The 109976-nt window shown below is 47.8% G+C and overlaps 1 protein-coding gene across 3 annotated transcripts; it reads right to left on the minus strand.

Moving 5' to 3' along the window:
• Positions 1–21642: 21642 nt before the first annotated feature.
• Positions 21643–103004, minus strand: LOC102463174 (cilia- and flagella-associated protein 337-like). 3 transcript variants are annotated; one of them, XM_075903989.1, is made up of 20 exons: positions 102352–103004; positions 96966–97233; positions 95103–95246; positions 94113–94235; positions 92605–92776; positions 91289–91335; positions 90092–90229; positions 87634–87822; positions 82873–83064; positions 80379–80639; positions 72419–72583; positions 71162–71311; positions 70735–70919; positions 67592–67731; positions 59594–59739; positions 53771–53988; positions 41610–41794; positions 28805–28938; positions 25277–25429; positions 21643–22572 (listed from the first exon to the last, which is right to left on the minus strand). In XM_075903989.1, the coding sequence occupies exons 1-20, from the start codon at positions 102471–102473 to the stop codon at positions 22291–22293; spliced, it is 3414 nt and encodes a 1137-aa protein (XP_075760104.1). In that variant the 5' UTR covers positions 102474–103004; the 3' UTR covers positions 21643–22290. The 3 variants fall into 3 exon arrangements, with proteins under 3 accessions (XP_075760104.1, XP_075760105.1, XP_075760106.1); XM_075903990.1 differs by lacking the exon at positions 90092–90229 and having other exon boundaries at positions 102352–103003; XM_075903991.1 differs by lacking the exons at positions 90092–90229; positions 91289–91335; positions 92605–92776 and having other exon boundaries at positions 102352–103002.
• Between the last annotated feature and the right edge of the window lie 6972 nt (positions 103005–109976).

Here is a 109976-nt window from a genome sequence, read left to right on the forward strand (position 1 = left end):
TGCTATTTTATATGAGCTGGCTCTGCATGACCACCGCCGGGGTTATTCGAGCTGGCTCTGCGTGACGACCTCAAGCAACGAAAACCTTTTGCCTGGAACAATGTTATTTCCCTGGCTGTTTTAACCCTGGCCGCCCAGGTGATTTATGCTGCTCCACGTTGAACGTTCACAGGCCTGGTTTTGATGCAGCAAAGCCTGGGAATGGTAAAGGTGGCAAAATGTACTGTGCTCGGAGCAGTGCCTTTTAACTGGCAGATTCATAAATATGCCCAGCCTTAGATCACCTGTCGCTGGCATTATTTCTTTGCTGCTCTTTTGATTGGCAGGAGGACGATATCTTGTCCCTGGCTGTTTGAAACAACAACGATCTGGGGAAAGCCGGAGGAGGGCGTGTGCTCTGGAAGAGACGAACTACTCATTCTTCTGCTTTTAACAGGTGATGCGTTGCTGGGAGATATTTACGCTCTCCCGAGAGAGACATAATTTTGCGTGATATGAGCATCCTGAAATGACAGGCTGCTCCAGATCCTACCGATGCAGCCATTGCTAATACCTATTAGCCCAATAAGCACAGCATGGATGAAAGAGGCCAGCTCCTAGCCCCATCCCTACTCCTTCTGCAGAGCCAAGCTGCCTCCCTGCCCCTCCTCTGCACCTTGGGGAGGTAGGGAAGCGCGGCATCCCTCCCAAGCACAGGGAGGCGGGTGGTACGCGGCCCCAGCCTCCCTGCTCTGGAGCAGGGGACGGCAGGTGCTGGGGGCAGCAACACTCTGCCCCCAGAACGCTTACAGTAGGCATTCTGGGGGGCAGAGTGGGGGCGGGGCCAGGCTGGTGGTTTGGGAAGTCAATGCTTTCCCCCACCCCGTATACCCGCCGCCCATGAAACACAGTCATCACTAGGGCTTCTTCTGTTTCTTACTAAACTGGGCATTCCCTGTGATTCCTCAGATGTCTGTGACTTGTTGCCATGGAAAGTACGGCCCTGAGTTACAAACCCAAGGTTGTGTTTTACTGACATGGCTGAACTGTGGGTTTTAGCTGCCCTATGCATCCCCAAGTGCCATCCCTCCCTGGCTGGACGTGACTCCTAGAGCCAGGCACTTTTTTCAGCTGAATTTTTTTTTTTCAGTGAAAAATACAGATTTGGTGACACAACATTTGGGAATTGGAGCCATTTTGCCAAATTGTTTCAGTGGGAAAAAAAAGACCCTCTGAACATATGGAAACATTTTGTTCTGCCATTTTCCAAACAAAACACACACTCTGTGATTCAAAATTACTTTTTATTTAGCAACTTCCTTTATCTTTAAAAAAAAGGTAAAATATGTAAAAAACAAACAAACAAAAAAAAAACCCCTCAGACTCCAAATGAATCATTTTGCTTTGGGTCAAACAAAATGTTTTATTCAGCCTGTCATGATTTTTGTTTGGCTTTTCAATTGGACAAAAATTTCTCTTTTTTTTAGTTCAACCTGAAACAATTTTTTCCCCCCAGAATTTCCAGCAAACAGAAAAAAAATCTTATTTGCACCACTCCAATCACCACTGTATGGTTGTTTGGTCATCTAAGGCTTTGTCCACATAAAAAAGTTGTACCATTTTAACTCTATAGCCCACTTTGTGCCTCAGTTTTTCCATCAGTAAAATGGGAATGATGACACTCACCTGCTTTGTAAAATGCTTTGCGATCTACTGCTGAAAAGCACTATATAAAAACTAGGAATTATTAATTAGCTAATTATTATTATACTGGTATCACTTTACTTATACTCATATAGTTGCTGTAGTATAGGAAAGATACAAAAAACTAGACTGATAGAAGGCATCTGTATACCAGTGTAACTGCATCCACCCTTGAGGTTGTGCCCTTATGTTTACAGGGGTACAAAAGTGACATCGTTTACCAAGATGGTAGTTGTGTAAGGAAAGGGTGGTCTTAGGAGCAAATTTATATGACACAAAACCCACCCAAACTGGTAGTACATGTTGAACCTCTCTAATCTGGCATTTTCTGGTCTGGTAACATCCGTGGTCCTGCTTGATGTTAGTTAGCCGGATGTCCACTTATCATGGATGTGGCCAAGTTTCCTGCAGTCCCATGAAGTTTGTTTACAGCCACCAGTCCTGGCTCTCCGTGTTCTGTGCTGTTATCTAGCTCTAATTTACCCCTGAATGTCTTCCAAGAGCCCAGTAAGCAGCGGCAGTGCTGGTAATGCTGCTACACAACGTTGACCTCCCCTGGTTTGGCAAATTCTCTGGGTCAGGTCCCCAGGGTGCCGGACTAGAGAGATTCAACCTGTAATTCGCAATCCTGCCACAGGCAGCAAGGACTGATGGTCCTGTGTAACTCCCCTTGTAGCCTTTTAGCTGGAGCTAGTCTGTGCTGTGGAAACATGGGCAGAAAGTGGTGGATCCGTGCCCTTCTGGCTGCTACAGCCAGATGTGGGCAGAGCACTGGCAGCGGCTGTGCTTTGTGTTGACAATAGCGGAAGGAGAGGTCGGGCTAAGCCCCTGTTCCGATGGTTTGGGAGCAGTGAGGCAGGAAATTGCCTCGAGCGGCTGTGACCATGTGACCCGCCCTAATATGGGCAAGTGGGTTCAAAGCGTCCAAGCCTTCCCGTTGGAGCTGTGTAATCTAACGATGCCCACAGGCTGGACTGTAACAAGGGGATTTTTGTTTTGGATTTGGACCTGACTCACCATTAATATTTCCACAGGGAAATGCTCCGAATGCCTCGTCTGGGCATCTGGTTGTGTTAAAAAGTGACTCTGTTTTGTAGTGGGTTGGTGTTCTGACTGGCTGAGGGTGGGCTCTAAACACAGTTCCCCCTTCCTCTAGTTTTGCCAGCTGGCTCCTGAGGGTTGGTAGCCCCGGCTTGAAGGAGAGATCTTAGACTCTGCCAGGAGACCAGCGCTTGTGTTCCCACACTCCAGAATCTAGGAGTTGCTCATTTAACTTCTGCACGCTGCAGACTCTCTCAGACCAGAGAAGGCATGTGGCGTGGGAACAGCCAGCGGGTACCCAAGTGACAGAGGGAGATTGTGCACAATTTTTGCAATGAACCCTGATTAAATTCATCTGGCTTTCTGTTATGTGTCACAAATGCAAAACTCGCACCCTGGCTTCAAGCAGCGTTGCTAAGGGCCACTGACCTTCTGAACAAACTCGGGACGGTTTTTAGTTTGGCAAAGAAATGACACAACCTTTGCCGTTGTCCCATGGTGTTGCCATGTCCCCCCCCTGCACATAATGAAAAGTCAAAGAAGGGCAGAGGCCTAGCTTAACTCTATCTGAATGCAAATTTGTGGACACAAATTGTGTAGGTTCAAATTACCCTGGAAAAGAGAGGCCGAGTGTTGCCCCTAATTGTCACTTTGAGTAAATACTTTCTCCTCCTCTTGAATCTGCGGACTGATTTTCAAAATGCATTAAACCAGGGGTGAGGAACCTCCCCTCCCCCGCCAGCTCCGGTGTGTGAGGAAAATGTGGGGCTTGTCTTTCTCCTCCATCAGGGGCCACCTCAGTGAGGAGCGTGTTTTGTTTTTGTTTTTTTGCTTGTCACTTGCGTGTGGCCCCGACTGACTTTTCTGTGGGTGAGTGGCCCCCAACCCCAAAAAGGTTCCCACCCCTGCATTCAAGCAGAGAGGCCTTTGTATCTAGCCAAGTGTTTTACAAATTGATATATCTACAGCTCAGTTGTAACACCATTGGCTGCCCACCAACTTTGCTGAAAGAAGCAGTAAAATCTTTCTAAAGAAACTAACCTTCAAAGGGAAAACAAAATGTACCAGAACATCAAAACAGCTATTTATATAGAAATAACAACGCCTGCCTCTTTCTAAACACTCATTGGCCTCTGGTCCCCATGGCAAACCTAGTTACCTGGGCGCTCTTTAATCAGCAAGTGAATTCTGATGTCTATTTCATCTCGTCAAGAGCCCTCAAAAACTAACGCTGTTGCATAGATATTGATCCCCACTAGCTCTGTCAATCACATCGTGCCACAGTAAATTATTATTGCGTTAGAACAGCGATGCTCAAACTTTCAGGCCTGCGGCCCACCCTGCCCAACTCAGACCTTTCTGCAGACCATCAGCCAAACACCCACGATGAAAGTTCTTCTTCACACAGCGTGTAGTCAACCTGTGGAACTCCTTGCCAGAGGAGGCTGTGAAGGCTAGGACTAGAACAGAGTTTAAAGAGAAGCTAGATAATTTCATGGAGGTTAGGTCCATAAAAGGCTATTAGCCAGGGGATAAAATGGTGTCCTTGGCCTCTGTCTGTCAGAGGCTGGAGAGGGATGGCAGGAGACAAATCGCTTGATCATTGTCTTCGGTCCACCCTCTCTGGGGCACCTGTTGCTGGCCACTGTCGGTAGACAGGATACTGGGCTAGATGGACCTTTGGTCTGACCCAGTACGGCCGTTCTTATGTTCTTATGACGTAATGGGTGCGGGAATGCGCTGAAGTTGGGGGGAGTCTGGGTGGGAGGTTGGGTGCAGTAGTGGGATGTGAGTGGGGTTCTTGGTCTCAGTGGGAAAAGGGTGCATGAGGGGGATGGAAGTGCAGGGTCTGAGCATGAGCAAGATGGGGGGTACATACCTGGCTCCATGCCTCCCACTGCACCCAGGCATCCCTCCCCCCCCCCCCCCCGCTGCTCCCATTGGCCGTGGTTCCACCAATGAGAGCAGCAGGGAAAGTCCCTGGGCGAGCAATTTCCGGCGCTGCTAAGGGGGAGTGGCAACATATGGAGCCACTTCCTTCCCCTGCAAGCTGGATCTGGCCTGCGAGTCTCGTCCCCCCCCGTCCACTTGCAGCGGGAAGCCAGCGCTGGCACTCCAACCAAGCCCGCGGCCTACCAGCAAGATGGTCGTGGACCACTAGTGGTCCGCCGACCATAGTTTGAGAAGCACTGCTCCAGAACCTCGCGAATCGAAATGGAGGGATGTGCCGTTCTGCTCTAAGAGCGGGTGCGGCAGCAAAGAAGGTGTCACTTTTTAAAGCAAGATTCCCCGGTACTTTGAACAGGCGTGCTAGGAATGATTAGTATTTGGACAACAGGGCTGTGTCTAGACTGGCAAGTTTTTTCGCAGTTGCTTTTGCGGAAAAACTTGCCAGCTATCTACACTGGCCGCTTGAATTTCTGCAAGAACACTGACTTCCTACTGTCTGAAATCAGTGCTTTTTGTGGAAATACTATGCTGCTCCCGTTCGCGCAAAAGTCCTTTTGCACAAAAGGGCCAGTGTAGACAGCTCAGATTTGTTTTGCACAAAAAAGCCCCGATCGTGAAAATGGCAATCGGGGCTTTTTTGCGCAAAAGTGCATCTCGATTGGCACGGACGCTTTTCTGCAAAAAGTGCTTTTGCGGAAAAGCGTCCTGCCAATCTAGACGCTCTTTTCCGCAAATGCTTTTAACGAAAAACTTTTCCATTAAAAGCATTTGCGGAAAATCATGCCAGTCTAGACGTAGCCCAGGAGCGTACGAGAGCCTGAGTCCCAGGCCAGAACTCTAGGCTATGATGTGTCGTGCAACAGAACCCAAAGAGATGGCTCCCAACAGCTGGGCCAACAGTCTTGCTGGGTCCCTGGGTAAGACGAGGGAGGAGGAGGACTGCTCCTTAGCCCTGTAAGGGGTGGGGCCTTAGGTGGAAGGGGCGGGGCTGGGGCTAGACAGCTCTCAGTGCTGACCGGAGCAGCGCTCTCGCAGTGATGTAAGGGGCTGAGGGATTCGGTTGCCACTCCTGCTGCAGTAGCGGTGGTGGCGGCTGGGAGGTCCGGGCCCTTTTGTATCACCGGCCCCTGGACAGTTGCCCCCTTTCCCTTCTGCCTGTCGGAAAACTGCAGCTGTCAGAATGAATCCATCACCTGCACAGTTCCTAGGAGACAGCAGTCCACCCCACCCCCAAGGTATTAACCCAATTGGCACCCAGGTTTCCTGTCTCAGAAGAGAGACTGGGGATTTATTGGGCCAGGGAGCCTAAGCCATCTTCTCATGCCAGAGAAATGGGGGACAGGGGCAAGGGGGGGGGAGTTATGGGTGGGGATGGGAAACCCCTCATAAAGGCAGTATGTGGAAGAAGCCGCAGAACTAACGTTGGTCAGCTCTTTCAGCAAGGTCCATCCGTAGATCTCACAGAGCTTAAAAAAATGATCATTCTAACACATGGGGAAACTGAGGCATGGAGCAGGGAGGTGACTTGCCCAAAGTCACTTAGCACATCAGTGACAGAGCTAGACATAGGACCTAGTTCTCTGGACTCCAATTCAACATCAGTCCTGCTCTGTCTCCTAGGCAACATTGTCCCTCTTTCTTGCCTTTGTTGCACCTGCTTCTCTGAAGAAACAGAGGAATTCAGTCACTGGTTCTGTCAATCTAGCACTTTTCACTAGCATACATAAATAAATAAATACGCCCCCCCCCAACAATTAAAGAAAAAAATCCCCTGCAGGTTATATTATAGGTCAGTTAACTGTTTACTAATCATTTATGTCAGAGTTGAATACGTGGGGAAAGGAAAACAGATATTTCTGGTTTTGTTATTGGCGCGTGCATGAAATTTAATCAAAACACATGCTAAGAAAGCAAGAGATGATAAATATAATCAGTGAAATTACATTGTGACAAACTTCCCTTTACTGCATGGCTTTTTCTGGAAAAAGGTTGCTTTGTAAAGAGGGAATAAGGCCTTGTCTCCACTTACTGGAGGTCTGATGCTCTGGTGATCGATCTTCCGGGGTTTGATTTAGCAGGTCTAGTAGAGACCCACGAAATTGAATGCTGAGGGCACCCTTGTCAACCATTAGAAGTAAGGGGAATCAATATGAGTGTTTCTCCTATTGACCTCCCGCTGAGGGGCCACCCCAGAAAGCTGAGGCAAAGTATGCCAACTGCAGCTACACAATTCATGCAGTTGGAAATGCATATCTTACATCGATTTTCTCTGCCAATATAGATGTGGCGTAAGTTAGGAAAAAAGCCTAGCACATGATTATAGGTAGCAATAGCATACAGCTTTTATTTTTGTGGGCTCATTTCAACTTTATACTGTTAACAACTACTCACCTTTCATTCCTTGCCTGTAGGTAGTTCTGACAAACTCCTCACTATAACAGCTTTATGGCCGCTCAGGATCCTCATTTATCCTCCTCATCCTCTTCAGAGGTGGGTTAAGGTCCCTTTGCAGTGCTCTGATGAGCCAGGAGATTCTGCCATAGCGTGTTTTTCTCCAGCAGGCACAGCGCTATAAAGGAAATGTATCGACCACGAACAGTAATAGTGGTTGGCTCATAAGCACTGGGAACAGAGACACACCCATGCTGTAAAGTTTGCCTCGGGAGCCAAACATCTTCAAAGTTCATGGTTCTTCAGAGCCAGCATTTTGGCCCAGACTTATTGACAAAGTCTCATAGATTGATGAAAACAAGCAGTTCTGGTCTTTAAAATTCAGAAGGAAGCTGTATAGAGTACATGAGGGAAATCCACATTCAATACATGAGTCAGTCACAGGATGATTTGTCCAAGATCCAGGAAGATGCTGATGTCCAGGCATATTTTTGGGATGTTCTACTTGCTCAATACCGTGTAGTCGATACATCCCATTACATTCACCCATTTAAATGCAATGTGAGTTCACATGTTTGATAGCACACCATCCCCACCAAACCCCGTCAGCGATGACTGAGTTCCTTCAGATTTATAAAATAGGCCTAAGATCCTCCATGAATGTAGTTCTTTCTTTCTTGAACCCTGTTAAAGTCCTAATCTTCACAACATCCTCTGGCAAGGAGTTCCACATTATTAAGATAAATCACCCCGAAGGGAATTGAAGATCAAGACTTATGAAGGAAGATGGAGATCAACCATTTATTGCTGGGTTTGGTGGACATCCATTCTGATCTCCATCTGCCATGTACTCATTGTTTACAAAGGGAAAGATGGAGATCTATTTGTTTGACTTGTATGGGTTGGGGTGGATTGGAATAGACATTGATCTCTTAAGCAACACTTTAGTTTGCTGGAGACTGGCTCAGCTTGCATTTCATCTACAAAGAGCTGACTTAGGCCAGGTCTGCACTACAGTGGCCAATGCCAGATGCCCCAGAGGGAGTGAACAGATCAGGGAATCTTCAAGCAATCCCTCTCCCATCACCTATTCCCAGCCTCTGACAGGCTAGGGACACCATTCCTACCCATCCTGGCTAATGGCCATTGATGGACCTAACCTCCATAAATGTATTCAGTTTGTTTTTGAACCCTGTTAAAGTCTGAGTCTTCACAACATCCTCTGGCAAGGAGTTCCACAGGTTGATTGCTCTGTGTGAAGAAAAACTTCCTATTGTTTGTTTTAAACCTGCTCTCTATTAATTTCATTTGGTGACCCCTGGTTCTTATGTTATGGGAACTAGTAAATAACTTTTCCTTATTCACTTTTCCCACACCACTTTACTAGATCTGATAAATCCAACGCCAGTAGCTCGAATGCTGCAGTGTCAATCGTCTCCATAGTCTAAACATGGCCTAGAAGACAGCAAGAAGCAGTCTTCAGCTACTAGAACATTCACAAAAGAGGAAGGAAAAATCTATTTATATTTGAAAGATAAAATAAGGGCAGCCATCTAGCTCTCAAAATGGCGTTCGTTTGAGTATATGATTTCGTTAATCAGCATTTAGTTTGTTAATTACTTTTATTGGTAGTTAACCACATAACGGTCTCAGTGGAACATCTGTTCCATGATTAGGGAAAAAAAAATTATTCCTCAACTCTTGCTGAGTGCAATTATTTTTGGATTCAAGTGGAAGGCTTTAGAATCGTTAATAAGATAAAATGCTAATTGTGTGTGGAGTGGGCTTAGTAGCTTTTAAATAGCAAGAGATGCCTTATTTAATTTAATTTAATTTAATTATTTATTATTTGATGTTACTATGAAACTCTGAGGCAAAAAGAAACTAGGAATGCTGGTGGGATGGGGACCACATGTAGCCTTGTAACTAAACACTAAACCTGATTCTGAAAGGTGGCTGGCAAGAGAAACTCTGGCTTGGAATAGGCAGTGTTGAGAACCTCCTAATAGGTTCATCCATCATTTCCTTAAAGAGAATGCGGAGGGCTTGTACGCGGATCTCAAAGCACTTTACTAGAAGGACAAACATTGCTGAACAGCGGGAGAAGATGAAAGGTGGGTGCAGGGCTGAGGCAGGAGATCAGGGCGCAGACTGACTTTCAGCAGCTCACGGTCGGCAGGGCTGCCGGGGGGCTAAGGCAAGATCCCTGCTTGTTCCTGCACCACAGACCATACTGTGCCCCAGATGCAGCCAGCAGCAGGTTCAGCAAGCAAGGTGTGCAAGCAACTCAGTGTGGTGTTCTTGCCCGCAGGCACGGCCCTGACCCCACAGCTCCCATTGGCCAGGAACCAGCCAATGGGAGTGGGAAGCTGATGCTTAGGGCAGGGACAGCACTTGGAGCCCCTGGAAGCTCCCCTAGCCCTCTAGGAACTAGACTCATTGCTGGCCATTTGCGGGGTGCAGCACCATCACCCTACAGCAAAGCGACCTAGTGCCTGGCTCTCTGGGACCCAGTAGTGGGTTGTGACCCATATTTTGAAAACCACTACCCTAGAGGGGACAATACAACCACGTCCAGAGGGTGCATGGAGATGGCCGTTCCTGCTGCTTACATGGATGGTTCTGAAAGCCAAGAGACATTAGGAAAATCTATTTCACTAGGAGGGTGATGAAGTACGGGAATGGGTTGCCTAGGGAGGTGGTGGAATCTCCATTCCTAGAGGTTTTTAAGTCTCAGCTTGACAAAGCCCTGGCTGGGATGATGTAATTAGGATTGGTCCTGCTTTGCGCAGGGGGCTGGACTTGATGACCTCATGAGGTCTCTTCCAGCCCTAGGATTCTGTAATTCTATGATTCTACCTCTTCCCAAACTAGAAACAGATATCCTTATGAGCAAAACATCAGCTTTTAGATGTAGAAAATCAACAGCGTACGGTGTGGAAGTACACTATGGCCACACCTCCACTTGCAGGAAGATCGACCCTGCGGTAGTTGAGCTTCTGGCATTTGATTTAGCGGGTCTAGCAAAGGCCTGCTAAATCAAACACTGAGGGCATTCCTATTGATGCTGGTACTCCTACTCCTCACAAGGAGTAAGGGAAGTCGATGGGAGCGTTTTTTGCATTGACCTCCCGCTGTGAGGATGGTGCCAAGTTCAGCTTAAGGTATGTCAACTCCAGAAGCATTTTTTACATAGCTGGAATTGAGTATCTTAAGCTGGCCTTCCACCATAGTGTGCGCCTGGCCAAACAGATTTATTAGGGCATAAGCTTTCTTGGTTAAAACCCACTTCATCAGATGAATTGGAGTGGAAATCACAGAGGCAAGGGTATATATCTATATTTTTTTCTCTCTCTGGCAAGTGGAACTGTGACTTGCTAACCTTGTGTGTCTCTGCATGTGATGGCATGAGAAAAAACCCAGGACATACTTTAAACATTTTAACTCATGTTCAACGGAGAATAAAAATCCCTGCATGCCTCAGAGGATGCCTTGTGCTGGGGTCTGCAGTAACATGCACTGAAAGAACAAAAATAATAGAGATGTAGCCGAGTTAGTCTAGTCTTGCTGAAACAAAAAACAGGACTATGCAGCACTTTAAAGACTAACAAGATGGTTTATTAGGTGATGAGCTTTCGTGTGCCAAAGACACACTTCCTCAGATCAAATTGTGGAAGAAAATAGGCATGACCATATATATCAAAGGGATACAATCAAACAAAGTGAACACATATAAAAAGGACAAATCAAATTTCAGAATAAAGGATTTATAAACCTCAATTACCCACCTGGAGAAATAAAAAAACAAATTGAAAGAGCCAGACGAATACCCAGAAACCATCTACTTCAAGAAAGACCCAAGAAAACCAACAATAGAACACCACTTGTCATCACCTATAGCCCCCAACTTAAACCCGTCCAACACATTATCAATAAACTACAACCTATATTTGAACAGGATACTACACTCTGAGAGGCTCTGGGAGACAGACCCATAGTCTCCTACAGACAACCACCTAACCTCAGGATGATTCTTACCAACAACCACAGGACATACCACACTAATACCAACCCTGGAACTTTTCCTTGCAACAAACCCCGTTGCCAGCTTTGTCCACATATTTACTCTGCTGACACCATTATTGGACCTAACCAATTCAGTTATAAGATTAAGAACACATATTCCTGCTCATTCAGAAATATAATTTATGTTATCATGTGCCGACAGTGTCCGTCTGCTATGTACATTGGACAAACGTCTCAGACACTTCGCCAAAGAATCAATGCCCACAAAACAGATATCAGACAGTATCACAAAGATAAAACAGTTTCTTGCCATTTCAACCAGAAAGGGCATTGTCTCAACAACTTGATTACCTGCATACTGCTTCAAAGGCATTTTAACACCAGGCTTGAAAGAGAAACCTCTGAACTGTCATTCATGCTTAAATTTGACTCTTTATGCTGGGGTCTTTACAAAGACGCTAATTATCTCCCCCATTACAAAGATAGCTTTCCCAATTATCACCTCTAATATCATTAGCTCACAGACATTTTCTTCCCCCCCCTCTGTTCTAAAATTTGATTTGTCCTTTTTATATGTGTTCGCTTTTTTTGATTGTATCCCTTTTGTATATATGGTCATGCCCAGAGCTCGACAATCTATTTAATGTATTCGCCTGTGGCGAGTAGATTTCAGCCCAATGCCCCATTTACCAGCAGCGCGTGCATGCGCAATGCAGCTCTTGCGCATGTGCAGTGCGGGGCTGGCGAGTGGCTTTCGCTGCAGCTCATCAAGCCCTGGTCATGGCTATTTTCTTCCACAATTTGATCTGAGGAAGTGGGTCTGGCCCACGAAAGCTCATCATCTAATAAACCATCTTGTTAGTCTTTAAAGCGCTACATAGTCCTGTTTTTTGTTTCTGAAAGAACAAAGTAAAGGAAGTTACTTGCTCTTACCATAAAACAAGGTGGAAAAGTAACCAGGGAAGTGATACAATAACTATACGGTGCTAACAGAATGGGAGCAGGCTGCCTTGCTCAGACCCACTGGAGTTTTTTGCATCTTTGCATTAGTCTGGAAGGTGCATGTACCACTGTACTATAAAGTAGGGCAATCATTTTTGCAGGAGGGCACTTCACAAATTTTGGAAGGTCATCAGGGGCCAACTCCAGGCCACTGAAAGGGGTGGGCCTTGGGACAAAAGGGGCAGAGTTGGGGGCTAGGGAAAGTGTATGAGAGAGACACTGTATGTGTGAGTGTATGTGACACAGAGACTGTGACAGATTACATGTGTGAGACTGTGTGTGGCACAGAGACTGGGAGAGTGAGTGTGGCAGAGTGTGTGTGTGTGTGTGTGTGTGTGTGTGTGTGTGTACAGTGACCGTACTTTACTTATTCCCACAATAAGAACTAGGGGTCACCAAATGAAATTAATAGGCAGCAGGTTTAAAACAAACAAAAGGAAGTTTTTCTTCATGCAGTGCACAGTCAACCTGTGGAACTCCTTGCCAGAGGATGTTGTGAAGACTAGGACTTGAACAGGGTCCAAAAAAGAGCTAGATAAATTTATGGAGGATAGGTCCTTCAATGGCTATTAGGATGGGTAGGAATGGTATCCCTAGCCTCTGTTTGTCTGGAAATGGATGACAGGAGAGGGATCATGTGAAGATTACCTATTGTGTTCCCTCCCTCTGGGGCATTTGGTATTGGCCACTGTCGGCAGACAGGATACTGGGCAAGATGGACTTTTGGTCTGACCCAGTCTGGCTGTTCTTATGCATGTAAGGCAGAGATCCAGTGCTTGCCAGACTGTGTGTATGTGCGTGGCACAGAGACTGGATGTGTGGCAGGCTGTGCATGTGGGTGTGTGACACAGTGCGTGTGTGTGTAAGAGAGAGAGCTGCTGGAGAAATCTTATGAACAATGCACTGCTTCTTTAAGAAACACTTGTCTCAGTCATACCTCAGAATGGAGCAGCTCCACAGAAATAGTGACTTGTACTTACTCCATGTCTCCACGATTACCAGAGGATCAACACTTTGGCAATTGATTCTCTGGGGTTCGATTTAGCGGGTCTAGTAAAGACCCACTAAATTGAATGCTGAGGGCACCCCTGTTGGCACCAGTACTCCTCGCTGTCATTTCTCCTTCAGATTCAGATGGACTAGTCCCCTATTGTTAATCACTGTCAGAGGTATTTTTCTGATTCCTCTCTGGACTAATTTAGTCACCATTTTTTGAGGTACACCTGGGAGATGTGACACAGGAGGCATTGTACAATGGATAACGAGGTCTCAGCCTCAGTGAAAAATTGTGTGTTTGTCTCCACAGGGAAATGGAAGACTGAAGAATCTATGGCAGTGTTCCCCAAACTGTAGGGCACACCCTGGTGGAACCTTCAGGGGCATGTGGTGGGACCTAGGTCAGCGCTCCCTCTAATATTTTCCTTCTATGTGCAGAATAAATTTTGTGACGTGCACAGAGGAAACACATGCTGCTGTCCGTGGGCTCTCTGCTAGCCAGTGGGGCAGTGTTTGAATCTCTCCTGGGTGGCTGCCCAAGAGCTCAGTTTACAGTGAACACTGGCCTGGACGATGAGCTAGAGAAGGAGCATTACATAACCCCACTCTGCCACCAGTTCCACTCCAGCCCTGCCCCCAGGCCTAGCTGTGGCTCCACTCTCATTCCTGGCTTCAACCCTCCTCTTGGTCATGGCTCCAGCCTGGGCCCCAAGCAGCTTCATTCCCAGCCATAGCTCTGCTCCAGGCTGTGGCTCCCATCCAGGGGCGGCCCGTGCGTATAGGTCGACTAGGCCGTCATCTAGGGCGCTGCGTTAAACGGGCGCCCAATGATGACATCACACCATTGAGGACAGTGGAGGCAGGGGCACCAATCGCGCATTCCGCCTGGGGCGCCAGCTGCCGGCAGCCCTCCTTGGGCCGCCCCTGCTCCCATCCGGCTCCCAGTCCTGGCTTCTAACCATGGCTCCTGGGGCCAGCATGGACACTGGGTTCCATTACGGGTTAGGCTAGGGGGTTGTGACTTAAAAACTTTGAGGACCACTGGTCTATAGTTTGTGGGCAGATAAAACAGGTCAGGGTAGACATGACAGACTGTAGATTCTCCAGTTGGAGCAGGTAATTCTCCTCTGGCAGAGGCCATAGCTAGGTTGATGGAAGAATTTTCCTTTGACCTAGCACTGTTTACCTAGAGACTTAAGTCAGCTTAATAATGGTGTGAATATTCCGCATCCTTGCCCAACGTACTCAAATTGACCTAATTTTCTCACATGGACCAGGCCTGAATCTCTTGCAGCTGCATGAAGATTCAGGTTGTGGCGTAGCCAAACAACAAACTTCCTCCATAACCCCAGGGAAAAGTAGTTTAAGCAAAGCACACACTGGAGTGGGCTGACCCATATAGCTAATGAACAGCTAAAGTCCAAAAGGTCCCTTCTAAAGTCAAGCACTCCTGACCAAACAAATATCCCACAGCAAGATTAAATGAGAGTGGCATTGACCTTTCACACACCGTCCGCCAACGAAGGAAAAGCAGCCTGATGTGGATTATTACCGTTGCCTGGAAAAGACAGAGTAGGTTTAGTTTTTCTCTTAAGTCAACAGTGTGTCAAATGGAACATAGTCCCCAGAGAACCCATCCGGCAGCATGCCTGTCAGTGGAGAAGAAGACGACACGAATGCCCTGCCAGGCACAGGAAACCGTGGCAAAGGTTTGTGTGTTTTCCTGGAGAGTTCTTGGGTCCTGTGGTTGCAGAAAGGTCAAAATCCAGAGCAGGATGAAACAAATCAAACCAAAGCGAAGTCTGTAGGCAGAAGGATGTGGCTTTTGTTATTCAGTGGCTTCTTTTCAAAGGATATGACTCATTCAAGGTCATTTTTCTGCAGAGAGCAGCTAAGTGACCAAACCTGCGTGGTGCCCCAAGGTCAGAGTTTGTATGCTGAGAGGAGCACGTGTCTAGCTCCTCTATACCCCACTTTAAAGCTGCGCCCTCAAAAATTGACAGCACTTGATCTTTCTACTGCACCTTCCAGTGAGGAGTTAATTGCCGCTGCCACGATCGATCTTCTGGAGTTCGATTTAGCGAGTCTAGTTAAGACTCCCTAAATCAAACTCAGACTGTGCTCATGCCGGTGTCCAGTCCTGCGGCTCTTGCCAGGTGTAAGGGAAGCCAATAGGAGCATTTGGTCCTGTCAGCCTCCTGCTGTGGGGACGCCATCAAGCTCGGCTTATGGCAAGCCAACGCCATCCACGTATTCTGTGTAACTGGAGTTGCACACCTGAAGCTGAGCTGCTGGCCTGATGAACAATTGCTGATTTTCTTGTTGTATTGCAATAGCCCCAAGAGGCACCTGTCAAGACTGAAGCACCGTTGTGCTTGGGGCTGTACAAACACATGCTAGAGCAGGGCTACTCAACTTTAGAAGCCTCAGGAGCCACAATGATACTCGCAGCGCATTCCGAGGGCTGCAACTTAAGTGCGGTTGCATAGACATGCAAATATATGTAAATAGCATCTTTCACACTTCTGGGCATGAATACAAAAATTAAGCCGTAAGCCACGCGCTGGACCCAAACGTGGCCAGCGTGAGCCAGTCAGCACCTCTCAGGCTCCGCCCACAAGGCTAAGCAGCCATCACTTCCCACAGTGTCCCGGTGCTCCTGGCACCGCCTCCCTGGGGGTAGAAACGCCGACATCCTGTACCCGTCTGTTCCAGCCAGCCTGTCCGCTTATGTCTTTCAATGCTCACCTTGCCTGGGAGACGCCTCGCCATTGTGGAGTGTGTTCCCAGTGGAGACCACATTCAAAGGCTCACACCCACGGGCTGCGTACTGAGCCCCATGTAAACCCAAAATGCACCATGGGCCGCAAACGAACAGGCTGCAGGCTGCACACGGGCCGTGTGTGGAGTCGCCCTGTGCTAGAGAAAGTCTTTTCCCCAAAGAGCTTGACCAGGCAAAGGAGCAGGACTATCCTCATAGCTCGGAGGTGAAATTGAGACACCGAAAAATTAAATAGCCCACCCTCAGCTGCAGAGAAAGTCTATGGCATACCTGGGGTTCCAGCTCAGACCTCCTTGTACACTTTAGTTTCAAGACCCTCTTTGTTCTCTTGCAAGGCACGGTTCCTTGGGCTGGCCTGGTGCACGATGAATGAAGAAGCATGAGCCAAAATGTTCTGCAAGAAATGTGTAAGTGTTTTGGGCTGTGTCTATATCTGGCAATTTGAAGAGTAAGGGCTGTGGTCAATCAGTCTGGTGCCAGGCATAAGTGACATGAGCTTTCACCCAAATCTCTGAACTCTTTTGGAGGTTTTGATTCCATCTCACACATTTCAGTGGGAACCGGATGGATAAATGCAATAGCACTCAGGAGGCGAATTCTATTGTACTGTAGACTTCCAATAATCCAGCACCTTTTGGAGCTAGGTGGTGCCGGATTATCAGATTTGCCGGAGAATCAGGAGGTCCCGTACAGCTGCGGGGCTTAACAGCTGGCCAAGACACAATCTCCCTCCCTCTCTCCTCCCCTTTCCTCTTCGCATCTCCTCCATGCTGTAACCTGATCCTCTTCCTCCTCCCCTACCCCAACCTTATGCTCCCTTTGGTTACAGCCAGCACTGAGCAGCTGGCTTTTTAATCAGTTGGTCAGGAGCGCTTGGCATTTTGATGCCGGAGTATCGGGAGTGCCGAACAGTTGGATGCAGGACTATCAGAGTTTTACTGTATTTCCAACACAGCCGAGTCCATGTAGGACAGCAACGTTTCCTTTTGAGGTTCCTGATGATGCACAGACAGCACCACTCTGGCTAAGCATGGAGTCTGTTCAGAGCTTGTAGACACAGAGCTGTACTGCTGGCATTTCACTTATGTCCCTATCAGCGATTTCCAAGAATTTTAAAGCATTTTCTACCCTTTTCTACCCTGCCGGCAGCCATCCCCTTAAGGCAGTTGCAATCTGTGTGTCTGAGCATTGCAAAAATAGACATTCAGGTAAAATACTTTGCTTTACTGAGATACAGCCCTAAAAGGCTTTTCTAGTGTAATGTAAGGAGAGAGGTAATACCACAATAAACACAGGTAGCTGCAGCAGAAATAGATCTTGTTGATATGCAGGGAGTGTCATTGACATCTTAGTAAATTATATCCCAGGCTAAGCTATTCATTAAAGTCCCCTGGGGGAATTTCAGTGTAGCTAGGTACATCATCATAGGAAATAGGTAGAAAATTACAGTAATTTGAGTTACTTTTAAAAGAGGCGCATGCCTTAACCCATGAATCTGAATCTCAGGCTCTCGGAGCGTAAGTCAATGAGCAAAGAAAGTTTCCATTTAAGAATACAAGCACACACAAGTCACCTGGGGCTCATATAATTGCATATTACACTATGCAAATGCTGAACACCCACTGTCCCCATGCTAGGTGAGATTTTGCTGGTGATCTTTCACGTCATCCCTTCACCCAGGGCTGGATTAAGACATACTGATGCCCTAAGATATGTCAAGTTTAATAGACCCCCATCGCATTACCAAAAAATGTACATTAACAGAAAGGACAATGAAAATAGCAATGATAAAGTTTTATATTTGCATATAAACTGGTACATAGGCGAGGATGCAACTTAAAACTAGTAATTTTTTGTAGATAGAGGCCCCTCTTAACTTGAGATTCTGAATTGTAGCTTACATAACTTGTGCATAAATCTAGCACTGCCTTCCCCCCAATAACACTCATGTTCACATTTCTACTTCCATGTCACACATACAGGTGGCTCCGAAATGGACTCGTTCACCCAGGCTGTGCAATGCTGCCATGCAGCAAACATTTCTTCCTGACCACAGTGGTCTCCTGCACGACCCCTGAAGCATGAGGCTTGAAAACTTTTGCAATTGGAGCCCCAGCAAGGGTCATAGTAAAGACTGATCTTATTCATAAAACTGTCTAATATTTGTATGAAAACTGGTCAGGGAACACGTTTAATTGTCATCTAGATAAGCCCCAGCTGTTTCTGCAAAGTCTGCAAATTGCCTGTTTCTAGCAACACACCATACTTTTCCTCTTTGCTTGCTGATTCAACAGTCCTTGTTTGGCTTACAGAATCCATAAGTCATATTCAAGGTGCCCTCTGAACACCGGGGGAAAAAGTGGCTGGTGGAAAATGAATGCCGATCATTTTCTTTTAAGGTTTATCTCAATAGGTAATTCCTGAGCACCTTCACCAACTGGCTCCCTTTTCATTTCTCTGAAGGCCTCATGCATCTATGCTAGGGGAGGGCCAAATATGGCCTGCAGGCTGCATCCTGCCCGCCAAGCTGCTGGATTTGGCTCGCTGCCCGCTCCCTGCCTGCTGCAGCCCCAGGTCACTCAAAGCAGCTGGTTGCTGGAGCCATGTGGAGGGTTGCCAGGTGTCCAGTTTTGAACTGGATAGTCCGGTATTTGAGGGTTCTAGCCAGGAAAAAACTTAAGTAAATAAAATGTCTGGTATTTTCGAATTAGGTAAGTTTTATTATTATTAGGAGTATCAGTACGTAGTTGCGAACTGCCTGGCTGGTAGACACACTCCCGCTGCGTGAGTCTACCAGCCAGGCAATACGCAACTACATGGGGCCGGGATGGGAGGGAATCCCTGGGGCTGGACTTGCTTGTGCTTCTCTGGGACCATGCGCGGGATGGGCAGCGCCCCGGGATCTGCGTGCACCTGGGTCAGTCCCACTCCCTGCTGGCTGATTTTCTCCCCCCGCTTCCTCCCCCCGCCAGCCCCGCTTCCCCCCAACCTCTTCCCGGCCAGCCTCACTGCACCTGATCCCCTCCCACCAGCCCCACTTCCCCCCCACATCCTCCCAGCCAGCCCCGCTCCCCTCCCAGCCAGTGTCCCCCCCATCTGAGATCAAGTGTGTGCGGTATTTTTTTTTTTGCCACCTGATGACCCTAGCCACGTGCCTTGCGGGGGAAGGGAAGGACAGGCTTTGTGTACTGCCCCCCATCCCCAGCACAATCTTTGCAGCTCCCATTGGCTGGAACCAAGGACTGTGCTGGGGGGGGGGGGCGGGGGCAGTGCGTGAAGTCTCTCCCCCAGCAAGGGGCACAAGGCACAGAGCATGGCCCCAGGAGCGAGATGCTCTGAGCGGCCTGTGGCTGCAGCAAGCAGGGAGCTGGCCTGAGGTGCCCACTGGGCTACTGGGTGGGAGCTGCCTCGGTAAGTGCTTCCCAGCGACAGCCTGCCTCTGGTACCCCACCCCCACCCCAATTCCCTGCCCCAGGTCACCACTCCCTGCTGCCCTATGTCACCACCCAAACCCTCTGCAACCCCGCTCCCCAAGGTCACAACTCCTTCCCAGACATTGCACTCCCCCTACACTCCTCCCCCAGGTCAGCGTCCTTTCCTGCATCCACACCCCCTCCCCGACCCTTCACCTCAATCCCCCGCCCCAGTCACAACCCCCTCCTTCACCCACGTGCCTCCTCAGGCCCCACATCCTCTCTTGCTCCCCATTTCCCTACTCCAGTCCCCGGCTCCCTTCTGCATCTAACCTCACTCCCAGACGCCGCACCCCCTCCATAGAATAGTGCACCTTGACCACTTACCAAAATCTTGGAGCGGCCTCCTCCCGCATCAAAAATTACCCCCCTCCCGCTCATCTACTCCCTTGCTCTTCTCTGTGGGACTGTATGGTTATCTACCTTTCAGGATTTGGCCATGCGTGGCTATAGTGTGGGAGTCTGTGTGAGGAAAAAAGTATCTTCAGTTTCTTGGTGGACATTTATTTTTATTCCCCGCACAATGGCTGGAGCGGACAGCTCTTTGTCTGCTTAGCCCCCTGCTCAATTCATAAGGTGTAGCACAGTGCAGTAAAATGCATAGGTGGCTCTCCATTGCTATGAGAGAGGTTGTTTGGGGTTACTTACAAACTGAGATTCACCTAGCAACCTCCTTTGCACATGAGGATCATATGACCCAAAGCTTCCCCCAAGCCTCAAGGTTTTTGCCTGACAAAAATACTTCAGAATTGCTAATTGCGGGGCTTTTGGTTTCATTTCTGTGCTTTTGCTGAAATCACTAACCTCACTACCCTCATGAACTTCCCAGTTCCACTTGACTTGGAGATATTTTTAGGGCTCCACAGTGAAATTGCCATCTTCTATGGACTTCAGAGACTGGTCCATAGAGCCTTCTTGTTTTATGAAACTCAAAATTACTTGCTGGGTAAATGAACTTTGCCATCTGCAACAAGTTCTTATAGGCTCATTTATAGGCTCTTGGTCTTCATATTTCTCCTCTCTGCAGGATTGAATTCTTCTTTTTTCTACATAACATCATCAACTTCAGAGACTTTGGGGGAGTGTTTAGACCATTTTAAAGAAGTCTGATTCACTGAAATAATTTTTCCAGTTCTGCCTCCAGCCTTATACATACTTAAACACCACTGCCTTGAATTGTAATGCCAAGATCTGTTCAAATACAAACATATCTGCAAAGAACTAACTCCGATAGCTCTCATATGTATTTCTATCTAATCCCTCCATTTCCGGTATTTCTAAGATGCCTGTCATGGTGATACCTTGGCACCACATTTTTGAGAAGAGTATTTGAGTTGTAGGTAATATAACACTTATATTCCTTTGAGCTACAGAACCAATGTGCTTTGATGGAGAATACATTTTGATTTGCATTTGCCATCCCACTTGGTAATGAAAAGACCAGGGCACCTGGTTGTAGTTTGAAAGAAAAATGGCAAATTGCATGCTGGGTAGCTGTTAGGCCGTACCCAGCATTAGAGGTAGACAGGCTTTTTCTAGTTAAATGAATTTTTGTTCACAATGGAAAATTTAGTTTCCACAAAGTCAACATTTTCTGTGGAAACATTTTAAGTTTGCCCAATGTTTTCAATGTTCCACCACGGACATTGAAATAATATTCCCACATCAACCTGCCCCCCCATCTATGGGGCTGCAATGCTCCATGGAAGTTGTAGATCAGGGGATTCATGCCGGTAGTCAACTAAGGGCTTATATCTCCCATTATGATTTCCCCTTTCAACATTTTCAAACTGGGGCTTTTCACAACTGATTAGTCCATGACAAATTTCAATATTTTTGAGGGTTTTTTTTTTGGTCTCAATTCATGCTGAAAACAAATCTCGAAATGCCAACGTTTCTTAGAGGATGGAAATTCTGATTTTTACTTGACTCTAGGTTGTGATGCTTTAATGGCTCAGAATCCTTCACTATGAATGCAATCATGAACACCTTTCAACCAAGCCATGGACAAAACATCCAGAGACACGTTCTTCTTTTTAATAGCACTTTGAGTCATGTTGCTTTGTTTATATTAGCCAGATTTGCTCTCAGCCTCTAGAAAGCTTATGGAGACACACTGTGCTGCTAGACTGCTGTGTCTAAGGTCACACCTCTGATTTACTGAGTGTCTGCAAACAGCTTTCAACTGCTGTCCAGCTTCCCCCACCTTTTTTTAATAGGAGAAAATAACTATCTTCAATGATTGCAGCTCTTGCTCAATTACAGTTATTTGTGACAGAGATGATAAGATAATTATAGTTGAAGACACTATGATTTTACTCGATAACTAAGGATCAACATTTTATAAACTACAGGCAGTTTTTGACTCATATGACAATATTTAGCCTTAATTGGAAAGACATAATTAACCAAGTAACTTCTAAGAGACATGTAACTACCAGATAATTACCTCTAATACAAATATCCCTTGAAAATAAAGTGATGCTGAATCTGTCTTTGCCTGGCTTTGATTTTCCCCATTACATTCAAGACCTCCTTTCAAGAACTAAAACACGTCTCAAAGGGTACTTGAAATGCAAACAATGATAGTGGTTTGGTTTTATCTCAGCAGTCTGAATTTTTCAGAATTGGGAGGGATACAAATGTGAGCTGTCAAAGGTTGAGAGATGGTTTCTCTTTTGCCCCTCACAAAATCCCATGTTAGTTGTTTTATGTTCATTATTAAATGTAGAAATTACACCATTTTCAGACCAAAGTACAAAAATATTCTTTCAGGTACTTTATGTGTGTATCAAAGAGGAATTTAGGCATCAAAGGGAATGCTTAAAATAATGTTTCAGGGTCTAATACTAAAAAGACAAAGCATATTGTTCTAGAAATGGAATCCAGGTATTCTCTTTCAGAAGGTGCCAGCTCTTAACATCTAGTACAGGCTAACAGAGACAGCTACTGTGGGAACTGGGAAGGAAATTGGAAACTTTTAGCCTTTTTACTGTGGGAGAGGCTAGCTCTAGTAGGTTTAACCAATGGAGGAAGCAAAGGAGTTTTCATGTGGACTGATGACTTCTTTCTCTCACTCAGACTGGCCTCTTCGGTCTTTTCACCATCCAGTTCTGGGAAGGTTAGTGGTAAAGACCGTAAGTCCGACTCGGTGGTACAGATTATACCCTGGCTCAACATCCGAGGGGTCATGGGTAAGTCCTGAGGTAAAGTTAATTTCTGCATCTCCTAAGACAGAAATAAAAATGCATAATGAACGCAAAGGCCAACCTTGAGAAATACATTCTGTCACATGCGTTTCTATAGCACTTGCCATTTTAGCACGGCCTGTATGTGTCAGGGTTTTGTCTGAGGCTCTGATGATGGGGTGGTTACAGCCAATTTCAGGGTCGAATCTCTCTGGATTTAGTTTGAGATCAGTGAAATTATTTCCATGGTTCCAGTAATCTATGTACAAGCACCGAGAGACATTGTAATGGGTGTTTTTTTAAAAGTCATTCAATGAAACACGCACACACCCCTGCCTCCCTTTCTGGTGACTCCACAGAAGAGAAACAACACAAGTTGATGCAACCACATTTCTCTAGTCAGGCCCACAGATGTGGGGAGTGGCGGGAGGGGCAACTGCCCTGAGACCTGGCGATTCAAAAGGGCCCAGGGCTTCTGGCTGCCGCTGCTGACATGGCAGCAATGTCGGCAATCGAAGCCCCAAGCCCTTTAAATTACCACTGCAGATCCAAGTGGTGGGAGGGCTGCCTGTGGGAGGCTAGTCCCCATCCCTGCCCCTGCCCTTTCTGGGCGCATGGAGCTGCCCCCACCCCCGCTGGCCCAGGGGCGCAGCAAGTGTGTAGGCCCCCTGCCTCTAGTGCATTTATGGGGGGTGGGAATAGGTGAGCTCAGGGATGGCCCGTGATTACAGACCGACTCAACTGTCGCCTAGGGCGACACCTTCAACAGGGCACCTGGGCGCCCGATGATGACGTCACTCCATTGCTGGCCATGCAGGCGGGGGCGCCGATCGCGCGTTCCGCCTGGGGCGCCAGCTGCCGCAGCCTGCCTTGAGCCGCCCCTGGGTGAGCTGGCTTCTCTCTTCAACCATCTCCACTTCTGGAAACCCTAAACCTCTATAGACCAAACACAGGGGCATTTGGGGTGAGAAGTAGAGTTCTCCCTGGCCATGGATAGTGAATCGAATCCAGGATCCAGAGAACCTAGCAGCTCCACTTCCTCCCATGTTGATGCTGTCAGGACAATGTGTGACCTTTCATTATGTAGAAATGAATTAGTCTAGATATTCTGGCTAAGGGGTATTTCATGTCTCAGTGCCGGGTGTTACGTCTGATTTGCACACGTACTGACAACTCTACGATACACGTGTTTTAAAAATGCATATTTCATATCTGGAATGACAAGGGTTTCTGTTGTAATACACAGCCATGAATTTGTGGATGGCTCCTGGCGGGAAACAAAGTTTTCTAATATTTGCTCTGTTGTAACTGACGATGCGACCTTGAGGAAATCACATAACCCAGGGGTTCTCAAACTTTGTGATACCGCAACCCCCCTCTAAGTTGCTCGCGACCCCCCCGGGAGGTTGGGACCCACAGTTTGAGAAACGCAGAGTCATAACTGGAATAAATTGCCCAGGGAGGTTGTGGAATCCCCATCTCTGGAGATATTTAAGAGTAGGTTAGATAAATGTCTAGCAGGGATGGTCGAGACAGTATTTGGTCCTGCCATGAGGGCAGGGGACTGGACTTGATGACCTCTAGAGGTCTCTTCCAGTCCTAATATTCTATGATTCTATGATAACCTTTGTGCTTCAACTTTCCTGCCCATAAAATTGGGAACTACACTATTTACCTCACAGAGTTATTTTGCAGATTAATTACTTGACATTTACACCACACTTAGCATGTACATACTGTTCATATTTGCAGAGTACTATCATGATTATTTCATACAAATTATTGCCCACCTCTGCTGCAGGATGACCAATGGGGGCAGCTGCACCAGCAAGAGGAGAGGCCAGGGCCAGGAACCATGGCTTGGCCCCAGACAGGCTGAAGGGCCGCAGGCTGTGGAAAGGCTGCTGGAGGCTGAGGATAGCCCCAGAGCCTCGACCCCCTGCAGAGAGCCTGCCGGTTGCAAGGGAATGCTGGAGGCTAGGGCCAGCTGCCGGAGCCTGCTCCTCCCCCCAATCAGGTGCAGAGAGGGGGGGCAGTTGGAGGCCAGCGCTGGCCTGTGGACCCTCACTCCCCTGGACCAGCTACAGGGCTGTGTGTGGGGGGGGTGCAGGCTCCCAGAGCCTTGCCATCCCCAGAACAGCTACAGGGCCGGAGGCGGCAGCTGCAGGCCAGGGCTGGTTCCCAAAGCCTCGGCCCCCCTCTCCTGTGAACAGCTGCATGGAGGGGGCCAGCTGGAGGCTGGGGCTTGTCAGTGGACCCTCAACCCCCCGCCCCACCAGACCAGTTGCAGGGCCCAAGCCACCACTCTGACTCCTGCACCCCCACACCTACTGTCCCCTGCATTGAGCTTCTCCTTAATGTCCCGAACATGCCAGGTAAATTTGCTAGTGAATACATACAAGAAAATAGGTTTTAAAAATTCTTTCCATTTGAATCTTCTGTGCTGTTATTAAAAAGGTAGGTAGCGTGACACAAACAACAAGGGGTGGGGGGGAGAACCCCGAGATTCATGGACTGGATCCAGGCAAGACAGAGGCCTCATTTGGCCTCTAGGCCTTAGAGTCCCCATTCCGGCGTTACAGGAAAAGCCACAAGGAAAATATAATGAAAAAAACAGCTTGTTCACCAGGAGTCTGGCTTGATTCCGAAAATGTTGTGGGAATGGCTAATGGCAGGTTGGACCTTGGCAACTAAAAGCCTCATTTGTATTTAACATAAAACTACCCAGCAGGAAGGACACTTACTGCGGTTGCTAGTGCATGAAAAGGTGAGCAGAGTGTCCCAAACCGGTTGAATTTGTTAGCGTTGATAGCCCCAAAGACACGCCGACGGGCTTTCCTTCCCGTGATCCTTTTCACCAGGTCGTCTTCTAGATGGTGTCTGAAAAGGCTCTGGCACTGAAAATGGAAGAGAAAATAACTGGTTTACAATGGAAGTGATGTCATCCCACTCATTTCAAGACATTCTCCCTCTTCAGAATGAGGAAGCGTTGGTTCCTGTTAGAAACAACTAAATCAACCACCAAATCCACCACGGAGCTGTCTGCTTCCTAAAGGCCAGAGGGCATCTTTGTCACTCATCAGTCAATTCCTGACCCATAGGAGTGCCAATTTCAGCTCACTGGCTAAGGAGTAATAAACTGTAAGGTTAGAAATATCCATGGTGATCGTGTATTCTGATCTCCTGTATCTTACACACCATCTGAGTAGCTCACTAAGGCACAGAACATCTCAAAGCTTTTGGTTCTGTTTATGGTTGTTTTCCTGGCTCAAATTTGCATCCGTCCCTTCTAGGGTTGCCAGGAATCCGGTTTTCACCCGGACAGTCCGGTAATCACATCTTCTGTCTGGTAACCCCCCCCCCCCGCCCCAAAAATACCGGACATGTAAAATGAGCACTGGTCTAGATGGTGTAGGGGAGTGGGGAGCATGGAAATTTAAAGGCGCAGTGACCTTTTTTATTTTTATTTTTTGCTCAACAAGTTTGGTTCCCCTCCCTTTTTTTTTCCTCAACCAATTTTTTTCCCTGCCATGTTTGGGATTTTTTGTGTTAAGGTATCTGGCAACCCTATTCCCTGCAGAAGTGGAGTCTGAGGAGGGACGCGAACACTGTGAGGGATGTGGCAAAGTGAACTGGTTTTGGAAGGGTGCTCCAAGGTTGAGGGGAAGTATTGAAGAAGGAAAAGTCACGCAGCAGTTGTCGCTGTTTTTTTTAGAGAAGTTACACAGTTCTTGCTTTCTTCCTGGTGGTGTGAGTTTTTGTGATGGTTACTATTCTAGACTGATTGTATAAACCAGTGGTCCCCAATCATTTGGAGCTGCCAGGCGCCAGGGGACAGGGCCGTTCGTCCGCTGGGCGCCACCGCGCGCCCGGGGGCGGGGCCATACATACGCCACACTCCCATTCGCCACGTGCCTGGGGCCAGCAACCCCATGCGCCACATGGCCACAGGTGGGGCCGCCCATTCGCCACAAGCCTGGGGCCGGCACCCCCCATAGCTGCGCGCCTGGGGGCGGGGTGACCAATTTGCCATGTGCCTGGGCCAAGGCAGCCAATTCGCCGCGTGCCTGGGGACGGCGCTCCCCATGCACCCGGGGCTGGCACTGCGCATGTGCCACACGCCCAGGCTGGGACCAGCCCCGAGCACTTGGCGGGCGCACACAAATGCCCCTGCGGATGCCATGGCGCCTGCGGGCACTGTGTTGGGGACCACTGGTATAAGCCATTGCACCTAATAGGGATCTATCTCTTTAAGAGACCCCTGTCGGGAAGCTAGGAGTGAGTTGTGTTACTGTTGCTGGTTAGATTTAGCACTCCACACCCAGAAGCTCCTGGAATTGGGTGTGGTAGTTTGGGGTTAGACTCCATGAGCAGGCCGGCCGGGCGGCCGGCCAGATACTTTACTAAGGGCCTTGTGCCCTGTATGAACTGGGAGAAGCTGAGCCAGGAGCAGAGAGCAGACTGCTGTTCCTCACTCTGCAGCACTTTGCAATAGGTAGTGATGATGCTAACCCTCTACCAGGGCACATGGGCAATGTTAATTATAGCAAGGGGAAACTAGGAGGAGAAAATAACTTCTTTGCATTAATTGTTTCCTTCAAATGCTGTTTTGATTTTAGCCAAACTGTTCTAGTTCACTTTCTCAGTCAGCGGAATTCTTCAGCTCTTGAAATGTAGCAATGAGGAAAGAGTCATTTCTGTTTTGTTCTCAGTTTTTGTATTTTCTTGTAACAGGGTTTTCTTTAAATCAGTTCACTTGTGAGTTAACTGACTGGTTAATCAGTGAGCTGGCTGCCTAGCAGTGATCCACAGCAGAGAAAGAGTCTGCCTGGACTCCACCTGAGGATTTCCTACAAGCAAGTGGAGAGATGGTTCAGACTCAGCATCTGGTGCTGATTTGATGATCTGAGACACAAACGGAGACGTTGGTGAACTAAATTGAAGCTTTTGGGATCTTTCAGTCTCTTATTGTGTTTGTGTGGACTGAAGTGTTCAAATTTTACTTTTCTTTTTACTTATGTTTAGTGTAACTGTGGACAATATCCGTGGGTTATAGAATAGCTGTGTTCTCTTGTTGGCATTAGATTATTATTTGTTTCTTCTTAAGATTTTATGAAGTGATTTCATTAAATTCATTTTTTTTAGTTACTTTTAGAGCTTGAATGTAAGGAGGCTGACACTGGGCCAACCTTGCTGAAATTCCCTACAGGCTGAACTCTGGGTTTCCAGGTACTTTCTATGGGAGTGGGGTTTTTGTAGACACTGGAGAAGGGCAGGGAAGTCTAGGCCAGTGTTTCTGAAAGTGCTCCCCGGAATCACTTTGAGAAACACATTAACTGGATGCCCCGGTTTGTTTATTTACCGGCGCTACGGCTACGGAGCCTTGCGGCTCCCAATGGCTCTGTTTTGTCCTTTGCAGCCAAGCAAGCCCTCCCTGACACTCATTGCTCAGGGCCCAGTGAAGTCTGTTGCCAGCTCTGGCTTCAAGCCTTCATTGAGGTTGTAGAATCTCCATCACAGGAGATATTTAAGAGCAGGTTAGATAGACATCTATCAGAGATGGTCTAGATGGTGCTTGGTCCTGCCATGAGGGCAGAGGTCTAGACTTAATCATCTCTCGAGGTCCTTTCCAATTCTAGTGTGCTGTGATTCATATAAAGCTTGGCCAATTTTCTGCAAAATACGCTCTAGTCAAATGTTGGTTATTGACCTGGGAGATACAGGACATCAGACTAAATGATCAACTGGTCTCTTCTGATGTTAAAAATCTGTGGATCACCAATTCTCTGTACCACATAAACACCCTGAAAAGTCACATTTTACAATGGCATTTACCATCTGAGATACTGAAGAATGCATAAGAGTGGAGTATTTGTTATCAGACCTTTGGATATTACCATTAACTACCTTTGCTTATTATATGTAGTTCAGTGCTGTGCCTTGCACAGGAATAAAATCCATTAGCAATTACTTGAAGAAATCATCAGTTATTAATTCTTATTTTTAAAAAATGCGCCATTTAACAACCCGTTTGCTCTTGCATTTGCAATAGATTAGATTGCTTTGCATAACCTGCAAACTGTTCCCCGTGCATGACTTTTTTTGGGCATCCCTATTGGGAGCATTCTCCCGTGCTTCATCATTTTGTGCGTCTTTTCATTAATTGGCGCTCGTGGCAGATTCTCTTATCTTAAGCTGCAGGGTTTTACCCTACTGTGGCATGGCAGGGGACTGTCAAGGTCAGAGACAGACAAAAGATCTTACAGACTCACCTCCTGTTTTCTTTGATTTGAGGTGCTGGTGAACGGTTGGGGAGTAGCCAGATGGCTTTGCTCTGCGTCCTCGGAAGAAACCTGGCGAGGGGATATGGATGGATGGGTATCATCTGCTCTTGGTAATTGGCACTCTGTAGAGAGGGAATATGGTCAGAAGGTGGCACTGTATGGTAGAACAGTGTTTCTCAACCAGTGGTACGAGTACCCTCAGGGGTACCTGAGAAAAGTCTGGGAGGGTACGTCAACACAACTGAAATTTGAAGAAAACTGAATTTTTGTTTAAAGTTTTACAGCGCTTTATTATTTTTGTATTTTTTACACCCAAAAATTTCATCACCCGCCCAGCTACGATTAAGTTGTTTAAACAAACATCTTGCAAGGGTAGAAAAAAAAAGTGTGTGCCTAAAAACTGTAGGTACTGGGGGTACTTATAATTTTTTCTTTTTTTGAAAAAAGGGTACTTTATACTACCCCTGCCTCTAGCACCTCTCAAGGTCCCTTACAGCTCTATGAGATGGTATATCTCCTTATTATCTTATCCCCTAAGGCCCTTTCCCCTCACTCCAGCTCCCTCATTTTCACTGGGCAGGAGCAGGAGGTTGGGAGGTAGTAGGGAGTGGGCGTGGGGGTGTGCAGACTCTGGGGTAGGGCTGGGAATGAGGGGTTTGTGGTGCAGGAGGGGGCTCTGGATTGGAGTACATTGGGGGCATGAGAGCTCCAGCGGGGGGTGCAGGTTCTGGAATGGGGCAGGAGATAAAGAATTTAGAGTGCAGGAAAGACTCCTGGCTGAGGCCAAGAGTTTGGGGGTGCAGCAGAGGCTCCACGCTGAGGTCAAGAGGTTCAAGGTGCGGGAAGAGGTTTGGGACTGCAGGGCATTGGGTGTGGAAAGGGGAGTACAGTCTGGGTGGCACGTTTGTAAGGTGGCTCCCGGGATGCAGCCAACAAATCCCGACAGCTCCAGGGCGTCTCCACACATTGGCCTATGTCCAGAGGCACCGCCCCTTCCAACTCTGATTGGTTGCGGTTCCTGGCCAGTGGGACCCGAGGAGCTGGTGCTAGAGGCAGGGGCAGTGCGCGGAGCCACGCTGGAGCCCAGTACACTGAGGAACCCCAGGGACTTGCTGGCTGCTTCCCAGGAGCTGTGCAGGGCCAGGGCAGGAAGGGAGCTCGCAGGCGGAATTTTTGGCAGCCCAGTTGGCACCACCTGGGTCCCATTTTGACCAGGCGTTCTGGTCGAAAACTGGATGCCTGGCCAGCTTAGCGCCATTGTCAACAGCTGCCCCGTCCCATCCCAGCACCCGTCATGTATCTGTACAGTTGTATGGTTTGTAAGCTTGGGTGGGCATTTACAAACGGGAAGGTTTGCTTCTGCGTGACGGGACCTCGCTGGAGCGCCGCACCCAGCCCCTTTACATGGTCAGAGGCTGAGGTGGGAGGGGCAGAGCCAGTGTTCAAACGGGAGCCGAAGTAATGCACGGGCAGCCGCAATGTTCCTGATTCAGTGAGCATCTGTGGTCTGCTCCGGCACGGTCCGGGGTCCTGGCGCTGGCAGGAGGCAGGAACAATTCCATTCAGTCTGTGGCAGAGGAAGGGTGTGAGCCCCCGTTGCCTGATCATTGCTTTCTTTCTATTTCGATAGCCGTTCCAATGGGGACGCCCGCTGCTTCCTGCCCCACACCGTGAAACGTGCTGTTTGCGGGGAACCGGACGCTGCCTTTCAACCCAGAGGCGGCTGCACTTCGGTGACATGTGGAGTGATCCCCATGCGATTTGTCCCTCAGCTTGTGAAGGGGAGCGGAATGGTCCAGTCCAAAAGACAGACGTCCACAAATTATGAAAATTCCAGTTTGAACTTTTGTTCCCCTTGGGGCAGAGGCACTAAAAACATCCTCCCTCCCCCATCTGTTTACAGACGAGTAGAGCATGCCAACTACAGCTGGGACAAATGTCAAAGCCAGATTGTTCCATAGACATGCATTGATTTCAGTTTCAGAGGTCCAGGGCTCTCTGGTTCCTTCTGACTAAAGACAGGGAAAGAGCAATTTAAGGTGGTGGGGGAGGGGGAACAACCCTGGCCTTTCCTATCCACAACCGTGTTTCACAAACGTGCACAAAAACACATTTTGAAACCTCAAAAGTTGTCATGAAATGGAAGCCGCCTCCGGCCTGCTTGTAAGAGCTGGTTAGAAACACAAATCAATGCTGCAGGGGTCAGTATGTGTTGCCCGGGCTGAGGAGAAGGGTCTAAAAGGCCAACACCCAGGGGCGGCCCATGAGCATAGGCAGACTCGGCGGTCGCCTAGGGTGCCGCCGGCCCGGGGTGCCCAATGATGACGTCATGGCCATTGACGGCCGTGCAGGCGGGGGCGCCGATTGCGCCTTCTGCCTAGGGTACCAGCTGCCGCAACCGGCTTTGGGCCGCTCCTGCCAACACCTCAGCCCACAAACCCTGACACCACCCCTGTGCTTAAAGGTTCACAAAGCCAGGACCCTCGCTCAGCCCACTACAGGCCTACAGCAGGGGTGGGGAACCTTTTTAGGGTTGGGGGGGACGCTGACCCACAGAAAAATCAGTCGGGGGCTCCACACAAGGGAGAAGCAAAAGCAAAAAAAACCCAGCACCCCTCACTGACATGGCCCCCAATTGAGAAGCAGAACAACACCCCCCCCAGATTCCGCTCGCACACCAGAGCCTGGGGGGGCCCAGGCAAGTAGAGTTTGTGTGTTCCAGCCCCATGGGCAGGCAGTGCATGTGTGTGTGGTGGGGAGGGGAGGGCTGGAGCACCAGTTCAGGCTCCCCAATGCTGGGGTAGGAGCCCTGAGCTTCGGGAGCCAGATCCAGGCAAGCTGGGGGGGGGGGGGGGGGCGCATCCTTAAGTTCTCCACCTTGGTCTAGTGAATTGGAATTTGGCTATAAACCTGAACTACTTAAAGTTCATGCGGGGCTTGAAAGGGCTGCCGGAGAAGAATCAAGCCAAAGATAATATGCAGGAAAATTATCAGAGGAGTAGCCATGTTCATCTGAATCTGCAAAAGCGACGAGGAGTCCTGTGGCACCTGATAGACTAACAGATTGATTGGAGCATGAGCTTTCGTGGGGCAAGACCCATTTCATGCATCTGATGAAGTGGGTCTTTGGCCACGAAAGCTTATGCAGGAAAAGTGCATGAAATGGTTAACGTTCCTTCACTTTTAACAATCACTGGCTTATTATGACACAGGGAAGGGCGTTTATTTTCCCCAAGCACCTGCTGTTTTGCCTCTTTGAGCTTATGACATCCTGTGGGCTGAAACATGCCAGAGAAGTGCAAGGCATGAATTAGATTGATTAAAGATGATGATACAAAGACACACATCTGCAGCCTCTGCCAAACCCCCTTCAAGAGGCCCCAGATGGGCAGAGACCAAGCGAGGTATCGAACAGTCACTAAAGTGCAAACATGGAGAGAGAGACCAGCAAACACCGACTCCATCCCTGTGGGATAGACATTCACCTGCCCCTTCCACAGAGGTGGGGTCCCTAGAAGAGGACTGGGACAGGGGTTCCTTCTCGTCTCCCCTGCCCTCACTGCCTCTCCACCCCTAGATACGCCACCATGCCTCAGGAGACCTCAGGGTCCAGTTCTCTGGTGTGGCTCCCCCCATCGTCCCCGCTGGACATAGTGTTGGAACTAGAGGTGTGGGGGATATGCAGCACCCCAGCGACTGAAGTGGTTTCCATTCCATACAGATGGGGTGGGCAATCATTTTTGCAGGGGGGCCACTTAATGAATTTTGATAGGTGGTCACAGGCTGGCTCCAGCCCAGAAGGGGCGGGGCCTGGGGTGAAAGGGGCGAGGTCTGGGGCAAAAGGGGCGGGGCTTGAGGACTAGCCTCCTCCCAGAGCTGTCTGGGGCTGGAAGCTTTGAATTAAAAACACGTCAAGGGGCTCGCAGCTCCCAGCCCTGCAGCCACCATGTGGCCTGGCAACCGCCCGGGGTTGCTGCAGCTATTTAAAGGCCCCTGCTGGGGTAGCGCCGCAACTGGGAGCCATTTAAACAGGATCCTGCTGCCTGAGTCACCGCTTGGAAATTTGGCGGTACGGGGAGCGGGATATAAATAGAAAGCGACCGGATGCAGTCTGTGAGCCGGATCCAAGTGTTATAAGGGCTGTATCCAGCCCCCGGGCCGCATCTTGCCCAGCCTGGCTACACAGGGTTTACAGTTTGGTTCAATGGCTCTTAGCATCCCTACTGTAAATATTGTTCCAGCACCTCTGCAGATGGTTCCAGGTTTGTTCTCTCCCTTCCAGGGGATGGGGATTGTTTCCTCCAGTTCTTCCTGGCCTGCAGCTTCACATCTTCGCTTTAAACCCTTTGGCGGGAGTAGGAACTCTCCTCTATGCAGCCTGCAGCCCCAGCGCGGCGTCGGCATGTGCGGAACATAGTTTGTAACAGGATTCGGGTTGGGCGCAAGCCCAGCCCTATGGCTCAGCTGCAGGTGTCTCCCAAATACAACGCCTGATCCAAAGCTCCCAAATGCCAATAGGAGTTTGCCCAGAGTCCTGGGGAGCAGCTCCAGGGCAGAGAGAGAGCCCACTGATGGGACGGGGAGGTTTGCGGGAGCAGGTTTTGTACCTGGGATGCTGTGCAGCATGGGTAGCTTTTGCTCATTTCCCTCCCTGGCCACTAAGGAAGCCGACAAAGAGGCAGACACAGTAAGATGACCACAGTGGGTGCCCGGAGAGGTCATAGATCATTTGTACAATGGAGCATGTAAAACACTGGCAGCTTCTGGTCTCCCAGACAAGGCTTGGAAGGTCGGATTTGGAAAGAGAGAATTACACAGCCCGCGTGTGTCTGAACAAAGGACTTTGCTATTTCCCCATTTCATTCCTCACCTCTGCGACCTGGGAGTTTCCAACAATATGCTCGGCCAGGAATAGGCAATTTTCAGCATTGCTGGGGCTCAGCGCTGTCTAGACTTCAAAACACGCCACCCTTCCTTGAACGCCTGCCACGGCCTCTCTTAACATTTCCTGTACATGGAAGCTGAGAGCCCTTCGCTTTGCCAAAGCCTCAATCATGCTAATGAGCCCCTAGTTCCTGTAACATCTGGCAACTGGTCCTACTTAAGCCAGTGAACTTACAGCAGGTGCTAGCAAGGTTCATTTCCAAAACCAACATCCATTTGAAAAATTAAACGGTCCTGTCCCATTATGGAATGATAGCATCTCCCTTCAGGGTAAGACAGACAGAGTAAAAGAAGCTTGAGCAGGATGTTCTTGGTGAAGTGTTTCTTAATAATTACATCGGGGTAAGCTTTCTAATGGCACGTTACTGGCAGGCCAAATTGCTGTCTACATCCTGTCAGAAAGGAGACAACTACTGTAGCTTGGAAACACATCCTCTTTTATATAAAACCAGACAGCTGAGGTCTTAACTGTCCTAAATAGCCTGCTCGCTCTTGCTTCTTTTCTTTCCTGCTTCTTTGCTGACTGTGGAAGGATGCTATAAATCTGGTTACTGCTCCCATCCCCTCTTTGTGCTATTTATTTGAAAACTGGACCAACCCCTACAACTCCATTTATCTGAAGAAGTGGGTTGTGCCCATGAAAGTTCATGATACCATCTACATTTTTTGTTAGTCTCTTCAGGTTAGTGCTTCAAGATTAACTTGAAGCACTCTGTTAGTGCTTCAAGACTGTTTTTTTAAAAAGTTTTTCCAGTTACAGACTAACACAGCTACCCCTCTGAAACTTTTGGTTACTCTTAAGTGAGTTTAGATTTCTCGTGCTGAGGAGTCTTTTAAATTTTGGGTAGAGTTTCTCCCATGAATAGTTAGTCTTTAATTATGTGATTTTACATAGCAAAGAAAGGGACGTGGTTGTCTCTGTGTCTCTGAGTACAATCTGAAGTCAGGTCGACACTACGTGAGAAAGGCAACCTAAGATACGCAACTCTAGCTCCATAAAGTGGATAGCTGGAGTTGATGTAACTTAGGTCAAATGTCTGTGGCATCCCGACTGTAGGAAGTTGATGGGAGAAACTCTCCCATTGACTTCCCTTACTTCTCATGACCCAGTGGAGTACTGGGGTCGATGCGGGCACCATCAGCTGTCAATTTAGCAGGTCCTTACTAGACCTGCTAAATCAAACCCCGGGAGATCAATACCTGGCACATCAATCTTGGGGTAAGTGAAGAGAAGCCCTAAGCGAAGAGAGCTTACGATGAAAGGGCATAGGGTTGCCTAACCTCCAGGACCAAAGTAACTCTGAAACACTGTTTCCACCCCCATCACGTGCTCCCCACATCCTTCATGATGTGGCTCAGCCTGCACCCTCCAGTTGCTAGTGGGAGACATTTTCTAATGGCTATGTGATGGCTCTCATCACCCCTGCAGAATGCTTCAGGTCCATGACACATTCATCTCTTGCTGGCCTGGGTAACATGCTGGCAAACAGGTTTACAGCATTTCTGTTCTCTCCTGGATGGACATGCTCCAGTGTCGGCTCATTTCACTCTCCAACTATCTTAGGTACTTATACAACCCACATAGGGCTTCATGGTTATTAATGGATTGTCCTCTCACTACATTCTGTTATACAAGGAAACCATAGCCTCAGTTGTAGAAATGGCAGCTTATGGTAGGTGGAGTGACTTTCCCCCGGGGGAACACAGGAAGTCTGTAGCTGAGCCAGGAATTGAACCTGTGTCTTCAAGGTAAGTGGTCAGCACTTTCTAGAAATCAGACCCCTTTAAGGTATATCAAATAGGGCAGCCCAAAATGGAGGCAACCAGAATCACCCGTCACTTTAACGTCAACACTCCCTGTTGGAAAATGCCGTCAGCAGAAACAATGTCTCGGGTATTTGATCACAATAGAGCTGATTCCAGCCCCTTGACTCTGATCCGGCAACTGGTAGCTCTAGGCCGGAAAAGTAAAGTAAATCAATGGAGATCTTCAGGAATCCCCATTAAAAGAATCCGACCATCTGATGTCGATTGGGCTTGTTTAGTTTAGGAAAGAGAAGACTGAGAGGGGACATGATAGCGGTTTTCAGGTATCTAAAGGTGTGGAAAGGAGGAGGGAGAAAAATTGTTCTCCTTGGCCTCTGAGGATAGGACAAGAAGCAATGGACTTAAATTGCAGCAAGGAAGCTTTAGGTTGGACATTAGGAAAAACTTCCCAATAGTTAGGGTGGTTAAACACTGGAATAAGTTGCCTAGAGGGGGTTGTGGAATCTCCATCACTGGAGATATTTAAGAGCAGGTTAGACAGACACCTGTCAAGGTTGATCTAGACCAGCCACGGCCAACCTGAGGCTTGCAAGCCACATGCGGCTCTCTCTTCTCCAGGGTGCGACTCGCGAAGCCCACCCCCATGGCTCGTAAGCTGCCTCCACGCCCCTCCCCTCCTCTGGTGTGGCCATTAAAGATGTAGAATTAAAGATGGCATTGGCCAGTGGGAGCCTGATGTGGCCAAAAAACCTCTAAATGCATTTTCTTAAAGGGGCAGAACTTTTTTTTTTTTTTTTTGCTTGACAACTTTGCCCTGGCTCTTTGCGCTGGATCCACTGATTTCTTGGCTCTTTGCTTGGTCCTGTCATGAGGGCAGGGGACTGGACTCGATGACCTCTCGAGGTCCCTTCTCTGACTCTATGATTTGATCATGTGTGATAGATAATGTGTCAGCTTGACCTCCCACCCACAAATATCAGGAGTGAAAATGAAATGTGTGTTCATCTAAGGTGCAGCGTTCAGTGACAGACATGGCAGGACACTTCACAGTAATTAAAACATTCAGCAAATGGGGATAGACCAGCCAACACGGAAGTGGCACTGAGTTCACCATACATAGAGTGCAGGAGGTGCACCTGCTAAGCTGAAAGGCAATAATCTTACTGCCTTCCACTCCACAGTGCCTTCCAGCTATGGATCTGAAACAGCAAGACTACAAATTCTGCCCCCCTTGAGCTACTGGCTGGTCACATGCTTCAGCAATTCCGGGCTCAATGGGTGCATGTGCTTGGATTTGTTTAGCCTGGACACAGATTTCCTGCATTTTCCCTTCCACATTTGGAGCAGCTCATTAATTCAGTTTCCCTGGAAGGCGGGTTTTACACATGGGGACACTGAGGCACAGAGTGTCAGTCATGCAGGAAATCTATAGCAGAACCCTGGCATCCTGGCTCATATTTCCTCCCTAATGCCTATTGAAGAGTTTGCTCTAATGCAGTGGTTCTTAAAGTGTAGTCCGGGGACCACTACTGGTCCGTAACCATCCTGCAGGTGGGCTACGGGGTCGGACCCCCCGCAGTGGGGAGGTGGCACGGGTGCTCCAGCCCCACACTTCCCTCCCCCTGTGAGACTGAAGTGCCAGTTCTGGCTTCCTGCTGCAGGTGGGGGACAAGGCGGGAGCCCTGAGCCTTATAGGCCAGATTTGGCTTGTGGGAGGAGTAAGCGGCTCTGTGCGCTGCTGCTACCCTCCCCCGGATTGGGGGAACAGCAGTGCAGGAAACTGTTCATTTCCCCAGTGCTCCCATTGGCCAGAATTCTGGCCAATGGGAGCAGTGGGGGGATGATGCCTGGGAGCGACCAGGGGCGTGGAGCCAGGTAAGTGTTCTCCATCCCCCTCCCGCTGAGACCCTGCACCCCTGTCCTGCTCCTGTAGCCTCCCTCCCATCTAGACTCCCCCTTCCTGCACCCATTTTGTTATCATGGGTGGTTGGCTGATGGCTTGTGGAAAGGCTTGCATTGAGCAGGGTGGGCCACCGGCCAAAAAGTTTGAGACCCACCGATCTAAAGCACGTTGGTGCCAATGGAAAGAGTCTCTGATTCCTCCTTGTTCAAGCGACTTGTGGATTTAGATCTGAAAACATGCTTCCAGATACAAAGTATTGCTGTGCACGGTGAGCTCTCCACAGCAACAAGATGGCGGAGGTCACTGCCTTCCCAGACAGCTGCAATAGATTTTACATTTGACGAAAAGAGTCTGATACGCGAGCTTCCAAACAACACGCTGAACACAGTGCTTCTGTGTGTTTGAACACAGGCTTTGTGGTCAGCTCACTGATCGCTGGATGCAAGCTGCTCTGAACTTGGAAGGAAAAATGCAGGAGATCTGTGTCCAGGCTAAACAAATCCAAACGCATGCACGAAGAGTAACGGTAGTTCGGAATAGGAAGCCTAGTCCGAACTACCTAGTCCGTGCCGTGTGTAGCCGCGCGGCACGGAGTCCGCACTAGCGGACATTTAAAAATGGCGGTGCCCGGCGAGATGCAAATGAAGCCCGGGAAATTCAAATCCCAGGCTTCATTTGCAACTCCGGTTGCCTACATTACCTCCCTAGTTAGAACTAGGGTGGTAGTGTAGACATACCCTGAGTTTGATTTAGTGAGTCTTAAGTAGCTTATTTTGAAATAGCTCATTTCGAGTTTTGGTGCTGTCTACACAGCACTTATTTCAAAATAGAGCACTCTTCCTCTGATTTCCCTTACTCCTCATACAATGAGGTTACAGGAGTCGGTGAAAGAAGTTCTCCAGTTTGACAGTATTTTGACATGATGTCAGAATAACTGCCAGCTCTGTAGTCGTGGACTGTTATTTTGAAATAACACTAGTGATTTTGAAATAATGTTGCGGTGTAGACATAGCCTCAGTGGCCTAACTGTCACTAGATGGGACAGAAAACCACACCCAAAAGGTGTGTGTGTGTATGGGAGGGGGGTCACTTGCCTCATGCTAAACGTGTCCTGAAGTCCATCTTTCGTCTTCACTCAAATACGTGCTTAAATTTAAGAGAAGACTTTATTCCATTGAATTCAGTGGGTTTTAAACCGCTGGCTGAGCTGGGCCCATCATGCATCTGGCCCATTATGTAACACTGTGGAGAGAGGTGGGATTTCTCTTCTGAGCCCTATGGCAAACTGATCATGCAGATAGCAATAATGGTAATCCAATTATCTGGCCTTTTGAAAGGGCAGCCACAGTATTTGACTCTGCTCCAGAAACATGATGTTTCACAGTGAATATATTTCTGCTCATTTGAGAAGATCTGAAAGTGTTTCCATTGTGGGTGTTTGTTCAGTTGAATGTGTACTAGGGGTCACTTGGTGTACCCCCCCCTCCATGCCTTGGTTAGGAGTTTTTCAGGCCGGGGTGTTGATTTTCTCCTTAGTATGTTTTTTTGTAGGTACCCAAAGACCTTGGGGGTGCTGACAGGGAACATTTTATTAGTACGGATCACAGTAATGAATGTGTCTCTGTTTACTGCATGGCCACTAATAATTTACACAAATTCCTGGAACCCATATTGTGCAAAATGAATGGAAACCATGCAGCTGTACATTCCTTATGTGAAAAGGGCAGTCTGGTTCTGGTCTGTTTCTTAGCAATAAGTCAAATCTGTGCAATCTATGGAACAGCTTGGCAGCTGCGTAGAACGATCTGACTGTTAGAACCATTTGTTACTAAGTTACTCGGGGTCCTGCCCTGAAGTCCTGACTCCAGAAAAATCCTCCCTTCCCATATTTCCAATATTTGACCATTGGCATCTCTAGCTGTTTTACTCTGTGAAGACTCTAAGATCAGAGCCTTAGGAGTGATCAGATGCACTTCTGACTTGGAACACTGCAATTTTCTTTTACTCAGCTACTGCAGAACAATCAGTTCATTTTAAAGAGGAGGCAAATAAGCAGCAGTCTGGGATATGGCTGAAGTAATGAATTCAACTCTTCCTGGCCTAACTAGGTATATTTTTCCCTGGAAACTAATTAAAATACTTGAATAGCTATCTTCCATCACCTTTTGTGAAGCTTGATGACAAACAGTGAGTCACTCTATAGTGTAATTACATCAGTGTTAACTTATTTTAAAAGACACACAAGGAGACAGATCCTCCAGTTGGCCATTTTTGGCTGCACAGACGGCACAGAACCAGGGCTGGCTCGAGCCATTCCTGTGCCCCGGGCAGCGGGCGCGCGACGCATGCGTGGCTCCGCCCCCGGTGCACAGTGCATGCGTGGCCCCGCCTCCTGCCGTGCTGCGCACCTTACAGCTGCAATTGGGTGTGCGGCGTCTGATTGCAGCTCTAAGGGGTGCTGTGCGGCCCCCGGCCCTGGGTGTGTGGTGCCTGATCGCAGCTCTAAGGGGCGCCACGCCCCTTATAGCTGCCATCAGGCACCCCCCATAGGTTGGTGCCCCGGGCAGCTGCCCAGCTAGCCCCCGCCTTAATCCGGCCCTGCACAGAACTGCCAGGGATCTGACCTAGAGGGGCAGCGGGGGATTCCCAAGGTAAACAGCAGCAGCTCCCGAGGTGCAGGGAGTGCTGGACTGGCTAAGAGTGTAGCGCCATAGAAGGTGTCTGCAGTTATCTGGCTAGGTTGTAACAACACATGCTGTGGCGGGAATAGCGGCATGGTGGAAGGAGGGCCAAGAGTGGGGTGCGCTGTGTTCTAGCTGATACTCACTTATGTGTAACTCAGAGGCTCTGACACTCAGGCTACGTCTACACTGCAGAGTTTTTGCACAAAAACTCGCAGAGCGTCCACGCTACAAGCGTGTTTTTGCGCAAGAAAAAGTACAGTAGATCGTCAGAAGACAGAGCTGTTTGTGCAAGAGTTATTCCTCTTCCTATGCGGAATAAGCCTTTTTGCACAAGAGCTCTTGCGCAGAAAGGTATGTGTGGACAGACAACAGGGGTTTCTTGCGCAAGTAACCCCTATGAGAAAAAGCACAGGCGCTCTGATGGCCATTTCAGAATGGCCATCAGAGCTTTCTTGCGCAAGACCATCCATGCAGTGTGGATGCTCTCTTGTGCAAAGGCACATCTCTTGTGCAAAAGCACATGGCTGTGTGAACGGGCTCTTGCGCAAGAACTTTTTGTGGATGATCTCTTCCGCAAAAACTTCTTGCGCAAGAAGCTTTTTGCAGAAGAGATCTTCCGCAAAAACGTCTTGCGCAAGAGAGCATCCACACTGCAAAAGCCCATCGAAAAAGTGATGCGCTTTTGCAAAAGAGAGCATCCAGACTGCATGGACACTCTCTCGAAAGGAAACTCCGATTGCTATTTACAGAATGGTCACCAGGGCACCTGAGCTTTTTTCGATTGCCTCTTTTTGCGCAAAAAACCTCTGTTCCCCATCCACACACACCTTTTTGCTCAAGAGCTCTTGCACAAAAAGGAACTCTTCCTCGTAGAAAGAGGAATACCTTCACTGCAAAAACCCCTCTGTTCTTTCATTTTACTTGCACAAAAATGTGCTTGAGGTGTGGACGCGCTGTGAGTTTTTGTGCAAATACTCTGCTGTGTAGACCTAGCCTCAGTGTTCCCCATATCTAGATTTTTTCCATCTAGGTGCAGAATGTATTTTGTTATGTGCACTGAGGCATGTGTGAATGTGCACCACCAGGAGAAACACAAACCTAGCTGTGGGCGGTTTTCTAATCAGTTGGGCAGCACTGGAATCTCTCCGGAGTAGCCACACAAGTGCTCCACTTATAGAGAACACTGCTAGGGAGAGTGAAGTCTGTTCTATAGCCTTAGTTAATAGGCAGTTGGCTTTTAGCTCATGTGGCAGTCTCATGGCATTAGCCCCCTAAGGACGCAGGTTGAACCCCACCTGCTGACAGTCGGCATCACATAGGGCTTCTAACGAACCAGCATGTGTAAGGGTGGCCCCTGGCTGCTCCCAGGAATGGGGAAATTGTATTATAGCCATTTTCCCCTCCTGATCTGTCAGAATATGGTGTGAAGTTGAGGGCTAACTCTTGACTATGCTTCTGTTTCTTAAGGTGAGCCCCTTTGCTGGCAAACACTTACCCTGCAATTGCTCTTTCTCCTCCATTGTACTTTGCCCATTCATCTCCTGGTTTACCTTTTCTTCTGCCTCTCCGTCCCCATTTCTGACAAGCTCCCCTGCGCTGAATAGCAGCCCATCAGGATATGCTGGCTGCCTGGTGGGCGTTTGTTTCTTTCTGTTTTCTTTCCTTTCACTCCAGGGGTCCCTGATTAAAAAAGAAAGAAAAAAAGTTAAATAAAAAGAGGCAACTGCTCACGTGGGTTCAATATCTGTTAAGAGAAAATATTCAACCCAAGTGCGAATGGATCAGAGCCTTACCTACAAAGAAAGTGGTGAGCGCTTTTACAGGTGATGTTGGGACCAGGGACCTACTGTTGAGAATCTTGGATTGGGAAGGGGGTTGGATTACAACACTTAACTGGATGGCCATTTCTATCTATGATTTCTATAATTCATGCCACAGTGACAGATAGTCCTAGTAACCCTGTTTTCATAGAAGGAATAGATTGACTTAAGTGGTGCTAGATATCATAAAGCAGGGGTCTCCGACCTTTTTAAGCTTGAGATCACTTTTTGAATTTAAGCGCAATCCAAGATCTGCCTCAAATATAAATACCCTGGCCCCGCCTCCTTCCCGCCCCTTCTCCGAGGCCCCGCCCCTGCTCACTCCATCCTCCCTCTCTTGCCCATCCTCACTCGCTTTCATCAGGCTGGGGCAGAGGGTTGGGGTGCAGGCTCTGGTCTTGGATTAATGGATCTGGATGTGAGAGGGGCTCTGAGCTTCTATTGGGGCAGGCAGTAGGGATGTAGGAGGGGATTCTAGGTGCAGGGTCCGGGATGGCATTTGGATGCAGGAGTGCTTGGGGTGCATGAAGGGCTTCTTGACTGGGGTAGGAGTTTGGGATGTGGGCTCCAGCGGGGCACTGCTGGTGGCTCCTGGTTGGGGGTGCAGTGGGGCGAAGGCAGGCTCACCCCTCCCCAGCCCTGGAACACTCCCTAAAGCAGCCAGCAAACTCCATCCTAAGTCCGGTTGGGCCCTCTCTCTGCTCTATGGCGAAAGGATACAGATTGGGAGGGGGCACATTGACATCAGCACCCCTTCTCTCCCTCCCCTGCCCTGCCCAGCAAGCAGGATGCTCCCCAGGGGGTGGGGCAGCTCCAAGGCAAAGGGCAGGAGATGAGCAGCAGTGTGGGGAGGGGCAGCTGAAGTTCAGGCACTTGATAGACTCTTGGCCAAACCAGCCAGGATCACCTGTTAGAAGCTCCAGGATCTACCAGTAGATCTACTGGTTGGTGGCCACTGTCATAAAGAACATACAAATCTATCTAATGTGTTAGTCCACATGGGGATAAGCTATCTGGCCATATTGGCAAATTATAACGGAGGGTGAAAGAATCACCCCAACGGTGTTGATATTCTTTTGCCATCTCAGCCCAGGTCATTTCCCAGCCTGAAAAGTTCACACCTTGCATCTTTGAAAACCCAGCACACGTTGACAGAAACATTCGTCTTCACTGGACTGAAACTTTACCAAAACCAACGGGTTGGCTCAGAGATACTATTGTGCCGAGATCCATGACATTCCACCTCCCCCAAATCTGGAACAGTTCCAGGAAATCAAAACCAAATGTGAAAACCTCAAATGCTGTGAATTCCCCTGCTATTTACCATGGCCAGAAGGAGCCGAGTGGCTGGAGTAGGAGCACTATAGAAGTAGAAATTCAACAATGTAAGCTACAGAAGAGGTTAAAACAGTGATGGGCAGCCTAGCTAGTGAGTGGGCTGCATGAGCGGTTCTCCTTCATCTCAGTGGGCTGCAAGTTTGTCTCCCGGGAGAGGGCAGTTTTGCTAACTGCGCTTACGTACCTTGAATTTGCAGGGTGCGCCAATGGAACTGTGGCAGCGCTTTGATTGGATGCACAGGGAGCACATGGCTCTCACAGTCATAGAATCATAGGACTGGAAGGGACCTCAAGAGGTCATCGAGTCCAGCCCCCCGCCCTCAAGGCAGGACCAAGCTCCGTCTACACCATCCCTGACAGATGTCTATCTAACCTGTTCTTAAATATCTCCAGAGAGGGAGATTCCACCACCTCCCTTGGCAATTTATTCCAATATTTGACCACCCTGACAGTTAGGAATTTTTTCCTAATGTCCAATCTAAACCTCCCCTGCTGCACTTTAAGCCCGTTACTCCTTGTCCTGTCCTCAGAAACTAAGAGGAACAAATTTTCTCCTTCCTCCTTGTGACACCCTTTTAGATATTTGAAAACCACTATCATGTCCCCCCTTAATCTTCTTTTTTCCAACAGTCAATGTTGTGTACAATCAACACGCATTTCGCTTCACGTGCCCTGCTTTACAGGGAGGAAAAAACTACACAGATGGAAACCAGCAGAATCTGACAACCCTACCCATGGACAATGGTAAACCAAATGTCTCATTTTGTGGGATTTGCCCACAAAAGCTCATGATACCATATATATTTCTGTTAGTCTCTTAGGATAAGTCTGCACAGCAACATTATTTTGAAATAACTTAGTACATGTCTGCACAGCCAGCAGTTATTTCGAAATAATGTCGAAACACTGTCAAGCTGGAGGACTTCTTACTCTGACTCCTGTAACCCTCCTTGTACGTGGAGTAAGGGAAGTGGGAGGAAGGGTGCTCTGTTTCGAAATAAGTGCTGTGTAGATGCTCCCAATTTCCAAATAAGCTACGCAATTGACGTAGCTCAATTTGCGCAGCTTATTTCGAGCTAAGCCTGGCGGTGTAGACGCACCCTAAGGTGTCACAGGATTACTCGTTGTTTTGAACGTCTACTAAGAAAGTCTTTGTGAGAAAATAAGCTTAAACCAGGCTGTTCCTTCTATTTAATATTCATGTCTGTCCAAAGCTATTCGCAGGGAGGATATATTGTGACTAAAATAGATGACGGTGATGGACGGCTACTCATTTCTCCTCTGAAAAGGAAATTCCTTGGGTCAGATGCACCACAGTGGCATACGGAGGCAGAGCTCTACTGAAGGCCATTGAGTGGAGCCAGTTGATGTCAGCCTGAGAGTCCGGAAGTCATGTCAGGCTCATACGCTTTATCCATTCCCACAGCCCTGGAAGAATTCAGATCCTCCGTCTAACAGTTGTGTGCGGCAGACGAACTGACAATGTGAGGTGGTAAGGGCCAGCTTTAGGAATTGCAGGGCTCAATTCGAACTGTTTTGACGGGGCCCCAGCAGCCGGGACTTTTTTGTTCACAAAAAAGAAAAGAAAAAAACCCCACACAAAGAAACAAGTCACAGCCCCTTTAAATCTCCAGTCCCGCCTTCCAGACAAATCTGGGGCTGACTCCTGCTCCGGCAGCACACAGAATCCACCACGCTCCTCCTCTGGGGCCAACGCCCCCTTCGGCAGCATGCCCGGGATGTCAGCACGCCCAGCACACTTCCGGGTTTAGGGCGCAGGGCCCTTTTAGGTGTGGGGCCCGATTCAGGGGAATCCGGCAAATCGGCCTAAAGCTGGCTCTGGAGCTGGGCGAGACAAGCTGGCATAATGCTCCTGAGCCCAGCCCATTAGCGTGCTCCCTGGTTAAAGCAGTGAAATGGGAAGGAAGTGTGTGGCTTTTCCTTGGTACTTTGTGGTTTGACCATCTGCAGGGAACTGGAGTAGGCGAGGCTCTCTCGCTTCCCCTCCCCCTCTTCCACACCAGACCAACAGACAAGGGACAGTGAGAATCTCTATGGCTATAATAAATGACACTTCTATCGAGCTTGCCACTCTAGGGGCTCCCAGCAGGGGCAAACCTGCCGTTGGAAAACTGCATTCAGCGGTGGCACGTCAGTAACAGAAAGGACCACCAGACTGCTGGATGGGAGGGGCTGGTTTAGGGTGGAAGAGCTCGGCTTGGCAAGATTATCATCTACACAGATAGGACCTCTCTGGTCCGGCAGGAGCACGGATGTTGCCGGACTAGAGAGGGAGCGAGGGATGTCCGGAAATCCGGCAGCTAATGGCAGGGGCTGAGGCTGCTGGCAGAGCTGGGACAGGTGGCAGGGCCGGGCAGCATGGCCAGCAGCTATGGATGGAGCTAGCAGCGGGACTGGGGCCAGGGAGAACAGCTGGCAGAAGGGGCTGGAAGCGCAGCCAGGAGCAAGCCAGGGGAGCACAGCCAGTGGCTGGGGCTGGGGCAATAGGGCCAGGAGAGCAGCCAGGACTGGGCTGGAGCTGGGGCTGGCGGCAGGGCCATGAGCATAGTTGTGGCCTAGGCCAGGGTCAGGGACTGCACCCAGCCGATGGGACCCAGGCCAGGGCTGGGAGGGCAGCTGGGAGGGGAGCCCAGCATCCAGGAAGCTGGTAGCTTCCCTGGGAGAACCTGGAGACTGGCAGCAGGGCCCACGATTGACCTCCCTCGGTTCTGTAGACTCTCTCTCCCGGAGTGCCTGTAGCATCAGAGATGTGCAAAGCATGGAGAGGAGTGAAGGGAAGAAAAGGAACACTGACGCTATCGGCAGCGAGATTTATTAACTAGTGAAAGAGCCTCGCTGAACACGGCAGAAGCCTCGTCACTTAGAACTTGATGCGGACAGGCAATTTTAATCTAGGAAACAGCTTCACTGGACCCGTTAGAGGAATCTTGGCTCTCGAATTTCTGTGATTATTCTGGAGATCTTCGTCAGGGGGTTACAATCAGGGAAAACGTTTGCTATTTTTCTAGGGTCACCCATACCTTCCTTCCGGTCTCCCTCAACTTTTGCTGTGGCCTGAAATATACTCGTGCATGACCACAGAGAAATGTTTTCTGAATATGCTTTAGAGGGTGGGGAGGGAAAAATACATCCATGTCATTGCTAAGATGCAAAAGGCTAAAAAATAGAAGCTTGTGGTTTCTGAAGCCACTTGGCATTTCTGAGTAGGAGCTGATGAGGCTCTGGGTTTTTGTTATTATTTAGACACCCTTACATTTTGCAAGGCTATTTCTCATCCGTGTGGGTATGTGTGGGTAGTAAAGCAGAGGGAATTTGGGAGAAAAAAACCCCAAAAGTTAAAAATGGCCTAGTTATCAAGTTTAGAAAAGTGCTTATTGCATGTGCAACCACTTGTTTTGTTTTGTTTTTAAAAAGAGCTAAAATTTGCTGTTGATTTTGAGGATGTGGTAGACATGCAATACCAAAACACAATGAAGTATATACAGGAAAAGCAGGATCCTCTGGAGCCAAGATCCTGAAGAACACAGAGTATATGGTATGTTTCATATTTCACAATGCATTTCCTGATGTATGCCAGCTTGTGTCTAGAACTGTGTGAATGTTGGGAGTTTGGGTTTGTACAAGAGTCGGCCAAACCTTCTGGTGAGCTCAGTTTGGATTGTTTCAAAGTGGCTTAGATAAAGGTTCATGCAAACACTGCTCTCCGCTGAACATATTCAACTCAAGTATCAGAGGGGTAGCTGTGTTAGTCTGAATCTGCAAAAGTGGCGAGGAGTCCTCTGGCACCTTATAGATTAACTGAAGTGTTGGAGCATAAGCTTTCGTGGGCAAAGACCCACTTCGTCACATGCATGACATGACATGACATGCATCTGACGAAGTGGGTCTTTGCCCACGAAAGCTTATGCTCCAACACTTCAGTTAGTCTATAAGGTGCCACAGGACTCCTCGCCACATATTCAACTCACAAACTCTCAGAGGGTATGTCTACACTACCCCGCTAGTTTGAACTAGCGGGGTAATGTATGCATACCGCACTTGCTAATGAAGCCCGGGATTTGAATTTCCCGGGCTTCATTAGCATAAAGCCGGCTCCGCCATTTTTAAAAGCCGGCTTGTTCGAACCCCGTGCCGCGCGGCTACACGCGGCACGGGCTAGATAGTTCGAACTACGTAGCCATTCCGATCTATCTGTACACCTCGTTCCACGAGGCGTACAGATAGTTCGGAATAACTACGTAGTTCGAACTATCTAGCCCGTGCCGCGTGTAGCCGCGCGGCACGGGGTTCAAACAAGCCGGCTTTTAAAAATGGCGGAGCTGGCTTTATGCTAATGAAGCCCGGGAAATTCAAATCCCGGGCTTCATTAGCAAATGCGGTATGCATACATTACCCCGCTAGTTCGAACTAGCGGGGTAGTGTAGACATACCCAGAGAGAACAGCGTTGATCCCGTATGCTGTGCTCTCTCGGTCATCACGTAAGTTTCAGTAGCTATTGAACCAGGTTCAATTCTTGTGGGTGTCTAGCAGGTCTACTCACCTGGGAGAGGTAGAAAAGGGGGCAACTTCCCCAGGGACCGGTGATGCTAAAAGACTTGGGCTCTGGTTGCCGCTACCAATGCTACCTCAGCAGCTGCAGGAGACCTTGGCTCTTTAAATTGCCGTCTGAGCGCTGCCATGGACTGTGAGGGCTTCCTCTGGGCGGCACTGAGAGCTGGCTGACCCAACCCTGCTCCTTCTGGCTGGGCTCTGCCTCCCCCAGGAACATAGAGCGGGGCCCTCTCCCACCTTGCCCAAGGGCCTGGCGAGTCTTTTGGCCTTGCTGGTGTCTAGTTATAATTCAAACCTGCAGGTTTGAAAAGAAGCCTTTCCACTAGCACCAAGGGATAAGAGGCTTTTGACGTCTCTGTCTGTGTCCCTGTTAGTGCCCAGCATTCTCCTAATTTGTCCTAAATTGCTGTGAATCTTATTCTTCCTGATTCAGGTATTGATTCAATGTCGGTCCAGCAAATCAAGAGTTATTTCACTTCTTTCTGTTTCTTTCTTCCTTCCAGCATTGGACAATTAAACGCGAAGGGTGTGTCTACACTACAGAGGAAGCTCAAAGCTGCTGCTGTCAGTCTTCCAGGGTTTGAATTAGTGGGTCTAGTTAAGACAGCTAATTTGAACTGAGAGGGGTGCTCCGGTGGATGCCGGTAACCCTGTTTCCACGAGGAGTAAGGGAAGTAGAAGGGAGAGTGTTCTCCCTTTGACTTCCTGCAGTGTGGACAGCGCCAAAAGCTGAGTTAAGATACTTCGACTTCATCTACGCAGTTAATATGGCTGAAGTTGCACATCTTAATTTGACTTTGACCCATAGTGTAGACTTACCCTAACTTCTTGAATGGCAACAGTCAATGAATGGATCAAGTTGTGAACTCAATTACCCTAATGTGTAAATCCAGAGTGACTCTGCTAATTTCAGTAGGCTCACTCTGGATGTATACGGGTGTCACTAAGAGCAGCATTTGGGCCATAGTTTTGATGGCATAGATAAACTTAAACCCTGTCACTCCCTCTGATTTTGTTAGAGAAATAACTGTGCTTCATTCTGTCACTAGCCATGCTGTGTAACAGCTTCCTCGGGCAGAGATTTCTATCATTGCTGGGGCTTGAACTGAGATGTTGGGAAAATCTTTCTTGATCAGACATGACACAGTTGTAAAAGATGCACATTCTGTACTTGCCAAATTCAAATACCTCTTGACTGTTGACTCACAGGTATTCTCCGATCTGAATCTCCAAAACCACACAAAAACATTACAATTTCCTTTTTCCTAGTCCTGAAGTACATGCTGATTTTTCTAATAAGTGCATCCCATTTGATATGCTCTTTATCCATTGCTCCTTTCAATGGAAGAAAAAGGACTTTTAAATTTCCCATTAACCATCTTTGTTAAGCCAATGCTTCTGTAAAACCTTAATATTGCTAGTTTTCCTCTTGGGTTAATTCATATTGGATTAGTCACCTGGAAAGCTCGTGGATGTTTATAAGGTTCTTACAATAGAAAATTAGGGTTGGAAGAGAACTCAGGAGGTCATCTCGTCCAACTCCCTGCTCAAAGCAGGACTGACCCAAACTAAACCATCTCAGCCAGGGCTTTGTCAAGCTGGAACTTAAAAACCTCTAGGAATGGAGATTCCACACTGCCTTAGGGAACCCATCTCAGTGCTTCACCACCCTCCTAGGGAAATAGTTTTTCCTAATATCCAACCTAGACCTCCCCACTGTAACTTGAGACCATTGCTCCTCATTCTGTCATCTGCCACCGGTGAGAACAGCCTCTCTCCATCCTCTTTGGAACCCCCCTTCACATTGTTAAAGGCCACTATCAAATCCCCCCTCACTCTTCTCTTCTGTAGACTAAAGAAGCCCAAATCCCTCAGCCCCTCCTCATAAGTCATGTGCTCCAGCCTCTGCTGGACTCTCTCTAATTTGTCCACATCCTGTCTGTAGTGGGAGGCCCCAAACAGGACACAATACAGTACTCCAGATGTGGCCTCCCCAGTGCTGAATAGAGGGGAATAATCACTTCCCTAGATCTGCTGGCATTGCTCCTAATGATGTAGTCTAATGTGCCATTGGCTACAAGGACACAGTGTTGACTCCTATCCAGCTTCTCATTTACTGTAAGCCCCAGGTCCTTTTCTGCACAATTGCTGACTACCCAGTTGGTCCCCTTCCTGTAGCTGTACATGGGATTCTCCTGTCTTAAGTGTAGGACTCTGCACTTGTCCTTGTTAAACCTCATCAGATTTCTTTTGGCTCAATCTTCCAGTTTGCCTTATCCTCTTATGTGGACCAGCTACTAGAAGGCAACAGAGACATGCAAGTAAGATGACTGTCTTCCAAAAATGATAATATCTGTAGAATAATTGGCATTCCTGGTAACAACTAGACACAGATCTTTATTTACTTTCTTGCTGTGAGTGGGAATTAATTTTGTTTGGCTATGAAAGAATTAATCCAAATCTTTTCACAGGGTAGGTTTGTCCAAAGCTTTGTTGGTATCATTTACTTTTCCTTTGTGAACACAATACTTTTTTTCTGGGTGAAACCACTAAATTCGTGGAAAGAAACTGGCAGCACATCATAGAATAGGCCTGACTTCAGTGAACATTGTTGATTTGAGTCCTCTGCTATTTTTATGGACTGGAGAGAGATGGAAAAATCTAGCACATTACAAAACACTGTTTATAACTTTGGCTATTAAGAAAAGCTGGAAAGCATCTGATAACCTTTTCAGAGCTCCATCTGCTTCAAATGGACAGTGTTTATTTTCTTTGCCTCTGGTTCTAGTTCAGTGTGATCAGTTGACAAATCTTCAGTGACTTGGATTAGGAGCACATGTGAAAGGTTTCTCTGGTCTGTTGCTTAAAATATTTACTTTTATTACTTCTTTGTGCATTTTCCCCAGTAGCTGCTTTACTGAATGTACCCTGAAGAAGGACTAGATTTATACAGCATCTGCCTCATTGTTGGAGAAGATTTGGAATGTAGATTATTCCAGGAATCAGTGAAAGCAATACTATAGGGCGCCACAGTTTCTAGGGCGAGGCCAGCAGTGTATATGTAGGTGAAACAGAAATTACTGGAGTCGCTAGCTATGGGAATATAGGAATTCCAGAGAAAACTTTACATCAAATTACAAACCAGTAAAGCTTCAGAATGACACCTTTTTCCTGGATTCAAGTGTCTTTCAGCTAGTGGGTAGCCCTTGACCGTGTCTATGCTATGCTTCTTTGGCAAACATTCCCCTTGGCAGAAAACGCCCGCAGCCACTGGTGTTTTTAATGCAGTGTCATTTTGACATACTCGGAGAGCAAGGTTAGCATACACATGGCTAAAAATACCACCTTGCCAGTGCTTCCCCTGCATTTACTGCTAGTAACTGCTGGAACAGCACTGCTTTGAGCAACACTTGGAAATTTTTGCCCCCCCCCTCCAAACCCTTTTGCTGTGTCTACATTGGCAAGATTTTGTGCAAAAGCAGTTGCGTTTGCGCAAAAACATGCTGCCTGTCTACACTGGCGGGAAGTTCTTGCGCAAGAACACTGACATTCTAATGTGTGAAATCAGTGCTTCTTGTGCAAGAACTATGATGCTCCAGCTCAGGAATAAGCCCTCTTGTGCAACTGTTCTTGCACAAGATGCCAGTGTAGACAGGCAACATGAATTTCTTGCAGAAGAAAGCCCAATAGCTAAAATGGCCATCGGAGCTTTCTTGCGCAAGAGAGCATCTACACTGGCACGGATGCTTTTGCGCAAAAGCACATCCCTTGCGCAAAAGCACATGCCAGTGTAGACGCTCTCTTGCGCAAATACTTTAACGCAAAAACGCTTGCGTTAAAAGTATTTGCGCAAAATCTTGCCAATGTAGACGTAGCCTTTGAGTAGGCGGCTCTTGAGCACCATCAGCAGTAGAAGAGTAAAGGGTGTCAGGGGAGACTGCTTTCAAGAGGACAAGTGTTGCCAATGCTCATGACTGAATTCACGAATTTTGTTTCCCTCTAAAGCACCAGCTGCCGGAGTCCCGCGATAAATAACAATCACAGCTTTTTCTAGTCCTCGTGGTTTAGGAGAAAAGGTTGAAAAAGTGAACCGTTAAAGGTGCCAGTACAAAAAGACAAATGGAAAGAACACTGCATGTATCATTTTAATACTCGCATGGGGTTGTGTGTCAAGCTTATGATTAGGAGGGGGGTTTTTTTGGGGGGGAGGGAGGGCTTTTCATGACTTTTCAATGCTTGGAGAGAATTAGAACCACAACATCTGATTTTAGTGAGGGTGACATGAACTTAGCTGAGTTTAACTGACACTGTGGGATCAAGCTGATGAAAGAGGATTTTCTTACCCACCCTGCTGGAGTTCTCTTCAGCAGCCCATCACATCTGCAGAGCTGCCTCTCGCTTACTGATCAGCACCTAAGGAGCTTGTGTAAACAGGCGATTTTCTGTATTCATCTTTACATAGCTTTCCCACTCCTCGGATATGGCTAAATCTGAGAACCCTAAAGGTTAGGCAGGCATGTTAACGCCTTTGATACTTAGGCTAACTTACAAAACTATTGGTAACTCCCTCTCCTACTGGACACTCCTAGTTGTCACCTCCCACCCCACACTGGAACCCACACGGAGTATCATTAAACAATTACAATCCATGCCCTGCGGGGATCCCAACCTGAAAGAAGTATTTCCTGTACCACCACTCTGGACAGGGACATCCTGGGGTGAGGGGCACCCCCCCCCCACCACAGGCTTCACCCTGCCTCTGCTCTGCCCTACCTCACTCCACTCCTTCCTCCAAGCCCTGCCCCTATTCCACCCCACCTCTTCCTGCCTCCCTGCCCCCACTGCACTCCTTCCCTCAAGCCCCCACCCCAGGTGATGCAAGCCAGGGGATTAATGATGGGCCATGCTGTGGGGCAGGGGGAGACTGCCCCCCGACAGTGGAGGGAGCTGGAGCTTCCCTCTGCTCTGCTTCACTGAGGTGACGGGAAGCGGAGTGCCCTAGTCCCAGCTCACTCCCCAAAGCAGGGCTCGGGGAGGGGGGCTTTTTACAGTGCAGGGTGGGGGAGCAGGACAGGGTGGGGGTAAATTTCCATTGGCCATGGGGAAGGGGAGGAGGGAAGGTTGTCACACACGTGAGGTTGGCATGCACTTGAGGGGTGCCTTTTACTATGGATGGTGGGGGAGCAAGGCAGGGTGGGGATGGGGGTTATTTCCCATTGGCCACAGGGGCAGGGGAGGTTGGCACACGTAGTGGCTGGGGGGAGGGGTTTGGCATACAGCAGCCACAGACAGAGGGGTTGGCACACGTAGCAGCCACGGGGGGGGGGAGGGTTGGTGCGTGTAGTGGCCACAGAGAGGGATGGTTGGTGCGCGTGGCGGCCATGGGGGGGGAGGGTTGGCGTGCATAGCAAGCAGGGGACACAGCCCCCAGTATAATTGAATCTTGCACCAGGCCAGTGGTTACTGGCCAACAGTGATGAGGAAGGGAGAAGAGTTTATCATTTCTCATCGGTGATACGGGAAAGGTGCCAGAGAGAAGACCCCAGAGATGAGAGGTCTCATGTGCCTAAAGAGGATGAGCAAAAAGTCTAGTGACGTGCACTGTTGTCTTTTCCTACCTGCCCAAACTCACCTCAGATCCCTTAAAGGGAAGCCTGCCAGCCAGATCTGCCCAGCTGACAAATCAGCCCCAGTACCATGACAGTTGGTATTGTGCCGGGTAGCCCAGACTAACTGAGTTCTCCACACAAATCCCCGGCCAGCCTTGTTTTCAAGCTGCCCACATCAGTGTCTATTTGTCTTTCTTGTAGGTAAGCGCGAGCATGACAACGAGTTGCCCTGGGGGCAGAGGAGAGGTAAACATGTTCTCAGAAATTTATCACAGAAGGAGCCTTAGAAGTGATCCCTCTTGGGCAGGAAACTTACTTGGGGTGGGCGAATGTGGATGGAGTTTTCAAGTCCCATCTCTTTTCCTGCCCAAAGGTTCCCACAAATTTCCCCTCAGGCGTCCACAGTCTGGCGCTTCTGTCTGAGGAGCTGCTGAGGAGGAATGAATCCGAACCGAACATGAAGTGTTCGACGCTCACCACACTGCTGGTATGGCCTCTCCAGCTATACAGTAACGGAGGCTTCTTCAGGCAGCCCTGGACAATGGCAGACACAAGAGAAAATACGTGAGGTGGCTGGCCACTAATTAAAACCTTAAAAAAAATCCCAACATTTAACGAAGACTCCATGCTGCATGAATGGAACCTAGATTGACCCAGTCCAATGAGGCATGAGGTAAGAAGTGGGGTTATTTCTGTGAGGGATGCATTTGATTGGGTCTAGGGGAGCTGGCAGACAAAAGTAAAAGAAGGGGCAGATCCACAGATAGAAGGGGCGGGGCTGGGCAGCCAGTTTTCAGCATCACGCAGAGCACACCACATGCTCTTCAAGCCCCCCAGCCAGTCTTGAGAGCTTCCCAGAGTGCTCTCCATGGTGCTCCAGTAGCAATTTAAAGGGCCTGGGTCTCTAGCTGCTGCCACTCCTGCAGAACTGGAGGTGGTGAACGGGAGCCCCAAGCCCCTATGAATTGCTGAGCCCCGGGGCAATCTCCCCTTTGCCTCCCCCGCCATGTCGGTGGGCCTGGCTGGGTCGGAGCTAACCTCAGATAAAGGGGAGAAATTATATAACAGATTTTTTTTCTGTATTTTATCATCCTAAGACCATCAGTGCAAAACCACTGTATTAATTCCTAATTACCCCAAAGAGATTTAGGCTGTGACCTTGTGTCTGATATCCTTGGCATGGATCAGTGAAACATTTCACCCCTGATCTCCTCAGTTAATGATAAAAGGAAGTCAGGAAAAAGTGAATGCACCTTGTAGCTAATATGATTTCCAGAGCAGTGCCTGTCACGGAGCACCAGTCCCTGAATCCGAAATGAAGTTCCTCATTATCTTTAATAATGGAGAATAATGAAACCAATCTCTGGTCCTTACTCAGGCGAGACAGCCTTGGGCTTAATTGGGATGTGTGAGGGAGAGAAGGGGGAAACTAAAAAGTGAACACATGGATAATAGCCCCACTGGGACATTTACATAGTGAACCTAAAATAACTTGTGATTTCATTATGGTAACCCTCCATCTGCCCTTTCCACCTTTCTCCTCTCTGCTGTTTGACTTCACTTATGGGATCAGGAATGGAGTCTGATGTGTTTGGTAAAGCACCCAGCATGCTGTATACACTGTGGGTACTGTACAAATCATCCTATTGTACAATGTGACCAATTCCTGACCTACGCTAGCTGCGGTGTTAGTAAGATACAAAGGCTACGTCTACACTGGCAGCTTCTTGCACAAGAACTCTTTTGCGGAAGAGTTCTTGTGCAAAAACTTTTCCACAAGAGAGCATCTACACTGCCATGTGCTTTTGTGCAAGAGCATCCATGGCAGTGTAGACGCTCTCTTCCTCAAGAAAGCTCTGATGGCCATTTTAACCATAGGGGCTTCTTGCGCAAGAAATTCATGTTGCCTGTCTACACTGCCCTCTTCTGGAAGAGCTCTTGCGCAAGAGGGCTTATTCCTCATGGGGAGAGGAATAACTCTTCCAGAAGAAGCCCTGTTTTACAACGCTCTACTGTAAATTTATTTCTGGAAGAATGCTCGTGCAGTGTAGACAGCCGGCATGTTTTTGCAGAAGAACGGCTTTTCTTCTGCAAGAAGCTGCCAGTGTAGACGTAGCACTCTCAATCACTTGTTTACTTAGCACAGAGGTGGCCAATAATTTTCACAGAGAGGCCACTAAATGAATTTTGGTAGGTAGTCACGGGCTGGTTCCACTCCCCGAAGGGCTGGTTCCAGCCCCCAGAAGGGGTGGAAGAGGTGGGGCTGGGGACTAGCCTCCCCAAAGTGTTGCCTGGGGCCAGAGGCTTTGAATTAAAAACACAGTAAAGGGCTTGTGACTCCTGGTTCCGACACTACCATGTTGCCTGGCAGCCGCCCAGGGTTACTGTGGCTATTTAAAGGGCTTGCAGCTCTGGCCAGGGCAGCATTACAACCGCTAGCCATAAGTCATTTAAATAGGATCCTGCTGCCTGAACCACCGCCAGGAAATTCGGTGGCATGGGCAGCAGGCTATAAATGTAAAGCAGCCAGATGTAGTCCATGGGCCGGATCAAAGTGTTAGGTGGGCCAGATCTGGCCCCCGGGCTGCATCTTGCTCGTCACTGATTTAGCAGGTTGAATTGTATCACTTGCTTTTTGCGTGCGCGGCGTCTATAAGTCCCGGCATCGGAGATTTGGAAGGGAAGCAACTCTAGTGCTCAGCTCGTGGTATTAGTGGAGTCCGAAAGAAAGGAGCACAGTAAAGGCCGAGTTGAACTAATTTTATTTTTTGCGGGCTATATGGGCTCGTGGCTCTCCGATTTTCTCCATCAAGGTGGGTTTTTTCAAATTATGGTGTTCATTGAAGGAAATAAACAGAGTGAACATAGCAGACATATTTGGGAGAGATGCTTGAAAGTCAAATTTAGCATGGCGAAGCTGAAATTGATCATGGCCAAAGTTCATGCTTACAAAATAAAAAATCATGGAAACCCCAAAAGCTCCTGGTCAGGAAGAATGATCCAGGGGTTAGACCATTAGCTTGGGAGACACTGGACCAATGTGCTGCTTTACCAAGGCCTTTGGACAAGTCTTTCTGTGCCTTAGTTTCTCCTCTTTGAAATGGTACTCTGGTAAAATGGGATCCATATGGCATAGATGTACTGAGCTTTCCTCACCAATCCTTTTGGCCAGTGCAACAGATCTCATCCATGTTCACATGCAAACAGAAAGAAGCCTCTGTATCTACAATTCTGCATCACTAGACAACAGAACGGTCAAGTTAATCGGAGCAGAACAGCAACCCCGGAGTCCTAATGACTTGATATGTGAGGGCTAGAATAGGAATGAGTTTCTAATGTGATTCACAGCTGATAAAGGGCTAGAAGTCCACTGAGAGGACGATGGCTCGGAACCACATGAGGAAACGTTTTCATGGAGTCCGAGGCCAGAGGGAAGTGATGTGATCATCTAGTCCCGAGTTTTTCAAACTTGGGTTGCGGTGCCTCCAGGGTAAGCCACTGGCTTGTCCACGCTGCTTTGTTTACTTAATGTGTCCATCACCAGGATGCCTTGCAGCTCCCATTGGTGGCGCTTTGCCGTTTCCAGTCAAGGGGAGCCGCTCTGTGGCTTCGGACTAGTTAAATAAACAAAATGGCCTGGCCCTGCCGTTGGCTTATCCTGGTGGCCCCATGACCCAAGTTTGAAAAATACTGATCTAGTCTGATCTGCAGTACAACACAGTTCCAGAGAGTTTCCTCAGAGTAACTTCTAAAGGTGATCACTCAGGAAAAACACCTAATTTAAAAATGGTCAATGAGGAGACTCCACCTACTACGACCCTTCGTAAATTGTGAATTACTCTCACCACTACTGAAGTGCTCTGCTCTCAGAACAGGGCTGGAGCAATAGTTCTTACCAAGTTTTGTGGGTGATGGTTAGATGGTCCACAGCCTCGCTGGGCACAGTCGGATTGATAAACAACAAGGTGGTAACTATAACTCAACCCTTTCCATGAAGCTCCTAGCAACAGCTGACTGCACTTTGTAGTCTGGTCTAGTGTCTTCAAACCAATGGATCATTCTCAGGTAACAGAAGCTGCTGTTGGTCGACACTGAAACTTCTGGAACTTTCCTTCCAGACCTCTGTGAGGTCACCAACTCCCTGCCAAACGTCTCTTATTCAGACAGCATGGCACAAAAACGGATCCTGACCTGTGGGAGGGGCCTAACCACATGAAATGGGGGTGGTGGTGGTCCGATGGGCCGGGCATGTGTGTGCATGCAAGTGTAAGTGTGTGTGCAGGTGTGTGAGAGTGGGAGAAAGAAAGCTGAGGGTTCTTAAACACAAAGGGTGCGGCTAGACTACACCTCTCTGTCAACAGAGAGATGTAGATCAGGCACGTCAATATTGCTAACGAAGCAGGGATTTAAATATCCCGCACCTCATTAGCATGAACATGACCTCCGCTTTTTTTTTTTAAATGGAGCCTTTTTTTTTTTTTTTTTTTTTTAAAGGCAGTCTAGATACGGATCTGTCAAAAATAAACCCTTTTTTGACAGATCCTGTATTCCTCAAAAAATGAGGTTTACCAGAATCTGTCGAAAAAGGGTTTATTTTTGATAGATCTGCATCTAGACTGCCGTTTTTTCCTCGAAAAAGCTCCGTTTTGAAAAAATCGGCGGCCATGTGTATGCTAATGAAACACGGGATATTTAAATCCCTGCTTCATTAGCAATTTCGATGTGCCTAATCTACATCTCTCTGTCGACAGAGAGGTGTAGTCTAGAAGTAGCCAACGGGAGTTGCTGGTAACTCAATGAATCACCCCAGTAGTAAGCAGGATCCCTACTTCAAAGATGATTTATTGTGAATTGACACGGTACGGTTGGGATGGCGAGTCTGTGCAAACCCAGAGGACAAAGTGTTCCCTTCCCTAAGAATCCGAACACCTACATCAAACAGATAACACAGGACACATCAGACAGGCAGCCACATTTCCAATGATGCAGATATTTGTACAGCTCCAGTGTAACAATTCCATGAGCACCAAAAACACTTGTTCTGCTCCACACCAAGGCTACGCAGAACTTTTCAGCATCTGTGCGACTGTTGACAGCATATCCGTCTTCCTGGAATTAAAAGCTCAGGCCTTTGCCAGCAGCTGCCTAGGTGAATCTCTGCAATCTGTGAGCAGCGTTGTGCCTATGACAAACAGCTGCACAAGTCTGGTCCTATCCAACAGTGCACACACCCAGGCATGCATGCACCCGCCTGTTTATAACAACCTAATCGGTGCTTGTTGAGTTATCATGGAACGACCTGAGCAGAGAAGGTAAAAGCAGAGATTGACCCAAATCATAACATTTAGATCTGGATTCTGCCCCAGCACTGGGGATTGCGTTCAGCGATTTTAGGCCCATAGCTAGTTTTGAAGAGACTTTTAGGGCATTTAGCTCACAAAGAATGGCAGTTCCAAGAATAAAGGGGGGAATGGATGGATTAAAATGGATAATAGACACTCAGGAAGTACGGATTGCACCTTTAGAAACTGGGACTCTCTGGTCTGGCCAGAGAGTCCCAGCGCACTGCAGGGGTTGGGGGCAAGAGCTGGGAGCCCAGTGCTATGTAAGGGAGAAGGAGGGTGCCAGGAGCTCAGCTCATTGTGGGGGGGGAAAGGCAGGAGCCTGGCACTTAGATCAGCTGGGCTGGGGGGGAGGGGAGCAGAGAAGGTCGGAACATGGCCCAGATGGACTGCAGAGGTGGGGTGGGAAGCCAGGCATGCACAATTCAGCTGGGCCGCTGGGGGAGCCAATAAGCCCGGTGGGATGGCAGGGGGTGGGGCCAGCTGCAGGGGGTCAGAAATGACCTCCCCTGGTCCACCAAAATTCCTCATCTGGGACCAGTCAGGTCCCGAGGGCGCTGGACCACGGAGGTCCAGCCTGTAGCTATTCAAGTTTGCCTGATGCCTGACAGAGACAGTACAAGAAACCTGATGTTCTCTTGCCCCAAGAAGAAAGCTCTGAACAAGTGCAGCACCATGGGTATGAGCTCACTAGGGATAATTAGACAATAAATAACACAAATGAACATGGCAACCCGGTGAACTGCTGTGCCCTTATATCACAAGGCTACTTCCATATACTGAGAATGAAGATTTACCTGAGATCTGGGAGACAGCCCGTAATCGGCAATATCCCAAACCCGGATGAATCCACATGTGTCTCCAGACACAAGCACACTGTTGGTTAGATTGGTTGACAGTCCAGTCACAGAGGCATCCTCTTTAGCTGGGGCATAATAAAAGCCTGAAACAACACAAGGGGCAGAAGGGTAACATTTCCCCAAGTGCTTAAGTGAGTTAGGAGCCTAGGTCCCATTTTTTTAAAAGAGGCAGAGGCACATAGGGATGTAAACACCGTTGATTTCGAGGAGACTCAGACATCTCCTGAGATTGGGAACCCCCTGGGGCGGGCACCATCTTTTTGTTCTGTGTTTCCATAGCACCACGCACAGTGGGACCCTGGGCATGACTAGGGCTCCTGGGCTCTGAGGTAATACAAATAAATTATAAGTGCCTAAGGCCCATATGCTCAAAGGTATTTAGGCACCTAACTCCCATTTATTTCCTAAGTCTCCCACAGGGCCGCCAATGGGAGAGGGAGGGGCAAAGGGGACAGTTACCCTGGGGCTTGGGACTCCAGGTTGATACCATGGCAACAGCAGTGGCCAAAGCCCCAGCCATATTAAAACATCACTGGAGCCATGGATGCTACTGAGGGCTGGCTGGGGGCAGCTAGCCCTAGCTCCACCCCTTCTGATATAGGCCCCTCCCCTTGTGGCGGGGGCTAGAGCTGCATTTCCCTCCTCCCCCGCCCCACATTGTCCAGGGCCCACTGAAGTCTGTTGAAGCAAAATGCAGGACAATGTAGCACTTTAAAGACTAACAAGATGGTTTATTAGATGATGAGCTTTCGTGGGCCAGACCCACTTCCTCAGATCAAATAGTGGAAGAAAGTAGTCACAACCATATATACCAAAGGATACAATTAAAAAAATGAACAAATATGAAAAGGACAAATCACATTGCAGAACAGAAGGGGGATGCGGGGGGGTGGGAAGGGGGAGGAAGGAAGGTAAGTGTCTGTGAATTGCTGATATTAAAGGTAGGGAGAGTGGGATGTTTGTGAGTTAATGGTATTACAGGTGATAATTGGGGAAACTGTCTTGGTAATGGGTGAGAAAGTTCAAAGACTTGTTAAGTCCTTGTTGGCAAGTGTCGAATTTTAACATGAATGACAGTTCAGAGGATTCCCTTTCAAGTGCAGATGTAAAAGGTCTTTGTAGCAGAATGCAGGTGGCTAAGTCATTTAGAGAGTGTCCTTTCTGGTTAAAGTGGCAAGAAACTGTTTTCTCTTTGTGATCTTGTCTGATATCTGTTTTGTGGGCATTAATCCTTTGGCGAAGTGTCTGAGATGTTTGTCCAATGTACATAGCAGACGGACACTTTCGGCACATGATAGCTTAGATTATATTTCTGGATGTGCAGGAATATGTGTTCTTGATCTTATAACTCACTTGGTTAGGTCCAATAATGGTATCAGCAGAATGAATATGTGGACAAAGCTGGCAACGGGGTTTGTTGCAAGGGAAGGTACCAGGGTTGGTATTAGTGTGGTATGTCCTGTGGTGGTTGGTAAGAATCATCTTGAGGTTAGGTGGTTGTCTATAGGAGACTATGGGTCTGTCTCCCAGAGCCTCTTTGAGTATGGTATCCTGTTCCAATATAGGCTGTAGTTTATTGATAATGTGTTGGACAGGTTTAAGTTGGGGGTTGTAGGTGATGACAAGTGGTGTTCTATTGTTGGTTTTCTTGGGTCTGTCTTGAAGTAGATGGTTTCTAGGTATTCGTCTGGCTCTTTCAATTTGCTTTTTTGTTTCTCTGGGTGGGTAGTTGAGATTTATAAATGCTTGGTAGAGATCCTGAAGCTTCTGGTCTCTGTCAGTGGGGTTAGAGCAGATGCGGTTGTATCGAAGGGCTTGGCTATAGACGATGGATCGTGTGGTGTGTTCTGGATGGGAGCTGGATGCATGTAGGTAACTGTATGAGTCGGTGGGTTTTCTGTAGAGAGTGGTGTCTAATTTTCCATTGTTGATTTGTACGGTGGTGTCCAGGAAGTGGATCTCTCGTGTAGAATGGTCCAGGCTGAGGTTGATGGTGGGGTGTAGGTTGTTGAAATCTCTGTGGAATATCTCCAGTGTTTCTTGGCCATGTGTCCAGATCATAAAGATGTCATCGATGTACCGTAGGTAGAGGAGGGGTGAAAGGGGACGGGAGTTGAGGAAACGTTGTTCTAGGTCAGCCATAAAGATGTTAGCATACTGTGGGGCCATGCGTGTACCCATGGCTGTGCCGCTGATCTGGAGGTATAAGTTGTTCTCAAACTGGAAATAATTGTGGGTGAGAACAAAGTTACATAGGTCTGCTATCAGGTTGGCAGTAGTGTCCTCTGGGATAGTGTTTCTAATTGCTTGTAATCCGTCTTCATGTGGGATGTTGGTATATAGAGCTTCTACATCCATGGTGGCAAGGATGGTATTATTGGGGAGGTTATCGATGTTTTGTAGTTTCCTTAGGAAGTCAGTAGTGTCTCAGAGATAGCTGGGGGTATTGGTTACGAAGGGTTTGAGAAGAGTGTCTACATAGCTGGATAGACCAGTAGTGAGCGTGCCAATACCAGAGATGATGGGACGTCCGGGGTGCCCAGGTTTATGGATCTTGGGAAGTAGATAGAACAATCCTGGTCGGGGGTCAGAAGGTGATTCTGTGAGGATTTGTTCCCGAGTAGCTGTGGGGAGGCTGTGTGAAGTCTGTTGCCAGCCCTAATCCTCTGTAACTCATTTAAATGGGACTTAGTCATTTTTGAAAATCGTATCCTAACTCTTCTAGGAAGTCAGTCCGGTTCAAAGAACATGTACTATTGCTTTTTAAAAATTCCTCATCTGTGATATTAGGATCATTTAGAATATTTAACACAGCAAGAGATATTGAAATCTGCTTCCACGAGCACCAGTAATGCTGGTTTTTAATTTCTGAGCTCCTTTCAGCATGAACAATGAAACGGGCCAGTCAGTTTCACCTCCCTTGCTGGTTGCTGTTGTTAGCTTCACTTTTTTGATGCCCGTGCACAGGTAAAATGTGACAATGCTTGGGTTGCAATTTAAGACAGCAGGAGAACATGATATAGCGCGCCCCAAAACCAGCCTCCATTCAACGTCCCAAAATTAATTACAAATGTATGGATCTTAATTTTTTTAGTGGAAAAAAAAAATCTAAATTTGGAGCCTAACGGGCCTTGAAGAAATAACATGGTCCTGCCATAGACTATCCTATTACAAGGACAGCTGCCTTTTGAAAGTGGCTTTGTTAGGTAGATCTTCAGCAATAGTTTGTTATAAAGAGGATTCCTATGTGCTTGTACAGACAGAAATTTGTCACCCTCTATTCAAGACAGTCACCTCTGGGTTGGAATCTGTCAGCCATTCTGTGCCAAAAACACTGGGTAATAGTTCTTGTTGTTGAATATTTCCTTCGGTTGAAATGTTAGAATTTTTTGGGAAGCAGTTATTCATGTTGGAATTTGGCACTGTGTGTGAGACCCTCTCCAAAGTGGCCAAGATACCCCGGGGTAGGACGCTCACCTGAGATGTGAGAGACATGGATGTGGAGCAGGCACTCAAATCGGGGTCACCAATACACCAAGTGAAGATCCAAATGTTTGGGCTATGGATTCTCTCTCTCTTTTTGTCCCAATGAATATTTAATTACTTATACTAAGTGGAACAGCTCTAGAAGGAATTCTGTTTAGACAGTTGGACTCTCTGGTGTGGTTGGGACACATGGCTAGTTTGTTGGAGATGCAAGTGAATGTCCGAATCACTGAGCTATTGGCTGTTTGGGGGATTTTCTCTCTCTCTCTTTGTGAAACATTTCTAAAGTCCTCACTTTTGTATGGATATGGAATGAAAATAAATTCAGAAACCTCAACATTGTTCATGGAAGGAAGTTCAGCATCTTGTACGGCATCTTATGGAGGTTCCTCAAAATCAGTGCCTACTTTCAAAATATTGGCCTGAGCTTGCATCCTCTTCACAGCTCAGAGGTGCGATTTCCAATGCAGGTGGATATGACCTGCACCAGCTCTGCTTGAGATAGTGCCCAAAAATCACACTTCAGTCGCAGGGAGTTGCCCAAGGAAGTACCCAGTGGATTGGGTGGGACTGTATGGGTATGTCTACACTTGTATCCTCTTTCAAGACAGGGATGCAAATGAAGACATTCAAAATTGCAAATGAAGCTGGGATTTAAATATCCCACGGTTCATTTGCATATTCGTGTTATGGCGCTATTTCGAAATAGCGCTATTTTGAAACAACAGATGCTGTTAAGACGCGGTTATTTCAACAGAAAACCCTTCTCTCGAAATAACTGGTAAACATCATTGTATGAGGAATAAGGGTTATTTTGAGAGAAGGGTTTTCTCTCGAAATAACCGCGTCTTAACAGCGTCTGTTATTTCGAAATAGTGCCATAATGCGAATATGCAAATGAAGCGCGGGCTATTTAAATCCTGGCTTCATTTGCAATTTCAAATGTCTTCATTTGCATCCCTCTCTCGAAAGAGGGTGCAAGTGTAGACATACCCATACTTGGGCAGCTACCCAGAGTGTCTCTGTAGCCACACCACTGATAGGCTCTATAAATTGAGCAGAGCTGCATGGGTATGTCTATCTATGGCTGTCTGCCTGTGGAATCACACCTCCCAGACACTATGTAGATGTGCCCTTAGTATCTTTGGGCAAAATCCTGATCCTACTGAAGTCAATTGGAGTTTTGCCATTATCTTCAATGGGGCCAGGATTTCGCCCTTTTGCAAGTCCTTTGACTCACTGTTATTGGTTGTTGACACAGATGGAAATTCCTCACTTGCCATGGGTTTCATTTTCAGGGACAGCTCACCGTGTACAAATGCAGCCCACTTGCACCCCATGAACACCGCGCTCCCTTTTCTGCTGAGCTAAAACGATCTCTTGTAGTGAGTGTGGCTGGGCACTAAATGATCCTTCTTTGGTTTTTGTGCATGGGAATTTCTTGTACATTTCCTAAGTTTGGCGCAATGCTTGCACTTTGGTTTTCATTTTTGTAGTTTATTCTTTCCTCCGCAGAGATACTGAAGTGAGGCATTGAAAAAAAACAAACTCAGCCCTACCCAGCGTAACCCCTATCATTGGGAAAAACATTTCCCAAGAGAAAGGGTTTAAATATCCCGTTTTCAAAGCTGGCCTCATGGAATGTTTGGAAGCTTTTCTATTTAGTTAGCATTTTGGTTTTTGTAAATAACTTAGATACCTTTCCAATTTTGCTTAGTGCCAATTCCAATAACTGTAACATTGTGTTATAGGAAGGAGCGAGAATAAATATGATGCATCAGATAGGTCAGATACATCCCTGTTCTTACATCAGGGAAGAGTTGGCTCTTTGGGCCAAATCCTTGTTCCAGTGAGGCTGATGGATGTTGCCAAAGTGAGGAGGAGTCCTGTGGCACCTTATAGACTAAGGCCGTGTCCAGACTCAGGGTTTTTTTTGGGAAAAGTAGCCTTTTCCCGAAAAAACTTCCCCTGCGTCCAGACTCAAGCCGCGTTCTTTCGAAATTATTTCGAAAGAACGCGGCTTTTCTTTCGATGGCGGTAAACCTCGTTTCACGAGGAAGAACGCCTTCCTTCGAAAGTTCCTCTTTTGAAGGAAGGCGTTCTTCAATGTAAAGAGGCCGTCTTCGAAAGAGAGCATCCAGACTCGCTGGGTGCTCTCTTTCGAAAAAGCGGATTTCTCTTTCGAAAGATCCGCCTGCAGTCTAGACGCAATCTTTTGAAAGAGGCTCTTTCGAAAGATGCTTTCGAAAGAGCCTCTTTCGAAAGAAGCCTGCAGTCTAGACATAGCCTGAGGGAATGTCTAGACTGCATCCCTCTGTCGGCAGAGGGATGCAGATTAGCCAGGTCGACATTGCAAATGAAGCGGGGATTTAAATATCCTGTGCTTAATTTGCATTAAAAAATGGCCACGGTTTTTGCCGACATCACTTTGTCGGCAAAAAGAGGCAGTCTAGAGGGGGATCTGTTGAGAAAGAAAGCCTTTTTCGACAGATCCTGTAAATCTCCTTGCAGGAGGCATAAGGAATCTGTCAAAAAAGGCTTTCTTTCTCGACAGATCCCCCTCTGACTGCCTCTTTTTGGCCGACAAAGTGCTGAGTCTGCAAAAACTGCAGCCATTTTTTTAAGCAAATTAAGCACAGGATATTTAAATCCCCGCTTCATTTGCAATGTCAATCTGCCTAATCTGTATCCCTCTGCCGACAGAGGGATGCAGTCTAGACACACCCTAACAGATTTATTGGAGCATAAGCTTTCGTGGGCAAAGACCCACTTCGTCAGATGGATGTTGTGCTTTTAATTCCAAAGGGACCAGGATTTGGTTCAATAACCTCATAAGTCTCTCCTTGGAGAGACAATTCTCAGAACAACAGAGCAGTTAAAGATCAGAACACACCGGTGAACACGGATCCGTTTAATTCCAATCCAGTTTTCGCTGTCAGGTGCCAGCAGCAAGCAAGCCCTTTAACAATAAGCTATAGCTACATTAGCACTTTTGTCAATATAACTTGTGTCGCTGACGGGTGTGAAAAAACACCCCCACCGAGTGAGAAGTTACACCAACAGACCTGCTGGTATGAACAGCTCTCTCCTGCCGACATAGCCGCTGCCGCTCATTAGGGATGTTTCATTAAGTCAGGGGTGGGCAATAAAAAAAGGGCAGCCCTCCAGGATTAATCCATGGCAGGCCGCTGCCACTATATTTACCTGCACGTCTGTGCTGGTACTGGGCAATCACAGTTCTCATTGGCCACAGATTGCTGTTCCTGGCCAATGGGAGTGGCAGGAAGCAGCTTGGACCAGGACGCCCCTTCCTGCCACTCCAATTAGCTGCAAATGGCAATCTGTGGCCAATGAGAGCTGTGATCGCCCAATACCTGGAGAGGTGCAGGTACATTCAGTGAGGGCCTGCCAGGGGCTAACCCTGTGTATTCTACGTAGCTGGAGTTGCGTACTTTAAGCCAAGCTTCCAGGTCTAGTGTAGACCTGGCTTGAGTGCTACAGTAGTACAGCTTCACTGGCGTCATTGTGCTGCTATGGCACTGTGGCTACATCTACATTGCACTTTCTTGCGCAAGAACATATGCAAATGAGGCACGGCAATGAATATTTGCATACTTCATGAGCCGCCACTTTTGCGCAAGAGCCATTCCGCCGCTTATTTTGAGGTAGAACAGCTCTTGTGCAAGAGGGGGCTTTTGCGCAAGAAGGAGCAGTATAGACTGCTTCTTCTTGTGCAAAAGCCCCTTGAACAAAAATGACAGCTCATTCAGTATGCAAATGAGGCACGACAATATTCATCACCGCCCCTCATTTGCCTATGTTCTTGCACAAGAAAGTGCAATGTAGACGTAGCCTGTAAGTGTAGACAAGCCCTCAGTTACGATTAGCTTAGGCAAAGGCTGAATAGGTGACTAACCAAAGCAACACATTGCAGGGCAACACCAAGACCCCAGACACCTGGAAACTAATTTTCCAGCAGGGAGAGACCACCAGGTGCATACATTCCCAAAATCCATTTACAGAGAACAGGCTGCAGAAGAAGCCAGATAGCTGGAAGACTCTGTCCTCCTGGACTCCTGACTGTGGGGTGCAGGAGAAGAACAGTGACCTCCCTTTTCTAACCTAGGTTGGGCATAAGATGGGGATGGAAGAGGAATAGTGTGAGATCCAGGATGAATTACTTCAGGTTAGATGGAGGTTTCTCCCTTGTTTCGCTAGCACCAAAGCAAGCGTTTTTCTGCAACAGTCTCATGGGCTGTTGGCCATGAACCACGAGGCCTGAAGGAGACATACATCTCCTCATCTCTAGCGAGGCAGCAATGAGCCCTCAACAACGGTTCCCCACTGATGTTAACTCCCACTGACTTTGGTGAGCCAGGAGTTCTCCAGAGGCCTCCAAGATCTAAACGTCTCGCTGAAGTTACGATGACTTTCACGGGTACGTCTTACCAAATTCCCGTTCTTCTGCAAGGATACTCCACCAACGCAGGTTCCCGGCATCAGAGCTCACAAGGATTCCGCTCGCTTTTGAAACGCTGTCCATGGATCGATGCTGGAGAAACAGCAGTTTTTCCACCGGAGGATGTGGCCTAAAATTCAATGCAGATGATCAGACCATCCCCACCTCTTTATTTTCTTGAAAGTCCACCTAGCACATCAAAACGCCCAGCAATTTTTTATAAAGGGCTAGTTATTTCTATTGGAAAGGAGGAAGGCCTCCAACTATCAATTAGATTGCACTGGAAATACTAAGCTTTTCCTGTTGTTGCTTCCTTCACACAGACATAATTTAAAAAAAATCCCACACATTTATTTTTTATTTAACTCATGCCAATTTCTATAGGAGAACCCCCATATAAATAACTGCACTCATTTGCCATTAAACACCCAACAAAGCTTGAGCTATGGGCATCAGAGTGCTGGAAGCAAGAAGTCAAAAGTAGATCTGACCTAAGGCCCCGAGCCTGCACTGGGTAGCATGTGGGTGAACGGCTGTTCCCACAAAGAGCCTGACAGAAAGAAGTCAGTGAGACTCTGTAATATCTCAAGGGGCCCTGCCCATGTGGAGCTCATGGCAGGGATGAGGTCTAGTTGGGACAAATGTCAAAGTAGTTTTGCGGTGGCTCATGGTGAGGCGTTTCATATCATGTGGTGGATACGTTGCGTTTGGCTCCTTTTCAAAACCTTTGCAAAGGGTGTAATGCTTCTCGATGTCCCTTATCAGCCCAGTCGTATTTCATTATTGCACACACTGCTGGAAACACCAGCCCTGATCCAAAGTCCATTGAAGCAGATACATGTTTTCCCATTGACACCAGGGAACTCTGGACCAGGCCCGCAGCTAGATTCTTACAGTGAACCAGGGCAAGAATGGAAAATGGCGCGCTTGGGCTGTCCCGCTCCGGGCGTGCTCCGCGTCTTTGCTCCGGGTCTCCCAGGTCAGCAGACCAGGGAGACGGAGCAAAGCCGTGGAGGACTTGGGCGGTCCCGCCACTCCCATCTCCCTGGTCTGCTGGGGTGGGGTGCATCTAGTGCCCCCCCCAGCAGACCAGGCTTTTCTTGCCTACCCCTGGGGTAGAGCAGCTGGGGGCTGCTGGGTTGGTCCCGCAGAGCCACTCCGGACCAACCGGGCAGCACCCCAGCTGCTCTGCCCCAGGTGTCCTGATTCAGCCGCTGCTGGTCAGTTTCAGCAGTGGCTGAATCAGGACTCCTGGGGCAGAGCAGCTGGGGTGCTGCTGGGTTGCTCCAGTAGCCCGGAGGAGCCGCGCTACTGGAGCAACCCAGCAGCACCCCAGCTGCTCTGCCCCAGGCGTCCCCAAGTTAGCCGCTGCTGAAACTGACCAGCGGCTGACTACAGGAAGCCCGAGGCAGAGTTGCTCTGCCCCAGGCTTCCTGGAATCAGCTGCTGATCAGTTTCAGCAGCAGCTGACTTGGGGACGCCTGGGTTTCTTAAGTTGAATCTGTATGTAAGTCAGAACTGGCGTCCAGATTCAGCCGCGGTTAAAACTGATCAGTTTCAGCAGCGGCTGACGCCAGTTCTGACTTACATACAGATTCAACTTAAGAACAAACCTACAGTCCCTATCTTATACAGGCAGTCCCCGGGTTACGTACAACTTGTGCCCTGTGCCACTAAATCTCTAGGCGGTGGCTCAGAAACCAGGATCCCATGTAAATGGCCAAAGCCGCAAGCCCTTTAAATAGTGGTAGCAACCATGGGCGGCTGCCAGGCAACATGGTAGCAGTGGAGCTGGGAGCTGCAAGCCCTTTGCTGTGTTTTTAATTCAAAGCCTCCAGCCTCAGACAACTCTGGAGTGAAGCTAGTCCCCGGCCCCGCCCCTTCCATCCCAGGCCCTGCCCCTTTTGGGGGTCAGAATTACCACGTACCAAAATTCGTGAAGTGGCTCCCCCTGTGAAAATTATTTCCCACCTTTGCTGTAAACCATATACAGTAATTCCTCATTTAACACTATAGATATGCTTCAGAAAATGATCGTGTTAAGTGAAAACGTGTTATGTGGGGTCAATTTTCCCATTGAAAATAATGGAAAAAGTGGGGGTTGCATTTCAAGCGGTGGTGTCTGTTGGGACTGGGACATAAGGTTGGGGGAGAAAGGGGCCTGGGTTACAGCAGGGGGGGAGGTGTTTGGCTCTGGGGAAGGGAAGGGGAGGAGAGGGGAGGGGGATTGGGTTGCGAGTATGCCCCTGTGATGGGTCTGCCAGGCCCCGCACTGCGTCCGGTGAGGTTGGGTCGCTGGGGAATGGCGAGGTGAGTGGCGAACCCTCCGCCGCTTTGCAGGGAAGCGGGAGAAGTCCCGTGCAGTCACCGGCAACAGGCTGGCTGGGGAAATTGTGTTATTCTGGGGATGGTCGTGTAATTCAAAAAACGTCCCCTAAAAAGAAAATCGTGCTATCGCAAAAACGTGTTAAGCAGGCACGTGTTCAATGAGGAATTACTCTACTCTTAAAATTCTTGTTAGCGTCCATGTCTTGTAGGATTGGGCCCAATTTTCCCTCCATGGAGGGAGCTCCTTCAGTGGCGTGAATGGTCCTAGCTCCATTGAAATCAGCAATGCTATGACACTTCTACACCTGATGAGCAGCTGTGGATTTAAACATGCGGGCTGTCCGGGTGCTTACCCCGCTTTCACTATTCACATCTGCAGGCTCATGAGAAAGCTCTGCACAGAGATGGCCACTTTTCATCCTCCAAGCCCTTTGCAAACTTTCACAGTGCGTAGGGTGGTGCTTACTTTTTGCAGGACGGTCACAGACAGGGAGAGCACTGTAGGTTCTTTAGTGTAAAGCAGATGGTCCATAAATGTGTTTTTAATAAATAAAAATCAATGCCACTGCCACAGCACAGACCTAGCAGGTTAATCATGCTAAGGAAGATACCCAAGCAGGATGGTTGAGGGAAATGAGACCTCAACATTGTAAGCAGCAAGATCTCTTCTTTACATCCTTTTTGTTAGGGAAAAAAAAAGTAACGTGGGGAAATGACTCTGTAACCCCCCGAAAAGCATATTACTTCACCCGGTGCAGAGTATAATGAATAACTCATGGCACATCATTCCAAAAGAAAACGATACCTTTCGGGCTGAGCCTGTCGGAGGTAGAGACACACACTCTGCGATTCCACATCCCACACGAGAATTTCGCCATCGAAGCTGGCGGAAGCGAGGAGCCCAAGAGAAGGACAATAGTCCACTGTCAGGATGTCGTCTTTGTGCGGCTGCCCGCCTTTCCAAGAAGGATGCGCAGCAACGTAAAGGGCCTGCAAACAGGAAGAGGACTGAATAAAGCTCAGGTTTTACTCACTTGATTCATAAAACATACGGGGGCAAGTTCAGTGCTGATACAAGCAGGTGCGGTTTCTACTGACTTCATTGGGTTTTTTTACTCACTCACTCCAGCATCACTTTCACGAGTGTGACAGAAGGAGGGGTCTTGTTAGTTTAAATGCAATGAACAACCGGCACCCTGCTATTCCCATTCCATTCCTTCTCCTTTACGCACCCCAGGCTCACAGAAATCATAAAGGACGATTTTCTGATTCCATCCCACTGCGAGCAATGTTTGATCCTGCAAAGCTACAAGTCCCGTGACTTCAGTTTCTTCCACTATCTCCAGCTGGTGCAAATTATGGCCAGTCTGAATATTCCAGACCTGCTCAAAAGAAAAGGGATTTAGTTCTATCCACCCACAATAAAATCCACCCACGATAGCCTTATCTTTTCCAGCCCCTCACTAATGGGGCCTATTGTCAGAAGGAAAAGGAAAGGTTCAAAAGATGATCAATGAAACCCAAAACTAGGTTCCAGTCACAACTGAAAACTTCAGTAAAAGCTTATATATGATCCGAGATCAGAATACTGCAGCTGGGTCAATGTGATAATTGTCACACCATGTAGCGTCATCGGAGCTTTGCAATGGTTGTAATATATGCAGTACAAGGAACACAAGACTTGCTGTTTGTCCATATTTAAGGCCATTGTAGGGAACCGACAGCTTTTGACAATCTGACCCTGTGAGCATACGGTGGGCTTGCTGGAAAATGCGAAGGCTACGTCTACACTGCTCTCTCTTGTGCAACAAAATATGCAAATGAGGCAAAGCAGTGAATATTGCTGTGTCTCATTTGCATACTTAATGAACCGCCATTTTGCGCATGGGGCTTTTGCGCAAAAAGGAGCTGTCTACATGGCTCCTTTTTATGCAAAACCCCCCTCTTGCGCAAGAGTTGTTCTGCTGCTTTTTTTTGCGCAAGAAGGGGTTTTTGTGCAAAAAGGAGTTGTCTACACGCAAAAGCCCCTTGCGCAAAATGGCGGCTTATTAAGTATGCAAATGAGGCACAGCGATATTCACCGCTTTGCCTCATTTGCATATTTTTTTTGCGTGAGAGAGGGCAGTGTAGACGTAGGAGGTCTTTTGCTGACTCGGTGGGTCAGCTGGCTGATTAGCCCCATACAGAGGTAAGGGAGGTGAGGACATCAGGCTAGACTAGAGAGAGGACCTCAGGTGTGAGATGATCAGACCTTGGGGAGGAATCCGGGCAAGAGCCACACTCCTGAGATTTTGTGCTGAGTAGTTTTTGTGAATGCAGCAGTGGGACCACAGAAAAGGGGCGACCTTTTGATCTACTACAGCTTGAGTAGGCTGGGCTTCTGGCAAGGTGAAGGAATTATTCACTCCCAGCTCTGTAGTCTGGAAATGAAGAAAGGGGCAAAGGAATTTTTTCGCAAGAGCGGCCGTATTTTGTTTCACTGAACAAACCTTTATGGTCCCGTTCCTTGCTGCCGTGATGAGGCTGTGCTGGGAGCTGTCCAGGGCCATGCAGGTAATCTCTTCCTTCCCATGGGCATTGTTTATGAGGAGGTGCTTGGCTCCCGTCTCCGCATCCCACACAGCGACAGTGGAGTCGTCACATCCTGTCACCACCTGCCAGTAGAGAGAACATGGTTTGAAATGTTCCGGCTTTGTGTTGCGTTACATTTTGCTTAGAAGGAAAGCCTCAAGGAAAGGTGGGGAACAGCATCTCCATTTGGAACAGGGCTTCCTCTTCCTTGGATGGCACATCAGCCCACCAGATGATGCAGAAAAGCCAAATTCCCCACTTCAGGTCCCTCTCTAACCTAGACAGTGACTGGTTCTAGGCAGTTCTAGACTGTTCCATGTATATCCATTGAACTGAATCACTGAAATCACTCCCAATAAACACTTGAGTCAATTGGGGCCAGTGGAGGATTGTTCTCTACAATCTTCTCTCTCCAGTGCAGTGTCCAACTAATTATTCAATACCTGGGAGGGCTGACAGAATTGCCAGACGGGAGAGAGGGCACCTCCGTGCTCCCAAAAGGGGAGGAGTCTCAGGTAGGGTTGTCAGATAGTTTAACAAAAAATACCAAACATGGCAGGGAAAAAATTGGTAGAGAAAAAAAAACAACCCAACCACAGGGACCAAAGTTGTTGAGCAAAGTCATGGTGCCTTTAAATCCCCACATTCTCCCTGCCCCCACTAGACGCGGCAGGGGAAGAATGTCCCAAGCGGCCTTCCATCCGAGAAACACAGAAAATACCCGACATTTTACATGGTTTTTTTACCGGACAGAAGCCGCAAATCCTAGACTGTCTGGGCCAAATACCAGACACCTGGCAACCCTAGTCTCAGGCAGAAGTGGTAGGGCCGGGGTTAGAAGGATGGGGCTGTAGCTAGCCTCCCCGCCCCCACCTGCACTTCAGCATGGCTCAGAGTGTGCTGCACAGGGCTCTGGTGGCATTTTAAAGGGCCTTCACCATTGTGATAGCAGCAGCCAGGAGTCCTGGGGCCTTCTGAATCGCCAGGCCCTAGGGCAGTTGCCTCTTTTGCCCCTGCTCCATGGGCCGGCATATTTAATGCTGCAGGATGCTGATAAATGTGAAGAGGGTTCAGAAACAAGCCATAAGAGTGACTGGAAAACATGCCTTAGTGAAAGACTTAAGCAGCTTAGTCAGTTTAGCTTACCACTCGATTTTTCTTGTTAAACTGCCATGGAACACCCAAAATAATTTTCCGTGCCTGGCGTTTTGGTCATAAGCACTCCGTAGGACATATATTATCTATTACAGGTTGAACCTCCCTAATCTGGCAACATCCATGGTCCAACATGATGTTAGTTAGCCAGATGTCCACTTATCATAGAATACTAGGACTGGAAGGGACCTCGAGAGGTCATCAAGTCCAGTCCTCTGCCCTCATGGCAGGACCCAGTACTGTCTAGACCATCCCTGATAGACATTTATCCAACCTACTCTTAAATATCTCCAGAGATGGCGATTCCACAACCTCCCTGGGCAATTTATTCCAGTGTTTAACCACCCTGACAGTTAGGAACTTTTTCCTAATGTCCAACCTAAACCTCCATTGTGCAGTTTAAGCCCATTGCTTCTTGTTCTATCCTCAGAGGCCAGGAAGAACAAGTTTTCTCCTCCTCTTTGTGACTCCCTTTTAGATACCTGAAAACTGCTATCATGGGCACATGATCTCAATCTTCTCTTTTCCAAACTAAACAAGCCTAATTCTTTCAGTCTTTTTTCTTAGGTCATGTTCTCTAGACCTTTCATCATTCTTGTTGTTCTTCTCTGGACCTTCTCCAATTTCTCCACATCTTTCATGAAATGTCACATCATAGATGTGGCCAAGTTTCCTGTGGTCTCATAAAGTTTGTTTACATCCACCAGTCCTGGCTCTCAGTGTTCTGAGCTGTTATTTAGGTCCAATTTGCCCCTAAACATATTCTAAAAGCCCAGTAAGCAGTGGAAGCGTTGGTCATTCTGCTAGACAATATTGATCTCCTGTAGTCCAGGAAATCCTCCCATGAGCCCGCAAATTCTTTGGTTTAACACCCAGTTAGGTCATGAAGATGCCGGATTAGAGAGGTTCAACTTGTACTGAAGAACAAAAATCAGTAATAAGCAAGTCACATGTGGGACAATGCTGAGTGTGAAAGTGATGAGCATCCCAAAACCACTCAGAAAAGACTGGAGTCAGCCCATTCAAAATGCATGTGATTTATAAAGATCTCTGAAAGCAGACGTGTCAGGCTGGAAATGCGCTCTCTTTTGGCACTAGCACTGTTTGGAATTGTTGACTGATCTAAGATTATTTACGAATTTCTAGTTACCAACTTTAGGGTTGACAGATCCTGTGTCCCAGGATCAGGTCCGATAGTTAATTATTCTGTTCTATCACATTTGTTATTTCTATCCTACCCAGTTATTTGGTCTGGTCTCAACCAGTTATTTCGGGGTTTTCTAAGTGATGATGTACCTGCTCAGTTTGAGGGTTTTCCCTAATCCATAGAAAGTCATTCTTATCACCTATCTAGATGAAAGATCCTGAACCTAGAAAGTTGTCCTTTGCTGTCTGGGTGAAAGTTCTCAAACAGATGCATGCTAGCTTTGCCTTAGTGCGACATACATGATATGGCCTGTAAGTCCCTTGTGATACAACCAAACTGACAATATAAACCTACTGAAACTTATGTGCCCACAAAAGCTCATGATACCATCTACATGTTTTGTTAGTCTATAAAGTGCTACCAGACAATTTGTTTGCTGTTTTTTTATTATAATAAACATATAATCAAAACCATAAGGAAATAATAAATTTATATATTCATGGGTAAGCCAGCACATTAGCTATATAGGCTACAGAATGGGTTGAAATTTGGAGATCAAAGGGAGAGGAGGGCAGAGCTAAAGAGGGGCTTATTTGTGGCTGGGGAATATTAAAAAGCGAATGTGTTGCAGACAAATGGAAAGAAGTGAGGCTGACTGGCAAAATAAGAGGAAGATACATGGGATTGTGGCAGAGGATGGACATGGAATTTATTGAACAAGGCAGCTGGGCACCACACAACTAGCTGTGTGGTACGATGGTAAGGCAAGGAGTTTCTAACTTCACAGACGGGCTGTAGCCAGACAGGAACCCCCCCTTGTAACATCCATTTTTGCTTGCCTGGAGCATACAGGGCACACAGAGCAGAAGGCCCAGGCTGTGTGACCGTGACCAATTGTAAGCAGAGATAGGAGGGTGGTCAAACTAATTGTTGACCAAGAGGCTGTACATCATGTCCTTGACTTAACCCATATTGATACGAACACACAACCGTCCGCGGGGGGAGGAATCTCCCGCCCAACAAGAAAATCCGGCACTCCTAATTTAGCTATCTTCCTCTCTTACAAGTGTAAATTAACTTGAAACTTGCTTGTAAGAACTGGCGCCACAAAACGGACCAGTAGAATTTGGCCTCTTAGATAAGAAAGAGGATACGGGCCCTCAGGGGTATAAAGATGGGTCCAGCAGCATATTTTCTCTGAGTGTCAATCTACCATCTATCTGCTGGTCGGGTTAGGTGTTTGATCTCCCGAGGTTTCAGAGGGGACCTCGTATTCGTCTTTCCTAGGAATTGAGAGACCGGCCCTGGCCTGACACGCTGGAGTCGAGAGGCACAGAAAGGGGTAAAAATTGTACCTGGATGTGGTCCTTTGTTTAAGTATATATATACATAGTGTTAGAGCTCTTTAAAGATTAAGCTGTCACTTGGTACCATTATTTCTATTTTCTATCTTTACCTTTTTCCTGTAATCATTTTTAAGACCTATATATATATATATTTGCTAGCATTTAAGAAATAGAGCAATAGCCATTGTAACCATATGATTTATAAGCTTCTTTAATAAACCTGTAACTGTTTAAGCTTTAACCTGACTCCTTCAGTTGCTGTAATAGAACCAAGCACAATTTAAAAGAACTTCAGCCGGTCATAAAGGGACAGACATAGGGAGAGCTTGGGCGTTTGGATCTGTGTCACTCCCAGGTGACAAGATCCGTTGGGGCACCTTTTCAGCCTTTCCTAGGCTGCCCTCTGTGAAGGAACTTTGTGTTCTAGCAGCTAAAATCTAAGGTGTAATAAGCTCTTCCTATATAACGGGGCATCTGTTGGCCTGCTGGCCACCCTCTGCGACGGGACCCCGGTCCTAGCAGTAAAGACACAGATGTTAAACCTTTTCTCGGAAACATACACACACACACTGCCCTGACCGTCGGCTGACACGGGTGTAACGATGTCAAAGCTACTTAGTTACCCAAGTGCTTCACAGCCCAGCTTGGGAGGTGTTGGAGATTTCACCAAAGTCATGTTTCCTGAGCCAATGGGATTTTTTCAAACCTCGCAGCAAAGGCAAAGTGACAACAAATCGTTACTGGCAGACACTGGACATTAATACTTAGTCAGGGTTGGTTGAATATTCAAAGACACTGACTAAAAAGGGTTAATGTATTTGGCTTCCCAGCTCTTTCCTGCATTTCCTGGCAAGTGCTCTCCTTTGACATGGAAACAGATAGTGGAGCCAAACAGGGCGCAGGCCAAGCCAAACCACAACATGAACTCAGGCTTCCACGAAGGTGGAGGAGATTTAAAAGACTCATGGACTTGTTTTCTGGGTGAGTTAATGGCTGGAGTTGGTTGTTCTAACCTCGCCCTCCCTCTTTACTGCTGAAGGAATCCAGCCCCGAAACAAAGAAACTCTCTTCTTGTGGCTTCCGACAGTGATTCAGCACAAGTTCCAGGGCATGCAAACCTTGACTGTGCTTTTCCAGCTGGTTTGGGAAGCAGTCAAAGCAAGTGACTGACTAATGCGTGCCAGCTGCCCTGGGTGAGAAGCTCTGCTTCACCTTATTTGCACTCAGTGATTCCTAACGAGGGGCAGACAGGAGGGACACAAGTGCATAAACCCACTGCTGCATGGGTGAGGTCCACTAGCCCATCTAGTAACACTGAGACCACTTACAGCAGGGCTATTCAACTTTGGAAGCCCCAGGGGTCACAACGATACTCACAGCACATGCCACGGGGCACAACTTAAGTGTGGTTGCATATACATACAAATATATATATGCAAATATATGCAAATAGCTTATTTCACACAGACAGGCATAAAAACAAAAGTTAAGGCAAGACTACACAACACACAGGCCCCATTTAAGTCAGTTCTACTGATATTAATAAAATGCATATTGACCGATTTTCACCCATAGGACAGAACTTTTAATGAGCAATGACAGCCCAGGAATTTAACTAGTAAAACTCATACCAACAGGAGACCATTATATAGACTATTTTTTTGTTTTGGCTTCTGCCTGCGGGTTGCGTGTTGAGTAGCCCTGACTTACAGAGAGAAGAATGAGTCTGCTCTACAGCTATAGCTGAGAGCCAGCTGGCTTTTAGCTCATGCAATAGAGGCTCATGCACTAAGCTCCAGATGCCCCAGGTTCAATTCTGCCTGTTAGTGTTACACCTGCTCGGGGTCATGGAAACACAAAGAAACCAATGAACAATGTATAGCTGTTTCATCCCATTGTCCGGCTTACCAGCTTTAAAATAGGGCGATTTTATTACAGAATAAGACTCAACCCAAGTTCTGGCTTTTCTCCTTCCACAGCAACTCCGTGGAGAAATCTCTAAAGCCAGGGAAGGTTAGTTTTGCTCTTCTTCTGGTCTCAGAGCAAGGAGGAGGAGAATATGACTCCCTCAGTGTGCTCTCATTCTAACCTTTCAATCAAGCACTGAAAAGTCTGTTCCTCAGAAATATACCTCTCCAGAGGGGAACGGGGTGGAGGAGGAATACCTGCCCAGTGCAGGGATTGAATGTGTTAATTAGTGTTTGCTTTAATTTTGTCCATATTTGTGCAGAATAAATTTTGTAATGTGCACCCAGGCATGTGGGGATGTGCACCACCAGTAGAAACACATGCTGCCAGCTGTGGGCGCTCTGCTAATCAGCTGGGCATTTGAATCTCTCCTGGGAGGCTGCCCAAGTGCCCGGCTCACAGGAATACCCGTTGGCCTATATTAAAGTGCCTTCCGCCCCTCATTCCTATGGGCTCAATTGTGCCAGTGCAGCACAGATCTGCTTTAAAGAGTTGCAGGCTGCACCAGCTCAGCAGGGGCGGCCCTCTACATGTGCCCTTGAAGACGGAGCAGCCTAGTCCCAGCTGTGCCCTGGGTTTGCTCTGGTGTGTGGTCCCCAGCTCTTTCCACTTTTGGGCCCATGCCTGTGTCAGCTCATCACCGTCTCCATCCTTGGGAAAAAGTCCTTTAACAGCCGTTTGCAAACTTTTTTTTCTCATGACCCAGTTGAAGAAAATTGTTGATGTCCCCGACCCAACATCATGTGACCAGAATGTGGGCTCCAGGGTGGAGCTGAGAACGGGAGCTTCGGGCTGTCGGAGGGGGCTCTGGCTTTGGGGGAGCGGAGGGGGGAGGGGCAGGGTTGGGGCAGGAGGGGCTTACCTTGAGTGATTCTCGGTTAGCAGTGCAGCAGGGGTGCTAAGGCAGCTTCCTGCCCCTCCTGGCACCGCAGACAGTGCTGCGCCCCAGAAGCAGCTGGCAGCAGGATCCCAGCCCATGGGAGGGCGGAGCTAGTGCTCAGGGCAGGGGCAGTGCGTACACTCTTTCCCCGCCCCCACCTAGGAGCTGGGCCTGCTGCCAGACACTTCTGGAGTCTGCGATGCCAGGCCAGGCAGGGAGCCGCCTTAGCCCCCCCATTGCTCGCCTGATCCCCCTGCAGCAACGAACCCCTGTGCCTGACATTCCACCGCCCAGTCCTGGACCACGACCCAGAGTTTGAAAAACCACTGGACTATAAAATTCCGTAGGCATTTTTGCTCTGTAGCATTTTATGGAGATTAACCGAGGGGCTGTTAGACACTGAGACCCATTCGCTGCAATGGGAGCTTTGCCTGAGTGGCAATCAATTCAGGATTTCAGCATTCAGTCCCTTGGGAGCAAAGCACTTCAACACCCTGGAAGCAGCATGCAGCTGAAAGGGTGGGCTGTTGGTCAGAGATCTCTGTGGGGATTAAGGGAAAGAAATCCTCCGATTAGTCTGTGGAGCAGCCAGAGCTGCCAGCTCCTCAGCATGGTTGTAGACCCAGGCCTGTCCAAAACCTTCTGCCTAGTGCATTTGAGAGGGGAAGCTGGGTTCTTTCCTGGCTTGCATGCGTCATTGCAGATCTGTGAACACGGGGATGATGTTTTGGATAGTGGATCAGATTTGCAAAAGTGCTTGTGTACTTCTGCCTGCACCCTTTAAAAAAAAAAAAAAAAAAAACACATGCAGACTCTTAACTTCCATACAGAGACGTATCTGCATGGGCAACACACACACGCTTCTATGAGGGATGTGCACATCCAAGTTCGTGTGTGAGCGCATTAGGATTTGTGCAGCGCAAGTCACCTGAGTGAAAAAGTGCACAAGCACATCCAAAAATCTATCCCAACTGGATTCTCAAATTGCTGGTGAAGCATGTGTTTCTGGTGACTGGAAAAAGCCAGTTTTTTACTTTTAATTTCATAAACTGGACTGGGAAAGTCACTTGGAGAGAAGAAAACCAAAAGTCCATAATGATATTTTTATAATCACTTTCCTGGAAGTGGTTTCCCTTGTAAATCTAGTGTAGAAACTCGAGAGGGGTTTGAACCACACTCCCAGCTCCAAACACCCCCCAAACTTTAGAGCGTTCAAAATCTAGAACTGATTTTCTTGGATGCCCCCAGATCTATAATGGGCCAAATGAGTATCTCATAGGCAAGCACATACAGGAGTTTAAATTCTGCATTTGTATCCAAGTGTGGTTCAAGCCCAACCCTGCTAGAAAGCACTGATCAATAACGTTCTCAGAAGTGCTGACCTGGTGGAAGGTGGTGTTGTACAGAGCACCGCATAATGGTGCATCATGGGTCGCCAGCATTTCTTCCTCCGGACTGACATGTGCGAGCTTCAACAATCCAATGTAATCAGCACAGGAGACTAGGAGGAGGTGGGGAGACTGCTGGATGAACAAGAAGGGAAAATCCCCCTGTTCTAGAATCTGTTCTGGTTCGACATAGGGGAACTTGAGCGCCAGTGTCTGCAGACAAGCCTGTGAGGAAATATCCCAGACTTTCAGGACCTGAGAAAAGGAGAGAAGCTGGGATTTATTTATGTGCCAGGGTTGCTGTTTGCTCGTGGTGGCTTCCAGGGGCTCTGTGTACTCCCGAATTTTGGAAAAGGTCAAAACTGAACTTTGTGACTCAGGAAGATCTTTTCTATTTACCATGGAGCGATGCATGATTGTGCCTCGTGATGTTTTTTTTCTTGTCACTTATGTGCTTCCTTCCACACCCCATCTTCTGGCAGAGTTAAGGGCACTGCCAAAGTGAGTCCAGTTGCAATAAATTGCATGTTTAAAAGTCTCAGAGGGGTAGCCGCATTAGGCTATAACTTTAAAAACAGTAAGTAGTCCTGTGGCACCTTAGAGACGGCTTTCGTGGGCAAAATCCACTTCATCATCTGAAGAAGTGGGTTTTGCCCAGGAAAGCCATGATATTATATATGTATATTTGTTAATTTCTAAGGTGCTACTGGACTAATAAATTACATGCACATTGAGACTTTCATCTGAGCTTTACAAAATGCATCATAATCATTAGTAGAACAGGGAAAATAATGGTTTTTGGTTTGTTGGCAATTTCAAAAGTTAAAAAAAAAGATTTTTTTGAGTTGATATGAAAACTAAAAGTTTTACCATTTTCAACAAACCAAAAATTAAAAGCAAAAAGATTTTGGGTCAAACAAAACTCTTTGATGTTTTGCTTGTATTCTGACCATTTCAAAATGTCAAAGTGAAGTATTTTATATTTGTCCTCCCCCCTCCCCGCCGCCAAAAAACCAAACAATTCTATTAAACAAACACCATTTCGCAAAGTGCTTTGGAGTCACTGAATTTGGCCAAAATAGTTCACACGGCTTCAAGGCTGGATCTATCTGTCTGTCTGTCTGTCTGTCTGCAAGTCCATTTGTTCAAGAACACCCCCTAAATAGTAAGAGCTAGGGCCACCAAATTTGGTAGGCAGGTACCTTTTCTCCTGACTGAAAGCAAGATCAGGGCATGGCAGTGCTGGGAGAACTGGAAGCTGCAGGAAAGCGACAGTTTTCCAGAACATGCACAGGGAGAGGCTGTTTGGAGGGAACGTCATATGAGAGTAGCCACGGGGGACAGCAAGTCTGCAGGGCAGAACTATTCTGAAAAGTGATCACTGGGGGCAGCTGTACCACCAAAGATATGGCCAGTAGGGCTGGGGCATCTCCATCTTGCTTGCCAGCACACCAATGAGTAGCCACCTGGCCCCAGACCTTTCCCCCCCCATCCTTGGCTGCAGTGCTGAGGGGGAGGAGAGAATAGATTCCTCACAGCTGGTGGAAGGGTTCGGGGGGTGGGTGGGAAGAGAACAGGTCCCTGGTGGGCTGGGGGGCTGCCTGGGGTGGGGAGAGAACAGACCTCAGGCAGGCAGAGGGGCTATTGGGAGAGGGGAGAACAAATCCCTCGCCCCATCTCCAAAATGCCAAGGTAAATCGGCTAGTGCTTGTATGTGTCTGGAAGGGCAGACTAGTAGTCTGTTCTCTGTTCCACAGCCTCATGCACCACTGAAAAACCCTTGCTTACTAGCCCTGATTTTTAGGAAAATGGCAGATGGTAATCATCTCTGCTGTCGCTAGTCCCACTGCCCACCTATGGCAAAGGTACATGCATTTCTTGTTTTCAGCACTTCATTTGGCTTAGAATTATTAATTGCTGAGAAATTTCTCCCCCTCTTTTAATTGCCTGAAAAAAAAATTCAAAGTACCATAATAGCAACCACCTCCAAAGGCAAGAGATGAAAGAAATGGATGGAAGCCAGGCCCGGTGACGGGGCGGAGGATGGAGATTCAATGGAGCCTGGAGTTCCCGGCCACTGCCACTGTTACTGTGGCAACGACAGAGGCTGGAGCCCCGGGCGCCTTTGCATTGTCACTGGAGTGCGGCTCCGAGAACAGGGGGGACTGACTCCCCTTGGCCCTGCCCCTTCTACTTGAGGCCACACCCCTTCTGGGGCACAGAGACGCCCCCCCACACCTTGCCTGGGGCCCCACTGGTGGAAGCGCATGGGTTTTACAATCCAGCCACAACCGGGCCTCTTTGGACACATAATGCCCCTTACGTGCTGACTCAGGCATTTATTCAGTCATGACTCAGTTAAAAGAGCGCCCCCTATTGAATCCCCACCCTTCCTGCTGCAGCACCTCCATGTTCTTTGTCTCAAACATCCGTCTGGCATGGTGCACATTGAACAAGCGAACAAGAGGCTAGCACAAATCTGACCAACCGAGTCCTTGGAATAGCTGAATACGTGTCCTCGGGGCTCGTGGATGGCCACTGCCAGAATTGCTGCATGATGTCCCTGCAAGGTCGCCGTTGGCCAGCTCGGGACATATCGGTTCCAGAGTTGCACGGCATGATCCGCTCCTCCGGTCACCAGCAGATTCAGGGATCTGCAGTAGTCGAAGCATTTTACGCCCTAAGAAAAACCAGGAAAAAAGCAATCCATGTTTTGCAAATGTTTATACTGTCTATGCAAAGCATCTGTGGATTGAGGCTGTGCCGTGCACGGAGGACTGACTAGGAAGAGACTCAGAGCCTGTCTACTCTTAAAGCACTGCCTCGGTATAGCTGCACCAAGGCAGCGACTCCACTGTTGTGCTTAAGTGAAGATGCTCTGTGCCAATGGGAGAGTCAGTCCCCATTTGCATCATTAATTCACCTCACTGGCAGTGGGTACCTATGTCAGCAGGAGAATTTCTCCTGCCAACACAGGGCTGTCTACACAGGGGACATAGATCTGTAGAACTATGTTGCTCAGGGGTGTGGATTTTTCACACCCCTGAACTACATAGCTGTAGGGAAACAATTCTGTATTGTAGACCTAGCCTCAGACAATGTCAAAGCACATGAAAGAACCTAGGCTATGTCTATGAGAAGAGTTTTCTCAGCAAAAAAATGCTAAGAAGGGACTTGTTTGCATGAGTCGTGATCTCATTTGCATATTTTCTGCCGATCCAGTTTTTCGCTAGGGTTTGAATGTTTCCTTTTTGGGCAAAGACCCCTTTTTCTGTGGGAAAAGGGGTTTTTGTGCAAAACGGAAACGTCCATACTGCTTGTTTTTCCACAAAAACCCTAGCGAAAAACTGGATTGGCAGAAAATATGCAAATGAGATTGCGAATCATTCAAATGAGTCCCTCATTGGCATATTTTTTGCCAAAAAAACTCATAGTGTAGACGTAGCCTTAGTGCACACCAGCAGAGTCTACCAGGACCAATTAGCAAGCAATGTTTTAGTGTGTTTTAGAACTCATCTTACCCCATCCTGTAGACAAGCCCTCAGGAATGAGGCCTTTTTCCCTTTTCATATTTCAGTTTTGCAATTCATAGAATCATAGAATCATAGAATAATAGGACTGGAAGGGACCTCGAGAGGTCATCGAGTCCAGCCCCCCGCCCTCAAGGCAGGACCAACCTCCGTCTACACCATCCCTGACAGATGTCTATCTAACCTGTTCTTAAATATCTCCAGAGAGGGAGATTCCACCACTTCCCTTGGCAATTTATTCCAATATTTGACCACCCTGACAGTTAGGAATTTTTTCCTAATGTCCAATCTAAACCTCGCCTGCTGCACTTTAAGCCCATTACTCCTTGTCCTGTCCTCAGAAACCAAGAGGAACAAATTTTCTCCTTCCTCCTTGTGACACCCTTTTAGATATTTGAAAACCGCTATCATGTCCCCCCTTAATCTTCTTTTTTCCAAACTAAACAAGCCCAGTTCATGAAGCCTGGCTTCATAGGTCATGTTCTCTAAACCTTTAATCATTCTTGTCGCTCTTCTCTGTACCCTTTCCAATTTCTCCACATCTTTCTTGAAATGTGGCGCTCAGAACTGGACACAGTACTCCAGCTGAGGCCTAACTAGTGCAGAGTAGAGCGGCAGAACGACTTCACGAGTTTTGCTTACAACACACCTGTTGATACAACCTAGAATCATATTTGCTTTTTTTGCAACAGCATCACACTGACGACTCATATTCAACTTGTGGTCCACTATGACCCCTAGATCCCTTTCCGCCATGCTCCTTCCTAGACAGTCGCTTCCCATCTTGTATGTATGGAACTGATTGTTCCTTCCTAAGTGGAGCACTTTGCATTTCTCTTTATTAAACCTCATCCTGTTTACCTCTGACCATTTCTCTAACTTGCTAAGGTCATTTTGAATTATGTTCCTATCCTCCAAAGAATTTGCAACCCCATCCAGTTTGGTATCATCTGCAAACTTAATAAGCATACTCTCTATCCCAATATCTACATCATTGATGAAGATATTGAACAGTACGGGTCCCAAAACAGACCCTTGCGGAACTCCACTTGTTATCCCTTTCCAGCAGGATTTAGCACCGTTAACAACAACTCTCTGACTACGGTTATCCAGCCAATTATGCACCCACCTTATCGTGGCCCTATCTAAGTTATATTTGCCTAGTTTATCAATAAGAATATCATGCGAGACCGTATCAAATGCCTTACTAAAGTCTAGGTATATGACATCCACCGCTTCTCCCTTATCCACAAGGCTCGTTATCTTATCAAAGAAAGCTATCAGATTAGTTTGGCATGACTTGTTCTTCACAAACCCATGCTGGCTATTCCCTATCACTTTATTACCTTCCAAGTGTTTCCATATGATTTCCTTAATTACCTGCTCCATTATCTTCCCTGGGACAGACGTTAAAATTCAGATAGCAGCAATTGTTACTTTTGTATTCTCGATTAATACAGAGAGGATTCTGGGAATAATTTAGAGTCACAAAGATGATCTTAAATATTATCATTCAAAAATGCACTTTCCCCCAGTCTCACATAATCTATTCAGACACACAGAGGAAACCTTTGCACTTTGCAATTAGGATTTCTGGCTGGATAGGAGGGCTTCAAGTCTTTCTGTCCATGACTACATTTTTCTGTGACTGTAGGCCTATTTTGATTTCAGTGTTGCGGCATTTTGTTTGACGAGCCGATTGCAAAAACCACAATGAACAGAATGGAGCTCATTTAGATGCTTCCAAAGATTTGATTTCAAATTCTATTTTCTCTGAATTTCATTAAGCAATTCTATCAGCAGCCCTGTCCTTGTCCTCTCCCCCGGCACTCACAATTCCCCATGGGAAGCAGGGGAAGCTGCCTGGGGTTCTCACCTCCCGGTTCCCCTAAAATACATGTCTCCTGTCTACTGAAAAAGGACAGGAAAAGACTGATAAATTCGCAACCCTGTGGAAAGGAAGAATGACCCTGAGGATACTAGCCAGGAGCTGGAGAGATCCAGATTCAATCCCCTGTTCTGTCATCGAATACCTATGTTACCTTGGATGGGATCCACAAAAGTGCCTAGGTCTTAGGTTTAGGTGGCTAGTCTCCAGTCTGAGTCTCACAACTCCTGCTGACCCCTGGAGGTGTCTAAAGTCACTTGGGGGGCACCTACAGTTTTGGGGTAAAGGTTTCCTTGGCGCCTGTGTTTCTGCCTCTGAGCATGCATGTAGCCGCCTCGCTCTCCATGTGTAAATGCCTGTCTCCTATCTAAATCCCTGAGTGACCCATGGACCAGGGAAAAACAGGCATTTGCTCACTCATTTCTTGGGGCCTACTCCAGTAGGCCATCTCTGGGCGTGCTACTGGACCAGACCCCATTCAAAATCTGGTGTTGGGGTCTATCTTACAATTTTTAGCCCAGAGGTGAAAGCACCCACCCAGGACATGGGAGCCCTGGAGGCAATTCACCCCTCTGCTGGAGGGGCAGAAAGAAATTGAACAGGAATTCAATTCATTGTGGAGGGGCAGAAAGAAATTGAACAGGAATTCAATTCATTTTAAGGACTTCCTTAAAACAAATGAAAGAAAGGACAGGCTGAACCTCTCTAGTCTGGCATTCTCTGGTCCGGCAACATCTGTGGTCCGGCATCATTTTAGTTAGCCGGATGTCCACTTACCATGAGTATGGCTAAGTTTCCCATGGTCCCTTAAAGTTTTGTTTGTTTGTTTGTCTCAGTGTTCTGTGCTGTTATTTAGCTCTAATTTACCCCTAAATGTCTTCTAAGACCCCAGCAAGCAGTGGAAGTGTTGGTAGTGGTACTAAACAACATTGGCTCTGTGGTTCAGCAAATTCTTTGAGTTTGACATCGGTCAGCTCCAGAGGGTGCTGAACTAGAGAAGTTCAACCTGTACTTCTTCACACAACGCACAGTCAACCGGTGGAAGTCTTTGCTAGAGGATGCTATCAAGGTCAAGACAATAACAGAGCTCAAAATGAGTGAGATAAGTTCACGGAAGATCAGTCCATCAATGGCTGTTAGTCAGGATGGGTAAGAATGGTGTCCTACCCTCTATTTGTCAAGACACTGGGAATGTGTGACAGGAGGTGGCTCACTTGAGGATTATCTGTTGTGTTCATTCCCTCTGGAGAATCTGGCATCGGCCACTGTTGGCAGACAGGATACTGAGCTAGTTGGACCTTTGGTCTGCCCCAGTATGGCCATTCTCATGTTCTTAGGGATTACCTCCCTCCCTTGGAGTGTGTTCTAACCACTGAGCAACGGGACCTTTTGACACGTCTCCTTTTCAGAGACAACGAGAATGATTCTGTAGCCTGGTACTTTAGGCACCAACATGGGCTGTGGGCCACCTAGGACCCAGCCCCTCTGCTCCAGTCTCTTCTTTCCTTGCAGCTCCATGTGGCTCTAGGCCTTAGTCTCGCTGTATCTCAGTTCCTACCGGCATTGGAGGTAATAGACCTGGCCTACCTCCTGAGGTGTTGTGAGGCTGAATACACTAAAGATTGGAAGGTGCTCAGATACTGGGGTAAGGGGAAGGGGATGAGTACCCAAGAGAGTTCAGAAGAGATGAGAAACTCTGGTGAGCATCAAAACCGCCACATGGTAATATAAAGCATACCTGACTGTGACCTTTTTGCCTGACTCTTAGGAGATCTGGAATAAAACCACTGGCCAGAGGTTGGGGAGTGGAGCTTGGAAAGACAGACCCTACCTTCTTGATTTTCCAGGTGTAAACTTTTCTCTTTCTGTGAACATCCATGATCACCACAGAGGTCTTGGGACTGCCTGAGGATGTGATGATGAGCTCTCCTTCTGCTACATACTGGATTTGGGAAACAGCTTCCTTGTGCACCTCTGGGATGGCTTGATATAGCAGGAACTTACTGTGCTCTTTAATTTCCTGGGGGAAAACAAGGGATTTAAATGTCACAAGGCTAATTCACCCCCCGATTGCCCGTTGCAAAGCAAACGGAGGTGGCATGCCCAAAGACGGGTTGCAATATCAAAAGACATGTAGGCGTTAGCAGAGAAGTTTGAATGAGCCCTGAGCCTAATGCTATGACATTTACGATGGCATGCCAACCCAACAGACTATTTTGTCCCAGGGCAGTGTGATTAATGACTTGATGATGGGATTAAAGATGAGCCCAAGATGCACAGTTCAGATCCAGAACCAAATGTCTCCAGGCTTCGGGCACGAAAGGGTTGGCATGGGACAGTTGTTACATTCTTGTCCACCAGATACAAACCCGTGATGTTTGCCTCAACTTGAAAACAGTTCATTGGGAAGGATTTCTCTAGTTCCCTCCGTCCCCACTCCCTATGTGCTAAAAATAACCCACAACGTCTCTATTTATAACCGAGAACAGCAGCAAGAAATGCTGCTCACATGCTTGGGCGCTATTGCAGCCTCAAATTCTTTGACATATACCTAAGGCAGTGAAAGCATTTTACAGTCTGAAAGCGAGAGATGCTCCTCTAATTTGTGGATGCTCATAGACTCGGCCTTTTATCTCAGCCCAAAAGCAGCATCCAAGGCTATTTTCTTTAAATATATGTGAATTTACCTTGGGCAGCTTTCACATTTTGAAGGGAACCATTTTCTTTTCTTTCTTTTTTTTTAAATAAAGAATTTGGTTATTGCTACACCTGCCCAGCTCTGTAGAAATTAATATTTCACAACACCGAATTCCCCCACCCTTCCACTATTTGCAGATGCTGAGATCTGAGATTAGTGTATAGCACACAGGTGTGTGTGTGTGTGTGGGGGGGGGGGAAGGGGGGTTAAAGAGCCCTTGGCACTATTTGTTTGAGAAGATTCCCTGTTTGTCCTCCTCATACTACCCACAAACATACTGCTATGAGAGGACTTCTCTGGTTGGGGACAACTGGACTTGGCTCATGGCACAGTGGAGATGTGATGTTTCAGTTACCCATGGGCTCGTAGGTCACGTCAGCTAAGAGAGTGGAGGCATTCTACACAGACAACGGGGTGTGTGTGTAGGGGAAAGTCATGAGCAGAGGCGTTAAAAAAGCACCTTGGTAGACTTGAGGGCTGCCTGAGGCAGTACCTCCAGAATTGTGTTGCCTGTGTGAGCTGGGTCCAAATCCTGTATCCCTTGGATACAGGTCAGTGCTATTCTCGCTTTGGCAGCTAGGCAAGCCCTGCAGTAGAACGGACCTACAGAGAAATCCTGAGGGAGGTGGGAAGCATTTGGTACTCATTAGCACAGGAGTGTTAATTTACCTCAGGGCCAATGTCAGTCCTCAAATCCTTCTAGTAGGGCACCCCCCTGACAGCAGCTTGAAGGGGTGGACTCTACCGCTAGGTCTACACTGCTGGCTAGAGTATGCAAATGAAGCACTGATTAGTATTTCATTGCACTTCATTTGCATAATCTATTCGAGCCGTTTTTGCGCAAAACCAAGCAGTGTGGACGTTTCATTTTTGTGCAAAAACCCCATGTCCACACTGCTTGGTTTTGCACAAAAACCGCTCGAATAGATTATGCAAATGAAGCCCAACAAAATGCTAATCAGCGCTTCATTTGCATACTGTCTGCTGGCAAAAGCCGGCAGTGTAGACCAAGCCTACGTGTTTGTTCCCCTGCCGCCCGCCGGTGTCTCCCAGGCCCATCTGCAGGCTTGTGCGCTCCTTTCTCCTAGTCTCACCTGCTGCCCCAGGGCAATTTAATTTCCGTCCTCTCTCGCCACGTGCCTCCTGGCTGTGCAGTGAGGCTAGAGTGGCTTCTGGCTGCCAGCTCCGTGCTGCTGCCGGCATGCTCCTGTGGCCCCGGGAGAGGTGCGTGCAGAGCTATCTCATCCATAAGCCGCTGTGGTGAAGTGGAGAAAGCAGGCTGGCCTGGTAGGTGACGGCAGAACATTTCTCCGTGGCTCCCGTTGCCGTGGTGAGTGCAGGAGGCCCGAACCCACGCCAGCCCCCGTCCCCAGCTATCCTGGAGGCCATGTCCCTTGTGGGAGGGGACTTGAGGGAAGGGTGCAATGGCAGGAGAGAGGCAGGTGGGACAGAGAAGGGGCTGACCTAAACTGGGCCCTCTTCCCTGGCCTTGGTTCTGTTTTCTATGGCATCTGAAAGAAGGTCAGTGACAAAGGAGAGCTGGGCCAGTGAGAACTTAGCCCCATCTTGGAAGGCGCCTTTCCGCTCCCACCTGCATGAAGACTCTCTGTGGCCCGGATTGATCTGTGAAGGGCTTTTCAAAGAGGCCCAGATCCGGGCGCAGCAGCCAGAGCAGGTGAACGCCACCGCGGTCATCTCCCCAGAGCAGCAAGGAGCGACCCCCTGAGGACTGGCAGGGAAACAGAAGCAGAAAGGAGGAGGGAGACCTTGGGATTCACCTGGAGAAGCGGAGGATGTTCTCTGTCCGCTCCATCTGCCCCCGGTTAATAGCTGATGGAACATGCACTGAATTTAGTTGCGCTTGAGTCACTGCTGAAAACCCAGCTATGTCCCCGCTGGCCAAAGCCACGCCTCAAGTAGGGGGGCTGTGTGCACCTTGGGGATCCCTGCAAAGAGTTCTGACACAGCATACCCCTCCCCCCGGGTCCAAACACACCCATGCCATGCCCCAAACTCACTGCACGTGAGTTTGCCTGGATCTAGCAACTGAGGTTTGGATCCGGCCACTGAAGCTCAGTGCGCCCACCCGTGTGTGGGGAGTCTGCACTGGTCCTCCAGCCTCCCCAATGCCCCCCACGTGGAGCTGGAGCACACAATATCTACTAGCCTGCTCCCCCTCCTCCCCCCGCCAGGCTCTGGCGTGCACAGGGAATGTGGGGAGTGTTTTTCTCCTCAGTCAGGGGCACATCAGTGAGTGTTTGAGTTTTTTTTTTGCTTCTTGTGTGCAGCCCCTCACTGATTTTTCTGTGGCCCAGTGGCCCTCACCCAAAAGCGGTTCCCACCCCTGTCCTTCATAGGGGTGGGGACACGTTTATCTTTCCCTAAAACATCAGGTGCCCACCTCTGCTAGAAGCAGGATATTGAAGTTGACAGAGAAGGCTCGGCTGTGCAAATCCTCTGTTCCTAAGTCACTTATAGCTAGAAAATCTTCCTAAACAACTCCGAGTTTCAAATCTGAGAGCACCCTTTTTATTCCTCGAAGTAATAATGAACTTTCCTTCTCACCCTGAATCGTGACGGGCTTCTCCTAAAAAAAATCTTTGTGACCGAAATCTGGAGGGGGCCTTGAGTCTGAAATCTAAGACAATTCTAGACTGTGACCTCCCTTCAAAGAGTTATAGCTTGGCACAAATGATCACAAACACTTTTACGTGTTGGGGAGAAGCACTAACGGTTGCAGATAATTTTATGAGCACACACTGGAACTCGAAGTGTGGTGTCACTGTACCTTTGCGTTATAGCAGTAGTGCAATGAAGTTGGAACATTTTTCAGAGCTGGAAGGGGAGAACATGAAATGGAATATTAGAATTACTCAATTATTTTTCCTATTTCACTTCCTCAGTATCTATTTTCCCCGGGATACATAAAAAAGGGTCTTATTCTCTCAGTGCAGTGGGAGAAGACAGAGATGCATGGAACTCATCACTGTTAATGGCACTGAACAGTGTAAATTCCTTGGCTATGCATGAAGAGAGAGAGGCTGGAATGAGGTCTAGTTTCCTTTTCTATTTTCATGATCACCTACGCGCTCTTATAGTTATGAACAGAATCATCACTAGAGATTGATGTGAACTAACATGCTGGTCCCAAATGCTCACTGAAGTGTTGTGAAATTTAGAAATGGATCTGAATTTGGCAGCTCAGCCTGTCCCCAATCACTTCTTGCATTCACTTGCCGCGCCCCCGCAGTTGTAGTAGTCAGAACTGGTCTACACTAGACCCAGCAGCTCAGCTTAAGGTACACAACTCCAGCTACATAGAGTATGTAGCTGGAATTGGCATGCCTTAAGCCAATCTTGGTGGCATCCCCACAGTAGGAGGCTGATGAAAGCAAACACTTTCTTCTGCTCTTGCCAGGAAGCTGAAGTACGGGACACTGGCTGGGACATCCTCTGAATTTGATTTAGCGAGTCTTAACTAGACTCGCTAAATCGAACTCCGGAAGATCGATCGTGGCAGTGGCAGTTTTTGTAGAGTGAAGATATGGCCCAAGCAATATTAGGCTATGTCTCAACTACGGAGATTTTCCGGTATCCCGGAAAAACTCCACTGCATCCAGGGAACACGCCTGCTCTTTTGACATTTTTTGCAGAAGAGACATGCTCTTTTGGAAGCCCTGTCTTCCTTGTGCCATGAGGAAAAAGGGCTTTTCCAAAAGAGGAGGTTTTTCCAAAATTTGGCCCAGTGTATTTGGGCCAACATTTTTTGGAAAAGCCTCTTTGACAAAGCTATGGGAAAAAGGTACACAAATTACAGAGCGCAATTTGCATACCTTTTTCCGATAAAAAGCGGCAGTCTAGACATAGCCAGAGAGAGCAACAATAGGAGCCTCAGCAACTGTAATGAGTAGCAACTAGGGATTTTTGTTTGGTTTATTGCTTTCCAAAATACCCAGGATCCTGTGCCTTAAACTCAAATAGCCTGGTGTGTTCTCCCTGGACAGCAATGCTGGAAATCAGAAGCCTGATTCATAGCCAAACATCAGAATAGACACCGGGAGCACGAACAGGGGCCCCTCCTATTAGTAACACCCTAGCTTGTACCAAATAAATGAAACTCTTCCAAGAGGTTTGCTGTGGACACGTCAAAAAAGTGGATATCCCGGCAGGTGGTGGCTATTGCGATTTTGTGGACATTTGCCATGTATGCAGCATCCGTGGTCCAGAATTTCAATCTTCTTTTTTCAGCTGGAGAGTCTTTGGAATCCGTTGTAATCTGTTAGGAAACAAGCCGCACAGGAGAACTCTAAAAAGACGGACTCTCTCTCAGAAGAAATGCACCGGTGCCACCTTCAGCAATAAAGAGCCGAAGAGACTTTCCCAAATGAGGTTAATGTGCCTTGATTCTGCTAGGAGCTATGAATGTTTCATCTCCCACTGCAGGCCCTCAGCAGGAATTTCTCTGTAGCACGAGGGCCACAATGCTTGTAAAAGGAAGATACACTGCTAACCTCAGCTTCCCAAACATAAGAATGGCCAAACTGGGTCAGACCAAAGGTCCATCCAGCCTAGTATACTGTATTATGACAGTGGCCAGTTTTTCCGGAGGAAATGAGCAGAACAGGGAATCTTTAAGTGATCCGTCCTGTTGCCCTTTCCCAGGTTCTGATAAGCAGAGGCTAGGGACATCTTTCCTGCTCATCTTGACTAATAGCTATTGATGGACTATCCTCCATGAATTTATCTAGGTCTTTTTTGAATCCTGTTAAAGTCCTGGATTTCACAACATCCTCTGGCAAGGAGTTCCACAGGTTGACTCTGTGTTGCGCGAACATCTGCATTAGTATTTATCTGTGTTGCAGTAGCCCTAGTTGCCTGAGTCATGGACCAGGATCTCATTTTGCTAGGTGCTCTGCACATTCCCAAATTGTTCAATTGTAGCTGAGAGACAACAGGAAGAGGTGGACAGACAGGTATTCTGATCCCATATAATGATAGCTGATGAAATGCATTTAATGAGACACAATAATCCAAACCCTTTATTTTCCCCATGGCAGATGGAACGGCTACTAGGAGACTCACGAAGCAGTTTATAGATGTGGGTACTGGCTTCTCATTAGGGAGGGGTTAAACTCAGAATTTCCAGTTTAAGGGAAATCTGGAGATTTTGGAAAACCTTTTGTTGAGGTCTGGGATGAAGCAGGAATTTTAGAATTTCCCAAAAGTGCTACTAGGCTCTCTAGTTCCACAGCAGTTCTCTTGAGGAGTTGCACCAGGACTTCTACATCCCAGAGGAGCTGGGTGCCCTAGTCAGGCTAAGAGTCAGAGAACTGGCTGTCCAGGGAGTCATGAAACCACGTAGCTACCATTCACCCTGGCAGCCCCAGCTCTGCAGGAGCCCTTTGGGTGGGCAGCCGAGGGCCCAAGGAGCTAAAGCTTTGATTTCCCTTTTCCCTACAGAAAATCAAAATGTGGGGGCAAAGTTAAATTTTCCTGAAGAATTTTTCCTAGAGACAACGATTGAATGCACTCTGGATGCTGAATTACTCCCACATGTTGCGTTGTCACTGCATGAAACCCCTCTACCCCCATGCGATTACCAATCTCTTTACCTCATATGTTTTCTGAATACGCAGAGCGCCGTCCCAGGTAGTAAGAACTCCTCCCTTGCTGACACTTACATACCAGAGTGGGGGTGGGGAAGAGATGGCCAGTATCCTGGTAGTTGGCGCTTGCTGAAAAGCCAAGACAAATATTGCACCAACGATCAGTTCTCCTTCTGTTCTCCATGTCACATTACATACCTGCCTGTAAGTCAGCCATCACATTCAATGGGAGGCTAGAATTTGACCATTCTCCTTCAAAGTGACCAGGAAATGCTCATCCAACATGATAGTGAAATAAGCAAATGACGACTCGGCTCATTTACTGAATTAACCTTCCCTAGATTTAAGTGCCTGGCCAGAAATGTTTTACTGCCCGGCAGCGGAACAAATCTGGAAGTTTTTCTTCACTTTCTGCTAGAAATTCAACAAGAAACTGCCCTCACGACACTTCCAGAGAAACACAAAACTCTGCCAACTGCTGCCTGGGGCTTTAGGAAAACTGCCGTAAAGACAGAGACATGGGAACTGGTGGTGCTGTAGCACCCTTGGGCTCCCGGCTTGGCGCTTGGGGTCCGTGTTGCCTCCCCACACACTGAGTTTTTGGTTGCCGGCCGTGCATGCTGGGTTCTCGGCTGCCACTCCACATACCTGGGGCTCCGTGGCCAGCCCTGTGTGCTGGGGTCTTGGTTAGAGCCCCTGGCATGCAGTATAGCATCTGATATTCTAGCTGCCGGCCCTGCATACCGGGGCTTTGCTCTTGGCCTCAGCTGGGGGCGCAGCCCTCCAGCTTTTAAAAATATTCCCATGGTACTGAGTAAAGATGGGGGGGAAAGGAGTAAAGATCAAGTTTTAAATCCTTTTGTTTTCCCTTTGCAAGGGAAAAATGTAGCTGAAGACGAGAGGAATGTAGCACCGGGGATGGCTGCGGGGCAGTGGTATGGCCAGTTACAATTCAGTTCCTCCACCCCTTCGCCCAACGCGCTCCCCTCTGCTCACCTTGTTCTGCACACAGTGCCGGATGAGGGGCTCCCGGCTCTGGAAGATCTCCTGGGCTTTCGTGCAGTCCCTGTCTCTGTAATAGAGCAGCAGGTGTGCGCAGAACTCGTTCCAGTCAATCAGGCCGTCGCAGCGGGCGCCCACCTTGAAAGCCGCAGCAACAAATGAGGAGGAAAAGCCAATGCGATTTCACTGGTAGCCTGAGCAGGCGGGATAGTCCTCCTGATCATATTCCGCTCACTGCTTCTATTACCGTATCAGCCGGCAACATTCCCGGTAACCCATTATGCCAGGGCTAGGCAAGATACGGCCCGGGGGATGGATCCGGCCCACCTAGGACTTTAACCCAGCCCCCGGACTCTGGCCACTTTCTATTTACATCCTGATGCCCGAGCCATTGAATTACCAGGTGGTGGCTCTGACATCAGGATCCTATTGAAATGGCTCATGGTGCTACCTTGGCAGGGGTCAGAGCCACAAGCCCTTTCAAGAGCTGCAGCAACTCCAGGCAGCTGTCTGGCCACGTGGTAGTGGCTGCGGACCCTTTTCTGTGATTTTAATTCAAAGCCTCCAGCCCGGGAACAACTCTGGGGCAAGGCTATTCCCTAGCCCCGCCCCTTCTGCCTCAGGCCCCGCCCCCTCCAGGAGTGGAGCCGGCCCGTCAACCTGCACCCCCCTGGGAAAATTATCATCAACGTCTGCATCATGCTAAGCACGGCAAAGCTCAGACCGTGCCCAGTGGGTCCTGCGCTTCTGGTGGACAGTGCTTGCCTCAGAGGCTCGCTGTGACTCTCCCCTTGGCCTCTTCTTTTTCCAGAGGCAAGGGTCACAGCCTACTGAGTCATCCTGATCATAGGCTAGTCCACAGTTTGGGGTGAAAACCCCTCTGTAGCCCTGGTCTCCCCTCTCAGGAGCAGACTCTGTAGTGGTGTGGGAAGGACTGGCCCACCCACTATTCTTGGTTGCAGCCTAAGGCAGCGGCAACAGACTGGGCTTGTTCTAGTCCCATTCTGGCAGCTACTTCCTGGGCCACTTCCCCAAATGGTCCCTCCCAGGACCTTTCCGCTGGTATCTGAGCGAGTCTGTTCTGCTCCTCCATGGCACTCTGCCTTGCTCGCAGGCCTCAGCTCGCTCACACACATCGCCTCACTCTCAGTTCTTGGACTAAATGCCCTCCCTGCAGGAAGGCCTTACAAGCAAGACCCAGCAGGCCTTCTTGGGCTGCAGGTATCCCGATTGACTTGCTGCTTCCAGAAAGCCTTAATTGGCCCCAGGTGCCTGTTTGATTATGCTGCACTAGGCTCAAGACTGTTTACCCAGGGAAGAGAAAACTGCCCCCCCCCCCCATGGGAAGGAGAGTAGGGTGACATGTAAGGAAGAAATAACAGTAAGGCTATGTCTACACTCACCACTTCTTGGGCGAGAAATATGCAAATGAGGCTAAGCGTGGAATATAGCCGAGCTTCATTTGCATACTGAATGAGCCGCCATTTTTGCAGAAGAGGCTCTTGCACCAGAAGGAGCTGTCTATACTGCCCCTTCTTGCGCAAGAGAAACCTGCTTGCGCAATGCTGTTCTTCCTGAAAATTATCGGTGTCGCAGCATTGCGCAAGAGGGTTTCTCTTGCGCAAGAAGGGGCAGTGTAGACAGCTCCTTCTGGTGCAAGAGCCTCTTCTGCAAAAATGGCGGCTCATTCGGTATGCAAATGAGGCTCGGCGATATTCCACGTTTAGTCTCATTTACATATTTCTTGCGCAAGTAGCCGCGAGTGTAGACATAGCCTAAGAGTGTTGCAAACTGTTGTGGGGGCTGGCCTGGGAATTATTTGCACACATGACCAATCTAACCCCAGCTCCTGGTTACCTTGTTGAAAAGCAGTGTCAATCGAGTGTTCCAGATCTCAGAGCCAGGCAGCTCGGACAGAGCTCGATGAAACTCTTGTTGAGTCAATCTTCCCGGCGGCTGCACTTTCTGTTTTCTGCGGGGTCTCACGCACTGGCCTGTGTTCTCTGCTTCTCTACCTTGGTCTTCCCCTTTGGGAAGGCTGTGATTAGCAAACAGTGCTTCCAGGAGCTGCAAGTGACCCAGCTCCAGCTCTTCTTCTAGCTGTGGGCTTTTACGCTGCTCAAACCTGGTGGCAAAGCAAAGCAAAGCAAAGCAAAGGAAATGCTCACTGTGGACAGGGCAGACACTGAGCGTTGTGGGTGTCTATGCTGCTCAGCTCCTAGGTGTTAATTTGCCACGTGGTCTCTCTAATGGAGCAATAAAAACAAGAGAACAGCAAGGAGGGCCGGCCCAACGTGTCTTGTGTTGGGTACCCAGCATCTGTGGACCAGTGTTCCCTGAAAGCTTAGCACTTGGGCAGCCACCTAGGAGAGATTCAGGTGCCACTCAGCTGATTAGCAGAGCGCCCCCAGCTGGCAGCATGTTTCTACTAGTGGTGCACATCTGCACATGCCTTGGTGCACCGAGCAACATTTATTCCACACACAGATGGAAAAAATTAGGGGGAACATTGCTGTGGACCCTTGAAAATATAGACATTGAGTTCTGGGTATGTCCACACTGCAGTTCAAAACCTTTGTGTCTGGTCCATGTCAGCTGATTCGCGCATATGGGCCTCAGGTTAAGGGGCTGTCTTGAGCTAGATCCCAGGCTCTAGGACATGGGGGGGACCAGAGCCCGAATGTCTACACTGCAGTTAAACAGCCCTTAGCCTGAGCCACCTGGAGCAGACCAGTCTTGGGTGTCCAGCTGCAGTGTGGACATACCCTATGGCTACATCTACACTACGAGTTTTCTCTGCAAAAAATATGCTAATGAGGGACTCATTTGCATGAGTTGTGATCTCATTTGCATGTTTTCTGCCGATCCGTTTTTCGCTAGGGTTTTTGTGCAAAAACAAGCAGTGTGGACGTATTCTTTTTGTGCAAAAACCCTTTTTCCCGCAAGATCCTTATGCCCCCAAAAAGGAGGTCTACTGATCTTGCAGGAAAAGGGGTTTTGGCACAAAAAGAAAATGTTCACACTCCTTGATTTTGCACAAAAACCCTAGCGAAAAAACAGATCGCCAGAAAATATGCAAATGAGATCGTGCCTCATGCAAATGAGTCCCTTATTAGCATATTTTTTGCAGAGAAAACTCGTAGTGTAGATGTAGTATAGACATAACCATAGGGTATGTCCACACTGCAGCTGGATACCCAAGGCTGGCCTGCTTCAGGTGGAGAAAACTCGTAGTGTAGACATAGCCGATATGAGTTTTGAATGGCAGAAAATATGCTAACGAGGGACTCATTAGCATGAGTTGCAACACCATTAGCATATTTTCTGCCGTTTCTTTTTGCGCAAGGGGTTTTTGTGCAAAAAGACACTGTGTGGACGTTACCTTTTTGCACAAAATCCCCATTTTGCGCAAGATCCTTATGCCTGTCGTGACTCATGCTAACGAGTCCCTCATTAGCATATTTTCTGCCAAAACAACTCATAGTGTAGACGTAGCCTGTCTCTCTCTTTCACACACCTGTCAATGATAATACTGCTCTGTATCTCAGTGTGTTCGGGAGGCTTCTGGACCCGTGGACAGCAGGCACCAGTATTTATTCTTTATTCTTGTTATTACTGTGGGCAGCAATAAAGGCAAGAGCGGAACCAGAGAAAGCAGGAAGTGAGGCTGAAGCGAGCGCTTTCCCCTCTCCCTTAGGTGACAAGTTCACCAGGGCTGTGTCTACACTGGCATGAATTTCCGGAAATGCTTAAAACGGAATACTATTCTGTTTTCAGTTTTTCCGGAAAAGGAGCGTCTACATTGGCAGGCTGCTTTTCCGGAAAAGCCCTTTTTCCGGAAAAGCGTCCATGGCCAATGTAGATGCGCTTTTCCGGAAAAGAGCCCCGATCGTCATTTTTGCGATTGGGGCTTTTTTCCAGAAAAGACTACTGGGCTGTCTACACAGGCCCTTTTCCGAAACAGTGTTCCGGAATAAGGACTTATGCCCGAGCGGGAGCAGAATAGTTTTTCCGGAATAGCGGCTGATTTTGTACAGTAGAGCATCGTTGCTTTTCCGGAAATTCAAGGGCCAGTGTAGACAGCTCGCAGCTTATTCCGGAAAAGCAGCTGATTTTCCGGAATAAGTGGCCCAGTGTAGACACAGCCCAGGAGAGCGGCTGAGGCTTCTGCCTTCCATCCCCAGCCCTTCGTGTTCCTCAGAGTCCCTGAGAGACACAGCCCCCATCCCCTCTCCCCCCCTGCACAGGCGCTGGAACAAGTTTTAGGGTGGGGATGCTGGGTTACATCCCTCCTTACACACATTTCATTCGCCTGCGATGGTGCCAACTCTCCCAGACCGGATGCCGTTCGTGGCAACAGTGTTGAGTCCGTTTGGACCAGGAGTGTTGGCAGCCCGAGCCCCCACAAGGGAGTCACATTTAAGGGCAACTGCTGAGCCCCGAGCCAAGGCCAGGACCTAGCCCCACGCTGCTGGGAGGACCCTGGAAGGCAGCAGAGCCTCCAGGCCAGGGGCCTGGACCCTGGGGCGGGCAGGCCACGTATCCTGCATGGGTGGGGCCAGTGGGCAATGAGACCCTGAAGGCCGGTGGAGCCTGTGAGGCTGCCAGGTGGTGGCAAAGCCAGCGGGAACCCAGAGCCCCAATGGAACCCTGCGTGGCCACCCAGAGGTTGGGACCCGGGGCTGGTAAAGCAGGGGGCAGGTTGGCAGCAAGGCTGGTTCTCAGGAGCAGGAAAGCTGGGTGCAAAACCTAGGGCTGCTGCCTCCCCCCCCCACTTGCTCATCTCCAAGCCCAGAGTCATCATGACTTTCCTCCTAGCTGAGCAGGACTGGACACGACACTGCCCAGCTTCTGAACCAGCCAGGGGCCTAGCACAGAGCTATGTGGGGCATCTTCTTCCTGTCCCTGGGGGCTGGACCTAGGTAAAACTCAGAGACAGCTCATCAGCCACCGCAAATTAGTGCAGCTCCACAGATTCATCCCCGGGGGAGGATTAGGCCTCAGGGGTTTCAAACTCCCAGCCTGCGGGCCAACCCTAGCTGTAGTGATTGCATAATCTGGCTCAGGACTCCCAGAGGGCTGGGGGGGGGGGAGTGGCTGTCTGTTAATGGCCCCCAAACCCCTTCACCCTGGGATTGGGGATTACTGAGGGGGGCCTGGCATCATGTGGCGGCAGGAGCTGCAGGGGAAGTGGTGTGTATCGGGTGAGTGCACTCGCCCAGCTGCCTTCTGCTTCCCCATGCTACTGCGGGGACGGCCCGACCACTGCCGCCGCCATGCACCAGCCGCCCCCCCATGATTCCCAAAGATGCGAACTTTGGAACATGGCCATGGGGGGAGAGGGTGGGATGATGGCAGGAAGGGGCGGGGCTTGGGGACCAGTAACGGGCAGATTGCGCAATCAGGCTTGCCAGGGGTGGCCGCCAGGGTGTGAGTTTGAGGCTCTTGATCTCGTAATACCTTGCTCCACTCTCATGTGTCTTCCTAATTGCAAACCCAAAATGCACTCAGGCCTCAATAGCACATGACCCCACGACAATACATTCTCTCTGGCAAGCGTGGGATCAAATGAGACCATCCGATCTGGGTAGCTGCACAGATTGGAGGAAATCATAAGGATTCCAACTCACATTAATTCCATGAATACCGTGAGGAATTCGCTGTCAATTAACAAGCCACAATTTGTTGTGATTTTTTTCCCCCTATTTAAGGCGTGGCTATGTAGAGGCACAACCTGTTGAATAGTAATTTTCTATAGAGAAGATTTAAATGAGTACAACACAGTAACCATTTATATATAGCTGATTATATTCAGTTTCTTTTATACGGTCTTTTCAAAGGAAAAATATTACCACATGCTTAACAGCTGCTGGGATGGAGAAATATGAACAGCAGCAGCAACGACTGTGGTGTGCAAGAACACTGTTGCTGGTGGGTGTGTGCCATGTCTAAGAAATGAAGACTGTTCTCAGCAGGTAATGGATGGGCTTTCAAGAATGCCTATGGGGATGGAGTCATGAGCCATGTTAGCTCAACTGGCAACCATGGGACTTTCATGGTTAAAACACAGGGGCTACGTCTACACGGGCACCCTTTTCTGGATAGCTTACAACGGAAAACTTTTCCGTTATAAGCATTTTCGGAAAAAGCGCGTCTACATTGGCAGGATGCTTTTCTGGAAAAGCACTTTTTGTGGAAAAGCGTCCGTGGCCAATCTAGATGCGCTTTTCCGCCAAAAAGCCCCGATCGTCATTTTTGCGATCGGGGCTTTTTTGCTGTGTAGATGACACCTTTTTGTGCCAAAACCCCCTTTTGCGCAAGAGCTGCTCTGCCTCAAAAAACGAGGGTGTGAATTTAATAAGCTAGGTTGTGAATTTAAAGCACACTAGCTGTTCTGCTCTAACTTCTTGAGTGAAAATTTTTACTGTGCAATAAAAGGGAGCATCTACACAGCAAAGTTATTCCAAAATAACTATGCAAGCATCAACACAGCAATTCCGTTATTTCGAAAGAACGGGCGGCTTATTCCCCCTTATTCCTTCCAAAAAATGAGGAAGAATGGCTCTTGTGCAAAAGGGGGTTTTTGCATGAAAAGATGCCATTTACACAGCAGTTTTTGCATAAAAACCTCTTGTGCAAAAGGGATCCAGGGGGGAATGGAAATGAGAGTGTGATGTATGCAAATGAGCGCTCCATTTGCATTTCCTCTTGAAGAAGAGGATTGTAGTGTAGACATAGCCTTATTTTAAAATAGCACATCTACACTACAGGGAAGCTTCAAAATTAGTCTGAGGCAGACTTCCTTAATATGGATGCGCTACCTCGATTTAGAGCCCCAGGAGGCACTGGGGAATAATTACTTTGATTGGCCCTGTGGAGGAGCTATTTCGAAATAGCAATAGTGGAGTTATTCCGAAATAACTGTTATTCCGAAACACACAACTGTTATTCCGAAATAGCTATTTTGGTATAGGTATTATTCCTCATGAATGAGGCTTATAGAAGTCGGAATAAGCCACCCGTTATTTCGAAATAATGGAATTGCTGTGTAGATGCTTGATTAGATATTTTGGAATAACTTTGTGGTGTAGATGCACCCTTTTAGTGCACAGTAAAAGTGCTCACTCAAGAAGTTAGAGCAGAACAGCTAGTGTGCTGTAAATTCACACCCTAGCTTATGGCACACTAATTTTCCATGTAGACAAGCTCTTAATAAATGTACCAGTGTCAGAATAGAACGTACCTTGTTATACTCGCTGGCACTTCTTGCCTGTACGCACTCCAGGATGAATTCTCCTTCTGCTTTTCCATCACTGACATATCAACTTTGCCCCCCTTTCGCCTGAAACGATGATGGTTTTCCATGGCCTTTTCCTAATATACTCAAGACTAATTAACTTGCAAGACTGGCAGAACCAGAGTCAATTCTGTAGCCCCTTCTTATCAAAGGAATCAAGATCTGAGTGGACTACAGCTGGGGGAAGGTTGGAAGTTCTTCTCCACGTTCTCCTGAGGCCTTGTGGTCCAATAATCCTTGAGCACTTGCTTGCTATCCAATACGAATGCTTTCCGGAAGCCACGGCTGACACTTTTGGTAGTAACCACTATACGCTATGGCTGAATCAAACATTTTTGCTCAGATGCACGCGAACCAATGTTTCAAGTTTTCCCAAGCCCGGATATGCCATACCATGCACGCCTATTCGGTAGCGTATTCTCAGAGAGCTGCACGGCTTAACGCCTCCCAAAGCCATAAGCAGTTGAGTATGTTACACAGACAGAAAACCAGAGACTTCCTTTTGAAAGGCCAAAACTAGGTATATTGGGAAGGGCTGTTAGCATAGTGACTCGCCTGGACTTGCACAACATGCTCCATCCTGCTTACAAATTATTTAGGCCAAGAAATGTTTCAAAGCAAGGGAATTTCATGTAGGGGATGGGTCTGTGCAAAGAAAAGCATTTGGTCAGTTTATGATTAACCTGATCATGTGCAGTGGATAGAGAGAAGAGATAATCAGCGATTTCTTCCTGTGCTTGGTTAGACATCCAGGGTCAGCACCCTAAGCCCAATGTGCAACCATCCATGCAGGCGACCCTTTGGAAGGGGGCTAATTTAGGGAATACCAAGTGGCACAAGTCTGCAACGCTGAGACCACGCTCTGCACTTGCGGGTTGGTAATACACACTGCACAGGAACAGAAGTGAGTGGCTAGGGAGACTTCTTCATCCTCCTGACTGCAGAAGCAGAAGACCCGACCTGTTTCATAAATGTGGACTGGTTATTTCGTAGTGAAGCAGGGTGCATTTTGGCCTTGCTATTTTCATTAATGTGTCATTTATTGTGCTGTCAATATTTTCTCATCGCCATAACTACAGGTGATGCTAACGTGCCTTTCCCTATTCCATTAGGTAGTTAAACTGTAACAACTCCATGAAGCCGCCAGTCATGTGCAAAGCCAAGAATTCTAGGGAGTCAATGGTCCATTCTTTGAGAGAGGGAGAAACCCAGGGAGTCTGTTGCTTTTTTACAATAGTATCACATCTCTCCTTTGTTTTCATTGTAAGTTCAAGGCCATCACTAGTCTTTGCCAGCCTGAAATCAGTGTGAGACCATGATATACAGGCCCATATGCAGGAATTTCTGTGGGTGTGTGTGCTTTTTTTGTAAATGTGGACCACAATGATGTAAATGAACCCCTCATGGTCCTCCCAAGTAAGCGGGGAAATTTGCCCCAGCCTTCCCCTGCTGGGTGAAGAGCATGGGGGAGGGAGCTCGGGCAGCGTGCTACTCCTGCCTGCCCTTGGCCAGCTTGAGCATGCTTAGTTTGGGGACCATAGAGGTGCTTTTGCACCCTTTGCACCCCCACCCCGCATATGGGCTTTCACACCTGGGTAAGGAAGCAGGGCCTCAAAATTCCCGATCCAGTCCTTGCTGTAAATCTTCTTTGGAACATTTGTTGTTTTTTAACGTTCTTTGGAATGAACATTACAGGCAGCAAGGGCATCTAGCGAGGAGCCCTTTAAAGGTCCTGTGTGTGATAATCCAGCATCATCATAAGTGTGGGGCCTGCACAAATCAGACACCAGGAAGGGTATAACATATAAACCTGTAGGGGAACACCGTCACCTCACTGGACATTCAGAGTACGGCTACACAGCAACGTTATTTCGAAATAACTTAGTCTGAGTCTACACAGCTGGCAGTTATTTTGAAATGTTGAAATACTGTCAAGCTGGAAGACTTCTTACTCCGACTCCTGTAACCTTCATTGTACAAGGAGCAAGGGAAGTTGAAGGAGGAGTGCTCTATTTCAAAATAAGGGTGATGTAGATGCTCCCAGTTTTGAAATAAGCTACTCAACTGACATAGCTCAATTTGTGTAGTTTATTCTGAGTTGAGCCCTGCTGTGTAGACGCACCATCAGTAATGGATATGAAAGTAGCCATCCTTCTACAAAAGAATGTCAAAAAACAGTTACCGAGGGAGACATCTGACCTGGAATTCCTTTCCAAATTCAACACTATCAATTTAGGATTGATTAAGTAGCTCCACTGGTTAACAGTACAAAGGCAATTTCCTATCCCTGGGTATTCACATTGCCACCACATGCTATGAACGACCCACTTGCACCCTGCCTTGATTAACTTCATTATCACAAGCAACTTCATCCTTGTATATACTCTTGCTCCTTAACTTTCACTCCAATTCATCTGATAAAGTGGGTTTTACCCACAAAAGCTTGTGCCCTAATAAATCTGCTAGTCTCTAAAGGTACGTCTACACTGCAGCTATTTTGAAATATCTTTAGAAATAACGGGTGCGCTATTCCGACATCCCTGTAAACCTCATTCCATGAGGAGTAAGGGACATTTCGGAACAGCAGTTTATTTTGAAACAGCATCAAATTATGAAATAAGATATTTTGAAATTAACTCGAAATAAGCTACGCAATTTGTGTAGCTCACATTGCATAGCTTATTTCGAGCTAAGGGTGCAGTGTGGACGCACCCAAAGGTGCCAAAGGACTCCTCATGTTTTTTGCAGATACAGACTAACACGGTGACCCTTCTGAGACAGCCCTCTGAGGCAACGTCTAGACTGCAAGCCTCTTTCGAAAAAGAGCATCTAGACTACAACCAGTACTTTCGAAAAAGCAAGCCGCTTTTTCAAAAGAGGGCACCCAGGCAGTCTGAAAGCTCTCTTTCGAAAAAGCACCGTTTGCATGACATAGCACCTTTTTTCAAAAGAGCACTTTTGAAAAAAGGTGTTATTCCTCATAAAACGAGGTTTTCCACGGTCGAAAAAACTGCTGCATTCTTTTGATTTACTTTCAAAAGAATGCGGCAGCAGTCTAGATGCAGGAGAATTTTTTTCGAAAAAAGGCCACTTTTTTCGAACCCTCCCCCTGTAGTTTAGACACACCCTTAGTTATTTTAGAATCTCAGCTTTCATTGTAACCAATCAACACTTTTGAGTGGAGCTAGAAGTGACACCCTGCTGAGGATTTCATCCCAAGTGTGTGCTTCAATTGGCTTGACACACAATCCAAATGTTGTCCCCACTGCTCAGTATATTGTCCATCTCCCAATATCGACTGCATTTGTCAACATTCTAGTTCTGTTAAAAAGAAATCAGTGTTTGCTTAATCTTCAGGGAAGATCCTTAAATCCTTTGATATGGAGAAATATTTCAGATAGCTTGTGGAGAGATTGTTTTCTGGTTTCCTGTTTCAGATGAAACAAAGAGGAGGTGACGTTCACACCTCCGGAACACCCTACTACTGAAGGATGCTGTCTGGTGCAAGCCCCATGCAATTCTAAAGTCTAACCAGCAGATGGTAGATGATGAAAAGAGATGGAGAGCAAACAATACAATCACTTTTCACTGGGGTGAAAGCCAGTACAGAGTTGGAAAACAACCAGACTCCAAAGGAACCCATGTCATATGCTGGAAATATGTGCAAGACATTCCAGGAAAGAAAAAAGTCTTACGGATCCTTTCTTAGAAATTCTGAATTCGTGTGCAATGTTCTTTTAAAGCAAATCAACCAACACCCCTTTTCCCCCATTTTTGTTGTCAGGACAGAAACAATGAAGACAAACGACCCTTCTTCACCTTGCATGCTCCCTGTAACCTGACTTTTCTGCTTGAGAACTTTTTAATCAAAGAGCATACAACTGTCTTCTGTCTCCATGGCTTTTCCTATGTAAGCCAAACCTCCCATGACTTCCTGTGCATACTCCTAAAAATATCCCCCCTTTCATTTTGGGGCCATCGTTCGCTGCTCCAGCATCTCACCATGACTACATCTCATTCCGAAGAATTAATTCGTGGTTCATATTAGATTCACAGAGGGACTGGTTGCAAACCTAAAAGAAGACTGGATTGCACTGTAAAACTTGGTTTGTAATGAGATGTTTTTATGGTGAGTGACGGTAAGCTGTGTTCTGTGGGCCTATTTGATGTGCAGTGCTGGTTTAATACTTTTGCTCACACAGGGTGGCTACGTCTACACTGGCATGATTTTCCGGAAATGCTTTTAACGGAAAAGTTTTCCGTTAAAAGCATTTTCGGAAAAATCGCGTCTAGATTGGCAGGATGCTTTTCCACAAAAGCACTTTTTGCGGAAAAGTGTCCGTGGCCAATCTTGACGCGGTTTTCCGCAAAAAAGCCCTGATCGCCATTTTCGCAATTGGGGCTTTTTTGCGGAAAACAGTACTATGCTGTCTACACTGGCCCTTTCGTGCAAAAATCTTTCGGAAAAAGACTTTTGCCCGAACGGGAGCAGCATAGTATTTCCGGAAAAGCACTGATGATTTTACAGGAGATTGTCAGTGCTTTTCCGGAAATTCAAGCAGCCAGTGTAGACAGCTGGCAAGTTTCTCCACAAAATCAGATGATTTTGCAGAAAAACTTGCCAGACTAGACACAGCCGATATGTCTACGCTACAGAGTTGTCAGAAAAATGGCCATTTTTCCAACAAAACCTGAGGTATGTACACACTGCAATCGCAGTCTTCAGAAAGTAAATCGAAAGAACCAAGTGGTTTTTCCGGTGTTGGTAATCCTTTTTCTATGAGGAAGAAGCCTTTTTCCCAAAGAGCTCTTTTGGAAAAAGGCATGTGTGGATGGGGAAGAGGGAGTTTTTTCGAAAGAAGAGGAAAGAGGAAAAAGCACAGGTGCCCTGGTGACCACTCCATCCATATTAATCACAGCTTAAATGTATGATAGTGTCCATTCAGTGTGGACGCTATCTTTCAAAAAAGCAAATCACTTTTTCGATGCGCTTTTGTGGGTGGACGTTCTCTTCCAAAAAAAGGTTCTTCCGAAAGAAGCCTGTAGTCTAGACGTAGCCACAGATGCATGTTCTTATGTGCATCAGCTTTGCAGGAGCAATGTAGGGCTCTAATATCTGAAAATGTTAAAGTGGAAAAGAAACAATGGGCTACATTTTCCCCTCACTGGCAATGTGGACTCCTGGAAAGGAGGAACAGTGCGTAGGTCGTGGCACGTACATTTCTGAGAGACCAGAAGAAGGGTTTTTCAACCAACAGTGTCTGATAGTGGTAACCTCTAACATAGCTGCTTCGGAACTAAATATTTCACTTCCAGCCTATTGTGTACCCAGATATCTTTGAAGCAAATCAGGCCTTCTAAAAGCTTTGTAGACGCATAATGTTCCAGACATCCTAGAACTACTGGTCATCAAATGAAATTAATAGGTAGCAGGTTTAAAACAAACAAAAGGAAGTTTTTCTTCATGCAGCACACAGTCAACTTGTGGAACTCCTTGCCAGAGGATGTTGTGAAAACCAGGACTTAAACAGGGTTCAAAAAAGAGCTAAATAGATTCATGGAGGTTAGGACCATCAATACATGTTAGCCAGGATGGGTAGGAATGGTGTCCCTTGCCTCTGTTTGTCAAAAGCTGCAAATGGATGGCAGGAGAGGGATCACCTGATGATTACCCTGTTCTGTTCACTCCCTCTGGAGCATCTGGCATTGGCCACTGTCGGCAGACAGTTTACTGGGCTAGATGGACCTTTGGTCTGACCCCAGTATGGCCGTTCTTATGTCCTTATGCCTACTACATGTCACCAAAACTGAGGCTTGCTTCCGAAGAACCATCCATCTCCTTTCATCAGATTCTTTGTTCTCTGACATGCCTGTGAAAGTGGGGAAGGAAACCCTCAGTCAATAACAGGGCCTGTAGGGCATGAAGCAACCTCATTGTGCCATCAAGAGTTTGTGTGATGCGGGTATAATTTGCTGAGTGAATGGCCAATGGATTGGGTGAATTTATTAGGAGCTTCACTTCTGCCCGAGCCAAAAGCAAGCAGATCCTCCCAAACCGCAGAACGTTGCATGTTCCTGTTCCAAAACACCGCCATGAATTTGTTCTGCAGGAGAAGTGCCCATCCCAGCCCAGGGCTCCTATGATAGCAGTGAGGCTGTGTACACTACCTGCTCTAGAATTAACCATTCACCAGCCCGCCTCATAGAGCTTCTGCATCCTGCTGATTTCCATAGCTGGTACAGACTGAACCTCTCTAGTCCAGCACTCTCTGGATCTGACTGGTGCTGAACCAGAGAATTTGCCAGACCATGGAAGGTCAGTATTGTCCAGCCGCATTACCAACATTTCTGCTGCTTATTGGGCTCTTAAAAGTCATTTAGGGGTGAATTAGAGCTAAACAACAGCAGGGACACTGAGAGCCAGGACTGGTGTCTGGAAATAAACTTTATGGGACCACAGGAAACTTGGCCACACCCATGCTAAGTTGACATCTGGTGAACTGAAATCATGCCTGACTACGGATATTGCTGGACCAGAGAGTGCCGGACTAGAGGGGTTCAGCCTGTATAGGCCACATTGTCTCTTTCTGCTCCCCCATCTCTCTCTACCCAGCTGCTGTTTGAAACAGGAACATGCCAGTTTTGCCGAAGTTCATGATAGAACTTTTAGCACCTGGGGCACAAGCCACAGGGCCAGTTAGTGCATGATGGCTTGGCACCCCAGCTTGCAGTGCATTGAGTCTCCGTATAGACAAGCTACTGTATGGTAATCACTGTGGGGGCAGGGGACATCGTTCTGCATGTGTACAGTGCTTGGAATAATAGGGCTTTAGGGTGTGACCAAGACTCCTAAGTGCTGCTACAAATACAAAATAAGAAGCAGCTCAGCTAATTCTTATGGGCAGAAATCACTCTCTGTGGATCTCTGGGTCGACTGTGGTGGCCTGAGAGTATCAAGCATTTTAACTGCAGCATGAACATAAGAACGGCCACACTGGGTCAGACCAAAGGTCCATCTAGCCCAGTATCCTGTCTGCTGACAGTGGCCAATACCAGATGCCCCAGAGGGAGGGCACAGAACAGGTAATCCTCACATGGTCCCTCTCCTGTCATCCATTTCCAGACAAACAGAGGCTAGGGATACCATTCCTACCCATCCTGGCTAATAGCCATTGATGGGCCTAACCTTCAGGAATCAATTTAGCTCTTTTTTAACCCTGTTCAAGTCCTAGTCTTCACCACATCCTCTGGCAAGGAGTTCCACAGGTTGACCAAGTAAAGAAAAACTTCCATTTGTTTGTTTTAAACCTGCTGCCTATTAATTTCATTTGGTGACCCGAAGTTCTTATATTGTGGGGATAAGTAAATACCTTTTCCTTATTCACTTTTTCCAGACCCGTCATGATTTCATCATGTCACCAAGGAGGTGAACGTTCCCAGACACCAACCAATGAAGAGCCCTACAGCTGTAACGGAATGGGAAGGATGATTGGCTACTAATGAGACGCCGGAGTGGGGCAGTATTTGCCTGCCTGTGCCAAGATAACAGGCCAAGAATCGAGCGCTGAAAA

The sequence above is a fragment of the Pelodiscus sinensis genome, chromosome 20, assembly GCF_049634645.1.
Source record: "Pelodiscus sinensis isolate JC-2024 chromosome 20, ASM4963464v1, whole genome shotgun sequence".
Taxonomy (NCBI): domain Eukaryota; kingdom Metazoa; phylum Chordata; order Testudines; family Trionychidae; genus Pelodiscus; species Pelodiscus sinensis.

Excerpts from the sequence above, each read along its gene's own strand:
- LOC102463174 (XM_075903989.1), bottom strand. The coding sequence starts at position 102,473 with ATGGAAAACCATCATCGTTTCAGGCGAAAGGGGGGCAAAGTTGATATG. Across the intron at positions 87,823-90,091 it reads CACAGAGAGTCTTCATGCAG|GAAATTAAAGAGCACAGTAA; the intron begins GTGGGAGCGGAA and ends GTTTTCCCCCAG. Across the intron at positions 22,573-25,276 it reads TTCATGCACTAGCAACCGCA|GAGATGCAGAAATTAACTTT; the intron begins GTAAGTGTCCTT and ends TTTCTGTCTTAG.